At 48.1% G+C, this 111,338-nt stretch overlaps 1 protein-coding gene across 1 annotated transcript; it reads right to left on the bottom strand.

Annotated features, from left to right (window-relative positions):
• Positions 1 to 15,526: 15,526 nt before the first annotated feature.
• On the bottom strand, positions 15,527 to 95,823 carry ACOXL (acyl-CoA oxidase like; the record flags this gene model as incomplete). Its single annotated transcript, XM_081101523.1, is given in 14 exon segments — positions 15,527 to 15,696; positions 30,783 to 30,838; positions 31,589 to 31,623; positions 66,099 to 66,179; positions 66,877 to 66,914; positions 66,917 to 66,927; positions 70,273 to 70,345; positions 72,040 to 72,097; positions 72,101 to 72,126; positions 73,033 to 73,141; positions 78,348 to 78,446; positions 79,207 to 79,293; positions 83,441 to 83,524; positions 95,749 to 95,823. Coding segments are annotated over 14 exon segments (1,002 nt in total).
• Positions 95,824 to 111,338: the final 15,515 nt, after the last annotated feature.

The raw sequence follows: 111,338 nt of genomic DNA on the forward strand, positions 1-111,338 counted from the left end.
GCTGGGCTCTTTGTCCAAACCGGAAAGGCAGCACATACTTGAAAGAAACAGGAAATCAACCCCAGAAGCTCTGGTGACTGGTTAACACTGAGCAACACGTGTCACGGCGGCCACTTGGAGGGGCCTTGGGGGGTGGGCGAAAGGCGGGGGTTCGGGGAGGCCTTTGCTCTCCGCTCTCATGGAAGGTGGGAGCATGATCAAAGGAAGCAGAGGAACCAGGAAGCAGAGCCCTGCCTTTTAGATTAGCCGCCTGGTCCTGTACAAAAGCATTTTGACGTATTTTAAAAGAAGCCAGATTTCCACTCTGCACAACGAGATCTGAAAATTCAGAACATGCTAACACAGTCAACAATTTCACTTCCAGTCCCAAGTTCATGCATCCCAGGCCACCACTGACACGTGGAGGCTGCCATCTGCCTGGAGAAACGCCCCCACCCTCTACCCCACGCCCGTTTCCAAAATGACATGTGTTCTGCAGATCACTTGCAAAACAACAGCACGCTCAGGACAGCGGTGAGGAACCTGATGGGGTTAACGCACGGCAAGCCTGCCTGACATGCCATGCGGAGCCAGCGCAGTGACTGGCAGATCTCATGAGCAAGTGAGAAATGTTAGCCAGACACCACCTTGCAGGCAGCAGGCCTGGCTTGCACGGGGGGGCTCAATTAGCCCAACTGAGACCAGTCAGCCATCCTGAGACCAGACAGCCATCCTGCAAGATGACTCTAGGCCAGTGATGACGAACCTATGACACGCGTGTCAGAGGTGACACGAGAACTCATTTTTTTGGTTGATTTTTCTTTGTTAAATGGCACTTAAATATATAAAATAAATATCAAAAATATAAGTCTTTGTTTTACTATGGATGCAAATATCAAAAAATTTCTATATGTGACACGGCACCAGAGTTAAGTTGGGTTTTTCAAAATGCTGACAAGCCAAGCTCAAAAGGTTCGCCATCACTGCTCTAGACCCAGAAAAGGGACAGAAACCGAGGTGGCAAAGCATTCCATTCTCCTGTGAGGCTAATTCTAGGCAAACACTAACCCCTGGCATGCAGCAGGGTCTTGGGAGAAAGGTCAGGCAGGTGGGGAGACGGCACGGATGCACGGGAAAGGGCCACCAGAGAACATACGCGTTTGATGCAGCCAAACAATCATTAAGAAACACTGAACAGTGTTTAATATTGAAGTAATACCTGCACACGGGTAAAAACTGGTACAAAAACAAAAGACTTTCTCCTTCTCCACCCCTGCCCACTGCTAGCGACAGTGGCTTATAAATCCATCAGAAAGCATGTGCACACACAAACACGTGCAGCCATCCAGCCATCCTTTTCTTTACACAAGTAGAGCCATGCGGCACCTGCTCTTCGGCACCTTGCTCTTTCCACTTAATAACATAGTTTGTGCTGTTTATATCCATGCCCATTACCCTCCTGCCCCATTCTTTGTGACAATCACATAGTTTGTCATGATATGGATTAGCTACTTTTTGTGTAAGCAATCTCCCTGAGAGATACTAAATGCCTGCAGTATGCTTCCATGATAAGCATGCTACCCTTTAACATACATTCTTACTTTTCCACAAAGCGCAGTATATCGTTAAGTACAATTTTAGAAGAAAGTTCTATTACAAAGAGAGCAGGCATTGTCCTGACAAGTGTGGTTCAGTCAGCTGGGCATTGTCCCATGCACCAAAGGGCACTGGTTCAATTCCTGGCCAGGGCACATGCCCGGGTTGTGGGCTCGACACCCAGTAGAGGGCGTGCAGGAAGCAGCAGATCAATGTTTCCCTCTCACATCAATGCTTCTCTCCCTCTCTCCCTCTCCCGTCCTCTCTCTAAAAATCATTTTAAAATCTTTTTCTTTTTTTAAAGAGGGAGTAGGCATTAATAATTTTGGTCAATACTGAGAATCAAGAAGTTATTGAAATAATAGTAAAGGCTCTTAAAGTCAAACAGAAGATGTTTGTCCCTCAAACAAACCCATCCTTAGCAGGGACACAAGGTGCCATTCAACAGCCTGTTGCCCCAGCGATCAGGGCACATCTCATTTCCCAGAACCTGGAGCCGAACAAGTTCTCTGGGAATGCCAAAGGAGGGACAGACAGACGGATGCACACTGAGGGACGCACAAAGACCCACATCCCAGTCAGTATCCCAGCCCGCACCTCTCGGCTCCAGCACATCCACTCCTTGATGCCAAGGTCTCCCCCTCCTGGAGCCCATCAGGTGCCAGGGAGCCCCCTCACGTCACTGACCCAGCAGCACCCAAAAGGCCAGCTCTGTGCTCTCCAGGCCCTTCCTGCCCCCACTCCTGCCTGCTGCCCCCGCTCCCTCATCCTCCACCTGGGCCTTACTGTCTAGCCACACTCAACTGCCCACCGTCCTGGGACATGCCTGCCATCTCACACCTCTGTGCCAGGGCTGCTGGGCCCTGCCCGGGAATACCTGTCCCTTCCCTCCCTCACTCAGCGAAGCCCTGCTCATCCTTCAAGGCCAGACAGAAGTGCCTAGGACCTTTTCCCCCTGACCAGACGGGAGGCCTGAAGGACAGAATCCCAATCTCAGGCACCCGGGTCCTCAGGACTGGCATTGCTCAGGACAGAGCTTATGCCAAGTGAGTGTGGCTTCTTCTGCCTCCTCAACTCAAAGATGCTGCCCTGTATGCGCCAAACCCCAGCTCTGCCTCCCATTACTAGACTTCCGCGGTGGCCGGCACTCCCTTCGGCTCCACCCGCCCGGCGCCCCCACGGCCACCTGTCACGAGGCCCCCATGCCCGCTGACCACAGTCAGGCACCAGCCCGCAGCTCTGACCCTCTGTCGGTGGATAAGCCTGCTGCCCCTCCTCCTCTGGGAAATCCTTCTTTCTCTACTGCCTTTTTAAACGAATACCTACCACCCTGGGGAGGAAAAGAAATGGACTTTGTCACTGAAACAGCCTCACTGAGCTACACGGAGAAGTACAGTCACTTTCCATCTATGAGGAGGGGACGGCTAAATGAATCGGACAGTGTGAGTCGGCAGTTTAAACTAAGGCAGGTCCTTAATGACAGGGATGGGCTCCACGACACATCGTCCCGTGGAAAAGAACAGCTGCAGACAACTGTAGCTTATGCGGCCACTCGTATGCAAAACACACACACGTCAATGCATACAAGTCACCCACGCTGTCAATGGTGGTGACCTGGGCACAGGGCCTAGAACCAGGGGCAGAGAGGCAGGGAGCACTCTAAATTTTATAACATGAATGTACTCCACATATCACTTGTGTAATTAAAAATAACACTTAAGAATAGACCCGAATATAGCAAATGCTCATTCCTTCACTGCCTTTTGGTGGAGTCTTCTCACTGCGCTCGAAATAGAAGTTGAGTCATCACTCCCCCGAAACAGCCTTTTCTTCACAGAATTGAGACTCATGCTCAGTTTCAGAATGTGAAATCGGGCCTTGAGCTAGAAATGCAAAGTTAAGAGGTCAAGTAAAAACGGAGGTGTTTGAGAGGCACATCTGAGGAGGGAGCTTCTGGCAGCTCCGGCCCGACCCCACTGTACACCCTCCCCCCGTGCACCCCCCATTGTGCAACACCACCACCGTGCACCCCCCACTGTGCACACACCCCACTGTGCACACACCCCACTGTGCACACACCCCACCGTGCACAACCCACCGTGCACACACCCCACCGTGCACACACCCCACTGTGCACACACCCCACCGTGCACACCCCACCATGCACACACCCCACTATGCACACACCCCACTGTGCACACACCCCACCGTGCACACACCCACTGTGACACACCACCACCGTGCACCCCCCACTGTGCACACACCCCACCATGCACGCCCCACTGTGACACACCACCACTGTGCACGCCCCACTGTGCACACACCCCACCATGCACGCCCCACTGTGACACACCACCACCATGTACCCCCCACTGTGCACACACCCCACCGTGCACACACCCCACCGTGCACACACCCACTGTGACACACCACCACTGTGCACGCCCCACTGTGACACACCACCACCGTGCACCCCCCACTGTGCACACACCCCACCGTGCACACACCCCACCATGCACACACCCCACCGTGCACCCCCCACTGTGCACACACCCCACCGTGCACACACCCCACCGTGCACACACCCCACCGTGCACACACCCACTGTGACACACCACCACCGTGCACCCCCCACTGTGCACACACCCCACCGTGCACCCCCCATCGTGCAACACCACCACCGTGCACCCCCCACTGTGCACACACCCCACCGTTCACCCCCCACTGTGCACACACCCACTGTGCACACCCCCACCATGCACACTCCCACCGTGCACACACCCCACCGTGCACACACAGTGTCCTACTCTGACCCCTGCCAGCCAGGCTATAGGGGCCTCAAGCCAAGGTGCTCCATTCCTTCCTTCCACATTTACAACGGGAAACCTACAATTACATTTTTTGACAGGCAACCTTAGGTTTGGGAATATTGATTCTTATATTTCCAGTTTGTATTAATTTCCCAGCAACCAGAAATTCTCCTGAAGGCCCTGGTTTAGTTGTTTCAGAAGCATGGAAAAATAGAAATACAGACACTACAGAAACACTAAGGAATGGAACCATCAGCCGGAACTGCAGAAAGCAACCGCTGCCTGGCCACCTCGCACGCCTGACATCCCATGCCACCCATTTGTAGAAGAGCTGACCAGCAGGTGCCTCATCAGAGCAAGATCTGTTGGCCATGTGACCACAGTGAGACACCAGGAACTTGGATTCGAGGCTGCTCACTGACAAAGTCTACCCAACCCCAGAGCCCCAAGCCAGTGGGTCAGCACACTCCCCAGGTCCCCAGGCCCGGGGCCGAGAACCGGACTGTCCTATGGGAGTGAACGCCTGATCAACGCTGCAGACCCACACTGCAGGGGAGAGACACGGCTGGAAGCACAGCGCGGGGCACCTCCTGGGGGAAAGCGTCAGCAGCACTCGCCCTCCTTGGGAGGGACCGTGGGGCCAGTCTCTGAGGAAAGGCTCTTCCCACGTGGTCAGCGGCCTCACACTTCCTTAGCTGAGGGCACATCTCCACATGCAGTACCTGCCCAAACCTAGAGGATGTGCCTTCCCCGGACACATCCATAGGATGGGGTGGCTCTGGGTCACTGCACAGCCTACTTCTTGCTGTAGAAGAGTGAACAGCTTTCAGTCCCGTGAGCTGGTGGGCCCCTGAGAGGTGTGTGTGTGTGTGTGTGTGGGGGGGGCTCTTGTGTTCAGTTCTGGGGCTCCTCCTCCTGGGAACTGTGAAAACCTTCCCTGAGCATCTCCCCCCGACCTGTCCCGTGGGCCCTGGAGAAAGCTGAGTGGGACATGCGCTGAGAACGGACAGATTTGAGCGAGTCCCAGAGCAGCTGTGGCAGGGTTAGGAAGGGACTCGGTCTTCCCCAGCAGCGACCACGCCGTACGGCGTCCATGGTGCAGAGGGCTCTTCTAAGCACGGCACCCCTCCTGCCAGTGAGGGCGCCTGAGCTGCTCTGACTTTCCTCCCTAACGGAGAGAAGTGTCTAACGGTCCTGCCATGTAGTTACACGTCACTGTCTCTGGGGTAGGAGGGAAGTGAGTGCCGTTGGCTGGATGCAAGAGGAGGGAACAATGGCAATTGGAGGCAATCCAGCCTACACGTGCCCCCTCCCCCGAGGACTACAAATCTCATGAGCTGTGGAACTAGCCACGCACATAATAACACCCAAATCAGCCCTAATTTCTACTCAAGGGCATCGATGTCTGGTTCTTAGACTGCTCATTACTAAAGGCAAAACAAAGGACCTGAAATTATATACACCCCCATACAACAAGCATGCCCACATGGAGCTCACGGGTCCTAGGGGAGACCCTGGGGCCCACCCTACATGCCAGGCGCACAGCTGCAGGCAGCCCGACCCTCAGGAGTGGGACGAGTCCATGTGGGAAGCGGGGAACTGCCCTGTCACCAACCGGCTGGGAGACGTGGGGAAAATCCCCACTCGTCTAGGCTTCTATTTCTCCCATGCCTACTCATGGTTTTCTTTTTTTTCTGACTATTAAAGCTATGCACATTCCTTGTAGAAAACAGGGAAAGCCCAGAATAAAATAAAGAGGAAGCCCATCATGGATCATTTCATGGACAAAAAGCCACTGCTGTTAATATTTTGAAAATTTTGCTTCCAGGCTTATTTTATGCATACTGATCCTTACTTTTACACTTTGGGAGATAATTAGAGTGTACTGCACACACAACTTAATTTCTAGATTTTTAAAACACATTTTAATTGGTTTTTAGAGAGAAAGAAAGGGAGGAGAGAGAGAGAGAGAAAAAGACTGATGTGAGAGCGGAACATTGGGCTGCCTCCTGCACCCCACCTACAGGGGATCCAGCCCAAAACCTAGGCTGGTGCCCTGACGAGGAATCAAACCGCTACCTTTCAGCGCACAGGATGACACCCAGGCAACTGAGCCACATCAGCCAGGGCAATTTCTAGCTTTTTGTAATCCAACATTAAATCATGACCATCTTTCTGTGTTATTAAAAGCTGCCCGAGTATTACCTTCGTGGCCATATAATACTCCATTTTGGGAATGCATCCTAACTGAGTCAGCCCGCTCCCGTGGCTCATTGCTTCCAGTTTGTATACTATGGGTAACAGAGGGAAGCATCTTTGTAACATGAAATGTTTGGTGCATCTTGGATTATGCTATGCGGATGAATTCTACAGGTCCTTGTCATGTGTTCACATATCACTTTCTCTGGAAGTGAGTGCATTGGCTGGATGCAAGAAGGAAAAAACAACACCCAGTGAGTGTGAGCCCGTCAAAGGTGGCAGCTGCTCCAGGGCTCCAGCTGGTGGCTGTCATGTGGGCCAGGAGCCAGGGTGCTGCTGGACTGCGCGCCTTTCCAAAGAAGCCGGACACCCACAGTCTCCGCGGACGCGGCAGCACTGGCAGCAGCGGCGCACGTGCCCTTCAGGACGGCCGGCAGCCGCTCGGCCAAGGCCACTCTGCCCCGGGGACCGCGCCGTTTCCGGGCACGCGCAGCACCGTGGCCCCATAGGGTGCTGGAAAGAGGCTACAGTGCGTGTCCAAGGGCCACGCCACAGAGTTTTGTAGCTTGCGCCAATTTCAAAACTCGGTTGTTCCTTCTCTCTGTTTCTTCCCACACGTGGAAACGGCCACAGCGCCCACCTCTAAGTCCAGCTAGCGTCCCGAGAGCAGAGCCAGAGGCCTGTGTGCTCCTCCTTAACAACTCGCCCCTCTGTGTCCAGAAACCCGGCGAGTTAAAAGCACCCGCGAAAGCCTGGTGCTCCCGGAGGCAGGCCCCGGGAAGCGGGTGGCTAGGGCCTCCCGGGGGCTGAGGCTCGGCTGGAGGCCGGGAGGAGCAGCGCCGCGAGAGCAGGTGTGCACCACACCAGCCTGTTCCACATGGGCCGCGCGCGGCTCTGACAGCAATCACAGCGGGCCTCCCGAACGAGCGAGAAGAAAGGATTCTGAACACCCAAATCCCTGGTCACAAAGCCCACGGAGGTGCCTTTTATGCCTCTGCCATCTGTCATTGTGAACTTCACAACAGCCCCTGCGCCTTGCGGTGTGGATGGTCCTGTGGGGTCACCGGGAGCGGCTCGGACCCCTGACAGCAGCACAATGTGCGCCCAGGTGAGGACCCGGAGACAATCCTGCCAAACAGACTCGAGGGGTCAGCGGCTCAGAGAGCAAGAGCCACTTAAACCCTCTAATTGGAAATAATTCCGAGGTTTTCAGACATGACGTAGTGACAATAAGGTGCAAACACCGGATTAGTGACCTCCGAAAGACAGAGCGCTTTTGTTCCGTCTTTGTCAGAGCAGGATTTCGCCCTGTGTTTTCAAATTCCCATCAACTGCCCTGTGTGAATTTGAATTTAAAGTTTACAATTTAATAGTGGCCAGGGTTAGCTCCTGAGTTCCCCGTTCCAGGTCAAGGAGCAGGACATATGTGAGGGACTTGGGGAGGGGCAATAACGCACGGAAAGCGGACAGCCAGCATTTTCCCTCTGGTCCTTCCCACAGGCAGCTCACCAAATGCACACCTTCAACTGCTGTCCTGGGGGGAGAAGCCTCATGCATTCTCAGTGGTTTGGGTTTAGTTGTTGCCTTTTTTTTTCTTTTCTTTTTTTTTTCAGAGAGGAAGGGAGAGGGAGCGAGAGATAGAAACATCAGTGATGAGAGAGAATCATTGATCGGCTGCCTCCTGCACGCCCCAACACTGGAGATCGAGCCCCCAACCCCGGCATGTGCCCTGACCAGAAATCGAACCATGGCCTCTTGGTTCAGAGGTCGATGCTCAACCACTGAGCCACGCTGGCCGGGCAGTTGTTGCTTTTTAAAGCCAGTCTTGTCAAGGACCTTAGCCCTAGACGAGTTTTCTCATTTTGTTTTTCTGTTATTTTAATATGCTGTAGAATTTCACTGAACTGTACAAGCAACATAAAAGAAAAAAAGGTTTCTGAAAATGAGTGTGGACCTGGTTTGGTTTGAGTGGTATAAACATTTGCAAAACTCAATATTGAAACAAAACCATTTTTTAAAAAGGCACCTTGTTGCTCCTGGAAGCCTTGCAGAATTTACTGCTGACTTTGGTCCAGTAAAGTGACAGTTCCAGCATCATGTCCTGCTGGCAAGACAGGGCAGCCCACAGGTACAGGGGCAGGGGTCCCCAATACCCAGACAAGCCCACCGCTACTTCCTGGGGGATCTCATGCTGGGCTCCCTGCAACGTGCTGGACTTGAACACTCCCCTAGCTACAGAGTGGAGGAGCTGGACTTGAACCCAAGTCTGTCTGTCTGTCTGTCTCCAAAGCTCCCAGTCTTCGCAGTGCAAACCTGTGTGCAGCTCCGGCCCAAGAGGAAGGCACTCAGGGGCCCCCAGCCTTCCGCTACCTTGAGTGAAATACACACTGATGTCCTCCAAAGAGCTGTGAGCAACCTGGGGACAGTAAGCATGCCCAGCCCAGCCAAGCTTCATGCCACTCGGGGAACCTGAGTGACGGACACCCAGCCTCTGCTGCAGCTGGGGTGGTGAGGGGTCTTCCCCGAATCTTTACACAGGAATGCAAGCAGCTGCTCAGGTGACAGGTTCACGTGCACACGGAAATGGAAAGCTTGCTTTCCTGGTAAAAAAACAACGTGTGAAACCAGCTGCAAAATTGCAAATAAACGCAGGAAGTGGGAGGCGGGGTCTGGGGCCAGGCAGGCTGTGTGAACAGGACTGAGGTGACTAGACATCCTTGTGGCCAAAGAAAGGCTTCCCAGGGTTTCAGAAGCTGCCTCTTCTCTGCCCTTTTTTGGGGGGGGAGCGGGGGGAGATTTTCAAATTTACTTGGTTTAATCTTGCTTTCTGTTAATTAATTAATTAAATATTTATTGTTGAAAGTATTACATATGTCCCCCCCCCATCATTAACCCCTTCTAGCCTGCCCCCACCCGCGCCCCTGGCCTTCACCCCCCTATTGCCTGTGTCCGTGGGTCCTGCGCCCTCTTTGAGGGGACAGACCTAGCATGGCCCCAGAGTCAGGAACCCGAGCGCCACCCTCCCCACAAGCTGAGCTCACACACACCTCAGCGTGGGTGTCGCTGGGCACCAGGCACCTGCTGAACTCACACCCTCAACGAGTGAGAAGCAAGACCTGAGTGCCACCACCCGCGCTCCTGCTCACCGAGCCCCCGAAACCAGAGTCCGCATCTTGGAAATGGAGTCAGCTTTCACCTCTGACCAAGCCCCTGCCATGGGGGCCTCGGGGTCAGCAGCAGCTGTGAGTCCTCCGCCTGCTCCCTGAGCCCCGGCCTGTCTCCCTCCTGCTTCCTGCAGGTGCACGCCTGCCCCGGCCGGCCGCTGCCTCCCTGTCACAGGGCTCTGATGAATAGATTGTCTGTGTTTTCTTTTAGCATTCCTTCTCATGGCCGGACTGTGTGCCAGCCGCCCAGCTGTGCATGTCAAGTAAAATGTACTGGGGTCAGCGGATTCTCACATGGCACCGAAGTGCACAGCGCGCAAAACAAGGCCACCCAACCACAGCCTGCTCCCTCTAGAAAGCTCGGCGGGAGCAGTAACGGCCGCGAGCCCGCACCTCCAAACACCCAGGCACACGGCACCATTTCACGTCATGACGCCGTTCTTCTTCTCGCTCTCTTTCACGTTTTTTAAGATTTTTCAAATGTAGTTATGCAAAATGCTTCTGTTTTTCATCTCTCTGTGCCAACACTAACATTTTACAAAGCCCAGCAGATAAAATCAGCTCAGGTTGAGTATATCCTGAACACGAGGCTATAACTGATTCAGCCCAGCAATTTGACCTTTAGCTGCCGGGTAGAAGTGGAGACACGTGCTGAGAGAAATGGTGAATTTCTTTTTATGTTCTATACAAAGGGCCCAGCCCTCCTCAAGCATGTGAGCTCTTGGTAAAGCAGCAAATGCTTAAAAACTGCAGGAAAATCTGAAGGCAGCTTCCTGTTTCGCCCGCGGAGAGAAGAGGGGTCGTTTCCACCTGAGCTGAAGCAGGGGGAGTGCAGAAAGGGCCACGGAAACATTCTCTTCCTGCCGCCGCCGCGATATCTTAAAGAAGTGGCATTTGCATTTTGTTCCAGAACTAAATAGAATGAGCTCAGGCCGTAGGGAAAGTACATGTGTACAGCCCAGCCCGGAGTCCACCCGCGACACCTGACATTCCGCACTGGCTGAGAGCGCCTTTCTCCAGCAGGCTGCTGAGCGCGCCCTCCCAGCCGAGGACAGATGTGGCTGCCACGCCTTGAGAAACAGACCGCCACCGCAGGCTCACACACCTGCAGGTGACATCACCGGCTCTAGCTCGCCCCAGAAATCTATTAACATGCAGAAGCAGGTGTCATCAAACCAAAACCCACTCTTAGAAAGCGTTTACCTCATCCGCCTGGGAGTGCAAATGACAAACGAGATGCTGAACTTCCATTCACCTTCCTTGCCCGACTCGGGCTCCCCGGACACCTGGCCCCTCGTGACCCAAGGACTCCATATGCAGCCAGAACGGAAGCTTGCAGAAAGCCTGCTCCCTGGATATTGCATATTCCTTTGTTGCAGGGAATTCGGTCTCTTTAGCAAAAGTAGCTGTCATAACCAGGTCAGCTTTCACTAATTTCTTGACCCTGAAACGACTTTTCTCTTTGCATCTGTGACTGGGCAGATAGAAGGTACTCAGTATAGGCATGGAGCACATTTCTTAAAATGATGTATCTAGGATTCATTTCAAAATACTTCAGCAGGAGGTAAAGGGCAGGATAGAGATGAACTAAAATTGTCAAAATTTGATAATTCTAGAAACTGTGGGAGGTAATTGGAAATCCACTGTGCTATTCCCTTTTGTGTTTTGAAATTCCCCATAATAAATATATTCTTATTTCTTAATATGTTTTTATTGATTTCAGAGAGGAAAGAAGAGGGAGAAAGAGATAGAAACACCAATGATGAGAATCACTGCTTAGTTGCCTTCTGCATGTCTCCTACCGGGTTATTGAGCCCACAACCTGGGCATGTGCTCTGATTGGGAATCAAACCAAGATCTCCTGGTTCATTGGTCAATGCTCAACCACTGAGCAACACAAGCCAGGGATAAGTGTATATTTAAATATGCAGCAATATTTCCAGCTGTTGGCCAACTCCTCTTCCCTCCCTCCTTCGTAAAAGAATCCCACTTTTGTTCATGTAAGTCACCTTCCTCCATGGACCCACTGTGCTTCGCCAAGCCCATCAGTCACCCCAATTCTCTTGCTAAGGACCGCCTCAGCAGTGGGCAGGTGGTGGATCTGGCCAATGAGTGTTGAGGGGAAGTCCCTTGACAGGTTTCTGGAAAAGAAGTTTCCACGCTGCTACACAGAAGGGGAAGGGCTGGGTGGGTCCTCTTCTTCAGATAAATGCTGCTGTGTCCGCCCGCCTGCGACAGCAAGAACCTCAGCAGCCATTTTGCGACCATGAGGGAATCAGCCAAAATCAAAACCCATCTGCTGAGTGTGACCGAGAGGAAAGATCAAAGCAAGCCCGGTCCTGGAGGATGTCACCAAGCTACCGAAACCACCTCTCTGAAACGGCCTCACTTCAGGAATCATTCAGGTACTGTTTAAAGCAGGTGAGCCAGAGTTTCCTGTTACGCACAGCTGAGCGCATCCCCCTCGATGTAAAATCACTGTTCAGTGAACCAAAGAAAGAACAGGTGAAGACAAAAGAAAATAAAGAAGACTAGAGAGAATTATCCAACAGTCTTAGCAGCAGCACGAGTCTTAGTAAAGTCAACATTGTTGTAATTTCAAGCAAGGGCTGATATTTACATTATCCATGCCCCTAGCTCACAGGGTTTCCTCTCTCTTATTGAGCAGCAAACAGTATATATTTTACTTCTCTGGAAGCCAATCAGACCCTTCCCTGCATCTTCTCTTGCCAAGTAGCTCTTTGATTTGTTTGCAACATTGTCTCCAATGGTATCTCAAAGTTATAGCTTCATCCAGGTTAATGGAGCTCCCAGGAGACTGGAAAGTGCATGGTCTTTATAAAGCGGCTGTGTGGCCTCGGACAAATGCCTCACCCTCTCTGAGCACCAGTGCCCCCATCTGTAAGACAGTGATGTCCACTGTAGGGGCTGGGAGAGTGAACGGGGAAGCATGCAGCATGTGGTCTAAACGCAGCGGTCACCAACCTTTCGGACCTGACGGACCACCCCAGGTCCGCAGCGGACCACTAGCTGGCGACCGCTGGTCTAAAGCATAGCTCAAAACCATTTCAGCCACATCAAGACCAGCTTTAAGGTCAGGGGTAACTGTTGGCAACTGAAATAAAAGTAACAAGTATCAAAGAAGAAACAATAGCATTTTCCTTTTTAGGCAGTTTTGTCTCCCACACCTCACATTTCTTTTTTTCCCTCCCTACTCTGATCACAGAGGACATGTGATTAAAAAGAAGATGCCAAGAGGTACCCTTTCAAACAAACCAGGCAGCCCCTGGAGGTCAGTCAGCTGCCTCAGCTGGAAGAGAGCGCCTCGGAACACAGGCTGGTCGCTCCTTCCCCGACCCCACTCCAGCCTCTCCGTGGGAGGCATCGAGGTGGGGGCAGCTGAGAGGAGCCGTAGTCTCTGAACTCTTGACATCCCCCTACCCCCCAGGGCAGGGCCACAGTCTCCTCCCTTTCCCAAGGGGGGACAGAAAATGCATGAAGCCTGGTCCCTCGCGGATCACTGGGAGCGGGGCCGCTCCCCAGGGTCGAGCAGTGCTCTCCAGACTCTGCCACCTGGGCGGCCCTCCACGGCTTCTGTCACATCATCCCACCTGAAGTCTCCTTCACACTCCTCCATAAACCTGCTCTGCTCTTACGGAAATACATTTATTTTAGAAGAAAGGTTTCCATCAGCATCGTCTGCCCTTCCAGCCCACAGGCTGTAGTCCCTGCCGATGACCCCGAACAAGCACCCCGCCCCAGGGCTGGGCTGGATCTCGGCTGTGAGCTGCATGAAACCACCCCGGACCCCCAGAGGTGTTGTTGCCACACTTTGGGAAACACACCTTCTGTTGGGAGTCAATGACCTGAGTTCGAATCCCCACGTCCCCCTGGTGTAAAACCACAGGTCCCACCTCCTTCCTGAGCCTCTGCCAGGAAGGTCAGATACACAGGGAGGGTCATGTGGGAATTGTAACCATGGGGCCAATTCTACCCTGCACCACATCTGCCTGCCAGTCTCCGGCCCCTCCTCCAGCAGCTGTCTCCAGCCCACCAGTGGACGACAGCACACACACCTGCGCACAGGCCCGCACACGCACACGCACACGCACACGCATGCCCTAGTTCTCTGAGCACTCCCCTTACAGCCTGCATCGTGCAGTGTTCCCACCGGTCCCGGAGGCAGACGTGTACTTAACCTCTATGACGTCATGATAGACACTCAATAGGAATGAACAAAGAAATGAATTTACATTCAGTTGGAATTTTTTTTAATGTCCCAAGTTTTATTTCTTTTTCATTTTAAGATTTAAAGAGGGGAGGAAGGGAGACTGAAATAGGACAGTCAAGGCAAAATAATCAATTACCTTCCAATTACCTGTCACACCTTGTGGATTATCAACAGAGCAGGACTTGCTCCTGTGTGTCTCCGATGACAGCCAAACCAGGGGTGGAGGTGGGCGGGCTCCCACGGGCACCGGTGAGCCTGGCTGTGGGTGCATAGCTCCAAGTCGCTGCACAAACCGCAGAAGTGGGCTTCGGGAGCTGCCACTCAGCATTTGTGCAATTCACTGAAAGCGATTTAATTCTGTTTAGACAAACAAGCAAGCAAACAAAATGGAATGAAAAGGTTTCCAGGGAACACTGGAGCTTTGGTCAACACAAAAGCCAACCCAGCACATGCCAACCCTACAGATGGGCCCAGGGCAGCACCTCTCATCTTGGCACTGGTCACAGTGGGCCGATGGATGTGCCCTGTGGGGCGCCCTGTGTCTGCAGACGGTAAGCAGCATCCCTGGCCTCCAACCACGGGATGCCAGGAGCACCCTCCCTGAGTCGGGGCAGCCAATTTAGAGCCACTGGACGAGGAGGGTGTAAATAAGTAAACACTAGACGTGTCTGTCACCTCTTTCAAGAGGCCAACACCATGAGAGTGGATGGGCGAGCCTGGACTCTGGGGGGAGGAATGCTGTAGACATTGGGCCTCCGAGCACCCCCTCACCATGGGCGCTACCCAGCTGGGTGCTGTCACAAACAGAATGAGCCCCTGTGACAAGCAGTTGTATCCACCTTACAAAAGGAGGGGGAGGGGAGAGGGACAGGTTTACTTCGCTGCAGGGCACTCTCTCAGGGAGCAACCGAGCGGAAGATGGGGTGACGCCTGCCACATCTGCCTCGACGGCCAGGGGCCAACATGGAGCTGCCTTCTCACTGCTTAGTCACTGGTGACATCTGCAAACAGCTGCACCCACCGCCTGGGTCTCTGGCCAGTCCCTTTTCCAGATGGATGGCGATGGATGAGATGAGCAGGGCTTCCTGGAACGTGACCTCAGGCACCCGCACCTGGGAGCTCGCTTCTCAGAGGGGAGCAGGCCAAGCCCGCATGTCAAACCAGCCCCTACGGCTCAGTGGACCACAGACTGCAGAGCCGGCCCTGCAGCCCCTGGCAGCCCTTAGATCAGCGGTTCTCAACCTTTGAGTCGCGACCCTTTGGGGGTCGAACGACCCTTTCACAGGGCACAGGGGTCGCCTAAGAACATCGGAAAACACATATATAATTACATATCGTTTGTGTAAGTAATCATTATGCTTTAATTATGTTCAATTTGTAACAATGAAAATACATTCTGCATATCAGATATTTACATTACGATTCATAACAGTAGCAAAATTACAGTTATGAAGTAGCAACGAAAATAATGTTATGGTTGGGGGTCACCACCACATGAGGAACTGTATTAAAGGGTCGCGGCATTAGGAAGGTTGAGGACCACTGCCTTAGGTGGCCCCCTGCCCTGGCAGCAGCCCTGTGATGAAGAGAAGGTCAAAGCCGATTGCCTCTGGCTGAACCGCCTCCGCCAAGAGGGCCTCACTCAGGCGCTTTTCCATCTGAGCGTCCATGGTTGACAGAGGCCTGCCTGCACCTGTGAGCGGGTCCACGTCAGAGCCTAGAAAGACCAGCATGTCACAGGGGTGCAGTTCATCTAACGCGCCCAGTTAGGAGAAACGCCAAAGTGAGCAAAACCGTAAAATCCGAGCCCGGTGCCGGGAGTGCAAACACAACGTAATTCCACTTGCTGAATCCCCAAAGCGCATGGATACCGGATGCCCAGCGTGGCCTCTGACAAGGTGGCCTCAGCTCCGGGAGTGGCCAGGCTCCCCCAGCCTTAGCGCTCTTCAATTCAAGTTCACTGAGGTGCCGTCCAATAACAGTGAAGTTCACCGGTTTTCGGTGTTGCAGTTTCATGAGTTTTGACAAACATATACAGTGGTCCCCCTTATCACAGAGGATACATTCCAAGACCCCCCAGGAGGTGCCTGAGACTGTATACACTGTTTTTTCCCACACATACATACCTGTGATGGTTTAGTGTATAGATTAGGCATAGTAAGAGGTGAACAGTAATTAATACAATAGAGCAATTGTAACAATATGCCGTATAAGTTACATGACTGTGGCCACTGTTTTAGGGATTCCCTTGCTGAAGACCTCGCCAGGGCTCAGAGCTTTCTGGAAAACACGTTGCGGCCCATGAGGACACATGCTGCTCATGTTTTCCACCCACAAATGCAATGCCCTTTCCACCTACGCAAGCCCTCAGCACATGCCCTGCCATCACTTTTGCAGTGTGAGGTACGACAGCAAATCTAGCATGAATTTCTTTTTCCTTCCTCACAACTTCATGATAGAAGGTTCGTTCTTACCGTAGATCTTAGCAATCTAAGCAGGCAACTTTCTTCTTTCGTTATTAAATTGAGGACTTCCACCTTTTCATCTATAGCAGTGGTCGGCAAACTGCGGCTTGCGAGCCACATGCAGCTCTTTGGCCCCTTGAGTGTGGCTCTTCCTAAGCCTTAGGAGTACCCTAATTAAGTTAATAACAATGTACCTACCTATATAGTTTAAGTTTAAAAAATTTGGCTCTCAAAAGAAATTTCAATCGTTGTACTGTTGATATTTGGCTCTGTTGACTAATGAGTTTGCTGACCACTGATCTATAGCAAACACTGTATGGCTTCTCTCTGGCATATCCTAGTTACCAACATTGCTACTCCTGCGCTTTGGGACATTATTAAGTAAAATAGGGGACTTGCCCACAGCACTGCGACATCACAGCACCGATCTGATCACAGAGACGGCTCCCAGGTGGTGAGTGGGTGGGGAGTATCTATAGCTACAACACAGAGATGCTGGACAAGGGGGTGGCTCACGTCCCAGGCAGGACAGAGCAGGACGGTGCAAGATTCCATCACACGACCTGAACAGCATGCAATTTAAAATGTATGAATTGTTTACTTCTGGAATTTTCCATTTAGTGTTTCATATCGCACGCAGTTAACCACAGATAAATGAAACCATGGAAAGCAAAACCACTGTACAGTCATGTAACCACCACACTCAAGATTTAGAATATGCCTATCGCCCCCCAGAAACCACTCATTACACTTTCTTTTTTTTTTTTTTTAAATATATTTTATTGATTTTTTTACAGAGAGGAAGGGAGAGAGATAGAGAGTTAGAAACATCGATGAGAGAGAAACATCGATCAGCTGCCTCCTGCACATCTCCTACTGGGGATGTGCCCGCAACCCAGGTACATGCCCTTGACCGGAATCGAACCTGGGACCTTTCAGTCCGCAAGCCGACGCTCTATCCACTGAGCCAAACCGGTTTCGGCTACACTTTCTAATAACCCCTCCCCCTGCTCCTGTCAACCGCTGATCTGTTTCCTTCCCTGAGCTTCCCTTTTCCGGAATGTCACACGGATGGAATCACACAGCATGCATCCCAGTCTGGCTTCCCTCTCTCAGCCTACCGTCTTTTTACTGCTGAGGAAACCGGGTGGATCGGCCACAGTTTATCCATTTCCCACGGAAGGGCAACTGGGTTTGGTTTCAGTGTGGGGCCATTCTGATTAGAATCGCTATAGTCGCCAAAACCGGTTTGGCTCAGTGGATAGAGCGTCGGCCTGCGGACTGAGAGGTCCTGGGTTCGATTCCGGTCAAGGGCATGTGCCTGGGTTGCGGGCATATCCCCTGTGGGGGATGTGCAGGAGGCGGCTGATCGATGTTTCTCTCTCATCGATGTTTCTGACTCTCTGTCTCTCTCCCTTCCTCTCTGTGGAAAATCAATAAAATATATTTAAAAAAAAAAAAGAATCGCTATAGTCATTGGAACATGAGTCTTTGTGTGGGAGACATTTTCATGTCTCGGTGTCGTACCCCCAGGAGTGGAATCACTGAGTCGTATGGTCCGGTACTGTTTAACCCCATAAAAACCACTGGGTGTTTTCCAGATCGATTTCGGCCTTCCCACCAGCAGTCTGGGAGTCGGACTTACTCCATGTGCTCACCAGCACCCTCACATTGTCAGGTGTTGGGAGTTCTGTGTTTTGTTATTGTTTGAGGAAATTGTTTGGGGGTTTTTTTGGTGTGTGGTTGTTTTTTTGTTTTAAGCCATTCTGATTCATGTGTAATGGCACCTCATCGCGGTCTTATTTTGTGTTTCCTTAATGATCTTATGGTATTGAGCAGCTCATGTCTCCATGTGTTGTTTACAGCTCTCCTTCAGTAAAGTGTCAGTTCAAGAACTTTCTGCCCATTTATTAAATTCCTTTTTTTGGTAAAGGGCTGTAAGAGTCTTACACATATTCTAGACACTAGTCCTTTATCAGGTACATGTTTTGAAACTCTTTTCTCCTGCTTTGTGGCTTGTCATTTAGTTCCTCAGCAGTGGTTTTCAAAGAGCAGATGTTTTTAATTTTGATAAAACCCATTTTACCAACTTTTTTTGCTCACAGTGTATGCTTTTTGTGTCCAAAGCAATCTTTGCCTGGCCCAAGGTCACAAAGATTTTCTGCCATTTTCTTCTATAAAGTTTTTAGTTTTACCTTCTACTTTCGACCATTGCCCATTTTTGTTTGTTATTGTATATGTTATAAGGTATGAGTTAAAGGCGTGAGTTGTTTTTTGTTTTAATGGATGTCCAATTGTACCAATACTGTTTGTTAAACAGATTGTGTGTTTCCATTGAACTACCTTGGCACTTCTGTTGAAAATCAATTGGTCATTGATGTGTGGGTTCTCCTTCTAGACTCTCCTCTCTTTCACTGACCCATGTATCTGTCTTTGCACCAATAGCACACTGTCTTGACTGCAATTTTACAATAAGTGTTGAAATTGGACAGTGTAAGTCTTCCAACGTGTTCTTTTTCAAAATTTCAAATGTATAGTCACATATAAGTTTTTGAATTAACTTGTCATTTTTTGAATTAGCTTATCATTACATAAAACATTTAAATTTATATTCGTTTTAATTTGGGTTTGTGGAATCTCCAGAACAATTTGAATTGGGTGCCTTATCCTTTTAAAAGGAAAGAAGTGGTCATTTTTCAGAGGTATTATAAAAGAAAGACTAATCAGTTCCTCCCAGGCCCACCCACACAGGATGGCTTTGCCGACTGGCCCTTAGGCTGTGGAGTGCACATGTTCTGATGCAGAGGTGTGTGTGTGTGGGGGGGGGGGGGGGGGCAGGAGTGCAAACTGCCTCTCCAATCTGCTGCCTCAGACAGAAGGGGAAAGACATAGACTCGAGGTCTGGCCTTCAGCAGCCCGAGACCTAACGACAGAAAGGAGCATGTTTCCTTGACAAATATTTGAAAAGGCATTGACTTCTAAGAGCCATTGGGCAGCAAGTGGGAATTCACTAACGCAGAAGAATGAGGGGAAGTTAATTCCTCAAAGAAAAGAGTAAGAGCGAGGGGTAGGGAGGCGGGAAGCCCAGGGCTGCTCAGTGGGAGGAGGTGGGTTGAGATGAGGTCTGGGATCCCATGTTGAGAATCTGAATTCTGAGCTGTGGACACAGAAGCCCACGGAAGCTTCTGAGTGGGTTGGGGGGAGGCATGATCAGATCTGTGCTTGAGAAAAATCCCGTTGGTGACCAGCAGAAGCTTCCCTTAAGACGGTCCTGGGGATGTGCAGCAGACATGATGAGCGGGTCTGGCTGGGCAAACAGCCAAGAGCCTGGACCAGAAGGTCCCTAAAGGACAAGGCTACCAACATGATACCAGACATGAGATTAAAAGTGATGGAGAGAGAGAAACCAAGATGGCGGCATAGGTAAACACCGGAGATTGCTGCCTCGCACAACCACTTCAAAAATACAGCTAAAAGACGGAAGGACCTCACCCAGAACCACAGGAAGGCTGGCTGAGGGGAAATTCTACAACTAGAAGGAAAGAGCAAAGCATACTGAGACTCAGAGGAGGCGCAGTGAGGAAAATACAAAGGTGCGGAGATGCGTGCGGAGCGGGCTGGTGGCTGAGGGCTCGGTTGTCTGTTTCAATCCGGAGGAAGTCTCAGGCTCTGAGCTCCAGTTCCAGGCAAGTCTCTGGGGACCCAGACTCAAATGGGAGAAGCGGGACTGTCTGGCATCGGTCGGAACTCGAGGGCAGCTTTCTCTCCGAGGTTTGCAGCAGTTGCTGGGACTCTGAGAGGCAGAGCCTCTGGGGGACAGGACTGAGAGCAGCCATAACTGCTCGCTCGGCCTGCCCTGTTGATCCCCTGAGACCCGCCCTGCCCAAGCCCTGCACAGAGGCATTTGAGGGATAGCCTGCGGCAAAGGCTAGATTAGCACCTCCTAGAGGACAGACGTTCTCCCACTGCAGACACAGCTGATTCTCACAGACAGTTGGCCTGGAGGTCAAATCCCCCCACCCCCAGTATTACCTACAACAATCCAGGCTTAACTACAACAAGACTGCGCACAAAGACCACAAGGGGGTGCAGCAAGAAAGCATAAAAAATGTGGAGACAAAGAAACAGGACACAGCTGACAGAAATGGAGGCTATAGAGTTCAGAACCACACTTTTAAGATCTCTCAAGAGCTGTCTAGAAGCTGCCGATAAACTTAGTAAGGCCCTTGAAAAGACTGGTGGGACCGCCGATAAATATAGTGAGATCTTCAAGAAATCTAATGAGACCCTCGATGTTGTATAAAGAACCAACTAGAAATTAAGCATGCACTGACTGAAATAAAGAATATTATACAGACTCCCAACAGCAGACCAGAGGAGCGCAAGAATCAAGTCAAAGATTTGAAATGCGAAGAAGCAAAAAATACCCAACCGGAAAAGCAACATGAAAAAAGAATCTGAAAATATGAAGATAGTGTAAGGAGCCTCTGGGGCAGCTTCAAGCATACCAACATCCGAATTATAGGGGTGCCAGAAGAAGAGAGAGAGCAAGATATTGAAAACCTATTTGAAAAATAATGACAGAAAACTTCCCCTACCTGGTGAAAGAAATAGACTTACAAGTCCAGGAAGCGCAGAGAACCCCAAACAAAAGGAATCCAAAGAGGACCACACCAAGACACATCATAATTAAAATGCCAAGGGCAAAAGACAAAGAGAGAATCTTAAAAGCAGCCAGAGAAAGAAACTCAGTTACCTACAAGGGAATACCCATACGACTGTCAGCTGATTTCTCAACAGAAACTTTGCAGGCCAGAAGGGAGTGGCAAGAAATATTCAAAGTGATGAATGCCAAGAACCTACAACCAAGATTACTTTATCCAGCAAAGCTATCATTCAGAATTGAAGGTCAGATAAAGAGATTCACAGATAAGAAAAAGCTAAAGGAGTTCATCACCACCAAACCAGTATTATATGAAATGCTGAAAGGTATCCTTTAAGAAGAGGAAGAAGAAGAAAAAGGTAAAGATACAAATTATGAACAACAAATACGCATCTATCAACAAGTGAATAAATAATCTGATGAACAGAATGAACTGGTGATTATAATAGAATCAGGGACATAGAAAGGGAATGGACTGACTATTCTTGTGGGGGAAAGGGGTGTGGGAGATGTGGGAAGAGACTGGACAAAAATCGTGCACCTATGGATGAGGACAGTGGGTGGGGAGTGAGGGTGGAGGGTGGGGTGGGAACTGGGAGGAGGGGAGTTATGGGGGGGAAAAAAGAGGAACAAATGTAATAATCTGAACAATAAAGATTTAATTTAAAAAAAAATAAAAGTGATGGAGAGGCACAGGATGTCACAGCCATCTCCTTGCTCCCCTGGACCCTGAAAGCACCTACAGCTCAGCCAGCACATTCACAACCCCAGGCTGAGCTCTGTCGTGATCACTAACAACACAACCTTGGCCCTCATGAACGACACTAGTCCTGGCCAGTGTGGCTCAGTTGGTTGGGCATAGCCTTGTGCACCGAAAGGGTGTCGATGGGGTGTGTAGGAGGCAGCCAATCAATGATTGCTGCTTCACTCTCACATCCATGCTTCTCTCTCACTCCCTTTCCCTTCCTCTCTCTCTAAAATCAATAAAAAATATTTTTAAAAAAGAACATCACTAGGTAAGAGCATATCACTCAAGACATCTACGAATATTCATAGTCTGCTCTCCGGGGACAATATTTTATATTAAGGTCAACTAAAAAAATGCAGCCTTTGGAAAGATGGCTTTGCTATTAAGATTCTGCCACTGGGGTTGAATAAAATTCTTGGCAACCCCATGTATAAATCTGAAAAGCCTGAAAGAGAGACAGATGGAACAGTCAGCGGAGAACCCCAGTGACAGAAACAACTATGCTCTGGTAGGGGAAGAAAGGGCAGAAAGGCATCTTTGTTTATTTTTACAAAATTTGGAGAACACAGTCTCCCCCAGCTGTCTCCGCTAGATCAAACCAGCTGCAAATGGGAGTCGAGAGGGGTTTGCCAACACTCAGAATCAAAGTCCAACGGGCCCATGGCCTGTTTCTTGTCTTTTCATCCCTTGGGATGTCAAGACGACAATTTCATTTGTGCATTGATGCCGCCTGCCCATTCAATACGCGTCTGATTCATCTGCGAACTCCAAACCCCGCTTCGAATCTGAATCAGAACACAAAAGCACCACCCGTTCACTTCCTGGTCGGCCCTCTGAGATCTCACAAAACCAGCACGGAAGGCCGTCTGGGGTGACTGTTCAGTCTCGGACCCACGTTTTTCCACCAGCTCAGGGACGCTCAGACCCTGCCCACCTGTGGCCACATGCAGGCTCCCTGCTTCTCCCATTCCCCTGCCAGCCTCGGGGGACTCCAAGGACTTTTAGGGGGTTGGTACCTGTAACCAGGGGACCATATTTGGCCTTTCTTAGGGCCTATAAAACCCACACGAAGTCAGTTGTGGGAAAGAGACATCTTCAAGCTCGTCTATCAAGTCACGCCTCTGTGGGCGTCCACTGAACTAGAGCAGAGCCGAATGAGAATCTGCTTCCCTTTCTTATTTATTAAAGAAAGACAATACCCTGGATGGCGAAGTTCAGTGGTTAGAGCACCAGCCTGTGCACCGAAGGGTCATGGGTTCAATTCCCAGCCAAAGGCAGGTACCTGAGTTACAGGTTCCATCCCCGGCCCCTATCAGGGTGCATGCTAGAGGCACCCAATCAATGTGTCTCTCTCACATCAATGTTTCTCCCCGCACCCCCTCTACTCTCTGTAAAAATCAATGGAAAAAATATCTTCCGGTGAGAATTAAAAAAGAAAAAAAAGACAACCAACAAAATGATAAAAACTCAACAAAATACTTCTGTCAGGGGTCAGTTCGCTGCTCTCACACTCTGCTTTTCTGAGCTTTTCTTGGAAATGTGGGCCTAACTGCCACGTGCAAAACCCCACGCTGCTGGGTCCCGAGACCTCTCCACAGTGTCAGAGATTGAGCATTAAAGCGGCATAGTCACTTCTGGGCCCGGTTCACGGCCGCGGGGTTCCCGCCAGGAGGCAGAAGATCATCTAAACTCTCAATCTTGCCGAGAAAGAAAAAACAAAACACCCACGCAGTGGGGAACAATTTCCCCACTGTGTGGGTGGTGGGGCCCCGAGAGCTGTTATCTGCAAAGGGCACTTCTGGGGGTTACCCAGCTGTCACCACCGTGTGGATTCCACCCGAAAACCTCAAGCCAAACAGTGGGGAATGAACATCAAGAGACAATTTTCCACTCTGCGAAAACGACTTGACTTTACAAAAATAAATGAAAACTCCACGATAATAAACCAAACGTGTGCAGGACCTGCTGTCAAGCACCCAGGTGGTCAGGGAAGATGCTCTTCTTTACCCTGAACATCTGTACAGTCAGAACAAGACATCATCATTCCCTACTTCCTCACCCCTCAGCACCTACCCCACACGATGTTCACACGCACACGCACACACACACACACACACACACATGCGCGTGCGTGCTCCTGTACCACACAGACAGGTCTGAGGAACCGGTCTGGCAGGAGTTAGAGTCTGACCCACCATGTCTGGGGACAAGAGTGGGAGAGGCAGGGTGTGCCTGGGTTAGTGGGCAGGGAGATTCCTTACCTCTGAGCATGTTCATTGTAACAAGGGAGATGTGATAGCAGAGGCACCAATGCACATGCATGGAAACAGGACCAGGCCCCCCTTCAAGCCTGGAGCCCCTCATCCACCAGGGCCTCCTGCTCCAGGCAGCTCTGCCTGTGTGTCTGCAGCAGCCTGGCCACTAAAGTTAGAGAATTATAGTGACTTCTTCCCACATTCATGTCCTTTGAGTCCCTGCAGTTCATTCCTCTTCGTAAGTGAACCATCCTCCAATGTTGTTACCTTGGAACCATGTTTGCCTTCTCCTGTTCCTTCACCTGCCCTCACCTACTACAGGAGGCTGCTGGGTTTCCTCCACCATCTCTCTTGGCGCCAGCCCTCCTGTTAGAATTTTGGAAACAGACCTGGTGATTAGAGCCTGATGTTCCAAACCTTGTTTCTGAAGATACCCCATCCACAGCAAGAGGACCCAGGAAGCCATCAATTCCATCAGGTGCGTTCTGGGTCAAAGCAACAATGGACATGGAAACCATTTTTTTGTTAAATAATTTTTTAAATATATTTTTATTGATTTCAGAGAGGAAGGGAGAGGGAAAGCGAGATAGAAACATCAATGATGAGAGCGAATCATTGATCGGCTACCTCCTGCATGCCCCCTACTGGGGATGAAGCCTGCAACCTGGGCTTGTGCCCTTGACCAGAATCTAACCCGGGACCCTTCAGTCTGTAGGCCAACACTCTATCCACTGAGCCAAACAAGCTAGGACCATGGAAACCATTTATCAGTAGCAGACGGTCTGGAATGACCTGGAACTATAAAGGCATAGGATACACCCCCATTTAAAAAGTAATGGCAGTTCCTCAAAACCTAAAAGGAGAATCCCATATGATCCAGCAATTCCACTTGTGGATAAACATTCAAACAAATTGAAAGCAGGGTATGGAAGAGATACTTGCATGTGTCCATAGCAGTATTATTCACAATAGCCAAAAGGTAGAAGCAATTCAAGTATCCACTGACTGATGAATGGGATAAACAAAATGTATATATACTTATAATGGAACTAGAGGCCCAGTGCATGAAATTCATGTGTGTGTGTGGCGGGGGGAGGAGTCCCTTCAGCCCAGCCTGCACCCTCTCCAATCCGGGACCCCTTGCGGGATGTCCGACTGCCATTTTAGGCCTGATCCCGGTGGTCTGGCCTAAACTGGCAGTCAGGCATCCCTCTCTCACCTGCTGCCTGCCTGGTTGCCCCCAACTGCTCCCCTCTGCTGGCCTGGTCACCCCTCAGAGCCACCCTCCCCCACAGCCTGGTTGCCCCACACAGCCTGCTTGTTCAGTTGTTTGGTCGTCCTTCACGAACCCCTCTGCCAGCCTGGTTGTAGGCAGCCATCTTGTGAGGGCGTGGGGGTTAATTTGCATATTACCTCTTTATTATATAGGGTATTATGCAGCCTTGAAAAGGAGTGAAATTCTGACATGTACTGCAACATGGAAGAGCCCTGAGGACATTCTGTAAGTGAAATAAGCCAGTCACAAAAATAAAAACATGTATGATTCAAGTTATATGAGGTTCCTAGAGTAGTCAAATTCAGAAACAGAAACTAGAATGGGGGTTCCCAGAGGGTGAGAGAGGGAAATGGAGAGGTTCAATGGGGACAGAGTTTCAGTTTGGAATGATGAAAAGTTCTGGAGGTGAATGGTAGTGATGGTTGTGGTTTTTGCATCCATGGAGTCAAGCAACCACAGATCGGACTCAGAAGAAAAAAATATCCCAGAAAGTTCCACAAAGTAAAACTTGAATTTGTCACATACCAAGCACTGCGCTGAATCCACATGCATGAAGTGATGTTCAGGCTCAGCTTGCTGTCACCTACACGCAGATACAGGTTACATGCTATTTTATAGTTACGCCATTTTATATAAGGGACTTGGGCATCTATGGATCTTGGTATCTTGGGCAGGGCAGGGTCCTGGAACCAATCCCCAATGGAGACTGAGGGACAACTGTACTTAATGCCACTGAACTAGCCGTACACTCTTTAACCTTTTTTAAGGGTTGAAATGGTAAGTTTGATACTGTATTAAGTCATCGACAAAAGGATGGCAGTTTCAATTAATCTAAATAAGCTAGTAGGACTTTTAAAGAGGGGACACAACCAGAAACCCACACCCTTCATCTTCCTCCTCTCTGAGGACAGAGGTAGATGACAGGGCCAGACAGCAGGAGGGGCACAAGAGCCACGCAGCGGGCAGCGCCATGCAGGCCTCTGAGAGGAAGATGATCCCCCTGGGCACCTCACCCCAGGACAGGACAGACGGCAGGCGAGGGCAGGTGGGGCCTGGCCTGCAAATGGCTCTTGGTGACATGTTAGTAAGTGCCATCTTCCTGCACATGAGGGGTTTCCCAGAAGATGGGGTTTCTAACCCCCCCCCCCCCCCAGCCCCAGCCACACACACACACAATTTACAGACGCTGCTGTGCTCCCTGGGACTTTAAGAATTCCTTACATTTCAGAAGTAAGTTTTGGAAAACACAACCTCTAATAACGCCTTCGTTATTTTAAGATGCTGATAGCAAAGGTCAAATGCTCCTCGGGATGCCGTCACCTTGGCTGCTGTGAATCAGATGTGCGACTCGGACATTGACACGGTTAGAGGCCCAGCCCAACCAGAAAAGCCTGCCCTTCAACCGTGAGTGATGGCAATCGCTTCCTAACCACCCTTTCTGCTCCCCAAGTCTTCCGACTCCTGTGCAGGGGACACGCAGAGGCTGTGGGCAGCCACTTGTGAATACCGGCTTCATGGTGCCGCCATCCACACCCGGTCCCCAGCCCCCGAGTCGGGTAAAGGAGCTCGGAGCTTGCAGGGGAGTCTCAGTAGATGTCCCCTCGGTTCCTCCTCCTTCATCTCATTACTTTCCTTTCTAACTTTAGATTTTTGTTTCTGCTGTACATATGCAAATATCCATGATTCCCTGCTCTTTAGTTGACACCTCAGAGCCAGGACAGGGGACAGGACAGCAAACACTCCTGGACACACAGCACAGGGCGTGTGAGGGCACAGGTGGCCTGGCTGGAGGGCGTGCTGTGCTGCCTGGGTGGGAGGAACCTGGACCCCGAAGAGATTTGCTCACATACCACAGACAGCTGCTGACCTTCCCCTTGACCCCATCCAGCTCTGTGTTGGGCTGTTGTTCTGAGGGGTGCGATCAAAGTTTGTGGTTGAGACAGAACTGCTAAGGCTGCAGACTGTAGACTGAGGCAGCCCAGCTCAATCCCGTCCCTCCACACCCTCCCCACACTCTGCCTCTCCTCCAATTGATGTCCCACAGTCATTTAAGACTGTATTCTCAACGACCCACAGGATCAGCCGGCCAGGGCAGCTGCCTGGGCCGCTGGGCCCGCCTCCCACTCCCCCACGTTAGGGGAACAGGAGTGTTACAGATTCGCCTCCTCTAAGAAGCCTCCTCCGGTGGGTTTGCTTCCTCCCGTAAGGCTGTGTCTGCCCTGAAGTCTTCACCACACATGCTCATCGTGCCTCCAACTCGTAAGTGAAGAAAACAGTGTCCTCAGTCTCTTTCCACAAGGCCTCCAAATAATACTGCAACACTTGACCGAGTGACAAATTGCATTTTCCAAAAATGGCCGCATGAAGATCTCCCACCTCTCACGCTCTTATTACAATGTGGCCAACACTCCTTCCACTGCGAGGTGGGGCCTCGTCTGTGACTGCTCCAACCAACAGCGTAGGTGGAAGGCTGGCCACAGACAGGAGACAGCTGCCAGCGGCCTCTCTCTTTCCGGGACACTCACGCAAAGAGAGCCCGCCCCTGAGCTGTGAGGAAGCTGCACTCGCCCATGTGGAGAGGGACAGACGCCCAGCCCCGAGCCAGCATCAGCCACCAGACACGGGTGACCGAGCCCTCAGATGACTTTGCTCCCGGTCTTGAGGCTTCCAGCATAGGCCCCACAGTCTGTGGAGCAGACACAAGCCATCTTTTTTTTTAAATACTAGCTTATGGAGATATAATTCACATACCGTAAAGTTCACTCTTCTAAAGTGTACAGTTCAGTGGTCTTAAAGCATTAACAGAGCTGTGCAGCCATCACAGCCATCTGATTCCAGGACAACCCACCATCCCCAATAGAAACCCTGCACCATGAAGTCACTCCCCGTATCCCATTCCCTGCCCCCCCCCAAACCCCCACAACTACCAATTCACTCTCTGCCCCCACAGACCTGCCCACTCTGGACACTTCACACTAATAGAGTCATACAGTCAGGGACCCCTGTGACCAACCTCACTCGCCCAGCATATCCTCAAGGTTCTTGCACGTTGCAGCATGCACCAAGCCCCAATCCTCTCCATGGCCAGACAATATTCCATTCACTCTCTATCCATCTTCTCATCAATGGATGGACACTTGGGTTGTTTCCACTTTTTGGCTATTATGAGTAATGCTACTATGAACATTTATGTACAGATTTTTGCATGGATATATGTTTCATTTCTCTTGGGTATATACTTAGGAGTGGATTGTGGCTCATATGGTGTTTAATCATTTGAGGAATCGCCAGACTGTTTTCCTTAGCGGCTGCACCATTTGACATTCCCACCAGCAGTGTATGAGGCTTCCAAACTCTCTACATCCTCTTCAACACTTGACATTTTTTTGTTTTATTCATCCTAGTGTGTGTAGGTATAAGCCATCTTGACTGCCCTTTCCAAGTCTTTGTTAACCCCGAGAAGGAATATACCTGCTAAGAAGGACTCCTTGTGGGCTCAAATTCATAACCAGAGTCTAGCAGCCATTTCTGGCAGACTGGGCTGCCAGCCTCCTGCACTGTGCTCCAGCCGGCTGGGTCAACCCCTTTAAAGGACTTCCTACAATCATCTTTTGTCCAATGGGCTGAGACCTGTTCCATTTGTCCAATTGGAGCTGCACAGCTATATTCTCATTTGTATTTTTACTGACCAATCGGAGTGACTTCACAACAAACATTCAGGATGCACGATTCCAGCCAATCAAGACACTGCTATGTAAACCAATCAAATTTCATAAATTTGGATCCTTCATTTGCAAAAAAAATGAACCAATCAGGGTGAGCACATTCTCTGTATAAGCAGCCTCCCGTTGTCTCAGGGGAGCACACCCCGTCTCCCCCAGAGGCTGCATTTTCCGGGTTTGCAATGTTCACCTGAATGTTGTCTCCTTTTACCTCTCCCCAGACTGGGGACTCCTGTTGGCATTGGATTGGTGGTGGCAATCTTGTTTTTTAATTTATTGATTTTAGAAAGAGAAGAGAGATAGAACCATCAATTGTTCCACTTATTTATGCAGTCATTCATTGATTCTTGTGTGTATCCTGATCAGGGGTCAAACCCACAACCTTGGCATATTGGGATGACCCTCTAACCACTGAGCTACCCGGCCTGGGCAGCGGGTTCAAACTTCTGTTGTCACCTCTGACCCACTGAGTGCTAGAGCATGATAGACGGTAGTTCAGTGACACCAGGCAGCCATAGAAACGGGGGCAGATTCCATACATGAGGCCACAGGAGGAGCAAACTCTGCCCTGTCTAAAGTCGACATTCCTCTTTCCCTTCATCACGAAGGTGCTCCTGTCCTTAGCTCCTGCAGGGCTGTGGCTTGGGGTCCACCCTTCTACTCGATTCAACCACATTTCTTCAGCGAGGCTGGGCTGCTCTGGGGAAAGGCCCGGAGGGAAAGCCATTCACAATCCAAGCCAAGTGCTCCTTCCCAGAGCACATCCTGGCCCTCAACCATGGGAGGCGCATGCTACCTGCTGCCAAGCTGGTGGTAAGAGAACATCCTCCCTTCCCAGAGGAAGAACATGCTCAGCCCGGAGAAGGCTCCACCAGCCCAGTGCGGTGTTGGTGACAACACAGAATGCCGCCAGGCACCCACCAGGCCCTGGGTGAGGAGCAGGGATCTTCTCACAAACAAAGGCCTGGGCCAGGGACCAGCACAGGAACAAAGGCACCGCCCAGCCACCCGCAGGTCTACCTTACCCCTGCAGGAAGGCTGATGGTTGGGCAAAGTCCTCCGTGCGACAAAGTTAAAAAGAAAGCTTTCTTCTCCAGCTCCACACAGACTGGGCGTTTGCCTAAGCTGGAACTCTGCTCGGAGCCACCACAGGGTAACCCTCGACACCACGGGAAGAGCACATTTTGTTCCCCAAACGAATGAGAGCAAGGTCTGAGCTCTCCTAGGAAGAGGCACCTGTAGGCCTCCTGCAGAATCAGGCAGCTGCTTCCCCTCACAGGCAGGACTCACGTGAGAAAAGTCACACCAAAGGGCAAGGGAGACGATAAAAACCTCCACCTCTCTCTCTCTCTCTCTCTCTCTCTCTCTCTCTCACACACACACACACACACACACACACACACACACACCACATCCCGTGTCCAGTAGGCATTCAAGTCCAGGTCAACCGTCCACACCAGCGTCCTCATTGCAGAGCAGCGGTGCGTCCTGCAGGCTGCAGGCTCGGCGGTGCTCACAGGGAAGGGCGTGCAGCCGCCCTGGGCAGGCACACTTAGGATTCCAAGACATAACAGCCATGGCCAGCTTCTCTGGAGCAGCTGAGCTCCAAGGGAGCCCACAAACGCCCTCCACGGATGCTTTGCTTCACTCCTGCCCTCTCCTACTCTCACCTACACAGCTCACAGCAGCTGTCAGAGGTCTTGGTGATGGCCCACTTTACTGCCCAGTTCCTGCGGAGATGGGAGCCTTGCACACAGTGGTTCTAAGCGTTTGCAGAAGGCAAACTCGTTGTGAAAGCAGACACCAGGGCTGTTGGTGGAGAGCTGGCCTGACATCCTGAGCTGCGCCCAGGAAGGTGAGGTGGAGCCTGTCGCCGGCGGCTGGTGCTCCCCGGAGGCTGTCAGCCCAGTAGATTTACGGACAAGAGGAACCTGCGTGTGGCCCCTCTGCTGGAACTGGATTTCATTTTAATTAATTCAACACCTTAATACATTTTGATGTGTGCAAAGGGGGAAGATGGACTCAAACATATGATGCAATTGAGACAAAGGTAGAAATCATGCCACGAGATAAAACTAGGGGCTTTTGCCCATTCTCAGATGGACCTGAGACGGGCGGGGGCCGGCGTGGAGGGGCCAGGGCTCCCCTGGCTCTCGGGTTTCGCATCTCACGCAGGACACCCCCAATTTCGGTTCTCACTCTTGGACAAAGTACATTGCTCACTTCTGTACCCCTGCCCTAGAACATACTTTTTATTTTAAAAGCAACATGCTACTTACCGCCACTTCACATAAAAGCCTCATTCCTCCAAACAGCAGCTAACTCTTGCCAGTCAACTAGAACAATGTCATCTGATGGATGCGGCACTGACATCATGGGGAGAGCAGCCACCAACATGAAGCTCAAAGCCTGCAGACTGGAGCAAGCCAATACTGCCAGACGCCAGCAAGCATATTCCTTTAAGAAAAAGTAAACTTTACCTGTGGCTGTAGCGAATGGCTATCGTCAACCCAAGCTGCAATTAAGAGAGAAATACACATTAAATAATATACAGAATATGCTGAAGTCACCAGAAAATTAATTTAATGTGGTCAATAATTTTTAAAAGTTTCCTATTATGCCCCATGGTGAATACTTCATAAATAACACATTTTAATAATAGCTCTTTAGTTTCAACTCAGCTTTTAGGGGATAATCACATTTTGAAAGGGTCTTTATGAAGCCTCCACTATTTCATTGTGGACTGAACAGAAAGCATCTCTCCTCAGGAAAGACTTCCAGAACAGGGCTCTTTGTTTCCCCCCCTTTTTTTCTTTTAAAAAAAAATTAAAACGTTCTTTATTGAGGTATAATTGACAAATAAGGCTGTACACATTTAAAGTGTACAAGTTGGTGATTTGATAAGCATATACACTGTGAAATGATTACCACACGTTACCATGTTCAGCAACATAATTATCTTTGTTTGCTGAGAACACTTAAGATCTGCTCTCAGCAACTTTCCAGCACGTAATAGTTTGTTGGCCATAGTCACATGCTGTACACTAGATCCCTGGAACTTGCTCATTTAAAACTGGAAGTATGTACCTTTGACCAGCATCCCCCCATTTCCCTACCCCAGCCCCTAGCAACCACCACTGTACTTTCTGTTTCTATGAGCAAAACAAGGTTCTCTCAACTCTTGAGATAAAGAACTGAGGATGGGGCTGCTCTGTGTGCTGCTTCTGAGGTTTGCATTAGAAGAGGACCACTGTTCTCTGTCTCCCATACCCCAGGGGACTGACCACCTGGGCAGGGTCGCCCTGAGGGGTCACACTGACTCCATAAGCTTGATGACAGCAGGCCATAGCTCTGAGGACAGCAAGGCAGCAAGCCTGTGAATCACATGTGACATCAAGACGGGAAACCATAAAAATCCTACAAGACTCCATAGGCAGCAAAATAGCAGACATATGTTGCAGCAATATCTTTACCGACACAGCTCCTAGGGCAATGGAGACTAAGGAGAAAATAAACAAATGGGACTACATCAAAATAAAAAGCTTCTGCTCAGCAAAAGAAACCATCAACAGAACGACAAGAAAGCCCACAGCATGGGAGAACATATTTGCCAATGATATTTCAGATAAGGGTTTAATCTCCAAAATTTATAGATAACTCATGCAACTTAACAAAAGGAAGATAAATGATCCAATCAAAAAATGGGCAAAGGACCTAAATAGACACTTTTCAAAAGAGGACATACAGAAGGCCGAGAGACATATGAAAACATGCTCACAGTCACTAATCATCCAAGAGATGCAAATCAAAACAATGAGGTACCATCTCACACCTGTCAGAATGGCTATCATCAACAAATCAACAAACGACAAGTGCTGGCAAGAATGTGGAGAAAAAGGAACCCTCCTGCACTGCGGGTGGGAATGCAGACTGGTGCAGCCACTGTGGAGATAGTATGGAGTTTCCTCAAAAAATTAAAAATGGAACTGCCATTTGACCCAGTGATCCCACTTCTAGTACTATATCCCAAGAAACCAGAAACACCAGTCAGAAAGGAATATGCACCCCTATGTTCATAGCAGCACAATTTACAATAGCTAAGATTTGGAAACAACCTAAGTGCCCATCAGCAGATGAGTGGATTAAAAAATTGTGGTACATCTACACAATGGAATATTATGCTGCAATAAAAAAGAAGAAACTTTTACCATTTGCAACAGCATGGATGGAACTGGAGAGCATTATGCTAAGTGAAATAAGTCAGTCGGAGAAAGATAAATATCACATGATCTCACTCATATGTGGGATATAATGATCAACATAATTTGATGAACAAGAATAGATCCAGAGACAAATGGCGGGGGGGGGGGGGCATTAGAGAGCAACCAAAGGACTTGTATGCATGCATATTAGCATAACCAATGGACACAGACACTGGAGCAGTGGGGGCTTGCCCGGGATGGGAATGGCTGGGGGGTCGGGTGGTGTCCACTGGGGGAAAAGGAGACATACGTAAAACTTTAGACAATAAAAATAAATAAATAAATAACAATAAAATTTTTTAAAAAGAGAAAGTGTGTGCCCTGGATGGTGTGGCTCAGTTGGTTGGGCATCAGTTTCTGGCTCTATTCCTGGTAGGGGATGTGCTGGAGGCAGCCGATGGTTGTTCCCCTCTCACGTCAATGTTTCTCTCTCTCTCTCCCTCTCCCTTCCTCTCGCTCTAAAAAAAAATAATAATTAAAATTTAAATTTAAAAAAAAAACTAAAAAAGAGAGAAAGTGTGCATGACCACTGGGCACAGCACCAGTGAGGGCCCAGGCGACCCAGTGACTCGCTCTCTATTCTGGGGGTGTGGTGGAAACCTCTCAGGCATAACTAGGGGTCCAGTCACAAGGCCTGGGCCTGGCCCTCAGCTCCTTCACACAAAGTCAGTTGTGGACCATGGAAAAGTCCGTCCAGGCCTTAGCTGGTTGTGCTCAGTGGATAGAGCCTCAGCCTGCAGACTGAAGCGTCCCAGGTTTGATTCCAGTCAAGGGCACATGCCTGGGGTGCAGGCTCGTGGGGAGCATCCAGGAGGCAGCCGATCAATGATTCTCTTTCATCATTGATGTTTCTATCTATCTTTCCCTCTCCCTTCCTCTCTGAAATCAATAAAAATATATATTTTTTTAAAAAGTCAGGCCAACTATTTCAACTGCTAACTGCCTAACAGGAAAAACTATATATAATAACTGCCTCTCTATATAAGCAATACCCTATTTATGAAAATGTTGTCACTTTCCAAAATCTCATTTTTAAGTTAGTTTTTGGAACTTAGAACGTACTTTATCATGTAAAAAACATTCATAAGCCATGATAACTACATGAGTTTCATTCAACCGCTAGTGCTCGAACGATGGAATCACTAGTTTAAGGAACTCACAGCCGTTAAAACCCCAAGCCTCACTGGTAATATTTCCAGGCAAAGAGTTTACCTATGTTGCAGTTAATATAACCAAACACATCATTGCTGATTTCTTTGATGTCGCCCCCATGGAGGTGCGGTGACTTCTGTGGCACTATCCTGGGTCCTGCAAGATGCCAGGAGGGTCTCCGGGCCATGGCGAAGAGAGTGAGGAGAAGTAAAATCGTCGCTGAGATAAAAAAAAAAAATAAAAGCCCAATGACTCTGTCCAGCCCGACATACAGAGTCCCCCAGCTACTGACTGACCTACTCAGCTCCAGAATCAGCCTCCGCTGCTGGCATCCCTGCAAACACCCCAGTGCAGAACCAACAACGATGGGCCATCCGCTGTCCTGGCGACGGGGCTCAGCTTTCCGCAACACATCTCTCAAAGTGAAGCATGAAATATACAACAAGCTGATGTTGTATGGCACTCGCCCGAATTTATGCAACGATCTATCTCAACTAAGCTTCTATATTCTCTGGGACTTAAGCAATAAGCAGAGGAAGTTGCTTTGGGGCAATCAAAAATTAAAGAACAAGGAGGAAACTATTTGGGGAATGAAATAAAACCAGAATCTGTAGCCAAAGGTCCGGCGAGCAAATGATAGCTCTCACGTGCTGGGTAACACTAACGCTTCCTGGGGTTAAGAGTTCTGGCTTACAGTTAGGCTGATTATAGGGTACCTTTCCTGCCGGCACATGTGGGTAAGCTCCAGAGGACGGTTTAATTGGCGGCTGTTCCGCAGCCGAGAGGGGAGCCCTGGCTGGGCAGGGAGGACGTGGCGATGGAAGGACAGCCCCGGGAAGACGCGGGATGGGCTGTTGGGCGGCCGAGTGCTGGTTAAGCACGGCTTGCAGGTGAAGCCCTCACAAAGGTGAATTTCATTCAGCATTTTTATTACTGTTTTCCTGGCTTTGGAATCAAATATGTGTTATGCCATTTTTTAAAGGACACCTCTGTAAGGAAGAAAGTGTGAGTCTTGGAACCTCGCAGGCCGGCCGCAGCACGTGCAGGCCTCCGTGCGCACAGCCCTGGGGCAGCCGCGCCAGAAACAAGGTGGCGAGGGCCCGTGCAAAGGCACCAGTGCCACATGGGAACCAGCTTACGGGGTGCATGGGAACGCAGCATTCCCAGTCGTTCTGCAAATGAGGCTAAAACCCCTCATGGAATGCACTGGATCCAATTAGGCAGCTCTAAGAACATACTAGAACAGTCTGAAACCGTCCTTGTGAGCCTCGCCATGAAACCAAGGTTGGAACAGGCAAAGAAGCCAGTTAAGTGGCAGAAGGAGCCTCTGGTGCCTGCTCCTCACTCCGGCATATTATCTGACTGTGGAGGAGGCAGGGGACGGAAAATTCTGAGGTTTCTGTGCCACAGCACGGACCAGGTAAAGGCAGCTGGCCATCACTGAGAGCTGGCCGGAGACCCTGCCCCCTCCGCCCGAGGAACCCCTGTCAGCCAGTCAGGCCCACCTAGAAGCATCAGCAACTCAGACATCCTTTAAGCAAGTCTCACTGCATGTATTCACACATATACCCAACACACACATGCCCACACACATGTGCACACTAGTGTGCATACACTTTCACACTCACACATATGCACGCACACATGTGCACATGCACAGCGCCCACTCATGTGTGCATACACACATGCTCACACACTCATACATGCACGTGAGTGCACTCATTAATAAGCATGTGTGTTCGTGTGTGCTTGTGCATGCACAATACTTGCATGCACACACATATACATTCATATAGGTATTCATACCCCATGTGCACAGACACTGGCATTCAGAGAGGCCCATAGAGCCCCTGAGACAAAGGGAGGCCTCAGACAATTGACCCTTTTGTTGCTGGTCTCAGCAGGGACCCTGAGGAGAGGGGGGAGGGAGGGGAGGGGTTGGCCCCTTGACCCCGGCCCAGCAGGGCTGAGGCCCAGGGACAGGGAGGTCAGCGGGAGTTCTGAGCTGCCACCCCCTGGGAAACACCGCCAGCACATACTGTATTGCCAGGAAGCACTTAACAAACCCCCATTTGGAGCAGTTCTTCTTAGATTTACACAATTTGTTAATAACAAAATTAAATCACACTTTAATGGCCAGGAAAGAGTAATTTAACATTTTTCAAAATCTCCACCAGCTACAGAAACCTTTCTCCTGCTGCTGCAGCCTGAAGTGCTCCCTTTCTGGAACAGCTGACCGAGGCAGCTGTTTTGTATCAAGTCCGAGCGCTTTCTATATGACCCAGGGAGCTCAGACAACAGGCAGGCCTTCCTGCATTAGGGTAATCTGAGAATAATTTGCCATAAAACACCCAGAAGTGCCCCAGCTGTGGCCGGATACGCCCTATAAAGGACCATGTAGACCGCATGGATCTCATAAAATAATCTTAATAATTTTAGAAACCGATTTCTAAAACACACTTGAAAGGTTTTTAAAGGAAGGGAACCATTGACACTGTCTTAGAAGCCAGAGGGAGCTCCCCTTACGTGTCCACGGACTGTCAGTGTCTCTCCCCGATGCCCACTTGTCCGAGGTGCCCCTGATACTGCGAATCTATTTCTTATGGGTCCACTGTGCTGGGTGTTCAGTAGGCGCTCTCCCACACAGGTGGACGGGGCAGGGGAGGGGCAAGAGTCCAGGAAGTGCCAGCCCCCGCGCCACCCAGCTGGGCACAGCTCGGAGTGCGAGTTCAGATCGTGCGAGACCAGGCGTGGCGTGCTGGCAGGGGCACCTTCACCGGGCCACTCACCAGCCACAGCCCTGACACTGGCACTCCTCATCCCTCGAGAAAAGCTGGAAACCAAGGGTTTTGTTAAAAAAAAAAACTAAAAAAAACTAAAAAAAAAACCCTCCCACGTTTTAAACTGATTTGAATATTTTTCAAATACTGTGTGAGCCAAACAAAACATGTCAGTGGCCGGGGGCCAGCGGGCCGCCAGTCTGCAGCCTCTCTGCACACCTGCCGCCCTGCTGGCCTCTCCTCGGCTTTCCCAAGCTCCAGGCCTGACTTCATGCGTTTGTGACAAACCTGGGAGACGCATTTGTATTATTTCTGAGTGTTCCCTCCCTTCCGTAGACTAATGTGAACTCTTTCCTTTATTTTACTTCCCTTTAATTTCAAGATTCCAAAGATGTAGAACATTGCAAAATAAACTCCAAAAGTTTACATTACCCTCCTGCATTTTCTTTTTCTCTTTCTCTTTTTATCCGATTCTTTCCCCGTTTTATGGGGACACAGAAAAGGAGCGAGCAGGGGAGAGGAGGCACGGCATGGACAGCATCGCACATAAACGGAACCATGCGTGCCGGCGCTCCCCGTCCCCCCATATCCTCCTCCCTGGACCGCTCAGGCCGCTGCTCCCCCCACGGTGCCTCCAGGGCCAGTCCTCCTCAGGCATCACCCAGAGCTTCCCACCCTCCATGCCTGACTCTCAAAATCCCCATCACACACACCACAACCACTATCCTCATCCAGGGCACCTGCCTGGGGCTTGCCTGTGCTACCTCCTCCGAGAAATGAACCGTGCTGAACCAACAGATGTGGTCAGCTCAGCTGCGAGGGGCCTCGTGGTCAGTCCCCTCCTTGCCGTGCGGTTTCCTCACTGTCAAATGGGAATAGTGCTCGCTGTCTCATGGGTGGTTTAGGCAGCTTCCCTTAGAGCTCAGAGACGAGGACCGGCAGCAGCCTCAGCATCTCCGAGGAATCTGTGAGAGATGCAGATCGTCGGGCCTGACGGAGACCTACTGAATCAGGGGTGTGGGAGCCAGTCCGCCAGGCGAGGAAACCCCGAAAGGACTTAGCATGCACGTGGCACAGAGGAACTCTCACTAAGTGGTGTGACGACGACGATGATGATGATGATGATGACGATGCAGCTCACAGTAAAACTATTTCACTTCACGCCTCTTCTTGTCATTTCAGCGTCCCACACCCAACGTCAGAGAGCGAAGCCGCGGTGAGCTGGGGCCCTGGCAGGCCCAGGGTGAACTTTGGGAGGGGAGGCCTCCTGGTGCACCCCGGTGACCACCCACTCGGCAGGGAGAGCCCCACGCCCTTCGAGGGCCACGGGATGCTGTCGACAAGGGCCGGCTTCGTGGAGGCCAAGGGCCAGCCTCACGGGCTCCCCCCGCCCCACCCCGCACGCCTCTCTGTCACTCCCATCAAAGGAGAAAGAAGACAGCGGGAAAGGCAGGAGGAAGAAAAGCAGCAGCGCGCTTTCATTACGGAGTTTATTTCATGACATTCATTTCATTATTGAGTTTATTTCCCGATCCTTCCTTGTCCCTTAACATTAAATTTTAAAAACAACAAAACACTGAAGATTCGGAAAAGAAGGGGCCGCTACACTGTGCAGGCTCCTTCCAGGATTGTCAGAAACCTGGTCGGTAATTCAGATCAAAAGCTTTCAAGACCTGATGCAAAGGACAAGCTGCGAAATCAGTGGAAATTAGCATTGAACTAACATTGAACTGTAGGCGGTGGTTGTTTAACCAGCCTGAAAAAACAGGTTGTTTTTAAGTCTCTAAGCCCCAAATGACTGAAGAAGTCAGACCGATTCTGCTGCTGCTCCTCCCACTGTCCCCAGGAACCTAAGCCAGGCACCATCACTGAGAACTTGAAGTGATAGCGCTGCTGGGGGACCCTGGAGATGTTCCCCAAGGACTTGCGTGGCCCCCAATTTGCCCAAATTAAAAACATGTGTGAGTCTAGAGTGGTCTCAGTGACAGCCCTGGACCACTTCTGCAAGGCATTTCCCAGCAACAACGCCCTGAGGTGCTGGCAGTGGAGGGAGCCCCTGCGCCCACCCCCACCCCCCCCCCACACCCTCCCCTCACACCCGCCCCCCCCCCCACCGCTCCACCCGCAAAGAGGGCCTGTGACAGAGGGAAGAAGCTGGCAGGCCCGGCAACCGGAAGGGCTTTAGGAGGCCGGTGTCATCTTTGTCGTCGTCATTAAGTGGCTAAGGCCATCCCTGTGGCAGCCCAGGGAGGTGCAGCTGGACCTGGTGACTCGGCGTTGTGTCCGGCCCCCAGAAACAGGGCTGCCCAGAAGTTCGCTCCAGGAACCGCTGCGTTCGTACAGCTTGTCCATGAATGTACTTTTTTAGGTGTTAGGTTTCAAATAAGATAATTGTGGATTTTGGTGTTTCCTTACTTCTCTTGATATGAACGGGAGGGTATCTGACATGAATAAGCCACACACGCTTCTGAGAAAGCCTACTTCCATGCCCAGGGAACCCGCGCGCCGTGGGCTGGGTGCCGTGCGCCTCCAGCATGAAGTGCCAAACCCCCACACTTACACGAAAAACTGGATGAGGTCAGAGGAGGCCGAGAGGAGGAAGAGGCTGAAGAGAAGAAAGGAACATGCAAGGGACCAGAGAGAAAAAGCAGGGGCCGCCCGCCAGTGCCGTCCATCACAAAAGCATTTCGGGACGTTTCTAAGGTGGATTTGGTCTGTTAGTGCCAGAAAGTGGAAGGCCTTTCAGAGCCCGTCACAGAGCTGAGAGAGCCCGCCGCAGCTTGCTGACCCACGCTGACCCCAGGCCCCACCAGAGTCCGAAGCAAACTCCCAGGAAAGAAAATCTCTTTCTCATGTAAAACACAAGCATAGTTTTAAGGAACTTGCTTGAAAGCAAGAAGAATACTTTACTTCCAGCTTTTACCTACTTTCTCCTCTATCTAATTTTTACTAATATTACACAAAACAAATAAATAGACAAACAAAAATTCCTTTCACCCATAACGAGGCATTCCGTGACATATGAAAGCAGCTGTTTAAAAAGGTGTAGAAGATCCATTATTGAAAAAGAAAAATATAGCCTGGCCAGTGTGCTCAGTAGTTAGAGCGTCAGCCCACACACCCAAGGATCAAGGGTTTGATTCCCAGTCAAGGGTACGTACCTGGGTTGCAGGTTCACTCCCCACCCTCAGTTGGGCATGTGTGGGAGGCAACCAGTCAAAATGTCTCTCTCACATCAATGTTTCTCTCCTTTCCCGCCACCCCCCCCCAACCCCTTCCTCCCCTCTCCATCCCACTCTCTCTGAAAAATCAATGGGAAAAAATATCCTCAGGTGAGGATTAACTATATATATATATATATATATATATATATATATATATATATATGTATATATATATATATATATATATATATATATATATTCTTTTTTTTTCATACAGGTAGAGTTTAATGAAATATCTATGGCTATCCCCACATTTTGGATACAATTTCTTTACTTTTTGACTTATCCTATCAACAACTGCCTTCAATAGGTTAGCCATGATGTTAGTTTAATAAGAAATTTAAAAATGATTAGGAATAAAGAAAAAGAACTCTGTAATCATTAGAACACTCACTTAGTATATATGACAGTTTCGGGGGTTTTGCAGTTAGTCCAGTTAGTGGATTCATTCATAACTCCTTTATTTCCCTTTACTGATTAAGATAGTACAAATGTGTCCTTATCCCCCCAATGTCTCCTCATCCCCCCAATCCTGCCCTCACACTCACCCCCTGTGGTCCACATGCACAGCTTATGCTTATATGCATGCATACAAGTCCTTTGGTTGATCTCTCCCCCTGACCCCTACCCTCCCCTGCCTTCCCTCTGAGTTCTGAGCATCTAATTGATGCTTCTCTGTCTCTACATCTGTTTTTGTTCATCGGTTTATGTTGTTCATTATAATCCACAAATGAGTGAGAGCATGTGGTATTTTTCCTTCATTGACTGACTTGCTTCACTTAGCATAATGCTCTCCAGCTCCATCCATGCTGTTGCAAATGGTAGGAGTTCCTCCCTTTTTACAGCAGCATAGTATTCCATTGTGTAGATGTGCCAAAGTTGCTTAATCCACTCATCTACTGATGGGCACTTAGGCTGTTTCCAGATCTTAGCTATGGTAAATTCTGCTGCTATGAACATAGGGGTGCATATATCCTTTCTGATTGGTGTTTCTGGTTTCTTGGGATATATTCCTAGAAGTGGGATCACTGGGTCAAATGGGAGTTCCATTTTTAATTTTTTGAGGAAACTCCATACTGTTCTATTACAAGATAATTGTAGATTCATATGTACGTATTGGAAAGTATGGAGAGAAATACAACAGAGAGGTCCTGTGCACCCTAGCCCAGTTCCCGCCAATGGGGACTCTCACACAACTGTGGCCCGGAATGACAGAGAGTACAGTGACATCGACCAGCCAAGCTGCAAGGCGTTCTGTCCCTTGTGTTGCCTTTACAAACGCACACACTTCCCTCCCACATTCACCCACTGTTTAGATCCTGGCAATCATCCATCTATGCTCGGCTCCTGTAGTTTTGTTTCAAGAATGTGAAACAAACAAAATCATACAGTATGTAAACCTTGTGGGATCAGATCTTTCCATTCAGCACAATCTCCTGAGGATTCGTCTGGGTGGTTACATGGACCAATAGCCATTCCTTTTGATTGCTAGGTAGTATTCCACAGCGTGGATGTACCACAGCCTATCGATCGGTTGGAGGACATCTGGGTTATTTGCATTTGAGGCTATTGTAAGCAAAGCTGCTATGGACATTTGTGTGCAGGTATTCACATGAACACAAGTTTTCATTTCTTTGGATAAATGCCATGTAATTCCTATGCCTGTTTTTGTTAGATTAATGTGCTATATTTTTGTCCAAAGATAACTTTCATTCTTCGTTGATAAATAACTTATTTATTTATTAAAAATATTTTTATTGATTTCAGAGAGGAAGGGAGAGGGAAAGAGAGATAGAAAAATCAGCGATAAGAGAGAGTCATTGATTGGCTGCCTTCTGCACACCCCCTGCTTGGGATGGAACCCACAACCCGGGCCTTTGACTGGAATCGAATGTGGGACCCTTCAGCCCTCAAGCCAACACTCTATCCACTGAGCCAAACCAGCTAGGGTGATAGATAACCAAGTTATAAATGGGCAATGAAAACACTCAGCTTTGTGGGAACTGCTGGAGCTGTCACTGTCCTTTCGCATCAGGCATCCCTAACTCCTCTCAGCTGAGGGCTCGGGTCAGTCTCTAAGACTTCTGAAATAGCCGGCACTCCCTATTCTCTCTCCTCTCCTCCACACCTTCTTGCCACTGGACGTGCCCCGAAACACGGCCCAGGCCTTCAGTCAACCCAGAAGGAAGCAGAAATCATGCCATTCCCAAGAAAATGAATGCTTTCCAGGATCCCAAGAAAAACCTTGCCTGGGGGCCCAAGACATTTCTCCACCAAGACCTCAGAGCGATGTGTAGGGGGACGAGGGTGTGGTACTGTCTCTAAAAGCAAAACTTTATGAAGAACATATATGTCCACCAGGAGGGGTCTCGTTAGTGGACTACCAAGCACTATATTTTTTAATTGATTAGAGAGAGAGAGAGAGAGAGAGAGAGAAAGGAAAAGAGAGAAACATCAATGTGTTGTTCCACTTACTTATGCATTCATTGGTTGATTCTTGTATGTGCCCTGACCAGGGAGTGAACCCACAACCTTGGCATATTGGGATGATGCTCTAACCAACTGAACTACCAGGCCGGGGCTACCATGCACTATTAAAAAGATTAAGGAAGTTGTCTAGATACTAACTTAGAAAGATCTCCAAGAAATAGTATTAGGAGAGGAAAAAAAAAAAACAGGCAGAAAGTCACCTCCTGCATGGCAGTGTGAGCCCTCTCCAGACCGACGCTCCTCAGATAACAGCTATAAAACTCAGGCAAAACATAACAACAAAACTGCTGAGTATTCTTAAGAGTAAAAATAAGCAATCAGATTGTTGAGGAGTGTCAAAAATTTGAAGTAGCGACTGGCACTGGATTTTTGTTGTTTTTTTCCTGGTTTTTGCCCTGAAAGCCTGGGTGGCTAAACTCAGAAAAAAAACCTGTTACCTTTCTGGCTGGAAGAAATAGAAAAAGAAGCAAAAGGCAACTCTGGTCACTGGAGTATGAGGCAGAACCTGAGAGAGTCAGGGGCAGAAGAAGGGGCCCCTGATCAAGTGCATGGGCTCTGGGTGGTTCTCGGGTGACCAGTGTCTAACAAGGGTGGGACAAGGCAGAAGAGCGAAGGCTTTAAGAATTGACTGAGACATGAATCCATAGAAGATAAGACAGAGCTCAAGGTTAGGCCTTGAGTCTAACCAGCTTAATTTCCTGCTAAAATCAACCCTCGATGTTCTTCAGAAGAATATAACACAACTCACAGTCCCCCCAAAATAACGTTCACAATGACCAGAAGACAATCCAAAGTTACTCAATTTCTGAAGAATCAGGAAAATGTGACCCATTCCCAAGAGAAGACTATCAACAAATGCCCACCTTAAAGCGATCTAGGTGTTGAAATAATCAGATAAGGGCTTTCAAGCAGATATTACAACCATATTCCATGAGACCGAGGAAAATATGCTCTAATTAATGAAAATATAGGAAATCTCAGCAGAGGAAGAAAAGACAAAAACAAGATGCTAATAAAAACTTTTGTATGGAAAATACAATAATCTCAAAATAAAACTTCACTGACTGGCTTAATAACATAATGGAGCTGCCAAAAGCAGAGTCAGTGAGCTTGATGATAGATCAATGTAAATTATCCAAAAGAGAGAAAAAAGATTTTTAAAAGAACATCAAAGATGATATAAATAAATTGAGAGATATTTTCTATTTGTGTATTAGAAGATTCAAAATTGTTAATATGTCAATTCTTGAGATCCCAATGCAATCCCAATCAAGTTCCCACCAAGTCAGTTCATAGATTTTGACAAAATGACTCCAAATTTTACATGAAAAGGAAAAGGACCTAGAATAGCCAAAACAGAAAAGAAAAACAAAGTTGGAGGAGTCACACCACCCAACTTCAAGACTACAATAATCCAGATGGCTTGGTATTGGAGAAAAAGATAGACACAGAGGCCAATGGAACTGAACAGAGAGCCCAGAAGTAGCCCCGCATACACATAGTCAACTGAGTATTGACAAAGCTGCAAAGACAATTTAACTGACAAAGGTTCGTCTTTTCAGTAAATGGTGCTGGAACAGTGGAACATCCATATGCAGGAGGAAAAAAAAAGTGAGCTAGGCACACCGCTAAACAAAATTAACTTGAACTGGCTCACAGACTTAAACTGCAACACCATTAAATTACTAGAAGAAAACATAGAACATCTACGTGACCTTGGGTTTGTGATGAGTTTTAGATATGCTACCAAAAGCACAATTCAGGAAAGAAAAAAGAAATATATTTAAGTTTATAAAAATTAAAAACTTCTGCTCTGTCAAAGACACTTTGTTAAGAGAATGAAAAGCCACAAATTGGGGAGAAATCTTTGCAAAACACATACCTGATAATGGACTGATATCCAAAATATCCAAAGTATTCTTAACACTCAATAAGAAAACAAACAAAATTTTAAAAATGGGCAAAAGTTCTGGCCAGTGTGGCTCAATTGATTGGGTATCACCCCATGCACAGAAAGGTTGTTGATTCAATGCCCTGGTTGCAGCCTTGATCCTAAGTAGGTGGCATCCAGAAGACAACCCATCAATGTTTTGCTCTCACATCAATGTTTCTCTCCCTCTTCCTTCCTCTCTCTCTAAAAATCAATAAAAATAGTTTTTAATGGGCAAAAGATCTGAAGAGACACTTCACCAAAAGAAAAAATATATACACAGGGGAAATAAGCATATAAAAAAAATGCTTAACCTCACATGTCATCAAGTAAATGCACATTAAAACAACAATTAGATCCCACTGCACAGGTATTTGAATAGCTTAAATGCAAAATACTGACAATCACTGGCAAGGATCCAGAGCAACAGGAACTCTCATTCGTTGCTGGTGAGAATACGAATTGATAGAGTCACTCTGGAAGACAGTTGGGCAGTTTCTTACAAAGATAAACCGTTTTATTATATAATCCAGCAATAGGACTCCTAGGTATTTACCCATATGATCTGAAAACTTATGTCCACACAAAAACCTGCATGCAACTGTTTGTTGCAGCCTTATTTATAATCACCAAAATCTGGAGGCAATTAAGATGGCCTTCAATGAATGACTGGATGAAGAAACTGTGGTACACTTATATAGTAGAACACTGTTGAGCAGTCAAAAGGAATGAGCTGTTAAGCCATGCAGGAACATGGATAAATCTTAATCACAGATTGCTAAGTGAAAGAAGCTGGTCTGAAAAGGCTACACACTGTATGACTCTATTTATATGACATTCTGGAAAAGGCAGAGCTAGAGAGTTGGTTAAAGATTGGTGGTTACCATAGGTTTGGGGAGAGAAGACAAGTGAAGCACACTGTATTATTGGGGGTGGTGAAACTATTCTGTGTGATACTGTAATGACAGATACATGAAACTATATATTAGTCAAAACTCATAGAACTTTACAGCACAAATTGTGAAATGGTGCATGCAATTTTTTAAAAAACCACTTGGAAGTTGCCAAAGGGATCCAAGAATGGAATGCAAAATCACCTAACTTTCACAAATCTATGAAGCAACCTCACTGAAGGGGGTGGGTTAGGGAACTTTGGAGCTGAGCACAGACTGAAGGCAAAATGAACTGAGCATGAGCACCGCACTCCAGATGGTAGAGCCACTTCCTGTGAGATCTGAGTTAACAATTCTGAAACCACTAGACAGGGATGGCAAACGCAGGTTTTCAGTTGTGAGTAAGCGAAACACAGAGTTCAGCCTTGTATTGTTATTTATTCATTATTGCATTATTTATCTGTGTTACCATTGTAAACCTACTTTTGCCCTCCCCTGTGCATGTGTGCTGGAATTGACCAATTAAGTAAGTAGATGGCAGATGGTTAAAGCCACTGTCAGAGCAGAGCAAGGGTCACAGAGAAGCAAGGAGAGCAGTCTAGGATGATCTGCATGGTAATGGACTAGAGTTGAGACATCAGTATTTAGCTTAATATAGATACAAACGAGCCCATAGTTATAAATGTCTGTATAGACGCAGCTTATTATATGAACACATATTCCTTTGCTCTGTCAACTGAGACGACCTAGAAGTATCAACACTCTAGTAGCGACAAAAACACCCAGCACCCAAATCTTGTTCTCTAAAACCACGCTTCAGTAAAAGGAACCAGGGCTCCTTAGGGAATGCCTGATCCAAGAGCTCAGGGGTACATGACCATGAGTCCAGAGGTTCTGAGAGCCCAGCTTTAATGGACTGCCCTTGAGGTCGCAGTTTGGGTAAAATCCAGCTAATGTTGCTATGTATAGAGAAGGTCTGAGGTATGCAGCCATCCTTGCCATAAAGCTTCCCATATAGATGGTACTGTATTTGTTGGGAGATAAGATCTGTAAGTAGATCACTTGTATTATTCGTTAAAAGTTCCTAATCATCCTCTGGGTATTCAAACACAGTGGACAAGGGGGCATTTCCACACTGGCCACAGGGTCCCTTCCTCCCACTCTCACCTCCTGGGCTCCCATGATCCCTGCCTTCCCAGCAGCATCACCTCCCTGCTGCACTCTGTCCTTTTGCAATCCAACAGAATTTCCACATCTGGGCCAACCCAACCATCCCGTCTCCCTGCCATGATCCCAGGTATAAACCACATTGCCTGGCACTGCCACAAATGTGAGTTAGACCCCGGCATGCCACTCAAGACCTGGTCTTCAGTGGGCTCCCAAGCTCTCTTCTTCCTTGCCTCTTTCCTCCCCACCATGTCGCCTTCCATGGCTGTGGAGACCGAGCCTTCTCTTCTGAAGTTTCCACTCAAATCTTAGCACCCATTCCTCAGACCTTGACCCACCACCGCATTCCTGAGAGAATAGAAATCACCGGTTAGAATGCTGAAACTTCCTGTGTTTCCTCCTCCCTTCATATTTCTGTCCCTCCTGTCTCTGAAGAAGGAACATCTGCTTTGGTTTTAGGGTCATTCCTCACCTGCGTTTGAATGTCATGTCATATGTCTCCCTGTGAGCTTCCCACCCGTCACCTGCCACCCCCTCCCTCTCTGGCAGCATTATTCTCTCCCTTCCTACTTCCTCTTTCCCCTCTGGGCTCACACTCAGGTCACTCCTACCTCTTAAACTCCTCAACTCCACAAGCAGCCGCATTCTAGTCTCATATCACCTCCTTTGGCTAAAGGCAAGAGCACAGGCTATGTATTCATATATGCGTTCAAATCTCAGCTCCACGACTGGCCAGCTGGATGACGCTGGGAAATAGCCAAGACCATTGGAAAGCCTATGGAGGGCTCCTGCATGAAGGCCCTGTGTGAAGAGCTTCACTCACAAGGAGACATCCTTGGATCATCCTCAGGGGACAGGGCCAATATATTTCAGAGAAGAGGCACCAAGTAACTTGTCAAAGTTCACACAACCAGAGGTGGAACTCGCACCCTGTCTCACACCGAAGCCCACATCCTGTCTCCCAAGAAGGCTGACAATCTGGGCCTCGACCCTTATCTATCAATATCAATATCAGTGCCTTCCTATGGAACCCCTGTAAGAAGAGAAGGCAACGATGTGTGGAGAGCATTTAGCACACAGTCTGGCTCTCTGAAAGGAGCGCCTTTCAGCAAATGGTGCTCATTACTGTGGGATGACTGACCAGACACTCTTGGAAATTTTCTCCTCTTGGCTTCCATGAAGCTCTGATCTTCTGGTTTCCTCCTGCTTCTCTGACCCACCTCTGCCCCATCGTGCCCTTCAGCTTACCACTTAAATGTAGGCTTTGCCCAGAGCTCATCACAGCTCCCTTTTCCCGCACGATGTCCAGTTTTAGCCAGGGCTTCCAAGAACCTCCACTGCTGCCTGATGCCTCCACAAACTCACACCTCCCACCCTAAACCTGTTCCTCCTCTGTTCTCTGTTCCAAACGAAGGTGTTCCCTGAACCACAGGCTAGATCTCGCTGCTTCCTTCCTTAGAAACCATCAGTAGCAACCCGTTGCTAACAGAATAAAATGCAGAATCTTTAGCAAGGCAAGAAAGACCCTCATCGTCTGGTCCAAACCATCTTCCCAGCTGCCTCCAACAGCCCAGTCTACTGGAAGGTAGGGCTCATGCCTCTCCACCCCAAGATCCACTCTTCTCCCAGCTGATCACCCGCCCCCCGCCCCCTCTCCCGCCCCGGCCACGTCCCAGCAGTGTCCTTCCTGCCCTGGGGGTCATCTCCAGACTGGCTGCATTTGTCTGTCTCCACTTTAAAACAAAGCCCAGAAATCAGCAACATTCTAGGCACCGAGGGAAACCACCCATCCAGTGTTATGGAAATCACACTTCTCCTGACTCACGTGTCCTCTTCACGCCCGTTCCGCAGGCCATGCCAGGCTGGCCGCCAACTGCTACAGGGCAGCCAGGCTGCTCACGAGCTTCAGCGTACTCCCAGGGCACCCACACGACACAGGGTCCTCTCAGGTTTACACACTTCTTTCTTCAGGACTGAAACCCCGGAAGGCAGGGACTTTTCCTCTGTTCTATCCTCCAAAACTTATAATACTGTTGTGCTTTTAATCCATCCGTAGGTCATATAAAACATGGGCTTATGTAAACTGACTCCTGCCCTCCCTTTTTAAAACTCACTGTATTTTTAAAACAGAGTCTAGGCACAGAGTTTACTTTGCATATTAAACGTCTCTAGTGATTGGCTGCTCAGAGCCAGGACACAACACAGACCAAGGGCTCTCTAAATGTAGGAGATACTTCGCGGCAGTTGAAGGTATCATTTGGCTGACAAGGGGAATTCTTTTCTTTTTCTTTTTTTTCTTTAAATATATTTTATTGATTTTTTACAGAGAGGAAGAGAGAGAGATAGAGAGTTAGAAACATCGATGAGAGAGAAACATTGATCAGCTGCCTCCTGCACATCCCCCACTGGGGAAGTGCCCACAACCCAGGTACATGCCCTTGACCGGAATCGAACCCAGGACCTTTCAGTCCGCAGGCCGACGCTCTATCCACTGAGCCAAACCGGTTTCGGCGGGAATTCTTTTCTTTATTGTTTAGTTATCTTTATTGTTGAAAGCATTACAGATGTCCCTTTTCCCCCACTGACCCCTCCACCCTGCTCCGAGGGCTGGAGTGTGACTGAATAAAACCTGGCTGAGAAGGGGCAGGAGGCAGGGGAGTGCGAGGAAGGGAGAGCTCCAGGTGAGCAGCCCCAGGGCCTGCCTCCGGGGCAGCGATGTGTTCAGGCTGGAAACCGGGGCATCATCTCATAGTGCTAATTAGACAAAGAAATGAGATATGCAGATGTTTCTTAAAAGTCTACTCACTACAGCATTCTCACCAGATGAAAGTTAACAAAGAAAATACAACCCGCTGGGGCCGCTCTGGTGCTAACACCATCGCCCTGCAGACCTGACCTGTGACATCCCTGGGAGCAAAAGTCAAATTCAAGTCTAGGGGATTTAATTCTCAGAATGTCACATAGGCCAGGGACAGAGGATTTCATTCTCAGAATGTCACATGGGACAGGTCAGCTCAAAGGTCAGAGGTCACCCAAGCAAGAGGCATGACAGTTTCCAGAAACTGAAGCTGCTGCACGTGGAGACCTATGCCCAGCCCTCCTCCAGAGCAGCCTCAAACCAGAGGGTCTTTAGCAAGAGGCGTTCAGGGGGTACCCTCTGGGGCCCACCGCCTGCCCCACACACGTTGTTTGCCCTTGCCAAGCCACCTCAGCTCACGAGCCTGTCTTCCCATCTGTAAAACAGGAGCCACGACGGAGCTGCTGCGAGCCCTGCATGAGAAAAGGCACCCCAAGCATCGCCCACCGGCCCGCTGTGGGCAGTCAGCACTGGCCAGCCCCCTTCCCTCCTCCTGGGCCTCACGACGGTGAAGATGCCTGTGATGGGCTGGGATGCCCACAGGGCCGAATCATTCACAGGCATTTCCTGAGGGCCGCCCACGCACCTGAAGAGTGTGACACCCCTGCCTTCTGGTAGCTGACAGCCTGACAAGCAAAGGAGAAGCGGATCCCAGTCAGCACTGGGGCTAAAGGGGGCTGGGAGAGCTGTGTGCCGGGAACAGCAGGGCAGCGGGTTTCCTGGGAAAACAGCACAACAGGTGAATGGGAAAGAGGCAGATCAGAGGGTCATCTGCCCAGGAACGGTCTGTCCAGAGCCGGGAGGGGACGAGGCCTGTTTGAGGAACCGCAATACGGTCTGTGTTCCGGTGTTTGCCACCAGTTTCCCTCACCCAGGACGAACTCCCCCAGCTCCTCCACAGTTAGGGGCTGGAGCTGCTCTCTGAAGCTTTAATCCTATTACACAGCCGTCTTTAGAGGATGAGAAACTATCTCCAAACCCGAGAGTCATCTGCTCAGAATAGCACTCGAGTCACAATGTCGTCAGCCCCGGGAGGCTCGCCCATGAGCAAGCTGCAAGCGCAAGCCAGGAAGCCGGGAGCCCTGCAGGAAATCAAACAAACCCGTCTCTGCCCCAGTACACCTGCCTGGACTGAAAATACCTGCTGTGGGCAAGTTCAAAGCTGAGAAACGAAGGTCTGGGTACACACATAGACATAGAGAATGTGTGCTTTATGTTTTCTGAAGGTTCAGATCAGGGTTCCAGTGCCTATAACACATTTAAAATGCCACTCACATCTGATCTCCAAGGAGCTGTGACCTAGACTGACTTTTTCCTCCAAAGAAGCCTTCCCTTCATCACTGAGCCCATCCAGCCAGCCAGCCATTTAACAAGTGGGTAATTAAGTTCCAGGCTCTCTTCTAAGGACAACAATGACCCAGAAGACACAGGTCCTACTCTCGTGAAAGTGGCATTCCCAAAGAGTAGCTTCAGAAGTTGGGGACCCTGGGCTACACCTACTTGCCCCTGAGTCTGCTGAGCAGCAAATAAAGGTGCTTCCACAGAAGCCCTCCCCACCCAGGGCCAACCTTGCAGGCAGGATGTGCCTGTTCCTCTGTCTACCTTCTGCTCCAGCAACCTCTTCAAATTCAGGTCAAGTCTGACCCAGAGGGCATTCCCTATAATGGAGGCAGGACCCCACCCCTGTGTCATATTGTAGTGAGGCCACATATCCTACAGGGCGGGGACTGTGCTTCTCACTGCATACCTGGCAGCACACACACATTTTAATGTAAACTACATCCCTTCCTTCTATGGTCCCTCTATTGGAGTTTTGAGGCACCTCCTACCTGGCTTCTGTACAAACTGAGAAATAAACCAGGGAAGAGCAGATACAGGCCAAAATATTACCTTTTCTAGTGATTCAAGCCAGGTTAGAGCAAATGGCTGGGGGAACTAACAGAAGGGCTTGCCTCAGACACACTTGCCATGCAGTCCGGCAGCGCTGCACAGGGAGGCCTCGGAGGAGGAGGAGGAGCCTTCCCCGGGCCAGCCCTTAATACCTGCTGCTTGAGGAGGAGGAGGAAGAGGAGGAGGAAGGACAGCAGGTCTACAGAGGCCCGGGGTCTTGCTATCAAACTTCCCAACGAGGTGGCTCACTCCACAGCCTCTACGGCAGACTGTGTAAAGGGTGGAGAAATCAGTTGCTTATTTCAAGGAAAACCTCTACTGATGGCGGCAGAGGAGGTGCCCCCTTGTTAACTCCATGGACGAATTCAAGCCACACAATCACCAAAGCTAGACCTGCCGTCATCCTTGGTGTCTCAGATCCAATCAACACCAACATGCTCTCCATTCTGTCTCCTACCTCACTCTTTCCCACCCGTTCTACACCAGCTATGCCTCCTGTCTTCCTTTGACCATTATCATCATCCCAGTTGCCAACACTTCATCCCTCTATCCTCTACTTACCAGCCATGACAGTCTGTCCAAAATGCAAACCTGATCACATCCTTGTCTTGCATGTAACCCTTCCTTCAGAGTCTCCCCAAGGCTCATGAGTCCTTTTCTGTTATGGCATTAGTTGGCCTGCCAGCTTGGTCAGTGTGGCGGATAACCACATGACCCCTCAAGCGGCCATCAAGCTCTGGCCACGATAGCCCTCTGTTCCTGCACAGTGGGCCGCACTGGCTCATCCCTCCGTGCCCTCACACATGGTCTCCCCTCTGCCTAGAATGTCCTTCCCCACTGCCTTTGCCAACCAATTTCTACTTGTCCTTCAAAAGTCATGTAAGGTCTTTGGGGGACTCCACTGAATGGCTTCACCTAATCCTGGTGGCCCTTGGTACAGGACTAACCTCAGATTGGCAGTCCCTCAACCCCCCAACCCTCTCCATACCTCTAATCAATCCTTGGGTAAAATTAGATGACTCAGAGAACAGAATTCTGAAAAGCAATTTCCAGTTGCTATCTACAGAGAGATTATAGAAGCAATTGTATCTAACAAACAAACAAAAAACATATCCCTAAAGAAAAGGAATAGATAAAAGAAAGAACTTTTGAAAATTAAAAATAACTGTACAAATATAAACATACTAGAGGCCCGGTGCACAAAAATTTGTGCACTCGGGGGGCAGAGGGGTCCCTCAGCCCAGCCTGTGCCCTCTCGCAGTCTGGGACCCCTCGGGAGATAACGACCTGCTGGCTTAGGACTGCTCCCGGGTGGCAGAGGGCAGGCCCAATCCCTAGGTGCAGCCCCTGGTCGGGCTCAGAGCAGGGCCGATTGGGGAGTTGGGGCGCCGCCCCCTGTCATGCACAGAGCAGGGCGGATTGGGAGGTTGCAATGCCACCCTCAGTCACGCTCAGGGTAGGGCCGATTGGGGGGTTGGGGCACCACCCCCTGTCACACTCAAGGCAGGGTCGATGGGGAGGTTGCGGCACCACCCCCTGTCACGCACAGAGCAGGGCCAATCAGGGGATTGGGGTGCTGCCCCCTGTCACTCACAGAGCAGGGCCCATCAGGGGGGTTGGGGCTCTGTACCCTGTCACACACAGAGCAGGGCCCATCAGGGGGTTGGGACGCGGCCCTCTATCACCCACAGAGCAGGGCCCATCAGGGGTTTGGGGTGCCACCACTCTCACACTCAGGGCAGGGCCGATGGGGAGGTTATGGCTGTACCCCATCACACACAGAGCAGGGCCTATGGGGGGGAGGGGAGTTGGGGCACCACACCCTGTCACACACAGAGCCGCAGGGTGATCAGGGGGTTTGGGCGCTGCCCCCTGTCATGCTGATCCTGGTGCCGGGAGGCCTCGCGGCTCCGCTGATCCCGGTGCTGGGAGGCATATTACCCTTTTACTATATAGGGTAGAGGCCTGGTGCACGGGTGGGTGCCGGCTGGTTTGCCCTGAAGGGTGTCCTGGATCAGAGTGGGGGTCCCCACTGGGGTGCCTGGCCAGCCTGGGTGAGGGGATGATGGCTGTTTGCAGCTGGTCACACACCCTTCAGGGTGGGGGTCCCCACTGGGGTGCCTGGCCAGTCTGGGTGAGGGGCTCAGGGCTGTTTTCAGGCTGGGGGTGACTGAAGCTCCCAACCGCTCCTTTTTTTCTTTTTTCTTTTTTTATTCTGGGCCAGCTTTAGCTTTGAGGCTTGGCTCCAGCTCTTAGGCCTCCACTGCTGAAAGTAGGTTTCTGGCCTTGGCTTATAATGTTGCGATTCTGCTGGCTGAAGCCTGGCGGACTAAAGAAGGTTCTGGGGTTTTGTTTAGCTTCTATATTTGTTACATAGTTGCTTAGAGTTGCAGCTCAGAGGCCTGCAGCGGCAGGCCGGGAATGTTGGAGTCCTCCGTCACTGAAGCAAGCAAGCCTCATGTTAGTTTCAAGCTGCCTGGCTGCTGGCCGCCGTCTTGGCTGGCAGTTAATTTGCATATTGCCCTGATTAGCCAATGGGAAGGGTAGCGGTCGTATGCTAATTACCATGTTTCTCTTTTATTAGATAGGATACTCGGGAAAATGTCCAGAACATAAAGCAAATTCTGTTGAGAAATACAAGGAAATTTTTTAAAAGTAATCAAGACAAAAATTCCAACTTCCAAATAATCACAGATCTGAGAAAAACAGAATCACCAAAGAACTAGTAGAAAAAAAAAATTCCAGCATGCAAGGAGATACCAGTTTTCAAATTGGAAGAGTCTACTAAGTGCCATGCAGGATACCAGACCTAGACATGTTGTGAAACTTCCACAAACCTCAGACAGACAGCTCCCAGAAATGAAATGCAGGTCTCGCATACATGTGGCTTTCCACAGTTAAACTTTATGCTTAGAAAACAAGTTCACCTTAGAAGTCTCAGCCGAACTATCAATCAAACGTGAGGGCAAAATACAGACCATTTCATACACACAAAGAATCAAAATAGGACTCCATATACCTTGCAGAGGAAATTGCTTAAGGATAAACTACAGCAAAACCAGAGAGAACCCATGCAAAGGGACAATATGGGAGAGAAGAAAAAGTTGAACTACTCCCAGAAATCCAGTGGAAAAAGTACTTGGATGATGACTGCTGTACATCAGGCTCAAAAACAATAGATCAGAATTAAAATAAGAAATGAGTGGGCTCCACGAGATCTTCAAGGAGAATTATGATTCCATTCAGGAGACAAAATGAGCAAGAAGCTAGAAGACAGTACTGATATGGTGATATGGGGATGAAGACATTTGCTTCTGCTCCCAACAAGAAAACCAAGGCAGTTGGTAACTGCAGGGGAAACCACAAAACCCCACAAAAACACAATGATCTAAATACCAAGCAAAGAAAAATGTGATGTGATTTTAAATAATTTATAGAGTGTGAGAACTGGTTCCATTTGACCTTGTTCTTCAAATTGTAAAGCTGTTGTGACACTGGACCTGTAGGAAGAAAGTAGAATCCTCATCGAAAACATGGTTCCACAGTGAACAATGCTTCAGAGCCCGGGCCATAACACTGTAACCTACGGCCCAAGTTAGACTATGTTTACAGAATAAAATGTCAGTGCCTCAGCTTTGGTGATATAAAAGTCAGTGGTCCAGTATACATAGGTGGGAGCAGATGGAAAGGATCAAGGCATGTTTAGATAAGAAATGGAGGTTTAAGAGTATTTACAGGTACTGTGACAACTCTTTAGAGAATTAAAATAATGTAATAATAAAAAATTGTGAGGGGGGCTGAAAAAGGAGAGAAAGATGAGGTGTCATGTAAGTGAACTTAACTCTTATCTCTCATAGCAGAAATGTGGAAATCTCTAGACTTGATAAATAGGAGAGTTGTAATACACAATATTCCACCAACCATCATTTTGCTTCTCTTTTTAGTGCCTATAAGGGATATGTGGAGACAAATTTAAACAATCCAGTTTACATTTTCTTTTAAGTTTAAGGAAGTGTGAACTTTTTTGGTTTATTATATTTTTTGTGGTGGGCAAAATGATTCAAAATTATTCCATTGGAGTGAGCTCAAAATTAAACACACTTAATGGATGTTCATTATAAAATGAGCCTTTCCCCCATAAAAGGACATTGAATATAAAGGCTGGACCATCCCATCTCCCCTGGCCCCCCTGCTCCCAGCACATAGATGCTCAGGACCACAGTGACCCACAGCTATCAAAGTCGGCGGTGCCACTAAAAAATAAATCGGGCCCCAGGTCACAGAGGGGAAGGAAGCCTGTCTCCTGGCTTAGCGGCTAACCATTTGGCAGCTGCCAAATCCCAGTTTGGGTGGAATATCCATATTTTTAAATGTAGACAAATTTTTTCAATCTTTGGTTTGGTTTGGTTTGGTTTGGGTTGGGTTGGGTTGGTTAACCAAAGCAAATACAACTGTGTGCCAAAGTGGCCCAGGAGTGCCAGGGAGCAGGGTCTAAGCCAGACTCAAAGAGCCACTAAGTTGAGAATTCCAAAAGCAGTCTCAGTGGTGGACCCAGAACTGGCCAGTGCGCTGTGAGGCCTAGGACTCTGTGCCATTACCTCTTCCTATATATCAATTTTCTCATCTTGAAATGGGAATCATGACAGCACCCATGTCACAGGACTGCTCTGATGATTAAAAGAGTCATGATGGGTAGCTCAGTTGGTTAGAGCATTGTCCCAGTATGCCAAGGTTGCAGGTTTGATCCCCAGTCAGGCACATACAGAAGGCAACCAATGAATGCATAAATAAGTGGAACAACAAATCTCTCTCTCTCTCTCTCTCTCTCTCTCTCTCTCTCTCTCTCTCTCTCTCTCTCTCTCTCCTTCCCTCCATCTATCAAATCACGAAAAAAGCAACTTTTTTTAATATTTTGGGTTTTTGTTGTTTTATTTTTTTATTTTTTATTGATTTCAGAGAGGGACAGGAAGAGAGAGATAGAGATCAATGATGAGAAAGAATCATTGATTGGCTGCCTCCTGCATGCCCCCTACCGAGGATCGAGCCCACAACGCGGGCATATGCCCTTGACCGGGATTGAACCCGGGACCCTTCAGTCCACAGTCCAACGCTCCATCCACTGAGCCAAACTGGCTAGGGTTAAAAAACATTTTAATAAAGTAAGTAAACAAAATAAAGAAAAGAGCGATGATGTGTAAAATGCTCAGAACATGCCCCTATACACTCAGAACAAGTCAGTTATGTATTGGCTGTGGTTTGAACCACTGCCTTTCTCTGTGGGAAACTACTAAGGGACCGATTCATCTGCAGGGCAAAGGAACGGAGTAACAAAATGAGGAGAGAGGAAGGGGCGGGGACCTGTATAAGCGCCTGCACTACATGGAATATCAAGTTTCAGGTGGAAAGCTCCTAAGGACAGCAATCGGTCCTTAATCATCCACATCTGACCTTCTGGATTGCACACACAACACGCCCCAAAGGCACGCAGCAGGGCTCCCGGGGAGAAAGGAAGCCCCACAGCTCAGCCTGGCAGCCTTCTCCATGCCCAGGTGAGCAGGCTGCTAGAGCTGGCAGAGGCCAGCCCCCGCGGCAGGACCCAGCCCACAGCACTCTGGCAGCAGCATCACTGCCTCCCTCGCAGCTGCACGGCCACCACCCAGGGTCTGAGAGACGGGTTGCACACAAGCCCTGCTCATGCACTGGTGACTTAGATGAAGGGAGCTCTGTTCCTTTAAGCACTGTCACAGTTTCAGACATTGAACATTCCTGGGCCACATCAAATGGGGAGGGGGATCCCCAAGACTTTCCTCTTCTACAGCACAGAGCCGCTCTGCACACATGTGCTCTCGGGCCATCCATCCACAAACGTGACCGGGATACTTCATTCAAGGGGGAAGGGCTAGACGCCAACTCCTAGGTCCCTGTGCCAGAGAGACCCAGAGGCCTTTTTCAGGAAGTTTCCATAAAAGATGTGCACTGGGCTGTAATCTCCCTTCCAACCATGAAAACTCCACAAATCTCTTCTTATGAAGCACTAGAGACCCAGTGCATGAAATTTCATGCACTGGGGGGATCCCTCAGCCGGGCCTGCACTCTCTCACAGTCCGGGACCCCTCAGGGGATGTCTGCCTGCCAGCTTAGGCCCGCTCCCTGCTGGTAGTGGGACATCCCTCTCGCAGTCCGGGACCTCTCACTCATTACCACCTGCCTGCAGTGGAGGTGGTAGAGGCTTGCACCACCACCACTGTGCTCGCCAGCCCTGAGACCAGCTTCTGGCTGAGCAGTGCTCCCACAGGGGGAGAGCACTGACCACCAGGAGGCAGCTCCTACATTGGACGTCTGCCCCCTGGTGGTCAGTGCGTGTCATAGTGACCAGTCGTTTTTTGCTGTTCGGTCAATTTGCATATTAAGGTTTTATTATACAGGATTCCTCTCCAAACCACCAATTCCCCTCCTGCCAGCATCACTCCAGAGGTTTCCTCACCCAGGAACCCCTCGCGTGGCTGACACACCTGACACTGGACATGCCATGAGCCCCTGGGGGGCATATACTCCTGCTCTAGCCATCTCTGCTCACTGCCCAGGTCCTGTTGAAGGAAAGCTTCCAACACGTGCTCACGGACTTGAGGTAAATTCACACTGGGGATTTTTTTAAATCTCCATTTTAAATAGTCACAGCATGTGAAAGGTACATTACAAATAGTTATCTACGGTCGCACTGGGTCTTGAGCTCTCTGGTCTTTGGGGAACAAGGCAACAAACTACCTTTTTAAAAATAAATGTTTAAATTACAGTTGTTGAACATGTATGTAACTGCCATGGAAACACCACACAAAAAATACTTAACCATTTCACACCCACCAACAATGCAGCAAACTTATGTCTGTAAGACATTTTTGAATCAATGGTAGCTTGAAGAGTCAAGATAACTCCACCTCCTGTTCATAGTCAGCCTTGAATCAGACAATACCCGGCTGATGCACCCCTGTTCTCCTTAGATTGACCACTTGGCAAAATTGCGCTCACAGCTGATACGAAGCTACCCTACTGAAAACAACAAAATCCTCGCTACTCCTTACACACGAAAGAAAATAGGTGTAAAGAAAAATAATCTGCGAGTCATTATTGGTGTTTGCTGCCATCTGGTGGTCAACCCCGTTTCTGCACCAGAAAACTGGAAACAGTATGCACCTCACAGATGGCCCCACTGAGGGTCATCCCGGCTAAAGCCTTCATCCCCTGGACTTCCCCAGCCTCTGAGCAAGTCCTGCTGCTCTGCTCCCCTTGTGCACGCTCACGTGTGTGTGTGTGTGTGTGTGTGTGTGTGTGTGTGTGTGTGTGTACACCAAGGAAAGAATGTCAACCCAAGTAAAACGACATGAGCAAAGCACACATAATGCTTCTAAAAAGACAAGCATGCACCTGACGCAGGACGAACCTCCTCACAGGTGTCAGCAGAATAAACATCAGTCTTTAAGTCATCAATCTCCATGATGCACACACTTGACTTCCTACATGCTCAACACACTACTCTGCGGATCCATAGCCTCTCTCACTCCAGCCTCTACTGTGGCCTCTATTTGAAGGGCAGAGGCTTCACTGTGCTCATTATCAAAGTGTTTTCGTTTCTATCCAACCCCACGCAACCCAGTCTCCCCACCGAGGCCTGGGGTGTACAAGGTCCTGTGGAGACGCTGCTTTTCCAGCCCTGGCTACTGGAGGGGTCAGGCTCTGGAGGACAGGGTGCCTCCGGCTTCTCCTAAACACGCCTGCCGGGGAGTTCTTCTGAAATATGGTGCCCATCAGGTAGGTAACTGCTTTTCTCTAGAACTTTCACCATTCCATTTAGTATTTGTCTTGGAATGGGTAGATGGGTTGGTGGGTGGATAGATGGATAAATGGGTGGTGGATGGATGGGTGGGTTGGTGGATGGGTGGATGGAAGAGTAAAAATATTTCCATGATATTTAGTGCTCTATTGAGCCCTGCACTGAGACTAAAAAAACAACAACACATGATCTCTGCTCACTAAATGTTCTGTTAATAATCATAAAAGTGAGATAAATCTAGCCCTGGCCGGTGTCTCTCAGTGATTAGAGCATCAGCCCACAAATGGAAGGGTTGCAGGTTCGACTCCTGGTCAAGGGCACATACCTGGGTTGCAGAGTCCATCCCTGACCCTGGTTGGGGCAAGTGCAGAAGGCAACCAATCAATATGTCTCTCTCTAATCAATGTTTTTCTCTTTCTCTCCCCGTCCCTTCTTCCCTTCCACTCTCTCTAAAAATCAATAAAGCTTGACCAGCATGGTTCAGTGGTTGAGCCTGGTCAAGGCACATGTCCCGGTTGCAGGCTTGATCCCCAATACGGAACATAAAGGAGGCAGCCGACAATGATTTTCTCTCATCATTGATGTTTCTATTTCTCCCTCTCCCTTCCTCTTTGAAATCAATAAAAACATTAAAATAAAAATAATTAAAATCAATGGGAAAAAATATCCTCAGGGCACAATTAACAACAAAAATGACATCAACCTAAGTAACAAGAAGAAATGAACATAAAATGATCGCAAAAGAAAATAAAAGTAGGTGATCTCTTAGCAAGAATTAAACAGACAAACCCCTGATGGTTTTATCGGGGTAGCCACAGAAATTGAGGTTATTAATTTAGGGGACTGAGTGAGCTTCAACTCAGAGACAGGGTCATGGCTGTCATGCAGGTAGAATGTCACACTCTGCCATGAGCTGGCCATCCCCTTCCCCAACCAGTGACAGAAGCACACAGGCAGCACTGCAGAGCCGGATGCAGGAGCCAGAGACCAGGGGGAGAACACTGATGTTGGGACATCTCTGGGGATGTGCCTGAGCCGGGTGATGGGGAAGTTCCAAAGCAAGACCAGAGGGCAGCAGAGACACGCAGCCTTGCCTAACCCAGTGCAGGCCTGAGTTACTGCTCCACCTGTGTCATTTAAGGCCACCTCTGACTCAGAAGCACACTCAGATGCCCCAACCTCCTCTTCCTTATTATTCTAACTTTCCATGGACGCGTACGGTCAGATGATCTTAGAAAGGTCATCCAAGGACTCTCTTAAAAAAGTGGACTCTACCACCTCCCACAGACCCTTTATTCATGTCCAACAATGCTCACTGTCAGGAAGGCCGTGTGTCTACCACAAGTTCTGAGAATCCCAGCTGAACCAATGTCTTCCCTTTGCTCTCCCTTCAGCCCCACAGGTGGGAAAAGTTGCCCACCATCTGACATACTGCTCCCATGATGACTCAAAAAGATGGTTGTTCAGTCTCTTCTCTCATGACCACGTGTCCCTCACTGAACCCCAGGAGAAAAGCCACACAGCATAGACTCCACTGCTCCCATCCCATCCCACACACACAGCTGACCACGGCCATGGCCACTTTTCAGCTGCATCCAGACTCAGCCTCCCAGTTCTCCACCCCCAGCTCCAAGTAGCTACCACCATCGAGAAGTGAGCATGTGTTATAAACACTGTTTATCCTCACAACCTCCGTATACCTGGACTTCATTGTATAAAGGCCCACATCCCTTGTAATGAAGTGACAGCCTACATGAATGGGTGACTTAGTAGATGCAGGCATAGGTACCAACTCTCTCGGGCCCTCCTACAGCTCCGTGAGGGAGTGCTGTCAGTATGTTCAGAGGCCTGGGGAGCTTCAATCCCCAGCCTGGGCCATGCAGAGGCAGGATGCAAGTCCAGAGAGGCTGCTTCCAAAGTGCCTGCCATTCGTGGCCTCGCTGTGGAGTCCAGAGCAGGCACACATGCCATCTGTTTCCAGGCATGCTGATCTCACCTGTGTCACCAGAACCACACGGCATGGGGCCCCTTCCCTGGGCCTGGCCCGGCACTGGGCACTGGGGCAAGGTGGTGAGGAGGAGCACGGCTCCTACCAGCTGCAGTCCTGGTGAATGCCACGGGAAGTGCTTCCTGCTCCAGGGCTCGCTGGCTGGCTCTCAGCCTCCAGGACTCAAAGTTGTAACTCAGGTAATTTGCAGCTCAGGGACACATGTGCTGGACAGGCTGCTTCTGTTCCTACTTAACTCTATCCCATCTTTCAATAATAGCTACATGTCAATCTTATCTACACAACATGGAGCCATCTACTCCCTTAACCAGGGTCAAAGGCCACATATTCTGTGCCCATCTCAGGAAAATTCTTGTATTTCTCATGCCTCAGTTTCCCCCAGATGTAAGGTGCATGGGTATCCAATGGAAATGAGTTAACATCTGTAAAGCACTTCTCACAGGAATGGCTTATAGTAAGGGCCCAATAAATATTATCTGCTCATAATAGTGCTGCTAAAGAGACACGTTAACTCATTGAATTTTCACAATGTTTCCATGAGATGACTATTTTTGCCTCATTTTTAGCAATGAGAAAACTAAAGCTCAGAGAAATTGAAAGTAGCCCCAGGCCCACTCCACCATAGTGTCCCACCACCCACAGCAGCAGGCCCTGAGCCTGTCCCTGGTGAGGTCTCCTTCTCGCCCACAGCTGGGAGTGGTGGCCTCACCTGACAGGATAGTCACCTGAACTCCCAGCATCTGTCCTCTGCCGGCTGGACCATGGCCTGGGAGGCCTGAAGACCCTTCCTGCTGCCCCTTCCTAGGTCCCCGGGACGACAGCCCAGCCCCAGAGGGATCTGAGTCTCTCCACACCACCAGGATCTCACCAGGCAGGTGACAGACTTGCCAAAAGCTGTTGAAACAAGAAAGGTTGGTCTGATCATCTCCCTCAAAGAAATGAGAAGAGCTGAAATGGTGCTTTCTGGCTGCCGCCCGGGTGGACATCATTTGCTCAGTCCCTGGGCCCCGCACCAGGTGGGTGTTCCCGCCTCCCACACCCCACCTGCCTAGAGCCGTGGTCAGCAAACTGCGGCTCGCAAGCCACATGCGGCTCTTTGACCCCTTGAGTGTGGCTCTTCCTAAGCCTTAGGAGTACCCTAATTAAGTTAATTACAATGTACCTACCTATATAGTTTAAGTTTAAAAAATTTGGCTCTCAAAAGAAATTTCAATCGTCGTACTGTTGATATTTGGCTCTGTTGACTAATGAGTTTGCCGACCACTGGCCTAGAGGCAGTCCTGACCGTACTCAACGTGTGGACCCTGCAGGGTGCCCCACGTGTCACCAGTGCACTGCATGAGGTGCACACCCCCAGGCAGCGCCCTGGCCACCAGCGCCTTGATCCCACCTGCACCCGGCAGAGTTTGGCAACCACAGGCCTCCTCACAGAGCACGTGTGTGAGCACGTGCTTATGAAGCCGACGTGAAGGGTAGTGCCTGGGGCAGGACCACAGAGCGGAAGGGAGAAGGCCTGTTGTTCTGGGCCAGGGGCTGCGTAGACTTGGAAGGAAGAGGTAACAACGTCCTTCTTCCCAGCCACTATGGGGGTGAATGAGGGTTGGGTGAAGGGCACAAGAACATGTACTGAGCACTTGCCTCTGCTAAGAATCTTTCCAGGGGCTCAGTGGTTAGAGCAGCGGCCCTCTCACCGAAAGGTCTCGGGTTCGATTCCTGGTCAAGGGCATGCACCTGGGTTGCAGGTTCCATCCCGGCCCTAGTGGGGGTGCGGGCAGGAGGCAACCAATCAATGTTTCTCTCTCCCTCTCTCCCTCTCTCCCTCTCCCTTCTCTCTAAAATCAATAAAACATACCCTCCGGTGAGGATTAGAATAATAATAATAATAAAATAAAAGATTAGGGAGACTCTTCAGAGAAAACAACAGGCTAACTTCATTGACATTTCACACTCCCTCTACTTCAGCCTCTTAACTCAGGGTGACTTCCCAGCCTCCTTCCTCCTTGGGAAAGGGCTGCCCGGCCTCTCCACTCGCACCCTCCACCCTTGCCAAACATCTTAGTTTCCTGGTCCTTTTGTTCCTGCTAATCATTTAATTTGACATGGCATTTTGGACATAAATTAGAGGACGGCTATTATGGCAAGCCTTGAGGAGAAAATCTGAAAGTACTGAGAAATGTTATGGAAATGAGAGATAACCATGAAAAGTAAGACATCTGGGCAAAGTTTAAAAGGACCCTGTATGCTCAGCCTTGAATGAGTGTCACTGTGGGGAGCCGCGGTGACAGTTTTCTAATACACAAGGAATGCACGTCGGAGAAAGGGATCCATTTTTTCACTCATCAGTGAGAGCAGAACGAGCAGGACCGGCTCAGGTTTCAGCCCAGAGAACATCTGTCATATGTTTGAGCCACAGGAGAGGAGGAGCTGCCAAGAGGGCTGGTGAGATCATCCTCCCAGACGCTGGCGATGAGGTCACAGTGGCCAGCGTTGCTGTCCATCAGGGTTGAGCGCACAGAGTCCAGGTCTGCCAAGCTCTGCCAGGGGTCTCCCACCACTTGGCAAATCCACCTCCTGGACAGGGCAGGTGACGGGGGGTGGGCGGGGGGGTCATTGTTGCTTCAGATGCCCAAGAATCTGAGACACCGTGCGCCTCTGTAGATGCATCAGATCGCCTCATACCTGGAGGCCAGGATCCAGGCATTTGTTTCCTGGAAAAGTCCATTTAGTCCTTCCCTACAGGCAAGCCCAATCTTCCCAATATCAGCAGCAGCAGCACCAGCAGCACCAGTGCCACTTCGGTAAGAGCACTGAGCTACTGAGCACTTGCTCTACACCAGCACAGCACCCCCACTTGTGCCTCACATTAGCGGAAAGCCCATTTTACAGAAGGAGACACTGAGGCAGAGAGCTGCTGACTGGCCCATGAACCCACTGCGGGTCACGTCCAGGCTGAGACTGGAGCCCAGGGTATCTGGCTTCAGAGCCCACGGTCGGGAGAAGGCCTCCACTCTGCCAGGAATGAAGCACGCGTGTCAGACGCCCAACAAGGAATTCATGGCAGTGTGGCCCTGGAAGAGCCTCTGGGGTCGGCAGGGGCTGGCCCCTCACTGATGGCCCGGAGCCTGGAGAATGCTGCCTTTTAAAAATCACCCATTCTGTCCCCCCTACCAGCACCCACGCCACTGCTCCAGACCTGGGATATTTCACATCAGCTCTTTGCTGGGAGGCCACCCACCTCCCTACACCTGCCCACTGGACTCTGCCACCCTCTCCCCACGGTAGCCACTGTGCTTTTCTCCACGCTCCTCACAGGGCGTGGAGGCCACTGTGACAAAGGCTCCTGAGCAGACTTCTGACCCACCTTCTCTATGGTGCATCACGGGCTCATCTGGCTTCTCTCCCTTTGCCTCCCTCTGGTGTCCTGAAGCAGCTTCTATCACAGGCACGAAGTCGGTTTCCTCAGCATTAGACACCCTGTGGGCGCCCTGGCCTCACCCTGCGCCTGCATGACAAGCTTCTCCTGGGGCCTCGTCATCCCTCGGACGGTTCAGCCCAGGAGAGCAGCTGAGCCACTCCCTATGCAGGACCTCAGAGCTGCACATCCGCTCACCCACTTCAAGAGCCACCGAAACAGAGGCGCAGGGGCAGTGCCCAAGGTGGGCGTCAGTCGCTGGCTTGGCACTGAGCAGGTTTTCAGCATCACAGCTGTGCCCGCTGGCGGGAAGGGTGGCAGGCTTCCTGTGAATGGGACAGACCTGGGAGAAGTGATTAAGGAAGAATCTTCCTACTATTCAGACGACTGTGTGCTGATGTCAGGCCTGGAATCAGGTGAATGAAATATATTCCTTGTTGATGGCAACGCTGGATCAAGCCACCAATGTGTATTGATGGGCATCTTCATTTTTTCCCAGCTTCACCAAGCTCAGTGGAGCTCAAAGCAGGCTTTTCCCTCGTGCAAAGAGACAGAGAGGACTCAGAGAACACAGTGCTGAGTCCTGAGGGTGAGGAGGGGGTCTTCCAGAACTTTCTCTCCTGGCCACTTTTTCCAAACCAGTATATGGAGAGTGGGGGAAGGGGAGGCAGAAAGGCCTCTGGGGGTCTGATCTCACAGACTCCAGCCTGCAGTGCTGATGCCACACCCCAAATGGCCCAGTGGACTCAGCCAAGTCTTGCCAGCCTCATCTACATGGGGCAGCTCGGGCTGCTTTTCAGCAGACATGCTTGTTCCGAACCAGCCATTCTCCCAGATACACCTTCTGTGGCTCTCTTGCCGCAGTGCAATGTGTCCGCACCGTGATCAGCAACACACAGCTGGCTGCAGATGAACGGGCAGACCCCGTGGTAACAGTGTGCAGGAATGTTCTATGTGGCCAACTGGCACTCTTGGTCTCTACCTAGTGACTGACCATCTTATGCCAACTGTGGCTCAGGAAGCTCAGCTCCTGGAATTATCACCCCCAGGACATGCAGAGAATGAAGAGTGAGGTAAGTTCAATGAGCGTCAGCTACCTTCATGGCGCCGATAGCCTGGAAAGTCACCGCTGATCTCAAAGGGGTCAGTGCTGGCAGCATCGCGTTGAATCTTGCACTCTTGTTTTTTTTTTGTTTTTTATTTATTGCTTAAAGTATTACAAAGGGTATTACATATGTGCCCATTTTATCCCCCCGCCCTAGACAGTCCCCTGGCCTCCCCTATCCCCCAATGTCTTGTGTCCACTGGTTATGCTTATATGCATGCATACAAGTCCTTTAGTTGATCTCTTACCCCCCTACCTCCTGCCCCCCAACCCTCCCCGGCCTTCCCGCTGCAGTTTGACAATCTGTTTGAGGCAGTTCTGCCTCTGTATCTATTATTGTTCAAAAGTTTATAATGGTCTCTATTATCCATGAATGAGTGAGATCATGTGGTATTTTTCCTTCATTGACTGGCTTATTTCACTTAGCATAATGCTCTCCAGTTCCATCCATGCCGTTGCAAATGGTAAGAGTTCCTTCCTTTTTAGAGCAGCATAGTATTCCATCGTGTAGATGTACCACAGTTTTCTAATCCATTCATCTACTGATGGGCACTTAGGCTGTTTCCAGATCTTAGCTATGGTGAATTGTGCTGCTATGAACATAGGGGTGCATATATCCTTTCTGATTGGTGTTTCTGGTTTCTTGGGATATATTCCTAGAAGTGGGATCACAGGGTCAAATGGGAGTTCCATTTTTAATTTTTTAAGGAAACTCCATACTGTCTTCCATAGTGGCTGCACCAGTCTGCATTCCCACCAGCAGATGCACTCTTGTTCTTAATAGGGGAATGGTACTGCCCATCTGGGTCACAGACCCGAACCTGAGGTGCGGAAAGGCAGTGGAAAGAGAGGTGTGTTAACAAAAGAGAAGAACATGGCACCCCCAGCAAGGAGGTCAGGCAGCTCCCCCCTGCCCACAGAGGAAGTCTCATGTCCTCACATCCTGCAACCTCCCTCAGGAGTCAGCAGGGCAGGTGCCTTCCCAGGAGATGCTGACAAGGAAAAGCAGGTTTTGGGGCTCGGCAGTGGCCCTGACAAAGATAGGTGAGAGGACCGCTATCATCAACCCAACACCAGAGCCTGAGAGTGAACACTGTCCATAAAGCCCCGAGAGTTGTTGAGATATAATCCACACCATAACACCCCCTTTTAAAGTGTGCAATTCAATGGTTTTTCGTATATTCACAAAGTTGTACAATCATCGTCACTATCTAATTCCAAAACATTTCATCACCCCAAAAAGAAGCCCCATACCATACTCCACACCCTCAGGTCCCAACAACCTTGATCTACTTTCTATCTCTAGGCATTTGTCTATTCTGGACATTTCATGTAAACGGAATCCCACAACATGTGGCTTTTGTGTCTGCTTCTTTCACTTAGCACACTGTTTTCAATTTCCATGTATGTTGCACCGTGTATATAAGTACTTCATTCTTATTTATGGCCAAAATGATATTCCATTGTATGGACCTACCATATTTTGTCTATTCACTCATCAGTTTATAGATATTTGTGTTGTTTCTACGTTTTTAGCTGTTATGAATAATTATGCTATGAACATTTGTGTACAAGTTTTTATGTGGACAGATGTTTTCAATTCCCTTATAGACAGTGTTTTCATATGTACCCAGGAGTAAAATTGTTGGGTCATATGAAACCTTTAAAGTTTTGAATAACTGCCAGTCTTTTCCAAATCAGCAAAACCATCTTACATCCCACCAGCAATGTATGAGGGTTTTGATTTCTCTAAATCCTTGCCAATACTTGTTATCATTGTCTCTTTTATTAGAGAGACTACAGTGGGTGTGAAGTGGTATTTCAATGTGATTTCATTAGCATTTCTCTAACAACAATGATGTTCAGCATTTTTTCATATGCTTATTAGCCTTTTGTATATTTTCTTTGGAGAAGCACCTATTTAGATTTTTGCCCATTTTTTAATTGGGTCATATATCTTTTTCATTGTGGGTCTATAATAATTCCGTTTATATTCTGGATAGTAGAGCCTCATGATATACATAATCTGCAAATATTTTCTCCCATTCTGTGAATTGTCTTTCTTTTAAGCATAAAAGTTTGCTAAGTTTGATCAAGTCCAACTTATCTATTTCTTCTTCGACTGCTTGTGCTTTTGGTATCACATCTAATAATACATCATTGCTTAAATCAAGGTCTCAAGGATTTACACCTATGTTTTCTTCTAAGAGTTTTATAGTTTTAGCTCTTACACTTAGATCTATGATCCATTTTGAGTTCATCTGTATATATGGTACAAGGTAAAGATCCAACTTTATACTTTTGTATGTGAATATTCAGTTGTCCCAGCACGTTTGTTGAAGACTTTTTTCCCCATTAAACTATCTTGTCACCATTGTTGAATATCAATTGACCATAAATGTAAGGGTTTATTTCTAGACTCTCTGTCCTAATCCACTGTGTAGACAGATAGATAGATAGATAGATAGATAGATAGATAGATAGATAGATGTATATCCTTATGTCCATACCACACTGTCTTGATTACTATAGCTTTGTAGTACGTTTTCAAATCAGAAGTGTGAGTCCACCAACTTTGTTCTTCTTTATCAAGATTGTTACCACTATTCTGTCTCTTACATTTCCATACAAGTTTTAGGATCATTTCTTAATTTCTGCAGAAAAAAAAGGCAACTGCGATTTTGATCGTGATTTCATTCTGTCTATTTACTGACCCATTTTTGATCAAGTGATAAACCAGCACCCCCAAAGTGGGATGCCTCCCACAAAACATCTGTGTTGCTGCTGCTGCTCTGTACGATATGTATGGGGTAGGGGGACGAAGGAAGCCTCAATGTCCATGGAATGGCTTTAAAATCAAATCTTACTTACCAAAGAGTATTCTATGTATGCTCCTATCTTCTACAGACTAGGTAGCTTCCTATCACTTTTCTTTCTGGTCTAACTTACTTTCTAATCTCTGGTGCATTAGATGAATGCTAAGCCAGTGGGTCCAGCTTCTGGGAGAGGGCTGTCCAGGCCACTGAGGCCCCGTGAGGGAGGAGGAGATAGGGAGAGCTCACACCTGTAGCTCTGCTGCCCTCCACCCCATCTCCCAGTGGAGTGATGCCATAGTGATCAGGAAATGTGCAGGCATCTGGGGTCATGGGCACTGGCAGCGCCTGGGGCCTGAGGGCTGCACCAGGGGAAGCTGCAAAGAAGCCTTTGTTACGTCCAAGCAATTCAAGGGCTGTGGGCAGGGGGTTAACAAACAGAATTGGGTCCATTTAAGTCTGTTTCCCTCACATTTTTATTAAACTTTTGTCATCCATGACATTTATCTGCTGACAAGAACTTGCAAGCAACAAAAAGGAGTGAAGTGCAAAAGGAAAATCCATAGGAAAGCAGGAGCAAGCCTGACTGCGGGTCTTTTTACAGATTTAAATGTGGCTGTGGTCCAGGAATTTAACTGGATACAGGAAATGTTGCCAAGGAAAGGAAAGGAACTGGTGTTTCTGAGCCTCTGCGAAGAGCGCTGTGAGCCCCGGACCACGGCTGGAGAAGCCGCCTTCACCTCACTGTCTAACTACCTGGGCCGCACCCGGGAAGCTGGGCAGTGGCCCTGAGCACCTGTGACAGTATCCACCCAGCAGCGCTCGTTTTATCACCTGCAACACGGAAAGGTAGTGTCCTACCTCCTGCAAAGCAGACACTAACACCCTAGATACCGAACAATAGTGACTGAGTACATAAGTCATAGATCATTTATTTCACAGTCTTTCACAGCAGTGTTAACAGTGACCAGGCATGTGTGTTTACTATTCACAGAAGCATCTGATGTATAAGGTGAAGCAGAGATTAAAGTTATAAAGAAGAATTCATAAGAGGATCTCATTCAGTAATCTCAAAGATATTTCTCTCTTTAGATAGGCGTATCACCATGGAGAAAAGTCTAAAAGGTTATACGTTATAGTATGACACACACTGTGTCAGGGTAATAGCATCTCGGACCACTTTAATTTTTTCCTGTTTGTTTATCTGCACTTTCCAGTTAGTTGTCAACAGCCGAGCAGGAGCAGTAATGAGAACAAAGCCCTGACCTGCAGCCCAGGAGGCCGAGAGCCAGGCCCAGGCTGGGAGCAGTGAGATCACACACACAGGAAATGAGGAAAGGAGGAACCACCCACTGATCCAGCAGGTTGACCCTTGGTATCCGAACCTCCTCAAATATTAAAATCCCATTATCCACACCAGGCGGACCTAGAGAGAGCAGAAAAGAAATGGAGCTGCAGGGCGAATCCACGCCAGCCTCAGAAATGCTGGCCCTGCTACTCCCAGGCCCCGCTCCACACAAATGCAAAGCCCTTTCCAGAAGTGCGATGCCCTGTGTGGGGGCTGGGGATTGGGGGTGCTTTTTGCTGTTACCTTAAATGGCTGTGCCTTCCTGGGGCTCGGGTGGGGTCTCTGGGGCCACGCCTGCCTGTCTGAGCAATTGCTGTGATGGGAAAGCGCGCGCTCCAGGCAGCAGAAAGAATGTCAGACAGAACAGAGAGGGGAGGAAAGCCCTGACTCCCCCAGGAGCACAGAACATGGGTGCCTCTCCCTCCCGAAGCCTCCATCCCAACAGATGGGCAAATGTGTTAAGCAAATGCCTAAAAGACAAGGAAGATGGCCACAAGGACCAGGATAGCAGTGGGTGGGTGGGCAACCGGACCATCAGCAGCCTTCTGAAACCTGCCAACCCGCTTCCTCATGACATGTCGGAGCTGGGTCCACTTGTTCACCCACCCTGGGAAGCCTTAGTCTGGGGGGAGAACATCTCGATTTAGAACATCGCCCTGGACAAGGACACACTTGAATTTGGGAGCTCACAGGACACCACGCAGGCTTTCTGAGGTGGCGGTGTTTCAGTGTCTGCCTCACCTCACGAGGGCCAGCCCCTGCTCTCAGTAACACTGACACGGGGGCGCTGTCAGAGGCAGGGCCAGCCAGGCCTTTGGTCCTGGTTCCTGTGGGACACATGCAAAGCAATCGCAGACACACCTGCAGCCCAGTCCTGTGGCCTCGCAGTGTCCAGTGCTCAGTGGTTGAAACACTTGAAGGGGCAGGGGTAAGACCACCCCTCCACCAAAGGATTGCCTTCTTCCCTCCTCTCTTTCCCTGCCCTTTCTTCTCTCTCATTTTTTTTTTATCCTCCCCCATCTGTTTCTTGGCTTGGCTTGATCGTGGCTGGGGATGACCAGTAAAGCCCACAGAGTGGCCCCCCCTCCACCAAGTACTATTGGTTGAACTGTGTGTCCCCAAATCCATACATTGGAGTTCTAACCCCCAGCACCTGTGAATAGACCTTCTTTGGAGATGGGATCTTCACAGAGGTAAACAACTCAGAATGAGGCCATTAGCGACTGGTGTCCTTAATACTAGTAAAAGGGGGAAATTTGGACACAGACACACATGGGAGAACATCATGTGAACATGAAGACACCTATAAGCCAAGGACAGAGGCCTGGAGCAGACCCTTCCTCAGCCTCAGAAGGAGCCAACCCTGCCCACACCTTGATCTCAGACTTGTAGCCTCCAACACTAGTCTATGTTGTCAAGCTTAGGACATATCAGGGGCCTTGTGGGCACCAGCACCAGAAGCTGGGGCTCAGCAGCAGGAAAGAGAGTCTTCAACCTGCCCCTGAGAGCTCACAAGTCCAAGGAGAGGGGACGATACCGCTCAGGGCAGAGCTGCCTCCTCAATAGGCATCAGAGGCTGGGAGGAAACAAGACCAATGCATATGTGTAAGTGGCACCCCTCGATGCTCTCTAGCCTGTACAGACTCTAACCAGGCCTCAGAGTCAGTCTTCCTGCCTCACCGTCTGGGAGAGCTGGGCTGGACTCTCCTCAGGCAGGTGGGAGCAGGCAGGAAGTGCCAATGAGGGCAGGAGGGAGTCTTCTGGGGACTCACCTTCTTTGTACGTCATATCAACCACAGTCACTCCTGGGTACAAGCTTCCATTTTCGTCTCAGACAGGAACAATAAAGCAGTGGGGCCCTAAGGAAGGTGAAGAGATGGTGACTAAACTATGCTTCTAAAGACAGGAGTAAAGCCCTGGCTGGTGGCTCAGTTGGTGGAGTGTCGCCCTGTACACCAAAAAGGTTGTGGGTTCATGAAACAGGTTGTAGGTTCAATTCCTAGTCAGGACACATACATAGGTTGTGGGTTTAATCCCTGGTTAGAGTACGTACAGAAGGCAACCAATCAATGTTTTTCTCTCACATCAATGTTTCTCTCTTTCTCTAAAAAATCAATAAACATATCCTCAGGTGACGATTAAGAAAAAAAAAAAAGATAGGAATAAAGCTTTATAACTTCCTGGGGCAAGACACAGTTGATCGCAGATAACAGTGTATAACATCTAAATGTCTGGTCAATTTTATCATCACAAATATTACAAGACTAGAGGCCCAGTGCACAAATTCGTCCACCAGTGGGGTCCCTGCGAGATCGGGCCGAAACCGGCTCTTCAATATCTCCCAAGGGTTCCTGGATTGCGAGAGGGCGCAGGCCAGGCCAAGGGACCCCACCGGTGCACGATTGGGGCCGGGGAGGGATGCAGGTTGGCCAGCCGGGGAGAGGCCTTGGGATGGCTCCAGGTTGTGTCTTGCCTGTCTTGCCTATCTCACTCGGTCCCAATTGGCCAGTCCCCAGCAGCAAGCTAACTACCAGTCTGAGCGTCTGCCCCCTGGTGGTCAGTGCATGTCATAGCAATCGGTTGAGCATTAGCATATTACACTTTGGTTGAACGGATGACTGGGACGACGGGACACTTAGCATATTAGGCTTTTATTATATAGGATAAATACAGCACTGTGCTTGTGTTTTCAGGGTCAAGTGCTCACTGGGGAGCAGTGATGGTGAGGAGAATCATTCTCATTTTCTGTGATGACCAACCTTAACACCGTCCAACCACAATGAGCTGGGCAAAGACCGCAGCGTAGTTCCTGTGCATGGCATTTCCGATGTACATCTTTTTAGCATCTTCACATGGTGTGTGGATCACAAACTCCTACAGAAACAGCAAAGCTATGGCATTTCTCTTCTTTAAGCTCATTCCAACACCTCAGCTCAGTGCAAGGATGACTGTGAAACAGGCCCGCATCGTGAAGTGTGCCCACTGGGATGACATCACAGCAGAGCAGGAGGCAACCAAGCCGTCTGGCTCAGCCTTGTGAGGTCAAGGCCCTATACCACCACCTCAGTTCATACACTCACCTCCACCTCCCGTGAAAATGACTAGAAATGAAAGCATTTCAACGACTCTTCCATCAGGAAAATAAGGTGCCAGTTTTCATTGGCTAAAAGACCTCCTTCCTGGTCTCTCTCTGTTATAATGGTGGGCTGACATGTGTGCTACTCCTGAGCCACTGGGCTTCAACATCTAAAGACTTTCTTCAATGATCAACATCTTTCTCTCTAGACACATTGAGGCTCTGATTTTAAATAATCCAACACCCAGATCCCTAAAAGCCCAGTAATATCCGTTCAGCTCTCCATACACACCTGTCCCCCAAACATCTCACCTATGAGGTTCACAAGATAAAATGGATGTCCAATGACCTGGGGTCCAACTCCACATTGATGTGTTTCCTTTTGTCTGCTGGGTATCACTCCTTCAGGACTAATCACTTGGTTCCTCCTGCCCATCCCTGTGACCCGGATCATGAATATCACTGCCTCCATAAGAAAGGTCTGTCATTCAAACACCAACCAACTAACCAAAGGTCAGAACAGTGTGCTCAATGCCAGCAAAACCAACAGGCAGCCATGCCCTGCTCCCTCCACTGCTTAGGCCCTCACCCATACCATTTTGATTTGTATAAAAAGAAATAACTTAGTTAAGGCTTTGATGGCTCTTTCAGAACTTCCCAAAAAGGTTCACACATGCAAGCCCTCAGAACCATTTGTAAATGATTCTCTATCTTATAAGAAAAAGAATCTTATATCACATGATCTCACTCATATGTGGAATCTAATGAGCAAACCAAACTGTTGAACAAAACAGATCCAGAGACACAGAAGCATGGAGCAGACTGAGGAATCTCAGAAGAAAGGCAGGGGTGAGGGGCTGAGTGGGGAGAGATCAACCAAAGAACTTATATACATACTAGTATATGCATAACCCCTGGCCACAGACAATAGTGTGGTGAAGGCCTGGGGAGGGGGTTGGATGGAGGGGGAAATGGGGGACATCTGTAATACCTTCAACAGTAAAGATAATTTTTTTAAAAGAAAAGAAAAATAATCTTAGAATGTGTCATGCAGGTTGTCTCCTTAGCATGATTGAGGATTCCAGCTCACAACAGTCTGAAAAGAACCCTGATCAGGGAGAAGTGAGAAGAAAATGCAGGTTTCTGTTTAAGTCTCTGCTCAGAACACGGTTTTCTTCCCTTACCCCTGGAAGCCAGCAGCACAGGATCACAATGGACATGCTCCCCTAACCCACTGGTTCTCCCTAATTTGACTCGCCACCTGCGTTACCCTGAAACGCCACAATGGCCAGCTCTGAATACAAGGCACCGGGGCCAGGCAGGGGCGTCCAGGGGAAATGCTCATTTAATTGGAGCCGACAATATTGACGATGTGACTGAACTAAACCAACAAGCTATTGATCAGGGAAAGATTCTCTCAGGTTTCAGACTCGAAAGTATGCAGATTCCACTTTCCTTCTGGCCAAGAAATGCAGCCTTGAAGCCTAAGAAAACCCTCTCTGACACATGTTTGCGCAGGCAGTTTTCACATGTGCAAGGGCTTTGCAGAGATATAAATGGACATGGCTGCATCCTTTTAAGAGAGGCCTCTGAGGCTGCCCTGGTCTTGGCGGACCAGCCAGGACTTCTCAAAGAAAGGAACTGCTTGAGGCTTAATCCCTGGGGTGCAGTTAAAAACAAACAAACAAAAAAACAACAACAGTCCATGTGGGAGGTGAAGATTACACCTCGAGGGAAGAAGGGGTAGTAGCAGGAACCACTGGCCTGGCAGGAAAGACCTGGCAGGGAGGGAATGGCAGGAGGCCCCCGTCCCCGTAAACATCTGATATGCTCTGGGAAAGGAGGTTTGTCACTTTTGGCAAAAACACTTGATTTGGAAAGTTTGCATCAGCCCAAATGCTGGCGTTGTAGCTGATCTGCATAATGCACACCATGTGTGTCAGCTCCCAGTATCATGCTTTGTTGAAGGCCAGCAGAGTGGTCACTGCTCTAAGTTCTAAAAATTAAGATGGCCCTGGCCAGTTTGCTCAGTGGTTAGAGGGTTGGCCCTAGGACTGAAGAGTCAAGGGTTCGATTCCCAGTCAAGGGCACATACCTCCATTGGAGGCTCAATCCCCAACCCCAGGCAGGGTGTGTGTGGGAGGCAACCAATTGATTTGTCTCACATCAATGTTTCTCTCTCCCTCTCCTCCACTCTCTCAAAAAAAAAAAAAAAAAAAAATCAATGGATGCCCTAGCAGCTAGGGCCTAGCTGATTTGACTCAGTGGATAGAGTGTCAGCTTGAAGACTGAAGGGATCCCAAGTTCGATTCCAATGAAGGGCACATGCTCAGGTTCCTGGCTCCATCTTCAGTGGGGGGCATGCAGGGGGCAGCCGATCAATGATTCTCTCTCGTCATTGATGTTTCTATCTCTCTTTCCCTCTCCCTTCCTCTCTGCAATCAATAAAAATATATTTTAAAAAATTAATGGAAAAATATCCTTGGGTGAGGATTAAAAACATAAATAAATAAATAAAAATTAAGATACCTTCGCCCGAGAGATGTTATAGCCTCATTTATTTGTTAAATTTAGCATAAAATATAAAAATAAAACTTTTACCTCTTAACTATCTATACCACCACCCACCCCCACCTAAAAAAATAAATAAAACAACCAACACAGGGGAAGGAATAACCCAAAACTGTGAGAGGCTGGAACAGTCCTCGAGGGAGCGGAGGCTCTTTGATATGCTCTAGTAGTTTAAAGGGACAGGAAGGGGAAGCACGACAGCACATGAGATCTCCACCCCCTCTATGCCATCCTCCGGAGACTCAGCATCCACCGGAGTCCCTGCCTCATCATGGTTTCACACCAGGGAGCTGCGTTGTTTGTGCTGTTGAGGGGAAAGGGGACCAGCACAGGGAAATTATTTTTGTGGAAAAAATAACTGTAAGATGAAACAAATAAATAAATGTGGGTGAGGGTAGTGTTCCCTTTAATGACAGCAAGGTGACTTCAATACCATGGTTTAGGGAGAGGAAATGTTGGTCAGCCCAAACCCACAAGATGTCAGCCCCCATCTCTTAGCAGGAAAGCGAAGCTATGAGGGATGATCACACTAGAACCTGAGACTTGCTCGTGAACTGCACAGCCAGAATCAGTTTCTTGACCCCTGTGAGCCGCAGTTTCTCCACCTGTAAAATAGGGACAGTGATACCTTCCTGTAGGTATAGAACATTTAACAATGTGGCAGGTAGAGGGTTGAGCCTGTGCCCAGCACACACGTGCTCAATGAACGGAAGCAGCTGGCTGACAGTCCACGGGCTGTGAGGGGATACAGTACACGATGCAGAGGGTGTCTGACATGGAGCTGAGCTCGCAGAGAGCCTTCACGAAAGGGCAGTCCTCACTGTTGCTGTTATCATGACCTTGGACATCTGCCGGAGGCTAAAACCAACAGTAGTTAGCATTAATGCAAAAAGACCCGTTGGAAGGCCAAAGCACTTTGATACTCAGCAAGGCTGAAAATCAGCATAATATTGCCCTGCTGTGGCCTCAATGGCTGAAGGCAATTTCCTAACCTGATAATCCTTTTACTGTTTACCAAACTTTACCGTGGATATGCCTGTTTGCATTGCTAAGGACAAATGTGCATTCAAGTAAACAAAAAGCAGACCGGCCAGAAGTGAGCTTCTCCTCTAGAGAGAGGTTTCCACCTGGCCTTCCCATGCCTTCTAAACTCATATTTCTCGTCTCGTGTTTTCATTTGTGCACGGCCCCTTCTTCAGATCCTCAACACTCACTGCAAAAGGTTGCGGCAGACATCACTGGCTGCTTAAGACAACCAGCACCAGGAGGAAAGGCAGGCACCCTCCAACACGGCCCTCACCTGAACCTGTCTTTCCCAGCACTGAGCAGCTAGCCTTTGTGGGTCAGGAAAACCTACTTACAAAAGCCCAGGCTCTAAAGTTCAAACTCAGCAAAAATGAAGACCTGGTCGACCAGCCACGCACACATGCACAGGCCACAACCATACTCATGCGCAGGCTTGCATATGTACATGTACACAAACTCATTCCTAGAAAGAACTTCGAAATGTGTTTGTTCCTTTGTAGTTCTCCTTGGTACCCAATATCAAACAAGAAACTATAACAAAAAGTGAAATAAGTACACATCTGTTTTCTTTATTCAGGGGGAGTAGGAGCTAAAGAATGGGGGGTGGGGATCTGCAGAGCAGGGTTGCACGTGGCCGGTTGTGACCCACAGTGGAAATATCAATAGAGAGGGTCTGCATCTCAAGCAACTTTTAATTAACGAGAAGGGGAGGGAAACTCTTGGAGTTCATCACATGTAGTAAACATAGGAAAGGTACGATGTGAAATGTTGGCTTTGGTTGTCCTATGGATTTTTGTGCAGGTAACGAATAAGAACATGGCACAATGCCAGCACCGAGGACCTGGCTCCAGGTGAGGAAGACACAGCACGGACAATGCCCTCCTGCCACACAGTGTGCTGGAGAGTACCCACAATGACATCCCATCACTAACCCGCTATTGTGAGAAAAGACACCCAAGCGGCTTTGGCACTTTTCTCATAGAGTTGTCACGGGCATTATTTATTGAGTGCGTGGAAGGTGCTTAGAACAGTACCCATCACATAGTAGGTTCTGTGTAAGCACTGACTGGTATTAGACTAATGGAGCTGAGCACAGCACATGGTAGGTGCTGTGTGGTACTGGTATTAGGCACATGGAGGTGGACACAGCACATAATAGGTGCTGTGTAAGCACTGGCTGGTATTAGACTCATGGAGGTAAACACAGCACATAGTAGGTGCTGTGTGATGACTGGTATTAGCACATGTCCACCTCCACTGAAGCACTTAGATGACTGCCGTGAATCAGAGCGCCTCATGCCAGAGGGTATAGCCAGAGGGTGTGAAGTTGGGCTCGGTCAGAGAGAGGCTGGTTTTCTGCAGGTGACCTACTGCCCAGAACCACACAACAAGGGAAAGAATCCTCGCCTGTGCAGTGAGGTCACAAGTGGCTTCGGTCTGGATCCCTCTCACATTGTTTCCATGGCCCCTCTTAGTCCTTGCAAACATCCCAGTGTATTTCTGCTCCTGGAGTTAACCAGATGTTAGAAGGGGGTTAGCTGCTCAGGTGGCCACTCTGACTATCTAACTACAGACCTCTCCGATCATTAGGAATGCTGATGAGAGAGGAAGAGATGAGTTGGAAATAATTATAAAAAATTATAATCCAGTCCAGCTGGTGTGATTCAGTGGTTGAGAATTGACCTATGAACCAGGAGGTCACGGTTCAATTCCAGGTCAGGGCACATGCCTGGGCTGCGGGTTGGATCCCTCATCAATGGTGTTTCTGTCTCTCTCTTCCTCTCCCTTCCTCTCTGAAATCAATAAAAACATATTTTAAAAAGTTACAGCCCTGACCAGTTTGGCTCAGTGGATAGAGCGTCAGCCTGCGGACTGAAGGGTCCCAAGTTCGATTCCAGTCAAGGGCATGTATCTTGGTTGTGGGCACATCCCCCGTAGGGGTTGTGAATGAGGGAGCTGATCGGTGTTTCTCTCTCATCAATGTTTCTAACTCTCTATCCCTCTCCCTTCCTCTCTGTAAAAAATCAATAAAATATGTAAAAAATTACAATCCATCTGGTGACAGCTAATGTGATGTTAAGAATATGACAGACTCAATGCAAGACAAAAAAAGAGAGTGAGAAATTTTCATTCCAAACAAAGTTCTGGCTGAACCAATCCTGTTTCATTTTTTTCTGCATGAGCATGAAACACACACACACACCTAGCCACTGTGAATTTTTAAGGCTCTCCATAAAAGAAGACATCATTGAGATACATGCCTTACCTGGAGTGGCTGAAGCCACTTAGTTATATGTGCTGGGCTTCTGAGGTGCCTGACCGCACCACCAAATAGCCAATAAATTATTCCACACTGGAAACAAGGACAGCACAGGCCACTGTGAGCAAAAGCCAACGACTGAGTGACAGCTAGCCCCCTGGTCAAACGCCATGCCCACCCCTTCACCCCTGTCAGACTCCAGTTCCTCTCCGCAGACATAGCTCACAGTTCACTCGAGAGGGAGGCCACTCCAACACCACAGAGAGTCAGCCCTCCATCCCGGGCCGCCCTGTTGACCCCATCAAATGACTATCCTGAACGTTCATTCTGCCTGTGTGCTCAGGGTCCGGCTCGCGAGGCCTGGGATGAAAAACAGGCAACCAAGCAACAGGAAGGCGACCAAGCTGGCTGTGTAGGACCCCCGCGCCGCTCCCCCTGCTGTGGGGCCTGGGACAAACAGCACAGAAGCCCTCATTCCCCATCGACAATGGAGTGAATGATGAGCACCCCAACTAGTGAGCGCCCACGCCTTCCAGGCACTGAGCTCCATTCACATGAGGTCATTGGTTCTCATGACAACTCAGAGAAGAAAGCATCACCCTGCTTGTCAGATGAGGACCCCAAGGTTCAGGAGAGGCAAGTGACCTGGCAGGCCTGTGCCGGAGGAAATGGCAGGGCTGGGGTTCAACCCCAACCTGCCTGGCATCTAACAGCATTTCATGAAGCTGCTGCAAGGATTCGGTGAGAGTCAGCAGCCAAGATTTCATCTGGTCTTTTGTAAACCCCAGGGAAAGTATTGCTGATGGAGGGAGAAGGAGGGGGTCCCCTGCCTGGGCCTCTAAGCTTTAGATGGGGACTAGATAGAGCGACGACCCATGATAGCAGGGAAAGCTGGGTGAGAGCTGGGGTGCAGGCTGATCCCACCTCAGTCTGCTAAGTGAGCCACTCCCCGGAGAGTGCTGGGAAGGGCTCAGGCCACATCTCAGGGGTCACAGCCCCAGCACGCACCCAGGCCTGGCATGGAGCATATCACAGGTGTCACCAGCTCCCATCTGAACACAGCCTACTGGTGGGACCTGGCAGTGCCGTCTTCATGGGAGAGAAACTAAGGCCACTCAGCCCACTCAGCATGACCTCAGATGTAGAGGGAACACGCCAGACCTGGGACTGAACCTCAGAGACTGGACGTGCGCCAGGTCATTGGTCTCCCCGCTGCCACGGACCAGTGGTCTGTCGTGTGGGCCAGGAAGCCACCAGCACCGGGCTGTGGCAGGCCAGGCCCCTCCCACACAACAATAAAGGCAGGTCTCCCAAAAAGCCTTTGTGAGCATCCGGGCGCTTTCATTCCAAGAGCCAAGGGGATACACTGAGGCACTGCAGGCGCTGTTTGAGACAGCGGTGACCCCAGACAGGACAGTGCTATGGACTGAACTGTATCCCCCCAAATGCATATGCTGAAGCCTTAATCCCCAGTGCAGTGGTATTAGGATATGGACCCTTTGGGAACTCATTAGGCTTAGATGAGGTCATGAGGGCGGCGCCCTCACCATGGAATCGGTGTTCCTAGAAGAGATATCTGAGAGCTATTTCTCTCGCGCGCTCCCTCCAGCCTCCCTCCCTCTTTCTCTCTCTCTCCCACCATCAACCCTCTTGTGGGGACACAAGGAGGAGGCAGCCATCTGCAGGAAGAGGGTCCTACCCAGGAACTGGACCTGCTGGCTCTGATCTTGGATTTCCAGCCTACAGAATGGCGAGAAGATAAATTTGTGTTGTTTAAGCCACTGATCTATAGTATTTTATCATCGCAGTCCAGGCAAACTAAGATCGATAGTAAGGTGACTCAAGTAAGGAAGGGACCAGTCGTGGGAGGAAGCTAAGCTAAGTGAGGATGACAGGCTTCCCTGGCACCTCTCTCGTTCCTGCCCCTCACTGTGAGCTGTTTGCCGAGCCAACCTGGCGGGCCAGCACTTGGCTGTGTGAGCCCAACAGTGTTTGTCCAAAGCGCTCAGGGACACCCAAGTCAGTGGGTAGCAGACATGGAGGGAAAAGAAGGCCCAGCCTGTGGGCACAGATGATGAGATGAACTGATGCTGACGCCCCTGCTCAGGTAAACAGCCAGCTCAGGGGAAGGTAGAAGGAAGTAGGCAGAGGCCACCAGCGGTTCTGGGCTGGCAGGGAGATGTGGGGACACCCTGCCTACCCCAGAGCTCCCAGGCACTGCTCCCAGCACCCTGCATCTGTCCCTCCAGCGCCAGGAAGGGGTTTTAAGCAGCACAGTGATCAGAGAAGCATTTTAAAATATCTATTTCTCTAAATCTACTCAGATTTTTGTCCAGGATATTCAAGAGAACAACTTCTTAAAAAGCTTTTGATTGAGAAATATGTCAAACTTGAGGGACATTCCGCCCAATTGCTTGGACCGTGGGCTGCCTCCCCCCATTCAGTCACACATTCCCTGCAGGACTCAATGCACCAGGCTCAATGCCGGACCCTGGAGATTCCAAGAGGGCCCCGCCCACAATTCAGGGACACCCGTGGAGGTTTCCCAGGTCACACTCCACCAGACCTGGCTGAAGAGAAGGCAGGTGGAGGGGCGAGATGGACCCTGAGTATAGACCAGGGTTCTCCATTGTTTCTGAAAGGGGGGTCCATCTGGTGCATCTCAGCTGAATTTCTTCTCTCTGGAGCCACAGCCGATGCATCCAGAAGGGAAGAGACCCTGACTGGCTCAAGTCCCAGGGAGGCCGGGCTCTCCGGAAGGACCTCCTGGTGGGTGCCGTCACCCCAGTGGGCACTCATTAATTTCTTTGATTTTAGTTCCTACATATTTTTGACGACTACACTGCAGAACAGAAGTAACTGCCAGCTTGGACTCACCACTGATCCACAGGCCTTCCTGTCTGGTCATTCTGGCATCCTACTCTAGTTTAATTCCTGCTGTGGGAACATCAGACTGAGGCCCAGGGGCGTCCACAGCGGGAAAGATATATGCAGGGCCACATGAATGACCCTCTTCTGGGGACTTGGGGCACCGTGAGGGGCCACAGCAGGCATGCCCTTCAAGCCACTCATTCACCATCTTTGGTGAGCTGGGACACACAAAGCAAGCCAATGTCACAGTGCCATTTTATACCCTTTTGGTCAGCAAAATGCAGAAGTCTAAGACTTCCCGGTGCTGGGCGTATCCACACAAAGGAATACAATACAGCAGTCAAAAGTGAACAAACTTCCGTTGTGTATCATTCTCAAAATGGCAAAACTACAGAGACAGAGAACAGATTAGAGGTTGCCAAAAAACAGGATGGCGGGGGTTGGAGGCAACTGCAAATGGGTAGCATTGTGCATGTCCGGGATGATGAAACAGTCCTCTATCCTTTTTGTTGTTGTTAATCCTCCCCCAAGGATATTTTTCCATTGATTTGTAGAGAGTGGAAGGGAGGGGGGAGAGATAGAGAGAGAAACATCATCGATGTGAGAGAGACACATCGACTGGTTGCCTCCCACACATGCCCAGGGATCGAGCCTGCAACCAAGGCATGTGCCCTTGACCTGAATCGAACCCATGACCCTTCAGTCTGGGGGCTGATGCTCTAACCACTGAACAACCGGCTAAGGCCAGTTCCCTATCTTGATTGTGATGGTGGCTGCTCAAATCTGTGTATAGAACCAAACTGCACACAACAACACACACACACACACACTCGAGTGTGTGGAAAGCTATGAATCTGAACAAGATCTGGTCCAGCCATCACACTGCGGCAGTGCCGACTTCCTGGCTTCATACTGCATTACACGACGTATGGCGTCACCACCGATGGAACCCGGGTGAAGAGTTCTTATGACTCTAGGTGCTACTTTTGTAGTTTCCTGTGAGCATTACTATTCCAAAAAAAAAGATTTTAAAAGATAAATATGAATGCAGTGACATGCAACCATATGGATCCATCAGTGATGATAGTTAAGTGAAGGAAAGAAAATCACAAACGATTGATACGGTTTTTATAAAATTAAACAAATACAAATATTTGATTGACCCAATGCAATAAAACCCAACAAAAGGAAAAGCAAAGAAAACACAAAAACGGGATTGAATGCAATGAGTAAAGAGGAGGGTAAGGGATGGGTTATAAGCTGTACATTTTACAAAAATCTGTTCCCATGAATAGACTGATAGCTGCAGGAATCCTTGTCATTCAAAACCAAGGGTCAGTTCACGGGGGCGGTGCCCAGTCCCTCTCACCGTTACTGCGGTGGCCACGTCCGCTGTGGAGAGCGCTTCTCCTATGACGGGGCTTCGACTGACACAATTCTTTGTTTTCTCTGCCTGGAAACAGGACAGGCCCAATGTCAAGGTTTCCTTATGGTTTGCTGAACTTATGGATTAACAGTTATATAAAAAACATATGTACTTTTATAACAAAAGTGCAACATAGTCAGAGCACTTTTTAAATGAACATTAACCCCATCATCCTACAGACGTAAATGTTTTCATTCTTCCTTCTGTGACTGTCTGGCCGCTGACCATATAGACGTGCTTCAGGATGATGTTCTTACACAATAGAAGGTCAGCTGTGTCCGCCTGTGGCCAGGCTCCCGACAGATTCCCTCGGGCCTCGAGCTGCCTTAGCAGGTTTGCCCCTGGCGCTGCCCAGCCCCGCAGTCCTGCCTGCAGCCTGTGCACTGGCCTCTGGCCAGCCGGAACGCCTGGCTCCAATCCAGGGTCAGTCTTGATAAAGACTGCGGAGTGGAAGGTTGAGGACACAGGAAGAGCAATATTCTTTACTTCCCTGTCTAACCTAGATCATCTCAGGCTTTGCTCATTTACCGGGTAAACCCCGCCCCCTCACTGCCCTCTCTCACTGGCTGTACACAACAGCCACAACATGAGCGCACTCGCTTCTCCTCCAGCGATAAGTGGGACAGCGCAAACCATTGTTGCTGCTTTGCCTTAAAATTTCAGAGGCAGGGCATTTCCTTAGAACAGTGGTTCTCAACCTTCCTAATGCCGTGACCCCTTAATACAGTTCCTCATGTTGTGGTGACCCCCAATTTCATTGTTACAAATTGAACATAATTAAAGCATAGTGATTAATCACAAAAACAATATGTAATTATATATGTGTTTTTTGATGGTCTTAGGCGACCCCTGTGAAAGGGTTGCGACCCACAGGTTGAGAACCGCTGCCTTAGAAGGTGGGGGGCCCCTGACCCATTGTTAAAATTACTGCTCATCTTCCTTGTACATGCACTGTATATGCACTGTGTGGGGTGTGCATGTGTGCACATAAGCATGTGTGCCTGCGTGTATACATGTGTGCACATGTGTGTACACATGTGTGTAACCTGCCCCACAGCAGCATGATGAGAGCTGACTTTCCGTGGATGGTTCTCAAGTTTCCACATGGGTTTAAGCTCTCTCCCCAACTGCACTTTGCTTTCCCTTCCTGTAGGTTTTTACAATGTTTCTCTCAAGAATTATTAATTCTATCAAACAGCACACTGTCAAGACTTATTAGTCTTATCGTGGCTCCAACCCAGTGCATCTTGTATTGATTATTTCCTAAAATATCTCCAGGCTCTAGTATTAACCATCGCGTGGCTCTGGCTCCAGCTCCGGCTCCCACTGGAAAGCTAGTTACCACCAAATAATAAAAAACAACTGGAGGAGATCTTCGCAGGCCTTTTTGAAGGGCCCATGTGTCCTCTGTCCCCCTGATGCTCACAACAACCCTCCACGGAGGCTAAGCAGGACAGGAGGCACCGACCCCATGTAACAGATGGAAACGTCTATGCTCAGAGAGGTCACAAGGCTTGTCCAACCAGTCACCCAGTAAGTGGCACAACAAAGGCCCGAAACCAGATCTTCAGATTCCTCACGAATGTCTTGCCCGGCCCCCCGCCCCCTTTACTGGCCCTCATGGTGTGGTTAAGCTGGAGGAAACCTGGACTCTGGGGACCAACCTTTGTCACCGGTGCATCCCTACTCATACTCCATTGAGCACCTGACATCAACACGTCCCTGTGGCCAGGTGATCTTCCTGAACGTCACCCTACCCCGCATGGTGGCAGCAAGCCCTTCCTCCCCTTCCAGCACCCCTCAGCTACTGCCAACCTAAACCACCATGAGTAAGCAAATCCCGCAAAACCTCCAACCGGTCATAGTTTTCTTCACATTTCGTTCTCTCCATTTCTACTGTTGATGGAGGAGTATGACCTTGTCATTAGTGGTATCCATTTGGGTCACGTTACCCACCAGTTTGGAATAAATTGCAATCATATTTGCTAAAGCTTCAACCCCGAATTGAGCCTTCTTGGGGCATATAAAGTGTTTCTGATGCTTACTTTCCTTCTCCAGTCTCTGCACGAGATGGCGATCTTTGCTATTAGAGCCAATGGGCAATGCCAACAGGAGTTTGCCACTGATCCTCTGATGTTGACTTAAGCACGCCTTCGGTTTGGTCCCCTTCCAGAGTCAAGCAGAAGTTCCAGAACTAAGACTAGGCTTAATTTGATTGACTGCCCTGTTGGCATTTATTTTTAACATCTTCCCCACCCATAAATCCTCCCCGTTCTTTAATAATTTCTGATCTGTTCATTGTTATTAATTAAGGAATGTCTAATATGGACAAGTGGACTATCATTTGGCCACATAATAAATTGTCTGTACAGATAATGATCAATCAATAAACGATGTGTATTTTAGCATACACTTCCACAGTATTTCTGTGTCAATAGAATACTGCCTTCATTTAGACTTGATATATTCAAACCATGCTCAATGCCCATATCAGAATGTTAGTTTGTAATGATTTTAAGTGGTGATGGTTCCATAAGTGCATGGGGAATATACTTAGGCTCAGAGTGTATCCTAAATTACACCCCACACTATTTACATTTCTGCTTATTAAATTCAGTCTCAAACAAAAGGCAGGTCGTTTTCCCTAAAACAGGCCCCATTTCTTTGTAGAGCACTTGATGATCTAGACCTTTATGGCATAATAGTATGTCACAGATCAAGTTCTACAAAAATGCATATTTTTAGTTTTATAAGTCCCAGAGGGGCTCTAAAAGGCAGATATAGTCTTCTTCCACTAACATCAGCTTGATACAGCACTGCAGAGTCTATCATCTGACCTGTCATTCCTCTGATGGTAAAAGACCCTCACTGCCCCTGGCAACCCACCAGCAGCCCCTGGTAGGTGCCAGCCAAGGAGACTGGGCAGATTCCTGATCTTAGCTTTCTCATATCAGTCCCCAAACAGACATATTTGCTTCTTTTGCCTTCGATTTTTAAAAAATATATTTTATTGATTTTTTACAGAGAGGAAGGGAGAGGGATAGAGAGTTAGAAACATCGATGAGAGAGAAACATCGATCAGCTGCCTCCTGCACACTCCCCACTGGGGATGTGCCCGCAACCAAGGTACATGCCCTTGACCCCCTTGACCGGAATCAAACCTGGGACCCTTGAGTCCGCAGGCCGATGCTCTAGCCACTGAGCCAAACCGGTTAGGGCTGTCTTCGATTTTTTATTTTAGTTATGTCTTCTCAGTTTTTTTAAGTACAAGCCCTTTGCTATAGTTAGCCCCAAATTATTTTAGAAAGAGAAGGCATCAGACTAGACTGTGCAAATAAAATAAATAAATGGGCGTATGGACTCACTGATCCTGGTCAAAAGAGACCCTTGCCTCTGGGCTAATGAGTTCTGAACCTCCCTCCAGAGCAGAACCCCAGCTGGGCCCTACCTGCATCTCCCACCATCAGCTGACTGGACTCTGGTAACAGCCTCCCCACTGGCCTTCCTGCTTCCTCTGCCTCAAACATCAGACACTATGGTGGTGTTAATCCTATCTAATAAAAGAGAAACATGGTAATTAGCTGTAGGTCTGCTACCCTTCCCATTGGCTAATCAGGGCAATATGCAAATTAACTGCCAGCCAAGATGGCGGCCGGCAGCCAGGCTGCTTGAAGCTAACATAAGGCTTGCTTGCTTCAGTGACGGAGGAAACCAACATTCCCCGCCTGCCTTGCCGGCCTCTGAGCTTACAGTTTGAAACATTATTACAAATATAGAAGCTAAACAAAAACCCAGAAACCTGCTTTCAGCCAGCTGGGATCTCAGAGCTGGAGTTGATACAGTGTTTCGATTATAGAACCCAAACAAACCAGATACCTGCTTTCAGCAGCAGAGGCCTCAGAGCTGGAGCCAGAGCTAAAGCTGGCCCACAATAAAAAAAAAAAAGAAAAAAAGGAGCAGTTGGGAGCTTCAGTCACCCGCCAGCCTAAAAACAGCCCTCAGCCCCTCACCCAGACTGGCCAGGCACCCCAGTGGGGACCCCCACCCTGAAGGGTGTGTGACCAGCTGCAAATAGCCATCATCCCCTCACCCAGCTGGCCAGGCGCCCCAGTGGGGACCCCCACCCTGATCCAGAACACCCTTTAGGGCAAACCAGCTGGCACCCACCCGTGCACCAGGCCTCTATCCTATATAGTAAAAGGGTAATATGCCTCCCAGCACCAGGATCAGCGGAGCCGCGAGGCCTCCCGGCACCAGGATCAGTGTGACAGGGGACAGCGCCTAAACCCCCTGATCACCCTGTGACTCTGTGTGTGACAGGGGGCGGGGCCACAACCTCCCTATCCGCCCTGCTCTGTTCATGACAGGGGAAGGCGCCCCAACCCCCTGATCAGCCCTGCTCTGTGCCTGATAGGGGGGAGCTCCCCAACCCCCTGATCACCCTGAGGCTCTGTGTGTGACAGGGTACGGCGCCCCAACCCCGCCCCCACCCCACCCCCCCGCCACGGGCCCTGCTCTGTGATGGGGTAGAGCCATAACCTCCCCATCGGCCCTGCCCTGAGTGTGACAGTGGCGGCGCCCCAACCCCCTGATCCACCCTGCTCTGTGTGTGACAAGGGGCGGTGCCCCAACTCCCCTATCGGCCCTATTCTGTGAGTGACAGGGGGGAGCTCCCCAACCCCTTGATGGGCCCTGCTCTGTGCGTGACAGGGCACGGAGCCCCAACCCCCCTGATGGGCCATGCTCTGTGCATGACAGGGAGTGGTGCCGCAACCTCCCCATCGACCCTGCCTTGAGTGTGACAGGGGGTGGTGCCCCAACCCCCCAATTGGCCCTACCCTGAGCATGACCGAGGGTGGCATCACAACCTGCTCTGTGCATGACAGGGGGCAGCACCCCAACTCCCCAATCGACCTGCTCTGAGCCCGACCAGGGGCTGCACCTAGGGATTGGGCCTTCCCTCTGCCACCCGGGAGCAGGCCTAAGCCAGCAGGTCGTTATCTCCCAAGGGGTCCCAGACTGCGAGAGGGCACAGGCCGGGCTGAGGGACCCCCACCTCCCCCCGAGTGCACAAATTTTTGTGCACCGGGCCTCTAGTATTTTTAATATCTAGAGGCCTGATACACAAAATACTTGCACTTGGTGGCGGGGGAGGTCCCTCAGCCTGGCCTGCACCCTCTCACAGTCCAGGAGCCCTTGGGGAATGTCCCGTGGGGAGTGGGCGTAAGCCATCAGTCAGACATCCTAGTGCTGCCACAGAGACAGGGGTGGTTCCTGCCACCACCACTGTGCTCGCCAGCCATGAGCCTGGCTTCTGGCTGAGAGGCACTCCCTCTGTGGGAGTGCACTGACCACCAGCAGGCAGCTCCTGCATTGAACCTTTGCCCCCTGGTGGTCAGTGCATGTCATAGTGACCGGTTGTACTGCCATTCAGTCGATGTGCATATTAGCCTTTTATTACATAGGATATCAATGAGATGAAATTGACATAGAGTGCAGTGCTCAGGGCTTAAGTGCACAAGTTCTGGTCAACAGAACTTGCACTGGTAGGGTCCCTAGCAGCTGCCAGCTGCCATCCAGGTACTCCCTCCCTCCCCCCAGTTGGCTACCCCCCGGTCCAACTCCCAGAAGAACTCTGGTCAAGGGGACAATTTGCATACTATGCTTTTATTATATAGGATATGCATTTCTGAGAAGACTAAAGATGTTGGCCACATTTTTATGTGTGTTGCCATTTCTATAGTTTTATAGAGTGTCTGTCCAAGTCTTTTCCCATTTTTTTAAAATGGTGTTGTCTTTTTATCATTAAGCTCTGGGAATTATTTATATATTCTGGGTACAAATTTCGGCATAAAGTTTTGTGACATAATCCACATTGCAGATATTTTTTCCTACTTTGGGGAATGCCTTTTTTTTTTCACTTAACAATCGATGTCTTTTGATGAACAACAGTTTTCTGTGTTGATAAAGACCAAGTTATCAGTTCTTTTGTTTACATGTTTAGCTCTTTGGGGATCTGAAGAAACTTCTCCCTATCCTAAAGTCAAAAAGATGGTCTCCTTTGTCTTCCTACAAAGTTCATAATTCTAGAATTTATGTGAGGGTGTATCACACATCTCAGCTTATTTCTGTGTGTAGTGTGAGGTAGGGATCAAGGTTAACTTTTCCCGTGTTTATCTAGTTGTTCAGACACCGTTTATTGAAAAGACTTTTCCCATGTAATTGCCTTGACAACCTTGTCAAAAAAAATCCACTGATCATGTGCCAGCGGGTTCATTTCAGGACTCTCCAGCTGTCCCATTCATCTATTTGTCTGTCCTGTGCCAATACCACATAATCTGAGTGTCTTATAATAAGTCTTGAAATCAAGGGGTGAGAATCCTCTCAGTGTGTCCTTTTTCATAATTGCTTTAATGACTCTAGGGTATGTTGTTGTTGTTTTTTTATTAGGCTTTTTGAATCAACTTGTAAGTTTTGATGAAGGCACTACAACATTTTTAAAATAAGCATTGTGCTCTACTTCCCTCCTTCCCCTCCCCCACCTCCACCCTCCACTGTGAAAACCCTCCAATGACTCCAAAAGCAAGAAAATCCAACCATTTCCCCTGTGGCCCCCACGCGGGGCCCTTCGTAGTCTCTGCTCACTCTCTGCTGGGGCCTCAAAGTTGGAAGCCTGGGCAGAGTACTGGGAGGGCTGTCGTATAGGCTGTGCTCCTCCCTTCGGCTTCTGCTCTCCCGGGGCCCTGGCGACTCCAGGAAAGCCCCATGCAGGAATGATGCAAGGTGGCAGCCCCATGGCTCTGTCTACGGATATAGTTCTCCTTCCACAATAACAATATTGTAGCGTTCTGACAGTTTAGGATTTTCCAATTCTTGCCTTAAATGTCATGCTTCTTCCTACCAAACTCCTTGCTGCTATGAAAAGTTTTCTGACTATTCCTGCCCTGCAATCACTAACTTATCAATATCGATAGCATGTAATGATGAACCTATATCCTAGTGACATTGCCATGTTGACACGTGCACTTCCTCTTCCATTCATGGAAAGTGCATTACTTTACGTTCTTTTTAATGAAAAACAGTGGTTGATTTTGTACACCGTCGTTTTGTTGAGTTTGTTAGTTCTAACATTTTTGTGTGTGTGTGCAATCTTTAGGGTTTTCTACGTATAAGATCATGCCACCTGTGGACAGAGATGGTTTTACTTCTTTTCCAATTTCCCATGCTTGATTTTCACCCACAGCATTTACAACCATGTGACACACTAAACATGTCTTGTCTGTGAGTTTAGTCTGCCTCCTCCCAGACTAAAATGCCAGCTCCATAAAGACAGGTATTTTTGCCTGCTTTGCTCACTGCTTCTTGAACAACACTTGGCTCATAGTGGGTGTTCAATAAATAATTGTAAAAGAAATGAATCACTTCACCTGGCACATAGGAGGAAATTACCAAAGGTTAACAAATTATTATTGTTAACATACTATTTCATTGCAAGAATAATTGTAACTTAAAATGAGACTATTTCATTATGCAGAATGGTTTACAGTGCAGAATTCCAGCTGCAGGGGAGTCCCTGGGTGGGTCCCAACTCACTCCCTGGTACTCCCTTTCAAGTAATCCCTGTGGCCATCACAGGTGACAAGTAGGTTGAGGTGCCAATCTATACAGAAGAACTTCTGTAAACAGGCTGCTCTGTCCTGTTATCTCTGCTCAGATCCTCCACAGCCTCCCTTGGGGTCAGGCTGGCCAGGCCAGGGTACTGGCCAAGTGGCCGGTGTCCAAGTCCGTGAAGCTCAAGCTGGAACAGGGACTCCCGCCAGAGACAGCACACAAGTTAGAGCCAGGGGCAGCCCGTCACAGCCCACTAGGAAAGGCCTGGGTCCAGTACAAACAGAAGCCAGAGGGCCAAGGGCAGAGCCAAGACCAGGGTGTCAGAGCCAAGAGCTCAGAGGTCAGGAGCCAGCGCTGGGGTGGGGGAGGGTGCCCTTCAGGGTCTGCAGGACCAGTCAGCTGGGGTTTGTGGGCAGCAGGACAGGCCTGGGAGTAACGGGCTGGGGTAAAGGGCTAGTGGCAGGGTAGACATCCTCAGTCTCTTGGCATCCTCCCTGCTCCTTTCTAGCCCCCGTCCCCACGCCCCCAGCCCAAGGCTTCGGTGTCACGGCTCCTGGGAAAGACTGCTCCTTCCGGGTCAATGAGGAACTCACCCGGCACTCAGCCACTGCCAGGTGCCCTCTCAGATTCTGACCTTAGAATCTTGTTCCATTTTAGATCTGACCGCCCACCCAGTACTTCTCTAAATACAAAACCAAAAGCCATCCCAAACTGAGACTACCTAAAATCCTGATAGAAATAATAGATAATTGTAGTATAATAAATATACACTAAAGCCACACATCTTCTGCCAATTCCCCAACATGCTGAGCTGAAATTGGGCTTCCTGAGAAAACAATGGGTAACTTAGGTTAGCAGTTCTCAAAGTTTATGGTCTCTGAACCCCTTTACACTGTTCAAAGTTATCAAGGATTCTCCCCTGGCTGGAGCTCCCAGTAGTTAGAGCATCAGCCCATGCACTGAAGGGTGAGGGGTTTGATTCCCAGTTAAGGGCACGTATATGGGTTGTGGGTTCACTCCCCCCACCACCACTCCCACCAGCTTTGGCATATGTGGGAGGCAACAAGTTGATGTTTCTCTCTCTCTTCCTCTCCTTCTCTGCCCCTCTCTCCCCACCTCCCTACCTCCCTCCCTCCCTTCCACTCTCTCTGAAAAGCAACGGGGGGAAAAAAATAGCCTCTGGTGAGGATTCACAACAACAACAAAATTTATCAAGGATTCCAAAAAGCATTTGTTTATGTGGGTTATATCTATCGACTTACCATCCAGTAATTAAAATGGAAAAAAACTTAAATTTTTATTCATTTAAAAAATAATAAACCCATGTTAATGTAAATGACATAATTCTTATATAAAATAACCATAATTTCCAAGCCCCCCCCCAAAAAAAAACAGTGAAAAATGTGGCACTGTTTACATATTTTCAAAAAGTATTTTAGCATCTGGCTTAGTAATAGACAGCTGAACTCTCATACCTGTCTCTACACTCAGTCTGCTGCAATATGCTGTTCTGGTTGTCATTTATGATGAAAATCTGGTGTCATGCACACAAGTAGCTGAGTATCTACCTTTAAGGTAGAACCTGAAAGTGTCTTGGGGGCCCCAGGGGTCCTGAGATCATGCTTTGAGAACCACTGGTTTAGACAATGATGATGCCACCATGCCCACCACTCATGTGGACCATGGGGAGTAGATCAAGCAGACCTCAGGATGGGAGAGAGATGGCTGGGGGAGTCACTGAGTGGATGCTTCATTATCCAGGTATCTGTCCCCACTCCTCACTACACCTGTCCAGGAACTGCCCCAGCCAACGGGCTCCCTCCTGGGACAAGGAAGCGTTGGGATGGAGTGCTCCTATGAGTCCGGCCTGAACTATGACTGGCAGGGACCAAATGCCAAACGGGAATGATTTGGGGGAGATAGTTCAGGGTCCCGGGAAAGTGCTGGGGCGTGCAGCAGCACTCCAGCCAGCCAATATCCCACATCACCCACCTGGGAGAGTTCTGTGCTGAGTGGACTGGCCTGAGTAAAAGCCTGCACAGCAAGAGTTTGGAAAACTCCCAGATGATGATGATGCTAATGGGCAGCCAGGGCCAAGAACCACCAGATGTAAGATGCTCAGGAAGCAGACCATCTGGGTTTGAACCCATGCTGCATGGATTATATTGCAACTCACTAATTGTCTAACCTCCGGCCAATTACTCAGCTTCAATTTACTGATCTGTAAAAGGGGAGTACCATTAGGGTTATTGTGACTATTACATGAGTTCATTCATTGAAAGTTCTTAGCGCTGTGGCAGAGAGTATGTGCTCAGTAGATCTGAGCTGTTATTTTTTGTTATGATGGCTTGGATGCAGGTCATTAGCCTGTCAGCTTCCAGGGACCAGTGTCTCTGAAGAAGTGGCTGCACACACAGAGCAAGTCACCTAAGGGGATCCAGACCCAGCACTGCCACAAAATAAATGTCACCCCTGGGTCCTGTGTCATCTGGAAATTCAGGGAGTCAGCAACACACACACACACACACACACACACACACACACACACATGCACGGGATCCACTGCTAGAATCCTCAGGCAGAGAAGGGACAGGTGGCTGAGAGGCACAAAAGGGATGTCACTGGAGACAGGTACAGGAAGTCAAGGAGGTGCAACGATGGTGCGCACACTGGGCGTGCGTGTGCGCATGCACACTCTGTAGTCAAACGCAGACAAGGCTTTTTCCTTTTAAAATTATTGGAACATCTCAAATCTATTGCAGATGGCAAAGGGGAAAACACAGTGGAAATATTTTAATGGCTTATTCTTGGCCTGGGGACTGTCCATAGAGAATTGGAACGAGTGGGCTCACTCCTCATTTGTCCTGAGAACATCATCATTACACATGACACACCACGTTCTGCCTCGGAGCTCATCGGATCAGCCACGAATGTTAACAGAAACACAAGCGAGGGGCCGGGGAAGGACCTGGAACGCTCTCTGAACAGGCAGTACAGCCATGACTCACTATTTTTATTAAGAGGCAGGATGAATCATGTAACACTTCTTCTAGAATTACTGGGCACGGACAGCTCTTCCAGCTGTTTACAGGGTGGAACTCGAGAACCTTCAAGCACAGATGTGCTGCTGAGTCTTGTGACCTCCGCCCGAAGAGATGAGCCCACAGCACCAACGACCGACTCATTCAATTTCCTTTGGGTTCACTGGCTTTTGCAAATTCCCACAGAGAGAAGCACCAAACAGGCTGAAAAATAACTAACAGAAATGAATACTGGATGGATCGCCCAGGGCCTCCTGGAGGAATTATAGCTGATCACCTGGGACAGGGCTGTCCGGGCTGCTGAGGCCACGAAGGGCACCGTGAAAACAGGAAGATAATTGGATCCAGGAGTCCACACGCCTCATCAGGAGCGGGATTGCACTGGCTAATCCTTCAGACTCTGGGTCAAGCAGCAATTAGTCAACATCTTTAAAGGATTAACCCTCACGTCCAGGTCCCAAGTATTGACACTGAGAAAAGCCACAGACGTGTTGGGCCGATTAAGGGAGCAGGAGACAGGCTGCATGTTGGGGTTTCGCCTTGCAGCCCGCCCCATGCTGATGCATTCGGAAGCCAGACTCTGGTAGAGAAAGTGGCTGGAAGCAAAACGGTTTGGGTTTTCTCTTTTTTCTTTTCTTTGTTGGTTGTATTCTAAACGTTATGTTCCACTGACAGGCGATTTACTAACTTGGTAGGGAATGATTTATCAGGCTTTGTAAGCACGCTTCCCTCTATTATGTGGATGCTTTCCTTCCACACGCTCGGCATGTACAGGTGACAATCGTCACCTTGGAGGTGGCCACAACACCTTAACAGGAGATGCCAAAGCTCTGAGATGCCGAGTTCTGTCCTTGCATCCTCAGGACAGCCAACCAAAGGGGGCGACAGGGTGGCGATCTGTTCTAAACAAGGACCTCAGATCCCACATCAGCGCTGATCCTCAGTCCACAGAGAAGCAAGCCCACAGCGGCCCCTGAATGGGAAGGCCCCCACCCCTCAATCCTCAGATTCTACCCCCACAGACCCCACAGGCTCACTGCAGGCTGGTCAGCTCCCCAGCCACCCGCTCACTAAAGTCTCTCCCCAGGTCAGACCCCTCCCCAGGTGGATCACCAGGAAGCTTGTTGGTTTGTTTTTCCCATGGAAAGTGTTAAGTTCAAGGAAACCGTGAAGTTGAATGAAATGGGAATAGTCTTAAACTTGGCTAAAATGTATAGCTCCTAATGCATCACAGAGGAACTCTCAAATCATACTCTTTGTAATGAGGCTAAATTAAAATAACCTAACTGAATTTAGAATGGCAGTGGTTAGACAAACAGGGCCTATACACTTTAGACAAGTCTAAAATGCCTTAAAAGCCTCTAAAAGCAGTTATTTACATTGCTGAGGTATTTGAGTTTTATGCCTAAAATTATATTGGTTTTGTGAACAAACACTTCCTTACTTCTGCTGATTTCCCGGTTCCTTAGACTGAGACAAGTGAGTGAGTGGCTCAGGGTAGGGGGAGAGCAGGGCAGAAAGGGGGGCTGAGGAAAGCACACCCCATACAGGCAACATTGGCAGTTCCAGGACCCACAACAGCAAAATAAAGACACGTACCTGTTCCTGAAATGCGCGTCTTAACAGAGGCAGACCCAGGGTGAACTTCACTCTCTCAAATGTCAAAGCTCTCATCTCCTCCAGACTCAGATCATACCTGTGAAGGCGAGATTCACAATGTGTGTCAAGATGCTAAATTGGTCCTGGCCGGTGTGGCTCAGTGAGCTGGGTATCGTGCTGTGCACTGAGAGGTTGTCAGTTCGATTCCCTGTCAGGGCACATACCCGGGGTGCGGGCTAGATCCCTGGTAGGAGGTGTGCAGGAGGCAGCCAATGGATGTTCCTCTCTCACATCAATGTTTCTCTCTCTCTCCCCATTCCTCTCTCTCTACAAATCAATAAAAAAATTTTTTTTAAAAAGACACTGAACTGATTGGATTGCTGGTGGCTCTGGGCAAACAGACAACCCCTAGCGCCTTCGTATCTCCCGTGTGGCGCTTACTGTGCATCCGAGAAAGCCCCCCGTTTGTATAAAGGACCATGTAGTCCATCGGAGTGGTCAAAATGGAAGGAAAAAAAGGATTTCCTGACAAGACTGCAGGTAGAAAAGACATTTTCCTGTGTCTGTGATGAACCAAGAGCAGCACTGGGGACACAGGAAGAAGGACGCTGTACTGTGGTGGCCACAAGGAGTGTCGCTTAGGCCTAGAGAGCAGAGTTTACCAGCAACCTCCAGCTGGCACCCATGGCATTCCCTGCAGAGTCCGCCTGAGTGTCCATCAGGCGTCAGGCAGCTGAGAAGGCAAGGTTCTAAAGACAGGTCTTTCTTTGCCCAGCACCCCCTCCCCCCAACCATCACTGCGACTTTCTCACAACCAAGCTGTGCCCTTTCTCCTCTCCCTCCTCCCAGGTGTCAGCCCTACCTGCACACATTCTGGAGGTCCTCCCCATCTCCTCCAGCTCCCTTCCTCCAGCTCCCTTCCCGTTACCCTTTCAGGTCGTTGGTGCCAATTCGACATCAACAGGGCCCCCCAGCTCGGGGTGCAGTGAAGGAGGAGGCTTCCCTCAGCTGGGTCATGGCGTGAGGCGGCCTCTCCGGCTACACTGGCGGTTCTCAACCTGTGGGTCGCGACCCCTGTGGCGGTTGAACAACCCTTTCACAGGGGTCGCCTAAGACCATCCGGCATATCAGATAGTTACATTACGATTCATAACAGTAGCAACATTACAGTTATGAAGTAGCAACGAAAATAATTTTATGGTTGGGTCACAACATGAGGAATGGTATTTAAAGGGCCAGAAGGTTGAGAACCACTGGGCTACACAGACCTGCTCCTCCTGCTGGGCTCTGATCCTGCAGCACATCTCCAGGGTTTCAGCTGGGGGAGGGGCAGCCCTTAGCCGGGAGGAACCTCCCTCCTGTGTCAGTTTAGGACCAAAGGCTCTGCATCTGGAGTCCATATTTGCACGAGGATGGACTAATCAGAGACAGGGGCCTCTCACCTGCGTAGAAATGGCTGCTACGTAGAAATATGAGCCCAGTTAGCTACCAGAGAGCCCTTCTTGGTACGTATCTTCTTCCCCCGAGGCAGCACCTTTCCCAGATGTTTCCCCCATAATCACTTGCACGTCTAGTCTCATCCTGGCGTCTGCTTCTCAATGAACTTAAACTGACACAGGAGGGGAGGTCCCACTCTGCCACTTAACATGTCTCAATGCAAAGCACGGCCTGAGCCTGGAAGTAACCTTGAATTCCTGGCTCTGTGCCTGTGTGACCAACATCAAGTGACCTGGCCTCCAGCGCCTCTGTTCTCTCCATCAGATGAGAACAGTAACTGTACATGACTCAGAGGGTCCCCATTTCAATGCTCATTAAGCCTGTGCTTGCATGGTAGTGCCCAGGAATAGCAGCTGCCATTCATACTCTAAATCCCCCTCCTCCTTCTCCAGGGCAGGAACTGTTAGACCCATTGCGACAGTCCCAGAACAAAAGAGTGAGCCCCATGCCTGAACTTACACTTATTTGGGTCCCTACAGTTTTGTTACTGTATTCAAGGGGTTTACTGCTTGGGGTGCTCCATTCAAAAACGAGATGTGGTTGTCCCAGGTAGTTTTATTTACTTGCAGCAAAGAAAGGAGACAGGGAATTCATATCCAAAGTTCTATCTCCCCGAAGAAGGGAGGCTTAGCCATTGCTTATATTACACTATTTGGTCTATTACACATTGATTTCTTCTTTGCAGCCAGAAAAATTCTAAAACTGAGGAGCTATGATCTCTATCAAATAATCGGATTGTGGAAAGGCCTCATTAATTCAACAGGTGCAAAACTGCAGATAGGCCAATGGAATGAAATAGAATGTAACAAGTAAATACACATGGACACTCAGTACATGTAAATCAAAGCTGGAATAGCAAGTCACTGGGAAAAACAAAGCACTGGGGACATTCCAGTTGCATAGTCAACTGGGGGGGAAAATTGGATCCCTACCTCACCCTATATACCAGAATAAATTTGAAACAGATCAATGGTTTCCATGGAGAAAAACAAACCACAAAAAAATTAAAATCAAACATGAAGAATTCTTTCATAATCTTAATGCAAAAAAATCCTTTCTAGTATACTATAAACAAGCCATAAAGAAAACATGGAATTTTTTTAAAGGAAAGCATCAATAAATGTTACTACATAACAAAAACTTCTGCATGACAAAAACACCATAAGAGTAGACAAGAAACAAATGACAAACTGGGATAAAATATTTGTTACTGGTGTCATTGCAATGGGTCTAATCTCCCTAATTAAACAGTTCCTATAATTCATCAAAAACAGACCAACAGGTGGGCCAATGATTTGAACTGACTGGTCCACAGAATAAGAAATACAAATGACACTTAAATATATTTTTAAAATATCTGCTGTCACATGCAATAAGAGAGGCACAGATTCAAACTGCACTGAAATGGCAATTTTTACCTATTATATGAGCAAAACCCAGACAGTCAGATAACACACTGCATTGGCAAGGTGGCTGTCACGCACTAGCTGGGAAGGAGGGAGGTACGATATGATTGGCACAATCTATCTGTGCAGCAACCAGATAATATCTACCAAAATTACACATGAACCTGTCTTTTGACTTGGCGATTGCACTTCTAGAGACTTCTCCTTATGTCATCATGCATGTGAAGAGTATGTGATGTTACGGAAGAAATGATGCTTACAGAAGACCAGAGAAAAAGCAAGCAACACCCAGAGAAATGGAGTTACACTGTTTGTTATGCCAGCGGGCCCAGAGGGAGATGTCTGCCAAATTTCTGAGCAAAAACATGGAGGAAGCTTTCCCTGTTTATATCTTTCCACCCCCTGTGTGTCTCCCAAATCAGGGTTTTTCCGGACCTTACGTTAGATTACTAGACTACAAGGTCAGACATCCAAGTTTATCTTCCCTATTATTCAAGCAGCTAGAAAGCAAAGTTAATTTACAGAGTAAGGGGCTGTCTAAAAATAACAGAGTTGACTCACAGAATAACGGATCATCTAATAGCAGAGAATTTCAATTAGTAGTTTTACAAAAATAGGGGTTAGCCTTCTCAGTATAAGTTAGAGTAATATAAGCGATGGATCTTCTTTGTGTAATTACCTGTAGTATTTATTCATTATAAGTTCTGTAATCAAAAAAGAAAAATGTGGATCAAGAGAAACTCAAACTATACAGACCAGACAGTAAAGCCTAGGGGAATGCCAGGAAGTGTGTTATTCAGACAAGATTCTAAAACATATTATTTACCTATTTTCTTTACATTTCCACTCCAGTAAATTTTCAATGAAATTATTACTATTCATCTATTTTTAATTTTTTTTCTTTTTTTCTTTTTTTTTAATTAAATCTTTATTGTTCAGATTATTACATTTGTTCCTCTTTTTTTCCCCCCCCCATAACTCCCCTCCTCCCAGTTCCCGCCCCACCCTCCGCCCTCACTCCCCACCCACTGTCCTCATCCATAGGTGCACGATTTTTGTCCAGTCTCTTCCCGCATCTCCCACACCCCTTTCCCACCCAAGAATAGTCAGTCCATTCCCTTTCTATGTCCCTGATTCTATTATAAATCATCTATTTTTAAATCCCAAAGTTATTCTCACATAAACTAAGTTTACTGCTCATAGTGATACCAAATATCTCACTAGAATAGAATGATAGTAATGATTTTATGTCAATCTATGTAGGAAAATAAGACACAATGAAGAGCAGGGGAGGACCGTTAATGCACAGATAATACATGCACAAACCAAAGGAACTACAACACTATTTAAAACTATACAGTAAACATGCCTCAAGAAAACTGGGCTACTGATAAACAGCTCTCAATAATCAATACCCATGTTCCTTACTTTAAAGAAATTTCTCTACCATTCACAACAGCATGGATGGACATGGAGAGCATTAAGCTAAGCAAAATAAGCCAGTCAGAGAAAGATAAATGCCACATGATCTCACTCATTTGTGGAATATGAGCAACATAAATCAATGAACAAAAATAGATCCAGAGACAGAGAAGCATCAAACAGACCGTCAAACTTTTGAGGGAAGGCGGGGGGAGGGGAATGGTAAAGCGATCAACCAAAGGACTTGTATGCATGCATATAAGCATAACCAATGGACACAGATCCGAGGGGGGTGAGGGCATGTGCTGGGGGGTGGGGGTGGCTGGGGAGAGGTCAATAGGGGAAAAAGGAGATATATGTAATACTATATGTAATACTTTAAACAATAAAAAAATTAAAAAGAAATTTCTCAACAGAGACACATTAGGACATTTTAATTAAGGTGTATTTTTCCCCTTCCCCTTCCCACCCTCACCCCAAAATGCACTACTGGGGTGATTCAAACACTACATGAGCAGGAATAGCTATTCACTATAGAGCTGTAACAGCAAACATTGCAAACACCTAAAAGCTCATCAACAGAAGAGAGGGTAAAATATGATACAAATACAGTACAACCGTGCAATGGGATACTACATAAAAAAAAATCTCTTAATATGCCAATATTGGGAAATTGCCAAAGTGTGTTTTAAATGAAAAACAAGGTATAAGCAAGTGCATATATTACTTTTACTGCCATGCTATATAATTTTTGCAAATGGAGGGAAAAGACTATATATTTGCTTGCATATGCACTGTTGTTTTTTTTTAATCTCTTAAAGGACCCACCAGAAACTCATAGCAGTGTTTATCTTTTATGTACATGGAGTAGATGTGAAAAAAATATTGCATATGGGGCACATTACCTTTTTATGCATTCTGACTTTCGAACCATATTAAAATAAACCACACACACCAAAAAATAAACAAACAAAAAAACCTTAAACATTAAGTTGTACACTTAAAATAACCACTAGATGGCGCTTGTTCTTCATTGAACTGTGATCACAAGTAATTTCCTTTTAACAAAGAATGAACGCTGGATTTAAAAGTCTTAGAAACTATTTGCCTGAAAGCTTGAACATTAAGAATATCTAAATTCCTAACATTTTTCAAGAAAAAAGGTAACGATCTCTGCAATGGAAAAGTCAGGGTTTTAGGGAGGCCCCACAAGCTTCAAATTCCTATACAACATGCTTAGTTGTTTACATGTTTTCTGTCTTTAAATATCAACCTCCACATTTAACAACCACCAGAGAAGGCCACCTCAAATAACATCTGTTTAACAATGGCAAATGAATCCTAAACAGTGATGTAATTTAATAGATATAATGTCTCTTCTCTGTTTTCTTGGGTCTGTAAGATATGAAGATATGGCAATTATTCATCTCCATGCCTCAGATTATAGAGAGAGGCCCCAGGGAATTAAGAGCCGTGGCAGGTCCTGGGTGGATGGCATTGGTTTCAAGATTAGGAGCTGAGCCTCATAGGCTGTGGACACCTCAGGGACAACTGTGGGGGTACAGAGAAGGCCCAACTCAACCCCTCAGCAGCTCTACCATCATCTGACTTATGTATCGATGTTCTGTGTGGGGTTTAGTGGGGGAAACACTTCCATCACTAAGAACAAGGTTGAAAACCTCTGAGCTAGGACATGCCACTGGCAAGCACTGAAACAAGTGATGCTAATTTCACCTTCCCTGGGAGAAGCCTGGTGTGGGCCTTCAGTGTAAAACACCTCTGCAGGAAGTCTCACAAGTGGAATTGTTACCAAACTCAAGGGGCTCACCCCCTGGGGTGCTCTGTTCAAAATCAAGAAGAGGTTATCACAGGCCGTTTTACTTACTTGCAGCAAGTGAAGGAGCCAGGGGCTCTATATCCGAAGCTCTGTCTCCCCACACAGAGGCTTGGCCATTGCTTGAATGCACGTTTGATCAATTGCGTGTTAGTTTCCTCTTTGCAGTTGGCTACATTTATGTCAGTTCCCCCTCAAGCTCATCTTGTTTGCAACTGGTCTGCAAAATACTGTGCTACATTTTAACATTTAGCAAGAATAGCACTTGGTAAGAATGGCCCAAACCTTGACATCCTTGTTCTATCTGAAGAATCAGAACCAACCACAAGGTACTAAGTAAAATATAAAAATAATTTTTAAAAAAAAAATCATAAACACTTATTAAAGTGGCTAAAATAACAAATACTGGCAACACACCAAGTGTTAAGGAGGATGCAGAACAATGGGATCTCTCATTTGCTGTTGGTGGGAATAAAAAATGGTATAGTGCCCTGGTCAGGGTTGCTTAGTGGTTAGAACATCAGCCCATGCACCAAAGGGTCAGGGGTGCAATTCCCAGTCAAGGACACATAACCTGTGTTGCAGTTTGATCCCCAGCCCTGGCTGGGGCAGGTCCAGTAGGCAACCAATTGATGTGTCTCTAATCTTTCTCTCTCTCTCTCTCTCTCTCTCTCTCTCTCTCTCTCTCTCTCCCTCCCCTTCCTTCCACTCTCTCTAAAAATCAATGGAAAAAATATCCTTGGGTGAGGATTAAAACAATTTTTTTAAGAAGTGCAGCTTCTCTAAGAGTCTGACAGTGCTTTCTAAAGTTAAACATACACTTGTCATCGACCCAGCAATCCCACTCATGGCTGGGTATTTAGCCAAGAGAAATGAAACTCTGTTTACACAAATACGTATACATTAATGTTCATTGCAATTTTATTTGCAATCGCCAAAAATTAGAAACATCCAAATGTCCCTCAATGGGGGAACAGGTCAACAAACTGTGGTACAAGCACACAATGGAATGCTACTCAGCATTGAGAGAGAGTAAGCTACTGGTACACACAACCTGGATGGATCTCAAAGGCACTGTGTTGAATGAAAATAGCCAACTCAAAAGGTTACATACTGTATGATTCCAATGTTACAACATTCTCAAAATGACAAAATTACAGTCATGAAGAGATCAGTGGCTGCCAGGGGTTAGGGTTGTGGGAAGACTCTAATTGACGAGGAAACACAGAAGTTTCTCTGTGATGATGGACCAGTTCTGTATCCTGATTGTGCTGGTGGTTACACAAGTCTACATGTGAGCTACACACACACACACAAACATCCTCCAAAAGGTTCAAAGAGATAATTTACAAGAGAAGATGTACAAATGGCCAATAAGCATAAGAAAAGTGTTCGATGTCGTTAAACCACTACAAGGTGCCACTACACACCCACCTAAGTGGCTAAAAACAAATTGTTTTTAATGACAAAATCAAATGTCAACAAGGACATGGAGCAACGGAAATTCTCATACTTTGTTGTAAAAACATAATATGGTACAATCACTTTGGGAAAAGTCTAGCAGTTTCTCATAAAGCTAAATATATACCTATCCTGACCTAACAATTACACTCCTAGGTATTCACCCAAGAGAAACAAAATGACATGCTCACAAAGATTCTTTAGAAGAATGTTCAGATCAGCTTTATTCATAATCTCCCCAAACTGGGAGATTATGGAACAGCCCAGGCATAGATCACCGAGAGAACAGATAAATAAGCGATGGGCTGGTCATAGAATGGAATATTACTTAGCAATAGAAAAGAATGTACTCCACACACATAAGGACATGTATTCGTCTAGAAAACAGTACAGAGCTGCCTGATCACTGGCCCTGGAGGAAGCCAGCTGCCGGGAGACTTCAGCTGCCTCGTGAAGAGGGCCACCTGGGGAAGAACGGGGGGAGGGGGGTGGGAGGGAGTCCCACCAACAGACACGTGCGTGTGCCACCTTGAAAATGGCTCTTCCAGCCCCCATCAAGCCTTCATATATATATATATATATATATATATATATATATGAGACTTCACCCCAACCAACACCCCTAAATGCAACCTTCTGAGAGACCCAGAGCTACCAGCTAAGATGCTCTGAAGTTCCTGACCCACAGAAATTGTGAGATAATATGCTACTGTTATAGATTGCTGAGTTTTAAGGTAATGTGTAACAAATCAATAAATAACTAATAGATATGGTATTGTTACACACACACAACTGCTGAGCATAAACTAGTATCTTATTTTTAAAATACACTATTATCTATAATACACCAAGAACAAGGCATGAGTCACAAAAGCACAGCCAATGAATTATCACAAAGAAGATACATCTGATCATCTCTACCCACATCAAGGAAAATGCCATCACATCACCAGCACCCAGAATCACCCCTCAGTCACTTTTCTTCTCCCCTGCCTAGTGCTAGCTATTCTCTTGGCTAGTAGCTCCATAAACTATTTTTGACTGCTTCTTAATATTGAAAGACTGGGGCTAGACCAGGGGTGGGCAAACTTTTTGACTCGAGGGCCACAATGGGTTCTTAAACTGGACCGAGGGCCGGAACAAAAGCATGGATGGAGTGTTTGTGTGAACTAATATAAATTCAAAGTAAACATCATTACATAAAAGGGTACGGTCTTTTTTTTTTTTTTTAGTTTTATTCATTTCAAACGGGCCGGATCCGGCCTGCGGGCCGTAGTTTGCCCACAGCTGGGCTAGACACTATATATATTTTGTGTCTGGTTTTTTCACTCATCATGGCCAATCAGATTCATCTTCAGTATCTATTGTACAGATACAGTTGTCATTGGTGTACAAGGATTAAGTTGAACTAATATACCACCAAAACATGCTAAAGAACTAAAGGAAACCATTAAAGGAAGGTGTGAACATATTGTGTGAGGTAAGGCACAGACTGTTCACAGCAGACTTCAGTGTGTGTTGTAGAAATCATGGAACCATAAAGTGTCAGAGCCAGGAGCCCCCTGCAGCTTGTCCCGTCAGTCCCTTCTTGCAGGTGATACAGCAGGGCGTGGCCTCTAGTGGAAGAGCATGGCCCGTGTGCTGGGGTTGCAGAAGGGAAATGGGTGATTTGGGAAGCTGCTTTATAGTGTCCCCGTGGGTCCCACTGCTCCCAGTCTGAGTCCTTTGGAAGTCCCAGTTTCAGCACGGAAAGTCCCACCTCCAGAAAGCTCCTCAGTCCTGAGCAAACCAGGATGCCAAGATGCTGGTCTCCCTGCTCCTTTCCTCAGTTGGTTCCATCACTTGCACGATGGTAGGAGGATGCCTTGGTCTATCACTCAGCGTCTGCTGAGGCATTATATTGTGGTCACCTCTGCCATTACATCTTAGGATATTTTTTCTGTCCCTCCTTTTGCTCTTCTCCTTCTGTTATCCCCATATGTGTATGTTGGTGCACTAATGTCCCACATTTCTCTGAGACTCTTCATTTTTCCTTGTGTTGTTTTGTGTGTGTGTGTGTGTGTGTGTGTATGTGTAATTTCTGTTCCCTAGCTTCTCTACTGTGCTCTGGCTTTGAGTTCACTGACTTCTTTTTATGACAACTTAACTGCTGAGCCCCTCTAATGAATCTTTCATTGCGGTTATTGTACTTTTCAACTCCGGAATTCCCACTTGGTCCTCCTTTACACTTTGTCTCTTTATTGATAGTTTCTATTTTATGCACCATCATTATCACACCTTCCTTTAATGGTTTCCTTTAGTTCTTTAAACATATTTATTTATTATATACTAGAGGCCCAATGCACAAAATTCATGCAAGGAGCTCAGCCCTCACAGCCCTGGCTTTGTCCAGAAGGTCATCTGGAAGGACGTCCATAAGGTCGTTTGGCTGTTAGGTCTAATTAGCATATTAGCTCTTTATTATACAGGATATTTCATACTCACCTGAGGATCTGTATTTATTGATTTGAGAAAGAGAGGAAGGCAGAGAAACAACCATGTGAGAGAGAAGCATCTACTGTTTGCCTCCTGTACTCACCCCAATCAGGAATTGAACCTGCAACCTAGGTATGTACCCTAACCAGGAATCAAATCCATACCTTTTGGTGTACAGGGAGTAGCTCCAACCAACCAAGCTACCTGGACAGGGCTAGTTCTTTTTTGGTTTGTTTGTTTGCTAATCCTTATCCAAGAATATTTTTCCATTGATTTTTAGAGAGAGTAGAAGCAGGGAGGGAGACAAGAGAGAAAGAAACATCGATGTGAGAGAGACACATCCCAGGGATGGAGCCTGCAACTGAGGTAAGTGTCCTTGGGCGGAATCAAGCCAGAGACCCTTCAGTCCTTGGGCTGGCGCTCTATTTACTGAGGCAAACCATCCAGGGCAGGGCTAGATTTAAAATCACTGCTTTGAAGTCTTTGTCTGCTAAACTCCAACATCTGGGCCCCCTTGAAGCACAATTTGCACAGCAACCGAAGGATTGATTCAATGTTCCACAGTAGAAGCTGAAGGAAGGCTCTGTAGCTGACAAGAGGGGTGAGGAGGCGCAGAGAGCTAAGGCAGGCCAGTTTGGAGAAAACACAGCCTGCCATTCATCAGTGCTCAGGCTGTAAGACTAAACTTATGAAGAACCAAGTTGCCTCCAATCAGTAAGGACTAGGAAAGGGAAAGAAATAGGTCCTCTGGTCTCTAGACCATGCCCAGGTGGAAATGACAGCTATGGTAAGTATCACTTGGGTTCTTCATATTAATGCCAGGACAACATGCACAACTGAACATTCTATCCAAGGTTCCTGGGGAGGGTGCTGGGGGCAGGGCGCTGGGGTCCTCCCACACCCCCATCTTTCTCCCCAGGCTACAACAATACAGTATGGATACTGAGTTTTGACCACATGGGCTTCTTCTGAACTCACAACACACTCGAGGATGAACAAGGTTTTCTTACATGGGACTTTATATCTCCCTTTCTACATATCAACTTTACTGTTAATATTTCATAGTCCCCTAAATCATTCATCAGCTCCGAATTGAGTCAACTAATAAATATTCACTTTTATATGAGGATTCAGGAACACATCTAATACTGCTATTCTAAATAGCTCTATATTTCCCAGGGAAAGAAAGATATCTGTCCATCTGTGATTATTTGCTTATGTTAAATAGGCTGAACCTATGGAAAATAATCATTTTTCTAGTCTAAATACAACACTAACTTTGATATCATGTGACGACACTGGAACTGAGTGAAGAGCTTTGTGAGGTTATAGGACAGGGGACCTCAGAGAATCATTATGAAGACAAGGAACGATATTGCTGTTTTCATTTTAAAGATCAGGAAACTGAGTCCCAGATTTGCTGCTTCTTGGGAAAGTCAAGATGGGAGCTCATGTCCTCTGACGTGGCCTGCTTTTCCTTGTTCAATAAGTTTATGAAATTATGATGTTGGAATAACAAATCACTGAAAGGCCAAATAAAAATACCTCACTTACTGGCCTTCCTAATAATTTAGAAAATCTATTAGTCATTTTAAATAGATAGAAATTTGAAACATTGAAACATTGAATTTAGCAGATAAGGTAAATTGGAGTTTTAAAGGAAGAGAAGGTTGTAACTGCACACTTCTTTTGTTTTTAATATATATTTTTATTGATTTCAGAGAGGAAGGGAGAGGGAGAGAGAGATAGAAACATCAATGATGAGAGAGAATCATTGATCAGCTGCCTCCTGCATGCTCCCCTACTGGGGATTGAGCCCACAACCTGGGCATGTGCCCTTGACCAGAATCGAACCCGGGACCCTTCAGTCCACAGGCCAATGCTCTACCCATTGAGCAAAACCTTCTAGGGCTCCAATTAGCAACTTTTAAGAAACAAATAACACTTTTGCCAGCTGTTAGGTATCTTCTACTTTTGTAAAAGTTGCCAGCATTTGAGAGTCTACAGATTTTCCTCATCAAAGTATCAAACTGTTTCTTCGTCAAACTATTTGGAAGTTTTTAATTTATCCCTGACACTGAGAGATAATGTGAAGCTCTTAGAAAAAAAACAGCATGGGCCCTGGCTGGCATATCTCAGTGGATCGAACATCAGGCCTGGCATGGCACTGTCGGGTGGTGGGTTCAATTTCCACTCAAGGGTTTTGGGTTCACCCCCAGGCCCCAGTCAGGTTGCGTGCAGGAGGCAACCAGTGCATATGTCTCTCACATCTCTATCTCTCTCTCTCTTTCTCTCCCCCTCCCTCCCTTCCACACTCTTTGAAAAGCAATGAAAAAACATCCTCAGGTTAGGATTAACAACAACAACAAAAAATGGCACAGGAAACTTCATTCAATAAGCTCCTTCATATAGCCTTTGAACCACCTGCCTGCCTGCCTTCCATTGTGTCTCATCTTGCTCTGTACAAGGACAAATGCTTGGTAACACTCTAACTCCGCACGTCTAAAAGCAAAGTAAGCCTTCTTTGGCTTCAATGGCGTCTTTCTGCCAATTCTCCTGGGCCCCCAATTTATCTTTCTTTTCTTTTCCTGACATACTGAAGATGTCATTGTGTCCTGAGAACGAACTCTCCATGAGATCTGATTCCCTACTTTATCTTCCATTCCTCTGTCTCCAAATTTAGTTCAAAGTCTGAAAATTACTGTCTTCTGCCTCTACGGTCCATCCCTCCTCCTGTTCCCAATAAATCCTGACACCACCAGGTTAATTAATCTAATAGGGACATTAAGATGAACACATTGTGGCCCTGGCTGGTGTGGTTCAATTGGTTGGAGCGTTGTCCTGTGCACCAAAAGGTCTTGGGTTGTTCAATTTGTGGTCAGGACACATACCCAGGTTGCAGGTTCGATCCCTGAAAAGCAACTGATCGGTGCTTCTTCTTCTCTCTCATCCTCTTCCTTCCTCTCTCTCTAAAATAAAGGAAGACCAAAAAAGCTTAAAAAAAAAAAAAGATGAACACATTGTGTAGTCAGGTCATTGTAATTCTCCCTCAGAATAAGAATAATGGCAGAGAGGGACTTCCATAAGTAAGGACAAAGAGAAATTATTCAGTAAACCAGAAAATTATTCCTGGAAACATGCCAGTCCGTTTTTATTCATTGACAATCATAATACTTGTTCTATGACTCATAGATATGCCCATAGTGATTGGCATGTGGGCTTTATCATGGCTCACTGTGTCTTTTTTAAGGGGTGGTGTGGAAGGGCTACCCAGAATACCTCCATAAACAAGCCTGGTGCAAGAAGAACCCCTAGTAGCAAAAGTAAAAGAGCGCAATTTTTTGTGTGTTTTTTTATTGATTGATTGATTGATTTTAGAGAGAGGAAGGGAGAAAAGGAAACATCAACTTGTTATTCCACTTATTTATGCATTCATTGGTTGATTCTTATATGTGCTCCAATAAGACTGAAGGATCAAACCTTCAATCTTGGCATATTGGGATGACGCTCTAACCACCTGAGCTACCCAGCCCAGGGCATTTTTGTGGCTTTTAGAAAATAAGGTAGAGCTGAGTGTAATTACCATGAAGTCCTATGAACACAACAATTGGTCATGATCAAAAGACCCAGTTATGATCATGACCCAGTATAAACTCCTTAATCTAGTCTTTAGGATTTGAAATCAAACTATCAAACCAGTCTTTCAAAAAGAATTTCCAGTGGAATTATAAAAGACTCCAAATAGCTGCAGCAACCTTGATAAAGAAAAATGAAGTAGGAAAGATCACAATACCGTACATCAAACTATACAACAAAGCAATTATAGCCAAAACAACAGGTACTGGCACAAGAACAGGCATATAGACCCATGGATTTAGAACACAGACCCCAGAAATTGACCCATACCATTATGGTCAATTAATATTTGACAAAGGAGGCAAGAACATACAATGGAATAAAGACAGTCTCTTCAACAAATGGTGCTGGGAAAACTGGACAGAAACATGCAGAAAAAATGAACCTGGACCACCAACTTACACCATACACAAGAATAAACTCAAAGTGGATAAAAGACTTAAATGTAAGGCATGAAACCTAAACATCTTATAGGAGAACATAGGCAGTAAAATCTCAGACATCTCACATAGCAATATGTTTATGGATACACCTCCCAGGGCAAAAAGAAAACTAAGGAGAAAATAAACAAATGGGACTAAATTGAAATAAAAAGCTTCTGCACAGCAAAAGAAACCACTATCAAATTGAAAATGGGACATTTCAGGGAGAATCTACTGAATGGGAGAACATACTTGCCAATGATACATTTGATACGGGGTTAATATCCAACATATATAATGTACTCATACAACTCAACAAAAGGAAGACAAAAAATCCAATTAAAAATGGGCAGAAGACCTGAATAGACATTTCTCCAAAGAAGACATACAAATGGCCAAGAGACACATGAAAAAATGATCAAAGTCACTAAACATCAGAGAAATGCAAATTGAAACCACAATGAGATATCATCTCACACCTTCAGAATGGCTATCATCAAAAAATAAACAAACAACAAGTGCTGGAGAGGATGTGGAGAAAAGGGAACCCTAGTACACTGCTGGTGGGAATGCAGAATGGTGCAGCCACTATGGAAAACAATATAGAGTTTCCTCAAAAAAATAAAAATGGAACCTCCATTTGACCCAGCGATATATTCCACTTCTGGGAATATATCAAAAAACAAAAACAAACAACACCCCAAAGTCAATCTAAAAGGATATACGCAGCCCTATGTTCATAGCAGCATTATTTACAATAGCTAACATCTGGAAACAGTCCAAGTGCCCATCAATAGATGAATGGATAAAAAAGCTGTGGGACACTTACAATATGGAATACTATGCAGCTGTAAAAAAAGAGGGCTCTCTTACACTTTGGGATAGCATGGATGGACCTGGAAAATATTATGCTAAGTGAAATAAGCCAATCTGAGAAGGACAAATATCACATGATCTCACTGATTTGTGGAATCTAATGAACAAAATGAATTGACCAACAAAATAAGAGCATGGAGGCATGGAACAGACTGACATACCTCAATGTGGGCTTGGGGAGATGAGAAGAGATAAATCAAAGAACTTATCCTATACTAGAGGCCCAGTGCATGCAATTCATGCACTGGGAAGGGGGGTTGTCCCTCAGGCTGGCCTGCACCCTCTCCAATCCAGGACCCCTCAGGGGATGTCTGACTGCTGGCAGTTGGACATCCCTCTTGCAATCTGGGACTGCTGGCTCCTAACTGCTCACTTGTCTGCCTGCCTGATCGCCCCTAACTGCCTCTGTCTGCCTGCCTGATGCCCCTAATTGCTCCCCTGCTGGCCTGATAACCCCTAACTGCTCTCCCCTGGTGGCCTGATTGCCCCTAACTGCCTCTGCCTCGGCCCCTGCCACTGTGGCTTTGTCCAGAAAAATGTCCAGTCTATCCAGTCTAATTA

This window comes from Myotis nattereri (assembly GCF_964212035.1).
Source record: "Myotis nattereri genome assembly, chromosome: 10".
In the NCBI taxonomy this organism is placed as follows: Eukaryota; Metazoa; Chordata; class Mammalia; order Chiroptera; family Vespertilionidae; genus Myotis; species Myotis nattereri.